Source organism: Mobula hypostoma, chromosome 8 (genome assembly GCF_963921235.1).
Source record: "Mobula hypostoma chromosome 8, sMobHyp1.1, whole genome shotgun sequence".
Taxonomy (NCBI): Eukaryota; Metazoa; Chordata; class Chondrichthyes; order Myliobatiformes; family Myliobatidae; genus Mobula; species Mobula hypostoma.
In genome coordinates, this window is record NC_086104.1 from 133,941,560 (window position 1) to 134,085,738 (window position 144,179).

General features: G+C 41.2%; 1 protein-coding gene across 1 annotated transcript; it reads left to right on the forward strand.

Moving 5' to 3' along the window:
* Positions 1 to 576: 576 nt before the first annotated feature.
* LOC134350980 (golgin subfamily A member 7-like) lies at positions 577 to 65,912 on the forward strand. Its single transcript, XM_063056923.1, has 6 exons — positions 577 to 609; positions 17,133 to 17,258; positions 21,879 to 22,031; positions 24,140 to 24,241; positions 41,505 to 41,569; positions 61,897 to 65,912. The coding sequence occupies exons 1-5, from the start codon at positions 601 to 603 to the stop codon at positions 41,550 to 41,552; spliced, it is 438 nt and encodes a 145-aa protein (XP_062912993.1). The 5' UTR covers positions 577 to 600; the 3' UTR covers positions 41,553 to 41,569; positions 61,897 to 65,912.
* The last annotated feature ends 78,267 nt before the right edge of the window (positions 65,913 to 144,179 follow it).

Here is a 144,179-nt window from a genome sequence, read left to right on the forward strand (position 1 = left end):
CAGAGACAGATGCTTCAGTTGATTTTTTTGTTCCTGGGTGCCATAGAGACTAATTGGAGATAAGCATATCATAAGGTGTGCAGTAAATGGGAACTGGGCAGGGTGAGTAAATGTCAGGACAGATCTGAGGTAAGATAGAAGATAGGATAAAGTAAATAACAAAAGGAGTAAAAGTAATGTTTGCTGTTGGAGAGGAGATGCAAAATCTAACAAGGAAGTTCAAATGTTAAAACCAATGGGAGATTTCTCAAACTTTCTGTTTTGATATTAATGTTAATGTTAATATTAATTACACAGTAGAGTAATTGTTATATTCTGCATTAAACTATTAACAAATTTATAATTTTACTTAGTGACCTGGAGAGGGATTCCAGATTTAAAAATATATGAACAAAACATTTAAATATGAATATTGCAAAACTTTGTCTCAATACAAGAAAAAAATGTATTTAAAAATCTGAAATATTTTGATGGATCGGGTGTTATTTGAGGCACATAGACGGAGCTGGATTGCGAGGCGGCCCCTTTGTTCTTTGCCTGCCAGCTGGGCGGAATTATGTCCATGGGACGCACAAACCCGGAAGCAGGCTGCGGTTCAAGATGGCGGAGGTGAGGGGGAAGGAAGCGGTACTAACGGGGCTTGGTGTGGGGTTTGTGAGTGTCGGGATGCTTAATGAGAAGGCAGAGCGTGAGAACAAAGGGAATACAGCCTACTTGAGTCGAATAGCGGCCTGGTGCCTGGTGTAAATGGAGCTGACGGGGAGGCCAGGGCTCGGGACTCCCGGGTTGATAGCAGCTCTGGGGCCGTCGCCTCCCCGCTCATCCGATCTTCTCCTTCTTTCCTCCCCCGCCCCCAACTCTTCTCCCTCCCAGCTACCCAGTTGCTCACAGCTCCCTCCTTTTCTCTACCTCCTCCCCCTGCGTCCACGGTGCTCGGTGCTTCCACTACCTCTAGAAGCGAGATTACTGTTTGGTTAGGTTTGTGTTCAACTAATAGTTACAGGAAATGCCACGAATAATCGTGAACTTTTCATCCAACTGCAAGGAGATGTGAAATCCCTGACATCAGCTGACGACTGTTAATTTGTTAGTTTGAAAGAAGCAATAGTGGGGGAATTTGCTTTTCTTTTAATTGTTTTCTGTTCAGATCTATAATTTGTAATGTTTTCTGATTGGCAGTGGGAGGGTGTTGGAGTCAGGAGCGAAGGGTGATGAGTATCTTTATATTGAGCTTTCATAAGGGTTTTAGGAAAAAAGAAGTTCTGGTCTATAGAAGAGGAGACTGGTTGGGATTATAGTGATGCACCTCAAAATAACAGCTGATTGTTTTCATAAACAAGAAAATCTGTAGATGCTGGAATCCAAGCAACACACACACAATGCGGGAAGAACTCAGCAGGCCAGACAGCATCTATGGAAAAGAGTACAGTGGACGTTTCGGGCTGAGATTCTTTGGCAGGGTCTCGGCCTGAAATGTCAGCTGTACTCTTTCCATAGATGCTGTCTGGCCTGCTGAGTTCCTCCAGCATTTTGGGTGTATAGCCGATTGTTTTGGCAGTTTCTAATTTGAGTGATTGATTCTGATGTTGCATGGTTGTTGAAACATGTCAGCCTTTCGCTGATTGTGGGAATGTGCATATTTAATATAATAACATGAGATTGTAATATTGTTGCTTAGTAATCATTTTCCCTTTCTGTCAAGCCAAACAATTCTCCTGCTTTGCTTTGCTGCAATTACTGATAAGGCTGAGATTTGGGTGCATATGGTTTGTGGTGCTGACATCGGCATGGTTTTACACTTACAGACATACTTTTTGAGGGGTGAAGGAGAGGGAATCTCTAGCTAGGGTGATTCTATTGAATTGTTACTAGAGTTTCTTGGATGTTATGGCAACCAATGTGTATTAGTTGCTCTGGGTGGGTGTTGTTTTTTTGGGATCTGGATGCCACTTGAGTGAGTCGAAGATATTGTAGTGAACTTTCCAGTATGTCCTTGCAGATTTCTCATAGAACCAGGCTAAGTCCACTGGGTTGTGGAGGTGTGCATTTCTGCTACAGATATTCCTCAGGTGTCCAGTTTTGAGCTGCCAAACCTGCTGTGAATTGATCTTGTTTACTACATTTGGAGAGTTGTACATCACCGTGGAGGGTGTGTCTATTAAAAGTGAAATTTTATCCCAAAGAGTAGGCAGTACTCATCATCATGGACATACGCAGCTGTCATGGATTCATTGGTGAGGCCAGTAGGTTATCCCCTGATTCATCTGCTGCAGACCCCCACTATGCCCAAGTCCTTAAAAGTAATGATCATTGAAGTCTCCAGACCGGGGAGGGATGGTATTGGGAGACAGAGGCAGGTGGTTATTTAATGGAAGCAGAAAAGGGAGTTGTAGCCAAGTAGGGGAAGGGAGGACGAAGGTGGTGACCAGCCGGAGGGTAAGTGGGGACTTGGGCTACAGGTGCTGGAATCAACAAACTCATTCGTAAGGCCAGTGATGTTGTGGGGATGGAACTGGACTCTGTCACGGTGGTGTCTGAAAAGAGGATGCTGTCTAAGTTGCATGCCATCTTGGTCAATGTCTCCCATCCACTACATAATGTACTGAGTGGGCACAGGAGTACATTCAGCCAGAGACTCATTCCACCGAGATGCAGCACAGAGCGTCATAGGAAGTCATTCCTGCCTGTGGCCTTCAAACTTTACAACTCCTCCCTTGGAGGGTCAGACACCCTGAGCCGATAGGCTGGTCCTGGACTTATTTCATAATTTACTGGCATAATTTACATATTACTATTTAACTATTTATGATTATTTTCTATTACTATTTATTATTTATGGTGCAACTGTAAACGAAAACCAATTTCCCCTGGGATCAATAAAGTTTGACTATGACTATGTAAGAAAAGTAATAATTGGAATCATATAGTGAGCTGGAACCAGACTTGTACGATGATCCAATGGGTGAATTGCATAGTTAATAGTTGGATACAACCAGAATGGGGTGGAGATGAAAGTTGGTGATCGGGGTGGATGTGCTGGAGGAGAGGTATGGGAAAGGAAACATAAAATTCAGCACCTGATGTGGATTGGAATAGAAGGTAGGGGGAATATGGGATCTAAGGATTACCTGAAATTGAAAAATTCAGTGTTCACACCATTGTGTTTAGACTACTCAAGTTGAATATGAGATGCTGTTCATCTAGTTTGCATTGGATTACACTCTGGTGGTGAAGAAGGCTGAGGAAGGACTAGTCGGTATGGGAAAGAGGGAGTTGAAATAGCATGCATTTGGGTTTCACAGTGCAAGTGGAGCATGGGAGCTCGGCAAACTGGTCTCTTAGTCTTCCCCCCCGCCACTGGTTCTTTCTGTCCATTATCATCCCTCAGCCTTTCTCGATGTACCTATCACCCTCTCCACATGTCTTACTTCTCCCCTTTCCTGGATTGAGCTGTCTTCTGTGTAGAGTCTCAATCCGGCATGATCTCAGCCGGAACCATCAACAGTTCCTTTTTGTCCACAGATGCTGCTTGACTTAGTTTATCCACCAATTTTCTGTTCCAGATTCCAGCATCTGTAATCTCTGGACAGCTATGTAGGGCAGCTGTCCCAACTTAGGAACCAATGTCTCAGATGTTTGTGAGGAAGCTTTTGTAAGGTCATCTGGGCAGGTCTGTCTTGTAAACCCAATGGTTTTGACAATGTGGTCTGTTGACTTTTATTTATGTTTGAGTGTAACAGTAATGATGCAATTGTGGCTTACATAAGCGCCCTCCAGCAGCATTTTCTAGCCAAATGCATGGGATGGGCCTGAATAAGAATGTCAGGAAGTGAGTTATATGGATATTTATGAAAACCTTTTGTTTTTATTATCATCATTACTGTATTGTTTTTCTAAATTCCATTATTAGTTGTAAGGTTTGAATTTGGATTTCTGGATTGTTTGATAACTTAATTGCTTTGCCACCACCCTACTCAATGAATAAGACCATGAGAAAGAGGAGCAGAATTAGGCCATTCGGCCCATTGAGTTTCCTCACTATTCGATGATGGCTGATTTATTTTCCCTGTCAACCCCATTCTCTTGACTTCTCCCTGTAATATTTAGCACCCTTATAATCAAGAGCCTATCAACCTCTGCTTTAAATACACATTACCCAATGACTTGCCCTCAGATTAGTGGCAATCAGTCGCTGTTTGTGTGTGTGAGATTCAGTTACAGGCTGGAGTGAAAGTAGTTCAGTTAACAATACGAACTGCAGGGTTGTTGACTATTTTCTTTATTAAATGCATTTTCAGATGACAAACCTACAACTAGTTGCATGTGCAGCTGCAGTATTTTCCTAATTGCTTCCTAATTTCTTGTGTGACTAAGCATTGATTGTTTTTGTGAAGCATTTCATCCTCTCCCAGAGCTGTTTCCAGCTCTTCTGCCAGTGGGATAGAATTTTGGTGCCGTTGTTTGTCAGGTATAATTCTGGGAGTACAACGATATCAAACTACTGTTCGACTACTAAATGGAACAGTTTTAGGTAAATCTTGAGTATTTGCTCTCTATTGCACCTTAATGTCTTGGAGAGCTTCAGATCATCTTACTCAGTTAATTCCTCAATTCCATCATAATTATTTTGAATAAGCAAACCCAACATAGTTTAAAGTCACAATGATTCAAAGCCATTTTTGTTGATACTCTTCCCTCATACCTTCTTGACTGACTGTCATTGCCAGTGCAGTCCAGTGGGTGTACAGTAAACTTTTGCCTTTTCCTCATCTTTTGTTTCTTGAATTCTCACCCTCAAGCTGTTGGTTTCACTGTTGGATTCGGTGTTGTCGTTTGACTGAAATGAAGGCTGACAACTACTAAATCAAATAGTAAAAAGACGTCTTTGGGACAATTTCTGCTTTGTCATACTTTACCGCTGTGGTTTAACAACCATGCAGTTGGGTTTGGCTTTATTGGAAATGTATGGTATATTGGGGCATGGAGAAGGAGAAGGATAATCCACAGCACTTTCCAGACAGTTAATTACTTTGCATTCAGTTAATGTATGGCAGCTTAGTGGTGCAGAATCAGAATCAGGTTTAATATCACTGGTATATGTCATGAAATTTGTTGTTTTGTAGCAGCACTATATTGCAATACACAAAAAAGGAGCTGGGCTGCTGGTCAGATTGAAGCTGAGGGGCTTCAGGGTCCCTAGGCCCACCATCCTGCTGGCTAATGTGTAAGCCATAGAGAACAAGGTGGATGATGTTAAAGGGAGACTCACCTACTGCAGAGAGATGCAGAACTGCTGTGTATTCTGTTTCACCGAGACCTGGCTCTCCCCTGCCATTCCCAACTGTGCCATCCGACTGGAGGGATTTTCGATTCATCGGATGGACCGCACAGCATCTTCGGGCAAGACGAGGGGAGGTGGTGTCTGCCTACTGATCAACACTGTGTGGTGCTCGGACACAGTGACACTGCCAAGCTCTTGCAGCCCGGACCTGGAACACCTGTCGGTGAAGTGTCATCCCTACTATCTGCCACGGGAATTTACCTTGGTCATACTGACAGCGGTCTACATTCCCCCCCCAGGCGGACGTGGAGTGTGCTTTGAACATACTGTATGCCAACATCAGTGAATTTGAGACCAGGTATTCAAAGACTTTGCTCATTACAGCCAGGGACTTTAACCAGGCCAACCTCAGAAAGGTGCTGCCAAAGTTATACCAACATGTCTCCTGCCCCACTAGAGGCCCGAATATACTTGACCACTGCTACACAGCAGTCAAGGATGTCTTCCGTTCTGTCCCATGACCTCACTTCGGAAAATCGGACCATCAGGCTGTACTTCTCCTCCCGGCTTACAAACAGAAACTGAAGTGGGAGGTCACGGTGTCAAAAGTAGTGTCGCGTTGGATGGAGGAAACGGATGAGGTCCTCCGCGACTGCTTTGAATCGGTGGACTGGTTAGTATTCAAGGACTTGGCAGCTAACCTCGATGAGTATGCCTCAGCTGTCACGGACTTTATTTGGAAATGCACGACTGTGTGTCTCTCAAGACGATCCGGGTATTCCCTAACTGGAAACCTTGGATGAATTATGAGGTCGTCCCTTTAGAGGGCTAGAGCTGTGGCTTTTAGGTCCGGGGATACCAGTCGCTACACGGAATTCAGGTGTGAACTCTGGAAAGCCATTAAGGGTGCCAAGAGGCAATGTCGAGCCAAGTTGGAAGCCGAGGCTAACCAGAGGGATGCCAGTAGACTATGGCAGGGTCTAAATGAGATCACTGGGCGCAAAGAAAAGGCTGGGAATATCAATAACTGTGGCGCTTCTCTTCCTGATGAACTAAACGTATTCTACGCAAGATTCGAACAGAAGAAGAGCGTCCCGCTCCCTCCGGATGAACCGGACCTGGTGGCATCGAGATTCATTGTCACCAAGGAGGACGTTAGAAGGGCCTTCCTGAAGATAAATCCAAGGATGGCGTCCCGGGACGGGTTCTCCGGGCCTGTGCAAGCGAGCTAGCTGGAGTGTTTGCTGACATCTTCAACTGCTCCTTGCTTCAGTCTAAGATCCCCTTGTGTTTTAAGAAGACAACGATAATCCCAGTGCTGAAGAAGAGCAAGGTGGCATGCCTGAATGACTATCGACCTGTGGCTCTGACATCAATTGCTATGAAATGCTTCAAGCGATTTGTTATGGCACAGGTCAACCACAGCCTCGATGCTTTGCAATTTGCCTACCGGAGCAACAGGTCAATGGCAGATGCCATCTCTCTGGCCCTACATTCCTCTTTAGAACACCTGGAGAATAAAGATGCATATGTAAGGCTCCTTTTCATTGACTACAGCTCTGCCTTTAATACCATCATTCCAAATAAACTGATTCCTAAGTTCCGGAACCTGGGCCTTAGCACTCAGATCTGCAGCTGGATCTTCAACTTCCTCACAGACAGGACCTAGGCTGTAAAAATAGGGGACAAGCTCTCCTCTACAATCACTCTGAGCACCGGTGCCCCACAAGGCTGTATACTCAGCCCCTTGCTGTACTCACTGATTGTGTAGCCAAGTTTCCATCGAACTCAATATATAAGTTTGCGGATGACAAAACAATTGTAGGCTGAATCTCAGGTAATGATGAGTTAGAGTACAGAGAGGAAATTAAGAACCTGGTGGCATGGTGCGAAGACAATAACTTATCCCCAGCAAGACGAAGGAATTGGTTGCTGACTTCAGGAGGAGTAGCGGACCGCACGACCCAATTTACATCGGTGGTGCGCAAGTGGAACATGCTAAAAGCTTTAAGGTCCTCGGGGTCAATATCACAAATGCCCTGTCTTGGTCCAACCGAGCAGAGTCCACTGCCAAGAAGGCCCACCAGCGGCTTTACTTCCTGAGAAAACTAAAGAAATTTGGCCTGTCCCCTAAAACCCTCACTAATTTTTATAGATGCACCATAGAAAGCGTTCTTCTAGGGTGCATCACAACCTGGTAGGGAAGTTGTCCTGTCCAAGGCCGGAAGAAGCTGCAGAAGATCGTGAACACGGTGCAGCGCATCATATAAACCAATCTTCCGTCCTTGGACTCACTTTACATCGCACTCTGTCGGAGCAGTGCTGCCAGGATAATCAAGGACACGACCCACCCAGCCAACAGACTTTTCGTCCCTCTTCCCTCTGGGAGAAGGCTCAGGAGCTTGAAGACTCGTACGGCCAGATTTGGGAACAGCTTCTTTCCAACTGTGATAAGACTGCTGAACGGATCCCGACCCGGATCTGGGCCCTACCCTCCAAATATCCGGACCTGTCTCTCGTTTTTTTTTGCACGACCTTACTTTCCATTTTTCTATTTTCTACTTATGATTTATAATTTAAATTTTTAATATTTACTATCGATTTGTAATCCAAGGAGCGGGAAGTGCAGAATCCAATATTGCTATGATGATTGTACATTCTAGTATCAATTGTTTGGCGACAATAAAGTATAAAAAACTATAAACTGCAATAAGAAATGTATTAAAAAAAATTAAATAAGTAGGGCAAAAGACAGCAAAGTCGTGAGGTAGTATACATGAGGTCATTATCCATTCAGAAATCTGATGACAGAGAGGAAGAAGCTGTTCCTGAAATGTTGAGTGTGTGTCTTCAGAGGCTCCTGTACAACCACCTTGATGGTAGTAATGAGAAGAGGGCAGGTCCTAGGTGATGGAGGTCCTTATTGATGGATGCCTCCTTTCTGAGACATTGCCTTTTGATTATGTCCTTAATGCTGGGGTGGCTAGAGCCCATGATAGAGCTGGCTGAGTTTACAAATTTTTACAGCTTTTTCCCATCTTGTACAGTGACCTCGTCGTACCAGACGGTGATGCAACTGGTTAGAATGCTCTCTGAAGTATATCTGTATAAATTTGCGAGAGTGTTTGCTGATATACCAAGTCTCCTCAAACTCCTAATGAATTATAGCCACCGTTATGCCTTGTTTGTAATTGTATCAATATGTTGCACCCATGATAGATGGTTAGAAACGTTGACACCAAGGCTTATCCTTTCCACTCCTGATCACACACTGGTGTGTGTTTCTTTGAATTCCCCTTCATGAAAGTCCACAATCAATTCCTTGGTGTTTCTGTTTTTGAGTGCAAGGTTGTTGTGGCAACACCATTTAATCTCACTCCCGTATGCCTCCTTGTCGCTATCTGAAATTCTGCCAACAATAGTTGTCATTGTCAAATTTATAATGAAGTTTATGCTGTTTTGAGACACACATTTGTGGGTGTGGAGAGAGCAGAGCAGTAGATTAAGCTTGCATCCTTGAGGTGGACTAGTGCTGATCGTCAGCAAGGAGATGTTATTTCCAATCTACACCAACTATGGTCTCCCAATGAGGAGGTCAGGATCCAGTTGCAGAGGATGGTGCAGAGGCCCAGGTTTTGGAGCTTTTTAATTTGTAATCAAAGGCATGGTTGTGCTGTAATCTGTAAACAGCAGCCTAACGTATGTATTGCTGTTGTCCAGAGTGGAGAGCCAGTGAGATTAATCCAGTTGTGCAGCCAAAAGAGCCACTGCCTCACTACTCCAGCAACACATATTCAGCCCTAACCTCTGGTGCAGTCTGTATGAAATTCGTCCGCTCTCCATGTGATTGCTGGAGTTTCCTGTGAGTGGGTGCTCAAGCTTCCCTCTTGTATCCCCAAGATGTGTGGTAATTGCCCCCTATTTGTAGGTGAGTGGTAGTATCTTGGAAGAACTGATTGCAATATGGGCAGAATATTATATAATAATACAGAACTGGTGTAAAATCGATGCTTTATTATAAGTGCAGATTTGGTAATCGAACGGTTTTGTTTCTATGCTGTATTGCTTTGAGTTGTTATTGTTTTGTGGAAAAGACTTTGGACAATTTGATAGTCTTTTAATTAATTTTAAAAAAAGATCTGGTTTTACAATTGGATGTGGGAGAATTGTTGGCCAGAACATGGGTAACTGCATTGCTCTGTTTGGCATCTTTTTACATAAATTAGAAAGGCAGGTAAGACCTTAATTTAAAAATTTGCTTGAAGGACTTCCAGCAGTGTAGAACTTTGAAGTGTACATCTAGTTTATGTGTTAAATAACTGTAATGGATTTTGAATCCACAATTTTTTACTTGAAATAGAAATTCCTATCACTGAATTGGTCTGTGCAGTAGGTGACTCTAGCAGAATGGTTGCCCAGACAGTTAACTAATGACAAAACAAACTTGAGCATGTCTGATTGTTCTACTAAATTTTTCTTTTCTCGTTACACATAACACCTCAGAAATGGAACATGAGTAATTCTTGTGCTGTACCCTTCACAAGTGACACGTGTATATTATCTGTAGGTAACTTAATGGATTGAGCTGAATGGGATATATTCAAAATTAGCTTCTTTAATGCCCCACTGTACAAGATTGTGGATGGCCCAGTACTTGAGACGACTGACTGCCTTTTCATGTGCAGCAGCCCTGTGCTTTCAGGATGAGAAGCTACAAGCTGTCAACGATAAAGCGGTTGTATGAAGAGGGTTATGGATTATGTGAGAGAAGCCAGTATATGTTTGTCAGGTTGTGATGTTGAACAGAGACCAATGTGGTTCTTCCTAGAAGTAAAGTCACTTCTGTTAGTGAAGCTTGTCAGCTTTATCAGAACCTTGGAAATAAAATTTGGTATTAGCAGGAGGAGGAAATTGAATTCTGTTCATCAGAGTAAAGAATACGTTGGGGAGACTAAAGTGAGCTGAAGTTCTGCATAAGGCATCTATGTACCACCATAACTGACGCAAAAAGTTTAAAAAGCCCTTTGTCACTGAAAAATAATACATAATAGTACATATATTTTTATAGTCTTTGAATTCGGCAGGTTGAAAGATTTCAAACCATTCTTATTGATTTCCTTAGACAATAGATGATTGTTGAAGTTCTCTGTTGAAAGATTTTTTTTCCTTTAGTTTTCTCTTCTGGTTGAGAAAGCAGCTTAACTCCTCCCACTGGGGTGCATACTACAGAATGAAGGGTAATACATCTCATTGTTATTTGCATATTAGCCCATCACTTCATTGATGAGCACTTTGATTTAATGCAGAGAAATGAAAATAGTGAGTGGAAGCAGTTATTTCTTTTGTCCAAAAAAATCTCTTGTGGCTTGGCCGCCAGAGTTATTGAAATAGGCAGTAAGGTTTATAGTGGAGCCATACAAACTTGAACCAAGGGTTGAACTCTGTTATGTGTTCAACCAGCACAATACATAATACAAAGAGAGTTAAAGGGAAGCTGGGAAGGGGATTTTTGATGAGAATCTCTTGTGCAAGGGAAGATCATATCGATGGTTCACTGCTTATTTCCACCATGGATCCTTAAAACTGTGTGCTAACGAAAGGCACGTGCAGTTGCTCCTCAGCATGGCTTTGATCTGTGCAGGGCTGCGAAAGAAATTGATCTGACCTATTGTTTCAGTAGCAAAATTATGAAGCCTATTAAAATGTGTGCACAACATCAGAAATGATTTTTCAGAATTGTTTCTGTAATTTTATACCTGTCAGCATTGAGCCCTTGGAGACTTGTCTGACTTGAGTTAAAATACAATAACCGTTAAAATAGAAGCAACCAATTTGATTATACATGAATATCAAACAGCACTCCCTTTACAGCTGCGCAAACTGACCGTTGCTCTGAGCAGGAAAAGTTTACACAACCTGAAAACTGTGCAGTACTTTAATAAAACATTTATACAAAAGAAAATTCCAGCTGCATGGCAACAAAGGTTATGTGCGCGGGAGCATTTCAGTTATCGTGCAGCTATGCACTCGCATAGCTTAGAGGGAACAGTGATCTCAAGCTACTTCCTATGAATGGATCTGTCATCTTCCCTCAATCTATCTCTGTTAAAACCAGAATTAGGCAGGCTGGAAATGTTGGCAGTTTCAATTTAGCCTGATGGGAGGAAGCTTGTGTTGAAAGTTGAGATTTGGTCCCAAGTGTCAACAGATAAGTCCGCCTTGAATACAAATCAGAATGCCACCACATAATTTTTGTCTTTATGGAAATGGTTGTAATGAAAGAAGAAATAAATAAGACGGCACTGGATCTGCATTCCTTTCAATGTTATGCGCATCGCTGACATCACACTAACACTTTTTGAAGAATGTAGATGTGTAGAAGCAGAAAGTTTTATTTACTTATTTCAGGAATTTGATTCTTATCTCACCTGTCACATACACACCATGAAAAAATGTGGTCATATATAGATTGTTTCCTTTATTCACAGACTTGTCAATAGTTTGTGATTTCCCGTGTGTTCTATACCACACAGAGCTTTGAAAATGGTTTTCCATTTGAGGAGAATAACCAACAAGTCCTCTGAGACCATGTCATAAGTTTGTCATTGCAAAACAATTCAGCTTGTAAACGAATGCATTATATTGTGCTGTTGCTCAATTCTTCTGAGCCATAGAGACAGAATAGAAGGAGGCTCTTCGGCACACCAAGCCAGCACCTACCATCAAGCATTTGTTTCTGTACTAGTCCTGCCCTAATCCATACTCGCCACGTTTTTATGAACTACTCCTCCAGATTTCTACCATTTACTTGCAGTAAATGCAGTTTACAATGACAAAACTTTTGGAATACAAGGGGATATTCCATAACCTGAAGGAAACCAATAGGGAGAGTTTGCAAACTCCACACAGACGGCACTGGAGGTCAAGACCAAACTGGATTGCTGGAGTTGAGGCAGCAGCTTTATAATTACTCCACTCTGCCAGCGCTTCTCGTTATTTACTTTATTGAGAGAAACTGCGCGGAACAGGTCCTACCAGCCCAACAAGACGTGCGGCCAGTACGTACGTACGTACTGTCTTTATTGCAAGACAGCATACAATGATCAATTATAGAACAACTATGCTGTTAACAGGTATGTTTTTGGACTGTGGGAGGAAACCGGGCACTCGGAGGAAACCCATTTGGTCACAGGGAGAATGTACGAACTCCTGACAGACTTCAGTAGAATTGAACTCTGTACTCTGACACCCCATGCTTTAATTGCGTTGTGCTAACGACTATGTGCTGTGGCAATTATGGTCCTCTAAGCTATCAACTATAATTTATAAAAATATGTATTGGAATGTACTGTTGCTGCAAAACAACACAGTTCACGACGTAAGCCAGTGAAATTAAACTTGATCCTGATTCTGCAGGTATATTTATTACAGTGGTACATTGTTTTAAAGAAAATTATACTTTCCAGCTTCACTTTCTGATCTGATTTTCATGAAACACTAACAATTTTCAAAGACTTGGCTATGGATAAATGCTTTGTTCTTCCTCTTCGTGTTCTTTACCTGAATTGGCTTGTACTTTAAACAGAAGCAGTCATTTGGAAGAGATTTTGCCAACGGCTTCATGACCAGTGAACTTTAGCGTCCTTAAACTTCATGTCAGCTAATTAGAATCTAGAAATCTCATTGTACTAGTAACTGGGTCAGAATGTGCAAGGCAAAATTTGGGGGGGATTTGGGTGTTAAAACTAGTTGTAGCATAGACACCGTCCTTCCAGTAGCCTTTACTTGTATAGTAAAGTGGTCCAGCAAAGGCAAATAAGACAGATCTACAGGTCCAAAATTTTCAAAAGTTTGCTTTGTCATGACTAATCATGTACATCATTGAGTTGCCTTTGTATCCTTCGATAATTTATAACATTGAACTTGAGGTTTTAGATTCAAAAGTGTTTATATTACTTATACTATATAAAAAGTGTTTATGCTACACACTGGTGCTCTCGGTGCAGCCTCCTCTAAATTGGTGAGACCCGACATAGATTTGGAGACTGCTTCGCCGAGCACCTACGTTCTGTCTGCCGGAAAAAGCGGGATCTCCGAGTGGCTATCCGTTTTAATTTCACTTCCCATTCCCATTCCCACATGTCAATCCACGGCCTCCTCTACTGTCATGATGAGGCCACACTCAGGTTGCAGGAGCAATGCTTTATATTCCGTCTGGATACCCTCCTACCCAGTGGCAGGAACATTGATTTTTCTAACTTCCAGTAATGTCCCCCCCCCCCGCAACCTTCACCATTCCCCATTCCCTTTTCCCTCTCACTTTATCTGATTACTAGCCCATCACCTCCCTCTGGTGCTCCTCTCCCTTTTCTTTCTTCCATGGCCTCCTGTCCTCTCCGATTAGATTCCTTGTTTTTGAGCCCTGTATTTCTTTCACCAATCAACTTCCCAGCTCTTTACTGCACCCCTCCCCTTCCTGGTTTCACCGAATTACCTTGTGATCCTTCTCCTCCTCCCCTCCCCCACCCCCCCACCTTCCAACTCTGACTCATTTTTGTCACTCCTGATGAAGGGTTTCGGCACAACGTGGACTATACTCTTTTCCATAGATGTCCTCCGTTCCTCCAGCAGTTTGTGTGTGATAGTATTTAACAATTTATCTTGATTGAAAATATTTTGAGGCCTTCCATTGGTCAGGGTCAACCATGGATGTTGCGTCCTAGCTGTCGTATGCAAGCTAGGGGAGTGCGATATGGAGAGCAGCCTGTCGCCCATGCAGCTGGTTACCCCTCTCCACTCAGCTAATGAATCCAGAGGAACTGCAGAAATCGATACAGTTTGACAGCTATGCTGTCACGGGAGTTTCCGCTCAGCGTTGAACACACAGAAGGACTGCCTGAGGGAATCTAGCTCCAGATTTTTCCTTGGGGTTTATTCCTGAAGCCTTTCCCCACGAGTGAGTATAGACTCAAGGCAGTAGAGGGTTGAGATCAGAGTTTTCCTTCTCGATGAGCTGCCAGCCATGGCTGATGAGCCCCACTTGTCTGAAGCAACTGGTTTTAGGGTGCCAGTAACCTGCCTTTGCCCCTCCTCCTGTCAGTAGAAATGTCCTACGAGTCTGTGGTGGCCAGTGCGATCATGTTTGCTGTTGTGTGCTGGGGTAGCAGGCTGAGGGTAGCAGACACCAACAGAATCAACAAACTCATTCGTAAGGCCAGTGATGTTGTGGGGATGGAACTGGACTCTCTGACGGTGGTGTCTGAAAAGAGGATGCTGTCCAAGTTGCATGCCATCTTGGACAATGTCTCCCATCCACTACATAATGTACTGGTTGGGGACAGGAGTACATTCAGCCAGAGACTCATTCCACCGAGATGCAACACAGAGGGTCACAGGAAGTCATTCCTGCCTGTGGCCATCAAACTTTACAACTCCTCCCTTGGAGGGTCAGACACCCTGAGCCAATAGGCTGGTCCTGGACTTATTTCCTGGCATAATTTACATATTACTATTTAACTATTTATGGTTTTATTACTGTTTAATTATTTATAGTGCAACTGTAATGAAAACCAATTTCCCCCGGGATCAATAAAGTAGAATAGTCATAGTCATACAAGGCTTAGTAACTAAGCCACAGGTGAAAGCCAGGAGCTAGACATGGCTGTCAGAGGCTATTGGAGATGCACACCATTGGGAGCAATGGTAGTATGAGCTTATCCCACTACCACCCCCAGCTATAATAACCTTAAGGTACCTGCAAATATTTATCATTTAGAAAAGCAATGATATGTATTTCTAGTGCCTCATGACTTGGATGTAGCATTGAGTTCATGTGGATTTTAATTTTGTTGAACGAACTAAAAAGTCTGCAGGGTATGAAATGCATAAAATGCATTTGAATAGTAGCACTCGAATTTTCATCAGATGCAGGTTCTGAATACAGTTTTATGAATTGACAAGGATGTTCTCGTGCCAACGTTACTACGGTGTATTGGCTCCTGTTTTCTCTCTGCAGTACACAAGCATGGATCTCGTTGACTTCATTGAGACCATTTAGTCCGCAGCTTTTTGCACTTCCCTAAGCAAATCAAACCTTCCTGACCATATTTTTATTGTTTCTTCCATCTCCTCGCATGTCCATTTTAAGCTCCACCCGATCCAATATCCAATAAGCTGCTGAAGATCAGCTTCCCTTCTGATCCTGAAAGTTTTTTTCAAGTATTGTCTCTTCTCTTTTAAAATTACTTTCATACCTTTCCTCGAACATGAAAACCTGTGCTGTGCCAAATCTCTGAATTCCTTGACTTTGCTGCAGCTCCAAATTTTTCCCCAGATGTCACTTCAAATATGTTTCTGCCATACCAGAGCTAGTGTGATTGTTATCAGAGTGACTGATAACATTCCCATAACACATTCCAAAGTTGTTATTTCTTATGTAGCTTTTTTTGACATTGTTGATCATTTCTTCCTCTAACTCCTCTCCCAGCACCATTTTGCTGCATTGGCCTACACTTTTCAAGTGTAACGCTGTCACTGTTGGGGAGTTACCTGCTATTACTTCTCTTTTGATGTTACTCAAGTACTTATCCTGGGTCACCTTTTCTTCATCCAAAAGCGGAACTTGGTGAAGTTTAGGCAAAAGCTCTTTTTCCATTTTCCATAAATACCTTGATATCTTGATACCATTGTCTAAATGATTAAGGTGTGTGACTTCCATTCATTTTGAAAAGAAATAGAATTGTCAATATTCTGAAGATTCAGAATCGGGTTTAATATCACTGGCATATGTTGTGAATTTCTTTTGCGGCAGCAGTATATTGCAAGTTTGGGGTTTGATCTTGAGTTTTTCGTTTTTGTGTGGGGGAGGGGGATTTGATGTTGCATTTTGTGCGGGCGGGTTGGGGAACTATGTTCTTGTAGTGTTTTTGTTAAGTTTTTTTTGTGCAATGTGGGGGTTTGGGGGCCAATGTGCAGAGGGATGGTGGTTATGGGGGTGTTGATGATCATGTTGCTGTTTTTTTTTGTGTGTTCTCTTTGAACTGACTTCCATGGTTTTCTTTGGTTCATGGCTATTTGGAGAAGAATCATCTCAGAGTTGTATACTGCATACATACTTGAAAAATAAATACTTGATAACAAATGAACCTTGAGTGGGTGCCTTCAAGTTCTTGTACTCCCTCCCTGATGGTGACAATGAGAAGATGGTTTTGTCCTGGGTGATGGGGGTCCTTAATGATGGATGTAACCTTTATGCAGCATTGTTCCTTGTAGATGTCCTGGATGTTGGGGAGGCTAGTGCCAATGATGGATCACAGGATGCTGCAAGGATCGTCATTGCTGTAGTTCTGTTTGCCCTTAGAAAGCGTGCATAGGAGGTGTTGAGCTCATCTGGGAGTGAAGCATCACTGCTATTCAAGATGTTAGGTTTCGCATTGTAGGTTTCCTAGCAATTTTATCTCTCTTCTTGGCACATCTCAAAATCTGAACATTGTGTAGCCATATGTGACCAAACTGAGTTTTAGAGAAAGGGCCCTCTCTACCTTTGCCTATTTTCATCACCGTAGCATACCTCTACCCTATTCTTGTCTCAGTTTATTAGCTGATAAACTTTCTCTATGAAACTTGTGTTATTCTTCTCACAAGTCTTGAAGCATGTAAATATGTTCTGCTAACCCACTAAACGCTATATAATTTATCTGTTACTTTGTATTTGCTGACCCAGTCGAGATGCTGGCTTTTCAATGCAATTTTCCCCTTCTTTGTAGCCAATTGTGGTATGATTGTTAAATGCTCTATTGTTTGGGCATTTTAGTTTTTGTTAACTCCAAGTTTCACGTTTGCTGTTTTGTAGACTCACTGCTTGCAGGATCTGAGGCAGAACACAGCATTGGCGTCCAAAGTCTTCATTCAAAGGGATTATTCCAGTGGGACAGTGTGCCAGTTTCAAACTAAATTCCCTTGTGAACTGGAATCCAGGGTAAGATGGAGCTACAAGAGGCTGTGAGGAATTCTCAGCAAAATATAGCAGCCTTTGGTCATATCAAATCCCACTCATTAGTCTGTTGATATTTTGTATCGGTGTTTTCCCTAATACCTGAATTATCTGAAGGATTCTTCTTAATTTGTGTACTTGTTTCTACTAATTTACTGCAGATGTAACCCATGAGAGCAATATTTTGCCTAAATATGATCACTTTTAATGTAATTAACTTGGTGCCTAAATATTTACTTGCTGTGTTATGTTCATATATTTAATCAAAATGGTATAAGAGCAGAAGAAGGTAATTTGGCCCTTGAGATGGTGGTCGGTCTCCCTCAAAACTGATTCAGCCTTTCTGCAGCACATCTGTGATTTTCAGAAAGTTAAAAAAAAACACTGAAGATGCTGGAATTTCTGAAATGAATAAAGAATACGAGGAGAACCCAGCAGGTCAGGCAGCATCTGTGGAAAGACGGACTCAAATATTAGGCACAGCACACCGGTGTAGTGGTTAGTGTAATGCTATTTCAGTGCCAGTGACCTGGTTTTAATTTTGCCGCTGTGTGCAAGGAGCACGAACATTTTCCCCATTACCTCCATATTCCATACACGTATGGATTATTAGTTAATTGGTCTCATGAGTTTAATTGAGTTACAGAGGCTCGTTGGACTGGAAGGGCCTCTTACTATGCTGTATCTGTAAGTAAATAAATGAACAGAATTAATATCTAAAGTTGAAGATGCGTCATTGAAACCAGGGAGGAAAGGAAACAAATCTGTTTCAAGCTGTGAGGTTAGGAGTGCGATGCATAGGATGATTCCCTTAGTCCTAGCAAACCTTTCCTCTACTTTCTTGCATCTTGATGATGACTGGTTACCTGTTCTTCACAGTCTTGTGAAGAGTTGTTGAACTGAAATGCTAATTCAGTTTCTCTTTTTATCAATGCTTCCTGACCTTGTGGTAAGGAGACCAATTCTCCACAAAATATATCAAGACTTAACATGATTGCAAATTTTCCCATAATAAAAGCCACATTCCATTTGCTGTTCTAATCATTGGCTTCGCCTGCATGTTGACATTCAGTGATCTGTAGGGAAGCTTGGTTCCTTTTCAAAATCAACATTATCCAATTTAAAACAAAGTCTTTTGCCATTTAAAACAAGAATGTTTTTTATTTCCTACACCTAATGCACCTCATTTCTATCATGTTATTGTCCTCTCAATAAGCTTGCTTGTGTCCTTGAAGTCTCTAGACCCTCCTCATTGCATTCCCACCTAATTTTCCATCCTCCGTTTCCCCCAAGCACTGACTGTTGTGGTCCCTTGCTAATCAACTTATTTCCACAGTTTGCTTTCCATCAGCTTAAATGACTCCCTTGATGCCCCAAATCAATGTCTTTGAATGGCTACCTTGGGCAGGCCATGACATGGAGGTCCACAGATGATGCCCCAGGTGATCCAAGCTAAGGAGCTTGGGGCTGAACTGTAACCAAAATTTGGGGAGCAGCTCCTGCAAATGCTCAGACCTAAGCTGCAACCTAACACATTCCAAATTTATGCTGTTCATCGACTTGTCCAGAACTCAATAATGGCAGGTGGTTAGGAAGTCTATGTACCAGCTTAAAAACCCCTCCACATATACCTTGTAATGAGGCTAAGCTTCTGCATAGAGAGCCTCTTCTCACAACCCACTGTGGTTGAGTCTAGCTGCAGCGCTTGGATCTGCAAAACAATCTGGCCAACTTGGCCAGGTTTGTCCCACATCTTGAGCCCCCAGTATACCCAATGTGATGGGACTGCCATGATTCTTAATGGTACACTGCTGTCTTCTCCATTAATCCATTCTGTGCCAGTCACCTGGCAGCCAGCAACTTCCTCTGCTACCTGGGATTGAGGGGTACACTCTGACTAAATGGTGACGATATTCCCTGAAATGGTCCCTGAAATTGAAAGGCAGATTCCTCAGATGAGTATGACTAATGCTCGTACCCAGGAGCTAATAGTCATTTTGTAGCTATGCCTCCAGTTGGTAGTTCTTCGTTTTTCATCTCTCTCCTCTTACTTACATTGTTAATTTACCTTCACTCATTCCCTTCAGTGTTCATGTTTAAAGTTATTGTTAGAGAGATAGGCGGTCAGATGCATACTACAATGTACAGGCATTGTATTGAAATCTTATGTGTGTGAGTGCTTTTGCAACTTCAGACTCTCTTGCTTTTGACACAAATTGTAACAGCTTCCAACAGTATATTTTTAATTACACTGTTTTGATTATGCTGGCTGATAGAACCACTCTTCGAGAGATATCATAGCATCTGTTATGCAGCTGGCCCTGACACATCTGGAAAACAAGGCCACTTGTGTTAGAATACTGAGTCTGGACTTCAGTTTGGCACTCAACACTATTGTCTGATAGAATGTAGTGAGTAAACTCCTGCTCCTTGGTCTAAATGCACCACTAGGTGTTAGACTTCCCACTGAACAGAACTCAGATTGTTAGGATACACATATGCTCCTCTCTTTCCATCATCCTCCAAATGGGTGCCCCGAGGGTCATCCATGTCTGTATGGCCAAATCCTGAGTAATCACATTGTCAAATTCACCGATGACATGACAGTGCTGGGGTTCATCACTCACAATGATGGGATGGCCTACAGAGAGGAGATAGAAGAGACTGAGGCCTGCTACTAGGCAAACAACCTCTTCCTCAATATCAACAAGAGAAAGGAGATTGTTATCAACTTCCGGAGAACTGTCACTACTCACATTCCTCTTTCCATTGGCGGCACAACAGTGGAAGCAGCAAACAGTTTCAAACTCCTGGGAGTGCACGTCACAGGCAACCTCTTATGTAGAATGTATTCTGGGACCATAACCAGGAAAGCTCACTAAAACCTCTACTTTCTGAAGAGTCTAAAGAGAGCTGGACTATGCATGTCTGCATATACTTATGTCATTCTACAGATATGCAGTAGAGAGCATCCTAACATGGTGGATCACTGCCTGGTACAGAAACTGCACTGCAATGGACAGGAAGACTTTACAACGGGTAGTCAATACTGCCCAGTGCATTACCCACACAAGCCTGTCTACCTACTATTAAGGAAATATGTACAGATTGGTATTGAAAAAGGGCCAGTAACAACATAAAGGATCCCGCCCATTCTGCTCATGAACTGTTTGTCCCACTCCCATCAGGGTGGAAGCTACGTAGCATCCACACAAGGACTACCAGACCCAAGAACAGTTGTTTTCCCTAAGCAGCAAGGCTGATCAACACTTCCATCCACTAACCCACACCCCTAACCACCACTACTTTGCTATTTCCTGTCAGTCATCTTATGTATTGACACTCCTGTGCTGAGCGTCACTTTATGGGCATATGTATATAAGCTATCTTATGTATTTATTTATTACTGTGTTCTTTAACTTATTGTTTTTGTGCTGCATTGGATCCAGAGCACCAATTATATTGTTCTGGAAATGACACTAAACAATCTTGAATTTTAATGCTCTAGCTTGACAATCTTACCTAGCAGAGGCAGCAGTCAACTTCAAGTTTTAAATCTTCCAAAAGAGTCAACTTACCCTCTTTTCATGAGCACTTGCTTTCTGCTGATGTGAAGAAAGCAAAGTAGATTCTGTGGCAAAGATTAGATTCACCAACGTGTATAGCTCTCTATTCAATGCAGTCATCATGCCCCTTCAGTTCTCTGTCTTAAGAGTTGTTCTGGGCTATCTAGCTTTCAGGTATGGTTTCCCTGCAGCAGGTAGAATGAAGAAGAAGGAAAAAGCCCTTAACTCCGAGTGGAGTCATCGGGATGCCGTCATGACGGCGTTTTTTTAAGCAGGCTTTCTTATTTTCACGAGGCCGAGTTGCCAGCTCGACGCTCAGCCCAGCACGGATGGAAAGCGTGCAAGGGAGCCGGCTGGATTCGAACTCGGGAGCCTTCGCTCCGAAGTCTGGCGCTGATGCCACTACACCACCAGCCGGCAGCAGGTAGAATGAATGATGAGAAAATTGGAGGAAATAGTCTGTTAAGACTCCTCACTAACCCTTGTGTACATCATCTGCGTAATTTGGCTTGTTCAGATTAACAATACTCTATTAATTATGTGGAAATAGTTCTCATACCACAATAATCCTTGTTTATTTTTCACAGCATTCAGAAGGAAGTCATTTAACATAGCATAATGAACAGCTCTAATCTCTCTGTCCTACAATCTGATTGCTAAATGTGAAAGTGCTATTAGCTAAGAGTTCTGTGTATTTGCTGTCCTTGTCTAGCACTTTGGCTTTCTAACTCCTTGTCACAGCTGCTGTAATCCTGTCTGGGTGCGTTTGCCAAAGCACTGGTAACTAAACTGCTGTGCTAGCAAGATATTTGTTTTCATCCCGGGCTTCTAGGGTGATAATCCAGTGACATAGTAGGTTCTGATTTTCTTTTTGCATCAGAATTCCACAGTATTTTTCCCCTTTTTACTTGTGGTCGGATGGTAAGTTTAAATATGAATATTGGTTTATTAAGTTTTTGGGGAACAATCATCAGTTTGTTTGGGATGAAAGGTGCCTTTTCTGAATTCCTTTCCTGTGTGAGCAATGCACTTTCCACAGATTGACAGACAGCAGTTTGAAGAAACCATCAGAGTACTAAACAACCTTTATGCGGAGGCTGAGAAGGTGGGAGGACAGTCCTACCTGGAGGGCTGCTTGGCATGCTTGACTGCGTACACCATCTTCTTGTGCATGGAGACTCATTATGAAAAAGTGAGTTAACTTTTCACTATGGCTATCAAGTTATGTAAATGGATAGGACTGCTAAAGTCAAATACTGTACTTGCCGTTTTACAATAGGATAGTTATGAGCCTGACCTATTCACCACCCAACTATTCAAAATCTGTTGTAAATGTTTTTAAAAATCTTACTGATGTTCAGAATGCCTGGGAGGTAAAAGGGATTTTATAATGTTTTCTGTTTTCAATCTGGTTACATTTTATTTGGTATCATCATGCAGATAATATTCTAACAGTAAGTCATTTAAGAAATAGTGGAGTATCGATTTATTTTAATACTCATCAAAGGTTCTGCTTTACCTTTTGGGAATGCATCTAATAAATCTGCTTGCATATAAGTCATCTATTGATGGTCAAGATGTAAATTATGGATGAATTCAGTAATTATTTCCTCAGACATTTTAAGAATGTACATAGTTATAATTAGTTGAATGGAGCAGTTATTTGTCAGCAGTCTAGTTAATGTAGTCCAAGATGTAATGCATTTCTTGCAGGTTCTATATTTTTTGTTAATTTGTTATTAAGCATATTATTTGATTTTTGAATGAGTACATGTGGAATAAAATATTTGATAATATGCTCATTGGCATTGAGAAAATAGGCAGGCTAATGCTTGAACATGGATCAGAAATGTACATATTCAAGCACCTGCACATCTTTTTCTCCTTTCCACACTCAGTATTTCAAATTTGCATTTTTATTTGTATTTATCAATATAAGCAGAGCCCACGTACAAAGCATTAATATGTTCTGCATTAGTTGTGTTGATATTTTTCTTGAATGGTCTAACTACAGTTAAGAGTAAATGAAATGCTCCCAAACTGCTGTTGTATGCAGAGTTATTTAGTGACCCATAACTTTGGTCCCTGATACAAATAAAGTCATCTCGTGTTCTGACCTGATGTGCTGCACTTTTGCAATAGTTTCTGTTTTTATTCGACCTTGTGAAGCATTTTTTCAAATGTGCTTGATCACATTTGCTGTAAAGCTGCTTTGGGCATCAGGACTCTACCAGTGTTACAACAGCTTGCTTGTTCTAAACTTCTTTGAATTTTGACTGACTAACATTTTTTAGAAAATATTAATGTGTTTAGTCAAAATTATCTGATTGAAACTTTCATGACATCATCATAAATTTGAGAAGTGAGTGGGAAAAGTTTTTTTAAGAAAAAACCTCAGGAAATATGTGGGAATTGTCAACCTTTCACAGATTATTATTCAAACTTGGATTTGAATTACGGAAACTGACCCACCTGAATCAGATCTGACTGTGTACTGATTTAATCATTTTGTGGGTTTCTTGTGACTTGAAGTATGCAGAACTTAATTAAACTCTGAAGGGTTTCTTTTATAAGCAAGGTAAAGAGCACTGGTCACACAATCTTCCCAGTGAGGATATCTGTCACATATTATTGATTGTGGAAACTGATTCTGCTTCTACCATTTCAGCTTTGGTTCATCGAGAGTTTTGGAGAATGTAGGACTGAAGAGACTCTAGACTCCAGCTTGGCTGCCTTTCTGTTACTCATTGTTGCTGTCAGTTATCCAGACACTGAGCAGATAAATGTATGTTTCAGTTTGGCAAGGAGCTGCTTAGCACTTGTGCTTAAAGAAACCAGTGCTCATCTCCCACAGCTCCCACCATCAACCGTCCACCCTGAAGTAATCCCTTTCCTGTCAGATGCCTCCCAGATGAAAATTGAGATGTACTGTGTAAAGCCCATTACATAGACTTTTGAAGGGCAAGAGAAAAAAATTCTTAAAACGCAAATTCGCTTCACTGAGGATGCAACTAAATTTTAAATTAACTTTGATCTTCTACTTTCCTTAATATTATGCTCTTCCACATCAAAAGATGGGCTGATGACCTGATTTCATGTCCTTCTTCTAGCCTTTAAGAATCAGGAAGAGACTTCATCTTTTTAGCTTTTGCACCCAGATGAAGATAGAAGCTAAATTATCTCTATATGATTTGTTTTGTGCAATCCTATCAGTGTTATTGGTATTAATTGGTTCTTGGAGTATGTTCAGAATTTTTTGAAAGTGGTTTTGTTTATTATTGATGCATTCTTTGTTTGCAGGTATTGAAAAAGATTGCTAAATACATCCAGGAACAGAATGAGAAGATATATGCACCGAGAGGTCTTGTCATAGTTGATCCAATTGAAAGAGGTTTGAGAGTTGTATCCTTTAGTTTAATTGGATTGCTCCTGCTATTTATTAAAATATCGGTCTCTTTGATTGCTGTTTATATAGCCACATAGCTGGGCAGTTTTGTAATGTTGTTCCAATGCTGCCTCAAGCATGTATTAAACAGAGAAATAATTGCATTTCCTACTCTGATTAAACTTTGACAAAAGCACTCCCTCTTTTGCATGGACTGAGATGGTTGTTTTTATTTTAAATAACACTGCAATATCCTTAAATCATACCATAAGCCTCTGTTTTAAAGAGGAAAATGGCAAGTTGAAAAGCTAATGAAATACTGGCAGTGAAACATAAATTTATTAGCTCCAGTCTCTCCAACCAAGGCTCCACTGCGGCACCTACTATTTTATTTGAGAGGGCAGTTTAGTATCCTTGCCAGATTCTTGGCATTCTCATTTTATATTGCCAAAAATTCCCTTTTCTTCTTATCGGAGCATTATTTTTGGAGGGCTTGATATGTAAGACATTTTCACTTGGCTGAATAGATTAGAGATAAGAATCGTGGTCTTGCGTAGAAGAATATTAGGAATTTCTTCATTAATTCTTGAAATCCTACAGAAGACTGAAGGTGCTTGGTCATTCAGTAAGTTCAAGGCCAAAATCGAAATGGAAGTAGGATAGAAAAATAGTTTAGGTAAATGATCACTGTAATATTGAAGAGGGGAGGCTTGGTCGGTGCGTTTGTTCCTTATGTGTTTTTTAAAAATGACTTTCTACCAATTGCACAAGTTCCACATAATTTTCTTCGAGCAGTATTTTGGATGCTATGGAATTCTTTTTTGCTAGTAAGATACAAGGGTTTTTAATATAATTTCCTGCATTTTGTGTGAAATGGTTTGGAAACAAATGGAGTTAATAGACTCATTGAGACGCATTACAAGAAATCAAAACTAAGTAATTGTGTGAAATCCGTTAATCGTCATAGTTAAAGCAGTTAAATAAATTTGTTATTCAGGTTGGAAGAGGTAGAGGAATCTAGAACTATTTGAAATAAGGCAGCTTCAGATTTTTGCTTGGAGCATTTGAGTAGAAAGAAGAGAGAGTTGAATTCACATTTGGCACCAATGGAAGATTGGTAATAATATGCAAATTTTTAGACTGGAGAGATTCCATGACCAGACCAACCTATTTTGAGATATTAGAAAAGAATGCTTACTAATTTGACAAAATGTTGGAGAGACTGAAGGATAAGTAGATTTAGAGGATGTATTTTGTGCAGGGGTGATGTAAACAGCCATGTTCTGAATGAGTTCAAGTAAGATGTAATCCAATCACAAACAAGAGAAAATTTGCAGATGCTGGAAATCCAAGTAACGTACTCAATATGCTGGAGTAACTGAGCAGGCCAGGCAGCATCTATGGAAAAGAATACTGTTGATGTCCTGCTGAAGGGTCTTTGCCCGAAACAGCCACTGTACCCTTCCTTAGATGCTGTCTGGTCTGCTAAGTTCTATAAGGATTTTACGTACAGTAAGAAGTAATTTGAAAGGCTTTATTTAAGGGTGTTAAAGATATTATTTAGTGAAGATGAGTGGGATATTTGGATTAAGACTCTCATTTAGTCACATCTTGTGTAGACATTATGTTTATGTTCTCATTAGCTACTATAAGGAAATAGTTTTTCTTTTGCTTCAATAATTTGAGGAACAACATTTGAAGTTTTGGAAATTGTATGACTTGTCTTTTGCCATAAATTGGGATACCTCTCTATCCATTTTCCCAGTGTTTAAGAGTAATGTACAGATCTCGATTGAATCTGCTTTTTTTTTTGGTGTATTTGGGCACTTCAGTGAAATGATACAGCACTTTGCTTTTAAAAAAAAATCTGGCATCTACTGAAGGAATTGTGTTTGAAACTCTCAGACTACTTAAGTTTCAGTCTCTTGAAGAAGTCTTGGGTAACCTTAATTGGAGAATCAGAGTAGATTACTTTCCTGGCAACCTTTTAAACAAATTGTCAAATTTCTTTCAGTGTGCTTGAATACCGTGGCCCTTTATGAACCAGAATTTGCTGTAAGTCTTTGTTTGTTTCATGAGTAACTGGTTTGATAGATGGTTAGAAATTTCTGTTTCTACATTAGTCCAATTTGTTTACTGAAGTAGTAAAACTCCTGTGCATTCAGTCAGATGCATAACAAAGGTGAGTATAAAATGGGAAGTTCTTGTTCTAATGTTAACTGAAGCTACCAAGGTGGCTGGAATATCTCTCTATTTAAAGACAACTGAGTGGCACCTGGAGTTCAATGTTGCCCTGCTCTCATAAGTAAAATCTTGAAGGATCCCACCCACCATGCTTATGGACAGTTCGTCCCATTCCCATCAGGGAGGAGACAATATAGCATCCACACCAGGACCACCAGACTCAGAAACAGTAACTTTTCCCAAGCAGTAAAGCTGATCAACACTTCCACCCACTGACACACCCCTGCACACCTCACCACCACTACTTTATCATTTCCTGTCAGTCACCTTATGTACAGAAACTCCTGTGCCTTGCATCGCTTTATGGATGTACAAACGTACAATAAATCTTACGTATTTACAGTTGCAAGGAGAAATTTGCGAACCCTTTGCAGTTACCTGGTTTTCTGCATTAATTACTCATAAAATGTCATCTGATCTTCGTCTAAGTCACAAGAATAGACGAAAACACAATCTGCCTAAACTAATAGCACACAAACAATTATACTACTTCTCATCAATACTGAGTACACTATTTAAATAATCACAGTTTAGGTTCAAAAAGTATGTGAACCTCTGGGATAATGCCTTCTACAAAAGTTATTTGGAGTCAGGTGTTCCAATCAATGTGATGAGATTGGAGGTGTGGGTTGTAGAGGTGCCCTGCCCTATATATAAAAAAAAGACACACAAAGTCAGGTTACTGACAGAGCCGAATGTTCTTAAGAAAGATCTGTTTATGTACGCCATGCCTCGATCAAAGCAACTTTCAGAGGACCTTAGAAGAAGAATTGTTGAGATGCATGAAACTGGAATAGATTGCAAAAGCATTTCAAAAGACCTGCGTTCATCAGTCTGCAATAAGAGAAATTGTCTAAAATAGTCTAAAATTCCTCCTTGCTATTGTGCAAATCTGATCAGTTATAGGAAATGTTTGGTGGAGGTTGTTGCTACTAAAGGAGTCGCCAGTTCACAAACTTTTTCCCACTCTGGACTGTGAGTGATTAAGCAATGGGTTCAATAAAGACATGAAGAGTACAGTTGTTTGTCTGTTACTCGTTTAGGCAGATTTGTACTTGTCTATTATTGTGACTTAGATCAGTCCACATTTTATGATTACTGCTGAAAAACAGGTCATTGCAAAGAACTTACAATCTTTATCTTGCAACTGTATATTTATTTTATTGTTGTGTTCTTTATCTTAATGTGTTTTTTTTTGTGTGCTGCATTGAATCCAGGGAAACAATTATTTCATTCTCCATTACACTTGTGTACTAGAAATGACATTTAGGAGTGACTTTTGATCTTTCGTGAATGGAGATGCAACTTTGGATCATTTGTAACCTGTTGAAATTATTTGATGAAATAACATGTAGGATAGAGAAAGGAGAGTTAGTGGATGTTGTTTACTTGGATTTTTCAGAAGGCTTTTGACATGGTGCTACACATGAGCTGCCAAACAAGTTAAGAGCCTGTGCTATTACAGGAAAGATACTAGCAGGGATAGATAATTGGCTGTCTGACAGTAGCTCATTTCTGGTTGGCTGCCGGCTGGTGACTTCCTCAGAATACAAGGATGTCGATTTAGAACAGAGATGAGGAGGAATTTCTTTACCCAGAGGGTGGTGAATCTGTGGAATTTATTGGACGTATGTTGGTGACTAGTGGTGTTCTGCAGGGTTTGGTATTGGGAACACTTCTTTTCATGTTATACAGTATGTCAATGCTTTCGATGATGGAAATGATGGCTTTCTGGTCAAGTTTATGGATGATACAAAGTTAGAGTGGCAGCTAGTTTTGAGGAGGCAGGGAGTCTGCAAAAGGACTTGGACACATTAGGAGAAGGGGCAAAGAAATGCCAGATGGAATATAGTGCAGGGAAGTGAATGGTCATGCACTTTGGTAGATGGAATAAAGGTGTGGGCTATTTTCTAAATGTGGAGAAAAGTAAAATAAAAATCTGAGGCGCATAGGGTTGTGAGAGTCCTTGTGGATTCCCTAATGATTACTTTGCAGGTTGAGTCAGTGGTAAGGAAGGTAAATGCAATGTTAGCATTAATTTCAAGGAAACTAGAATATAAAAGCTCGGATATAGTGCTGAAGCTTTATATGGCATTGGTGAGACTGCATTTGGAGCTTTGAGCAGTTTTGGGCCCCTTATCTAAGAAAAGATATGCTGGCATTGGAGAGGGTCCAGCAGAGGTTCATGAGAATGATCCTGAGAATGATAGGGTTAACAAATGAGGAGTGTTTGATGACTCAGGGCCTGTACTCACTCGGGTTCAGAAGAATGAGCAGGGGAGAATCACATTGAAATCTATTAAATTTTGAAAGAACTAGATAGAATAGATGTGGAGAGAATGTTTCCTATAGTGGAGAGTCTAGGATCAGAGGGCACAGTCTCAGAATAGAGATACATCCACTTAGAACAAAGATGATGAGGTATTTCTTTAGCCAGAATGTGGTGAATTTGCGGCATTCATTGTCACAGGTGGCTGTGGAGGCCAAGTCATTGGATATATTTAAAATGGTGGTTAGTAGGTTTTTAATTAGCCAGGGCATCAAAGGTTATGGGGAATGGGGTTGAGAGGGATAATAAATTAGCAATGATGGAATTGCAGAGCAGACTTGATGGGCTCAATGACCTAATTCTGCCCATATATCTAATCTTCTTGGTATGGTCTTGATTGTGATGGGATATCTTTATCAGTCCAAGTGATGTGGAAATAGGCTTATAATCTCCAGAACCAGGGAACAGTTGTACAATCAGTTGTGTATTGAAAAAAAAATTCCAAAATTCACAATGAAAGGAATTGCTGCAGTGGGCGATATCCAGAGGGAATTGCTCTGAATCATTTACCCATTTTGATGGTAATTGAGTTTTTAATGAAAGCAAAACTCACATTTTACCTCAGAGCACAATCTAGTTTGTGTCACTTTTTAATTAAAGCTCAGAATGAATATTTTTCTTGTGAAGACCACTATCAATGTTAAATTTTGAACACTGTGTTCCAAATCTGCCCTTTTGATTATCACTTCCTCCCTCCCGAATACAGTTGTCTCCAAGAGCTACAGCTTCCTTTGGCATCAGCAGCATCATTTTATTAAACCTCTATCTGAAGACTGTCTTTTAAATTGCATGGTCTCATTTATTTACAGTTCTTGTAAATCTACTTACCCTGGGACTATTGGAGACATTTAGTTTACAATGTATGATTTAATAATGTTACAAAAAATGTTGATTGCCCAGTTACTTGCTTTTTCTAAAGACCTCAATATGGGGTAAGGATAAATAATGACAGGAATTGGAGAGGAATTGGTATACGAGAGGCACTGTTAAAGGTGCGTTTTGAAATGGGGCCTCGCAAAGGAGAAGGGGGAATGAAGTACAAGGACGTGGGAATAGAATACTGGAGTGTAGGATCAATGGCATTGTTCATAGATTTCTGGAGCTACGATTCTTTGCTTTGGTGTAATCAGTCCTTTCACTTTTTTCCAAGCTCTCTAACAGTACTTTGCACTGCTCTTGCTTTCTTCCTTCATCTGAAAATGATGATTTAATCTTCACATTTCTGCATCACCAGAACGGACTATAGGACCTTGGTCATGTAATCACTTTTGTTTTGACAATAAGCGCTTTTGAGTTACTTTGTGCAACATTGCCAAGCTTTTTTCTGGCTTCCAACAAAGTCCTTAGGTATTGACTTTCTGCAGAAATTGCAAGGTAGCAGTCATGGAACTAAGTAGCAGTTTTTTTTAAGCTCTACGGGCCCGAGGCTTGTGCCCTGAAGCTCTAGGTACAAACAGTGAAGCAATGGAACTTTTCTGATCTGTGGTTCAGGAATGCACAAGTGTGTGCACTTGCCCCCGGAGGTTGAAATTAATTATTTTAATAAATGACAGATTTTTGCAAATGGTTCTAAATATTGCCAGTAGAATTGACTTGCTGAATTTAGTATGGTTGGTTATTTCTGCAAACCTTTTCTGGTCTTGGTGAGATATGCCAATTGCTAATGGCAATGTGCCTGCAATTGTGGGGATTATTTTTTATTTCTTCAGCCAAATTAGACACGGTTAAGAAAGTGACTGAAGCAATTGAATCATCTTGTGTTTAAGACTCTAAAATGATGGCCTTATGTTGTTGGTGTACGGATAGGTTTTGAGAGTGTATGTGTGTATGTGACACAGATGTTGTCACAGACCAATTGATGCTTGAGATGTGTTCAACACATTGTATTTATTTAATATCTAAGAAAAATACCACAGCAATTTCACGGTCTCTGCTCTTTCACATAGTATGTTTCGAGTTATAGGTGTGTACAGCAAGGCATGCAGGAAGAATATGAAGAAGACCAGCAAAAGAACTGTTATGGGAAAAATGCCCTTGAGCTGAGAAGGCAGGTTTTATTGTTACTGACACTTTATTGATACTGGTGGTAAGTATAAAAGGGGAATATCACTGCTTCTCAGTCATGCAGGACCCTATTTCACTGAAGTATGAACACCTGTCACAGACAGCGAAAATTATTCCCGCTTTTATGTTGATTTTCTTTCTTGAGTATTGTGGTTCAGTCGGTATGCTTGCATCAGGAGTTTGAGAGACTTTATTCCTATCTTTAGGGACTAGAATTTCAGATAAGTGCAGTATTTCCATTGGTCTGAATGTGAAAGGCCAAGGCATGCTCTTTAAATTTCAAGTTCAAGTTTATTGTCATTCAGCTGTATGCAGTACATATATACCACCAAGCACAGTACTTATAATTCACAAAATAACACACAAAGCAATATTACCACAATTAATAAAATATATTCCAGAAAATTTACATTTAGCATAAAGGGCAGTTGTGACACAAGTCAAAAAGTCAGCTGTTTAGCGCCACTGCTGCTTCATAAGTGATGAGACCAGGGTGGTAGCAAGGAATTCAGTAGTCTCATGGCCTGGGGGAAGAAGCTGTTTCCCACTCTAACAGTTCTTGTCCGAATGCTACGATACTTCATGTCTGATGTTAGGGAGCCAAAGAAATTTTGGGATGAATGGGAGGGATTTGTGACTGACCTTGATGATCCTTTCAGACCTTGCAGTGCTTTTAAAAACGCAAACACAAGGAATTCTACAGATGCTGGAAATTCAAGCAACACACATCAAAGTTGCTGGTGAATGCAGCAGGCCAGGCAGCATCTCTAAGAAGAGGTACAGTCGTCGTTTCAGGCCGAGACCCCAATTATGCTCCAAGAAACTTGGTGCTCCTAACTCTCTCCACTGAGGAGCTGTTTCTATACAGTGAAGAGTGGTCAGCTTGCACCTTCCTAAAATCCACAATCATCTCTTTAGTCTTGTTCACATTGAGGCTCAAGTTGTGCTCGCACCATTCTACAAGCCCCGCTGTGTCTTCTGTATACGCTGTCTTGTCATCGTTATTGATAAGGCCAGCCAATGTTATGTCATCAGTGAACTTTGTTCAGTTTGAATGGAGTCTTGCAGTACAGTTATAAGTCAACAACATCAGTTAGACTTGAGATCCTGACACACTGTTTCAAAGAAGAGTGAAATAATTCTTAGCATCCTGCCAGCATGTGTCACAGCTGAAACCTCAAGACATTGATCATTATTCAGTGGGGTTTATGGGAGCTTGCTGTGTGTGAATTTGTTGCAGTGTTCCCAAGCAATAACTCAATTTTCAAGTGATTTATTATTCTTAAACATTGGGGCATTCTGAGGTTAAAATTGGTGTATTGTTGTAAAGGAGCATATTTTCCCCAGATTAGGTGGGGTGCTTTAATTGAAAGGATGAGAGTAGATCATTTGGCCATTTGCGTTTCTTCCCAGTGTCATGACTGATCTTTTTCCATCAGTAAATTTTCCTATGCTAACACTGCGTCTCAATTCATTTAATGTGCAAAAATCTATTGATCTGACTTGTTGAAATGAAACCCAGCATTGTTGCAGGTTAACTGCCCTCAGTGAAGAAATGTCTCTTCTTTCAGTGCCCAATGACCAATCCCTAATTTTGTGACTGTTATCCCTGGTTCACAAAAATAATTCCAGGATTGAATGGCTTGTCGTATGGAAAGCGTTTGATTACTCTAGGCCCGTATTCACTAGGATTCGGAAGAATGAGGATTAACCTAATTGAAACCTATCGAATGTTGAAAGACCTCAATAGAGTGGATATGGGGAGGATGTTGCCTATGGTGGGAGAGTCTAGGACCAAAGGACATAGCCTCAGAATAGAGGGGCATCTTTTTAGAATGGAGATGAAGAGGAATTTCTTTAGTCAGAGAGTGGTGACTCTGGAATTCGTTGCCCTAGGCTGCTGTAAAGGTCAAGTTATTGGGTATATTTAAGGCAGAAGTTAATAGACTCTTCATTGGTCAGGGCATGAAGGGATACAGGAAGAAGGCAGGACATTTGGGCTGAGCAGAAAAATGGATCAGCTGCGATGGAGCAGACTCGATGGGCCAAATGGCCTAATTCTGTTCCAAAATCTTATGGCCTTATGGTTATGGTTCTAGTACCCCTAGCCAGAGCAAGCCTCATCTGTGCAACTACGTCATTGCTCTTGTACTCAAATCCTCTTGTAATAAAGCCAGTATACAGTTTGACTTCCTAATTGCTTGCTGCACTTGCTATATAACCTGTATTTAATCACTAATCAAGTCGAAGTTGCCTTTTTGCAATTTCACATTGACTTTCCCCAGTCCATCATTATTTTTTAATGCAATGTTCAGGTTCCACTTTTGTAATATTGGATACTAGCAATTTCACTGTTGGTGCATTGACTGTCCCTTGAGTGAAGCTAGATCCTGGACTTCCTTTCTATGCATTCAGCTTAAATAATCTGGTGAATTGGTAACTAATGCAGTCGATGTCTGGGATCTGCTGGTGATTGCCAAACCAGTCTAAAGATGATCTTGCCTCTGGGTGTCCAAGGAGCTTTTGAGTTCTGAATTTAGTATTTGCAGTTCTTACAAAATTTTCAGGGTGGCGTAACTGTTATTGCAATCACTGTACAGCATCACCGATCAGAGTCCAATTCCCACTGCTGTCTGTGAGAAGTTTGTTGGTTTTCCCCATGACAGTGTGGGTTTTCTCCGTGTGCTGCGGTTTCCTCCCACATTCCAAAGACATACATTTAGGGTTAGTAATTTGTAGGCATGTTATGTTGGCACTGGAAGTGTGATGACAGTTGTGGGCTGCTTCCAACATAATCCCCACTGATTTGATTTGATGCAAGGAGTGCATTTCACTGGATGTTTCAATGCACAAAGCTAGTCTTTGCAGGTCTGAATTTAGACTCTAAAATTGTGATCTTGAGTTGTTGGTTTCTGCAAGTACTTTGGAGAGGAGAGGGCGTGTATGATACAGATATTGTCACAGACCGAAAGCAGGATTTGGATCCTTTTTTTTCCTGGCTGTATTGGCATATGCCTGTATTCTTCAGATCTGGCTCACATCCTATAGTAGGTACGTAGAAACATAGAAAATCTGCAGCTCAATACAGGCCCTTTGGCCCACAAAGTTGTGACGAACATGTCCCTATCTTAGAAATTACTAGGGTTGCCCATAGCCCTCTATTTTTCTAAGCTTCATGTACTGATCCAAAAGTCTCTTAAAAGACCCTATCGTATCCACCTCCACCTCCTTTGCTGGTAGCCCATTCCACGCACTCATCACTCTCTGCTTTTTTTAAAAAAAAAAGAAGAAACTTACCTCTGACATCTCCTCTGTACCTGCTCCCAAGCACCTTAAACCTGTGTCCTCTTGTGGCAGCCATTTTAGCCCTGGGAAAAAGCTGCTGACTATCCACACGATCAATACCTCTCATCATCTTATATACCTCTTTCAGGTCATCTGTCATCCTCCGTCGCTCCAAGGAGAAAAGGCCGAGTTCACTCAACCTGTCTTCATAAGGCATGCTCCCCAATCCAGGCAACATACTTGGAAATCTCCTCTGCACCCTTTCTATGGTTTCCACATCCTTCCTGTAGTGAGGTGACCAGAACTGAGCACAGTACTCCAAGTGGGGTCTGACCAGGGTCCTATATAGCTGCAACGTTACCTCTCGGCTCCTAAATTCAATTCCACGATTGATGAAGGCTAATACACTGTATGCCTTCCTAACCACAGAGTCAATCTGCGCAGCTGCTTTGAGAGTCCTATGGACTCGGATCCCAAGATCCTTCTGATCTTCCACGCTGCCAAGAGAGTCTTACTATTAATACTATATTCTGCTATCATATTTGACCTACCAAAATGAACCACTTCGCACTTATCTGGGTTGAACTCCATCTGCCACTTCTCAGCCCAGTTTTGCATTCTATCATTGTCCCGCTGTAACCTCTGACAGCCCTTCACACTATCCACAATACCCCCAACCTTTGTGTCATCAGCAAACTTACTAATCCATCCCTCCACTTCCTCATCCAGGTCATTTATAAAATTCACGAAGAGTAAGGGTCCCAGAACAGATCCCTGAAGCACACCTATATATTCGACATATCACACAATTGTCCAGATTGAAGACTTCAATACTGGACATAGTATTTCCAATATATATTTCATAGCCTTGATTTATAAGATCATTGGGGGAGTCGGAACATCTGCTGTGTGCCTGGGGACCCGGGATCCTTGCGATCTCCAGGCACAGAGCTCAAAAAAAGTGACGTAACGGACTTTTAACATCGTAAACCAGCGAGTTGTTTGTTATCTCGTTGGAAAATGGAATGGAGTCAGCTCTGTCTCCCTTATTAGGAGAGCGAGAGCCTCAGCATGTTGAATTATCGAGTGAACAATGTAGTCTTTGGGGTAACTACAAGTCTGTGTCTTTGCTATTGTTTTGCTCATGCTTGAGTGCTGGTAGGGGATACGCTTTATTTTTTGCTGGTGGGGAGGGGGTATTGTTGCTTGCTGCCACTTACCCACGGGAGGGAGGGGAGCTGGTGGGGGACTTTGGGGTTCTAACACTTAACTGTCATTGATTCTTTGGGGCACTCCTCTGTTTTCATGGACGGTTGTGAAGAAAAAGCATTTCAGGATGTATATTGTATACATATCTCTGACGTTAAATGTACCTTTGAACCTTTGAATAACATACTATAGTGGGATGGAGATGTGGGGAAAAAAAAGGCTGAAATGCTCTGTCATGTGGTCATGCAGAACAGAAGTAGGCACTTCTTCCCACTGAGTTCTGGAAGTCAGCATTGAACTGGGGTCACTGGAATCGTGAGGCAGTAGTTCTAGCTTTGTCACTGTGGTGGTCTTTCTTGCAATTCACAGTAAACAAGCACACATCTCATATCTGGAATCCACTGTGTCACGTGGTTAGGTTCCCTATTGCCTTTCAGCTCCCACCCAAGAAAAAAACCTGTTTGAGAAGTATAGTTTCCCATTTATATGGCATGGTGATAGATATGATGAACTTTTAATCTCTCGCCTTGTTTGAGGCTGGAGTATTCCAGTGCACGATACAGTCAAATTTCATTATCTTGTTACTTCAGAGATTTCTGCTTCTGCCTTCTTTGGACAATGATTATTGAAGGGTAAAGTAGGAGAAGGAAAATATTTCCAAGTTAATTACAATTTAATTATTATTTGATTTTTTTGTTTGCTGTAATTTCTCCCCTTAAATGCTGCACAATAGTAAATTTACTAGCTGTATCTCTGTGTAATGAAGGACATGATAGTTAATTAATCTGACTAACTAAATAGTTCACAGACTCGTCCATAGCTGCCAGTTCTAATCATGCAAATTTGGGAAAAATATTTGTGAATTAGATCTCACCTTGTTGGACTTGGAATAGAATGTGAATGCTTTTTCCTTGCGTAAGCAAGACCTGATTGAATCAACCTTTTTCTTTTTAAATCTTTTTATTAATTATTTTTGAAAATCAACAACAGAAAACAAATACATCAAAATAAAATCAAGATAATATATCCATATGTAGGGTAAAAGTTAAGCTGTCAACCAGGCTAAACAGTATATCAATAATAATCAAAAAAACAAAGTATTAAAGCATTTTTTTATGGGAAAAAAAGGAAGAAGGAAAATCAACCTTATTTTCCTAGCGAATGCAACTCTTGTTTTCCTAGTAAATGTCAACAATCAGCATTGAACATCTTCCGATAGAAGAAATAATTCTCCAAATAATCTTGAGTCAATGCGCTCCGGACAGAGTGCGTTGTATCACTATTACAACTGTAAATGTGGCATCCCTTAATATTTCCCTTTCTTTCCAATTGCTGACTAAGGCAGGGATGCTGTTCCTTTGTGATCTGTAGCCCCTTGATATTTTATTTACAACTTTTTATTTATTGGGTCAGTGGATAATTCCACTGTCTTCACAATAGGTTAAGTTTTTTCTTGCCGAATAATCACAGGTACACATTTTCTCTATCGGCATCTTTAAGTCTTTACCCTTTGAATGAAGGTTTTATTCTTGCGAGGGCCAGTTTTTAATGTAACTGCTTCACCTGAGCTGAACACTCACCATTGTAGACATTTAATATGGGACCTGTTCAGTTTCATATCACAGTGACCTACTGTAAATAGTGCATTTGTCAAACGCAAGACTAAAAGAAATAATAAGCTACTTTGCCTCTCAAGTCTTGTTTGCCAGAGGATAAGATTGGTGACTTTCCTCAAGGCCTCATTCCTGGCCTCTTCCCATATCCCTTCATTTTCTTTTTTTTATTAATGTATCAGATTTGATTGTATTGAAGGAATCATTCTTGACAACCATCTGAGGCAAGAGTTCTACAAAGACTTGAGCCTTTGTGAGAAGAAATTCTTCTTTATCTCAGTATTAAATGAGTGCCTCCTTATTCTGAGGCAATGCACTCATGAGGGGAATATTGAGAAGATTTGGTTTGTCACCTAAAATATTCAAACTTCTGCAAATGTACCATGGAGAGTTTTCTGACAGGCTGTATCACTGTCTGGTATGGGGGTGGGGAGGGGTGCTTCTGCACAGGATTGGAAGAAGCTACAGAAAATTGTTAATTTAGTCAGCTCCATCTTGGGTACTAGCCTCTATAGTGTCCAAAACATCTTCAAGGAGCGGTGCCTCAGAAAGGCCGTGCCCTTTATTAAGGACCCCCATCACCCAGCACATGCTTATCTTCTCATTGTTACCGTCAGGAAGGAGGTACAGAAGCCTGAAGGCACACACTCAGTGATTCAGGAATAGCTTTTTCCCCACTGCCATTTGATTCCTAAAAGGACATTGAACTCATGAACACTGCCTCATTTTTTTTTATATATATTTCTGTCTTTACATTATTTTAAGTTAATGATTTTATATATACTGTAATTGACTTCATTTTATCTATATTGTCATGTATTGCATTGTACTGCTGCTGCTAAGTTAAAAAATTTCATGACATATGTTAGTGTTACTAAACTTGATTCTGATATCCTCCTGGCATTTATCCCAAGGTGATCTTATAGGTTTCATTAACTTAACCTCCCCTTTTCAACTACTGAGCGCAGATTGAATTTGTTCAATGTTTCTTCAAGAGGTATTCCATCCATACCTGGGATTGTCCTGGTGAGTCTTCTGTGTACTGCCTTGAATGAGAAGCCTTCTTGAATGAAATGACCAAACCTTTTACACATTTCTCTTGATGAGATCTCCTTAGTGCCTTGTATGGTTGTAGTAAGTCTTCCCATTATACCCCTCTCCTCCCTTGAAATTAAAACTGATGTTCCATTAGTTTTCCCAATGGAGTATGCTGTTTTTTTTTCTTTCTTCTACAAGGACTTCGTGTGGTAGCTTTATGTGTTTCTGTATTTACATAGCTTTCATTGTTCAAGTTGGTAAAATGAACTTCACATCTCTGGCATTGCGTTCCAGTTGCCATCATTTTGAGAGTTTGCTTAAGCTGTTCATGGTTCTCCATAAGCTGCTTGTATCCTCGCAGCTTGACTTCCCCTACATTTGTATTATCTGCAAATTTGGCTACAGTGTACTCACTTCCTTCCTCTGCACCATTACTGTATATTGTAAACAGCTGCAGTCTCAGCACCAATCCCAACAACACTCCACTGGTTAAGAATTCTCAGTAATTTTTTTTACCCCCACTAGTTGTTTCCTGCTAGTTACAGTTCCTCCACTCATGTTAATATACTGCCTCTCATAGCATAAGATCTTGCAAAGTAACCATTTTTATCGGGCAGCTTGTTAAACACTAGTCCAATTGTATTACATCTTTTGTTTCCCATCCATCTACTTTAGCTAGTACTTTATTGAATAACTTACATAAATTTGGAGGAAATTAATTTGCTCTGAATGAAGCTGTGCTGATTCTTTGAGATTATAACTTTCGGAATATTCTGCTGTTACCTGCTTAATAATTTATTCTAATGTTTTCCCGATAGTAGGTATTAAGCTATATTTCTTGCTTCCCCCTCCTTTGGAATCGGAGTCTTGTTTTGCTAGTTTTCCAAACCTTTCTGAAACCTAAAGATTTTTGATGGATTCTTCCTCCTCTTTTTTTTGTTTTGTCTCCCCCTCTCTGAGCTCTGTGATGGTTGGATTGGCAAGCCCCTCCAAAATAAGCATGCAGTGGCTGATGGGGCAGGTAGGTAGTTTGTGAGACATTGCTTCATTGCTGTTTATGCAGGGCTTCTCTTTGTTCCTGCTTTTGGCTTCAAAGTTTTCATTGCCATCTGAAGCCTGCTTCCACGTGGTCGTGGGCCAAAGGTTCTTAGAAATCAGTGGTGATATTTCCCTTTAAGGAAGCTTTGTGCAAATCCTTGAATCTTTTCTGTCTACCTGCTAATCTCCCATTGCACAGCATGTAATAGTTTCGACACAAGACACTGTGGATGCTGGAATCTGAAGCAACAAATCTGCTGGATGAATTCAGTGGATTGAGCAGCAATAGGGGAGGAAAGGAATTGTTGACATTTTAGGTCGAAACTCAGAATCTGGAACTGGGTTTCAAACTGAAACATCAACAGTTACTTCCATAGATGTTGCTTGACTGAGTTCCTCCAGCTGATGTGAGTTGTGTGCATGGCAGCAGCGTGGCAACACTTGCTGTAAATGACGCATTTCAGTGTATGCTCCCATGTACGTGTGTAAAACAAAGCTAGTCTTTAATAAAGCTAATCCTACAGATTGTTTATTTTTTTCTAATAGATTTATTTTTGCTTTCAGGTGTGTGATCAATATAACCTGTACAGCATAAACCTCTAAGAGTAACGAGACTGGGTGCTGAGGGTGTTAGCCTGGGCAAGATTGCTAATGTTGCTTACCCAAGCAGTGGACTTGGAGGATTTTGCTTGGCATTTACGATATTTTTTCCAGGGCTTTTTGGTATAGTAATGTAGTAAGTGAAAGGAGGGCAAGGATGCTTATTGGCTGAGTTTTCTGCCGGATTTATGTCTGGCTCTTCGGACACCTTTTCCCTCAATTGACCAGAGATTGCACTGGTGCAGTGATGTGTTCATCGATGTCTGCCTTTGCCAAGAAGGAGGTGGATCATAAAATCTAGGAAGTGGTCCATGTTTTCCAAGATTTCACCCGGACTCCATCTCCTAGAGAATGTCACCCTCTGTGACAGTATTGCTTGACATTTGTTTTGGCCTGATAGTAAAACGGCCAGAGTTGTGGACTGTCCAGTCATGACTTTTATCTTTTTGAGTGCAGGCGGTGTCAGAATCAGGATTACTATCACCGACCGGCATATGTTGTGTTATTTGTTGCTTTTGCTGCAGCAGTACAATGCATTACATATTAAGTAGTGCAAAAAGAGTAGCAAGGGGAAGACAGTGTTCCTGAATCATTAAGCATGTGCTTTTGAGCTCTCGACCCTCCTTCCTGTTGGTAACAAGAAGAAGAGGCCATGTCCTGGTGATGGGGATCCTTAATAATGGATTGATTGAGTTCACCTCTTTATGTAGCTTCTTTCGATCCTCTGCAGTTCCCCATCCCCAATACCAATGGTGTTGCAGCCAGTTAGAATGCTATTCATGGTACAGCTACAGAAATTTACGAGTGTCTTTGATGACATACCAAATTTCCTGAAGCTCCCGATGAAGTATACCTGTTGTCCCTTCTTTGTATCTGCATTGATACGTAGAGCCCAGGATACGTCCTCAGAGATGTTGACATCCAGGAACTTGAAACTGCTCACTCTTTCCACTTCTAGTCCCTCTGAGGACTGGTGTGTGTTTCCTTGTCCCATTCTTTCACAACCAGTTCTTTTGTTTTACAAGATTGTTGCTATGACGAAACTCAACTTGCTGATATATCTCATTTTTGTATTCCTTCTTGTCGCCATCTGAAGTTCTGCCAACATTAGTTGTGTCATCAGCAAATTCATAGATAGCATTTGAGCTGTGCCTAGCCACACAGTCATGGGTGTAGAGAGAGTAGAGCAGTGGGCTAAGCACACATCCTTCAGGTGCACCAGTGTTCATTGTTGGTGAGGTAGAGATGTTAATTCCAATCCATACAGACTGTGGTCTTCTGTTGAGAAAGTCGAGGATACAGTTGCAGAGAGAGGTACAAAGGCCCGGGCTTTGGATCTTTCAATTAGAACTGTAGGAAAGATTGTCTTAAATGCTGAGCTGTAGTCAATAAACAGCATCCTGACATAAGTATTAGTATTGTCTAGATGATCTAAGGACACTTGAAGAGCCAATGAAATCACATCTGCTGTAGACCTATTGTGGCGGTAGGCAAATTTGCAGTGGGTCCAGGTCCTTGCTGAGACGGGAGTTGATTCCAACCATAACCAACCTTTCAAAACACTTCATCAGTGGAGAGGTGAATGCTGCTGGATGATAGTCATTAAAGCAGCTCACCCTCCTCATTCACTGGTATGATTGTTGTCCATTTGAAGCAGGTGGGAACTTAAAGACTGTAGCAATGAGAGATTGAAAATGTCATTGCCACAATTTACCTGTTTGATAATAAATGAAGCAATGTTTTCAGATATTGTATAAGTACAACTTAATTGTTTCACAGGTTACTTTGAAGGCAACTTTCATGTTCAGTGTCAGCCATGCCTTCAGTACTTATTTGTTTCCTTAACTCGGGTAATTGCAGATCGAGATCTCCATCTACGAAGATCGAAGTTTTACTAGTGGAAGATGAACTATGGATTAAGTGAGGTATGAATTTACAGGGCTGGTTACAGCATATTTTGAGCAGAAATACAAAGTGAAATGTTACTAAATGTACTGAAGAGTCATCAACTTTTGTTACCATCGCTGTTATGTCTTGTAGTGCCATGCAATATAGATGTGATTCTGCAAGAGCATCTTGAGGTTGTTGTGCTCCCACTGTTTGCATAGGATTTCATCCAACAATGATTTAGTTATTTTAGTTGGTACCTGGTAGGGAAACAGTAGAATTTCTAGCATCATACAGTCTTCCATGTACAAGATCACAGTTGGGAGATGAGTCGGAGCCTGCACTGCACAAATGGGCAAAAATCAGCATTTTGTTTGAAAGTACTTTGGTATCAGAATCAGACTTTATTACTTACATTCTTCATATGCATGAGGAGTAACAATCTTTACATTACGTCTCCATCTAAATGTGCATTTTATAGTAATTTATAATAAATTGTATGTATAACAGGATAGTCAGTATAACATAGAAATACAATTGTGTCAGCATGAATTAAGCATTCTGATGTCCTGGGGGAAGAAGCTGTCCCGGAGCCTGTTGGTCCTGGCTTTTATGCTACGGTACCGTTTTCCGGATGGTAGCAGCTGAAACAGTGGTCGGGGTGACTCAGGTCCCCAGTGACCCTTCGGGCCCTCTTTACAGACCTGTCTTTGTGAATGTCCTCAATAGTGGGAATTTCAAGTCTACAGATGCGCTGGGCTGTCCGCACCACTCTCTGCAGTGTCCTGAGGTTGAGGGAAGTACAGTTCCCATCTCAGGCAGTGATGCAGCCAGTCAGGATGCTCTCAATTGTGCCCCTATAGAAAGTTCTTAGGATTTGAGGGTTCATACCAAACTTCGTCAACCGTCTGAGATGAAAGAGGCACTGTTGTGCCTTTTTCACCGCACAGCCGTATGTACAGACCATTTGAGATCCTCAGTGATGCGGATGCTGAGGAACTTAAAGCTGTTTGCCCTCTCAACCCCAGATCCATTGATGTCAGTAGGGGCTAGCCTGTCTCCATTCCTCCTGTAGTCCACAACTAGCTCCTTTGTTGTTGTGACATAGAGGGAGAGGATGTTTTCTTGACACCACTGTGTCAGGGTGATGACTTCTTCTCTGTATGTTGCCTCATTACTGTTTGAGATTAGGCCAATCAGTGTAGTGTCATCAGCAAATTTAAGTAGCAGATTGGAGCTATGGGTGGCGACACAGTCATGGGTATATAGAAAGGAAGAGGCTTAGTACACAGCCCTGAGGGGCAGAGGTGAGGAAGCCCACTCTTGCCACCTGCCAGTGATCTGACAGGAAGTCCAGAATCCAGCTACACATGGCAGGGTGAAGGCTGAGGTCTCTGCACTTCTTGTTGAGCCTGGAGGGAATTATGGTGTTGAATGCTGAACTGTGGTCCAAGAATAGCATTCTTATGTAAGCATCCTTCTCCAGATGTGCAAGGACAGTGTGTAGAGCTGTTGCTATTGCATCATCTGTCGATCAGTTGTGTCGGTAGGCGAATTGTCGGGGGTCCAGTGTGGGTGGTAGCATGCCGCAGATGTGGGTTTATAATGGTGTGAAATTTGTTCAGAATTAGCAGAATTAGAAGTGCTTTTCTTTTGAAAATCTGCCTTTGCGGTATGTTACGTACCCCGTAACTGGGTTGCCAAACCAGCAGAAATGGATCACTCAGTTGGAGTCTGGAGTACTAGAACTAAGAAAGTTTTTATTAAAGAAACAAGCAACACAGTAATCGAAAGGATAATAAATGCAACAGTTCAACAATGATAACCACATGTGCACAGAATTAAGATAACAGCATCAATCAAGCTCTATCGTTGTCTAGGGGTAAATGACCAAATTTCAAAATGACTCAAAGTTCAGTCCAGTTCAGTTCGCAGTAATCGTTGCCATGGCGATGGACAACGTAGGGGAAGAGAGAGATAGAACAGGAACAACTGATCATTCAGAACACTGCTTCACTCACAGACCGGCGAGATGGCTCACAAGCAACTTTTGGGCGGGTCCTTGGTGATATCACCTGAGGTCACCGACTGTGACCCCTCCTCCAGATGCGGTCGATCCTCTGCAGTGAACCCGGCACCCAGGCAAGGGCGGACACACACCGGGCTCCCGCTGATCGTACCCCTCCACCCTGGTCGCTGTCTGGTACTTCTCACCCACTCGTGAGAGGCGCACCGCTTCCAGGGTCTCGTTACCTCGGGTGGCGTGTGTGTCTGTCTTAGCGAACCTGTCCCTTTTTATCCCCCTGCTGGGGCATCGCCTGTCCATCACTTCAAACAGTTCAGGGTTCAAAGGGGGGAGCCGCTCCAGACAGCTCTCTCTCTCCCGCGTCCCTTCATTACACATCTCCAGACGCTGCTCCATTGTTCCTTATCTCTCCTTCCCCTGAGGGCAGGTGGCAGACCAACTGCTGATGCCACTGATGCTAGCCCAGGCCAGCAAACATCTTAATTTTATGTGTATTCTCGTAACAGGTATTATTTACTTTGGCTTTCAAAATAACATGTTTACCTGGTACAAAATTTATGTGAGTAGATATTTAGATGACATATCTTGATCATTACAATTAGCCAAATTGCTGGAAGGATTGGGCAGTTGGCAGCATATGCAGTGAAAATTGGCTGACATTTAAAATTTACCTTCTTTTTCTCATTTGCACTCCACCAGCCTCTGTATTTGACATACCATCTTCTAACCTGTCGCCATGATGCCACCTTTTCCAACATGCTGAAAGAACAACTTTCACACTTCTCTAGCTCATCCTTCCCTTCTCATAGCACATTCTCACTTGCTTTTTTGTCTGTCCCCTTTCCACTTCAGGGAAAGGAAACATCATTTGAAGTAAAGCAGCAATTTGCCGTTCCTTCCAGTTTAATGTGCTGCACCCAGTACATGTAGTCTCATCTGCATTGAGGAAACCAATTGCAACTTGTTTTGCAGAACACTTATCCAAACTACAACTGAGTCCTGAAATTTATAGAGACCAAATAATTCATCTCTGTTCATTCTACAATGATAAGCTTGATCTTCCAGTTACCTATGACTTTAATTCACCGTGCCACTCCCAGTCTGTTATTGGCTTTGTACGCAGGTACCATTGAGATAAGACGGAGGGGCCATTACCAGGAGTTCATGAAATCAATGTTGATGCCAGCAGATTCGAGGCTATCCAGATGGAATTTAAGGTGTTGCTCCTTCAGCCTCATCGCGGCAGTAGAGGAGGCTAAGGACTGATATGTCAGAAGGAGAATTAAAATACTGGCCACAGGAAATCCCGCTTTTTCTGGTGGACGGAGTGGAGGTGCTCGGCGAAGCGGTCTCCCAATCTGCGTTGGGTCTCACCGATAAACAGGAGGCCACACCAAGAGCACCGGATACAGTAGATGACCCCAACAGATTTGCAGCTGAAGTATTGCTTCTCCTGGAAGGACTGTTTGGCCCCTGAATGGTAGAGAGGGAGGAAGTGTAGGGGCGGGTGTAGCTCTTATGAGTTTGCAAGGATAAGTGCCAGGAGAGGGGTCAGTGGGGAGAGACGAATGGACAAGGGAGTTGCATAGGGAGCAATCCCTGGGGAAAGCAGAAAATGGGGGAGTGGGGGAATGATATGCTTGGTGGGATCTTGTTGGAGGGGGTGGATGTTACAGAGAATTAAGTGCTGGACATGGAGGCTGGTGGGGTGGTAGATGAGGTCAAGAGCAACCTTATCGCTGGTGGAGTTGTGGACGAATGGGGAGAGGGCTGCGTTGATGGTGGAGTTAGGAAAGCCCCTTTCTTTGAAGAAGGAGGACATGTTATTCGTTCTGGAGTGAAAAACCTCATCCTGAGAGTAGATGTGGCAAACATTGTGGAATAGAGAGAAGAGCATGGCATTTTTACAAGTAGCAGGGTGGGAAGACATATCGTCCAGGTAGCTATGAGAATCAGTGGGTTTATAAAATATATCAGTGGATAAGCTGTCTCCAAAGATAGAGACAGAGGTCGTGAAAGGGGAAGGAGGTGTTGGAAATGGACCAGGTAAATTTGAGGGCAAGGTGGGAGTTGGAGGCAAAATTGATGAAGTCAGTGAGCTTTGCATAAGTGCAGGAAGCATCACCAGTGCAGTTGTTGATGTACTACAGAAAAAGTTGGCGAGTGATGCTATTGACTGTTCCATGTAGCAGACAAAATGGCAGGTATGGCTGGCACCCATGCGAGTGCCATGGCAACACCTTTTGTTTGGAAAAAGTTCAACACTATCTATGTTTTAACAGCCCTTAGTATTGTTCACGATCAGAGTCCAAGGGTGAAGTTCTGTCCGTCATGGCAAATCTCCTTTTATGTATGATCAAACAAATTCCTGTCATATGATTATTTCTTCCTATCACATGATAAATCACTGGCAGACTGGATTCAATTATGCAGTTTAACACATTAACTAATACCTTCATCATGGTCTTTAATGTTAGTTGCAAAATTCATAACATCACTATTCTACACCAGTTACAGCTAAGCGGGAAAAGTCTCCCTTGACCTCTTACCTTACCACAACTCAGGACCCCAAACAGTCCTAGTTGAGGCAATGCTTCACCTGCAAGTCTATTGGAATTTTGGCTTTTTTCGGCAGCACAGTCATGATTCATTAGCAAGGTCAAATAAAAGTAAGGCAGGGACAAGCAGAGGGGCCATTAGTAGTAGTAGTAGTAGTACTAGTAGTAGTAGTAGTCATACTTTATTGATCCTGGGGGAAATTGGTTTTCGTTACAGTTGCACCATAAATAATAAATAGTAATAAAACCATAAATAGTTAAATAGTAATATGTAAATTATGCCAGGAAATAAGTCCAGGACCAGCCTATTGGCTCAGGGTGTCTGACCTTCCAAGGGAGGAGTTGTAAAGTTTGATGGCCACAGGCAGGAATGACTTCCTATGACGCTCTGTGCTGCATCTCGGTGGAATGAGTCTCTGGCTGAATGTACTCCTGTGCCCAACCAGTACATTATGTAGTGGATGGGAAACATCGTCCAAGATGGCATGCAACTTGGACAGCATCCTCTTTTCAGACACCACCGTCAGAGAGTCCAGTTCCATCCCCACAACATCACTGGCCTTACGAATGAGTGTTGATTCTGTTGGTGTCTGCTGCCCTATTATAGGAGTGGATCAGTTAGAACGGGGACGCCTTGACTCATCAGGCTTGGGTAAGGGATGTATTTGGTAAGTTTCTTCATTCTTCATCTGTTAGTGCATAGTTAGAGCATTGAGGATGCCTCCAGGGGCTGTACTATGTCCTTTATGTGAGATGTGGGAATTGTGGGAGACCTCCACCATCCAGGATAACCACATCTGCACCAGGTGCACCAAGGCAGCTGCTCAGAGAACATGTCAAGGAAGAGGAGCTGCAGATCAATGGCTCATACAGGAAGCTGAGGAGATGATAGATAAGAGCTACAGGGAAGAAGTCACCCTTAAGTTGCAGGAGGTAGTTAAGTGGCTGACTGTCAGGATAGCGAAGGGAAATGAGCAGCTAGTACAGAGTTCTCCTTAATAATAAGTGTACCGTTTTGAAGACACTGTTGATGGGGCTGACCTACCGGGGTGAGGGAGTGAAGCTGCAGCGACCGGGTCTCTGGTGCTGTGGCTCAGAGGGAAGGGCGGGGGTGGGATGAAGAGGACTGCAGTAGTGATAGGGGATTCCATAGTTGGAGGAAATTCAGTGGACATGACAGAGACACTCGGATAGTATGTTGCCTCACAGGTGTCACGGTCATGGTCTCAATCGGGTCCACAACATTCTAAAGGAGAAGGATGAGCAGTCAGAAGTCTTGGTACATATTGGACCCAATGACATAGGTAGGAAAAGCAAGGAGGTCCTGAAGAGAGAATTTAGGGAGCTAGCAGACATCTGAAAAGTAGGGTAGCAATCTCTGGATTACTGCCTGTGCTACATGTCAGTGAGGGTAAGAATAGGATGATTTGGCAGATGAATGAGTAGCTGAGAAACTGGTGCAGGGGACAGGGTTTCAGATTTCTGGATCTTTGTGATTTCTTCTGGGAAAGGTACAACCTGAACCTGAGATGGACTAATATCCTTGCGGACAGGATTGCTAGAGCTGTTAGATAGATAAATAGATAGATATACTTTATTAATCCCGAGGGAAATTTGGTTTCGTTACAGCCGCACCAACCAAGAATAGAGCGTAAGTATAGCAATACAAAAAGCCCCAACAGTCAAACAACAAAATACAAAACTATGCCAGATGGAAAATAAGTCCAGGACCAGTCTATTGGCTCAGGGTGTCTGACCCTCCACAGGAGGAGCTGCACGTTCGATGGCCACAGGCAGGAACGACCTCCTGTGCCGCCAAGTGTTGTATCACGGTGGAATGTGGCCGAAGTCCAACAGTTAAAAAGTTCAATATCCAGTCTGCAAACAGGTTCCTCAATTGTAATACACCCGGATTGCACCATCTGTTGTTAGCCAGATCAGTAAGCACCCCAATCCTTCATGCTTACCGCTCTCAGTGCACTTCCGGTCAGCCGGAACAGTATTACCCACCGAACTCCTCTTCTCCAAAAGTCTCTGTTGTCTCGACCTGGTCCTCTTTCCTCGGCTTTGTGATCCCCCTCTGCATCCTCTGTGTGTTTTCCTCCGGATTTCAGCAGGGGTGTCCGCCACTCTGTTAGCTAAGCCGGCCGGAATTTGCTGGTCCGTGGAATACACAATGCGACCTTGCTTCTGTCCTGCGTGTCGGGATGTAACCATTTCCAGCACTAAAGAAAACCCAAGTAAAACTCTCTCTATCAGCATATTAGAGAGGGTGCAGCTTCAACGTGTTACCATGAGAAAAAAATACAAAAAATAACGTAAATTAAAAGTAAGAAGAAGAAAGTAAAAGAATAGATTGGAACAGCTGTACCAGGCTGCATGCACGACCGGCGCATGCGCACTAAGGGGAGGATTTATACAAATTTGGCAGAGAGGTGGGAGCTGGAGTAACAGAGCTATTGGTTTACAAGCAAAGGCAGTGTGTAGTGAGACTGCTAGGAAGGACAGGCATATGATGGGGCAAAATTGCAGTTAATAGGATGAATTGCAGTGAAATTGAAAAGTGTGACGGATATAGGTCAGAGGATATATTTGAATGCGTGCAGTATAAGGAATAAGGTAGACAATTTTGTTGCACCATTAGAGATTTGCAGGTATGACGTTGGCATCGCTGATTAGTGGCTGAAGGAATATTGCATTTGAGAGCTTAACATCCAAGGATACACTTGTGTCAAAAGAGCTGGCAGGTGGACAGAGGGGTTGGTGTGGCTCTGTTGGTTAAAAAAAAATGAAAGAGGTGACATAGGATTAGAAGATGTAGAATCCTTGTGGGTAGAGTTAAAGCAGTTTGTGGTTAAGCCCACTAGGGAAAAGGTTATTCTTCATTGGGTGTAATGAACCGGATTTGATCAGGGAGTTTAAGGTAAAGGAATGCTTAGGTGCCAGTGATCATAATTTGATAGAATTTACTCTGCAGTGGTGGGGGGGAATAGAGCAAAAATTAGCGGGACATTAGAGGATTGGGAAACTTAATCAACAGGGGGCAACTAAAAAAGCCATGGGTGAGGCTGGGGGAAAGATGAAGTATAAAGGTTTGCTCGCTAACAAAATCAGAGGATACCAAACATCTTTTTCAGTTATATAAAGAGTAGAAGAGAGACAAGACTACATATTGAACCACTGGAAAATAATGCTGGAGAGGTAGCAATGTGGGACAAGAAAAAGTTGGATGAACTACACAAGTATTTTGCATCAGTTTTCACAGTGGAAGACACTAGCAGTATGCAGGAAGTTGGAGAATGTCAGGGTGGCAAAAGGGAGTGCACTTGCAATTACTAGGGAGAAGGTGCTTGGGAAACTGAAAGGTCTGAGAGTAGATGTCTATCTCATCCAGATGGCTACACCCCAGGGTTCTAAAAGAGGTATCTGAAGAGATTGTTGTGTTGAAGCATTAATAATAATATTTCAAGAATCACTTGATTCTGGATTAGTTCCATTGACTGCAAGAGTGTAAGATGTCAGAACAGAATTAGACCATTTTGCTCACCAAGTCTGCTCCACCATTTCATCATGGTTGATGGAATTCCCTATCAGCCCCAATCTCCTGCCTTCTCCCTGTAACCCTTCATGCCCTGATTAATCAAGAATTTATCAACCTCCTTCTTAAATATTCTCAATGACTTGGTTTGCACGGCCGCCCGTAGCAACAAATTCCATAGATTCACTGCTCTGTCTAAAGAAATTCCTCCTCATTTCTGTTCTTAATGGATGTCCTTCTATTCTGAGTTGTGTCCTCTGGTTCTGGACTCCCCTACCATTGGAAACATCCTCTCCACATTTAATAGGTTTCAATGAGATTCGCTTCATTCTTCTGAGTTCCTGTGCATACAGGCTCAGAGCCATTGTTCGGTCCTGGTATGGTAACCGTTTCATTCCCAGAATCATTTTCATGAATCTCCTATGAACCCTCTCCAATATAAGCACATCTTTTCTTAGATAAGGATCCCAAAACTGCTCACAGTACTCTAAGTGAATCCCTACCAGTGTCTTATAAAGCCTTGTTAAATCCTTGCTTTTATATTCTAGTCCTTTCAAAAGGAATGCTAACATTGCCATTGCTTTCATTATCACAGACTCAACGTGCAAATTAACCTTCAGGGAATCCTGCATGAAGACTCCTAAGTTCCCTTGCACTAAATTTTTGAATTTTCTTTCCATTTAGAAAGTAGTCGATGCTTTTTTTTCCTTTTGCCAAAGTACATGACCATATACTTCCCAACGCCTGTATTCTATCTGCCACTTCTTTGCTTATTCTCGTCATCTGCCTAAGTCCTTCTGCAGCCTTTCTGCTTCCTTAAAAGTACTTGCTCCTCCTGTCATCACATCTTCCGCAAACATGGTCGCAAAACCATGAATTCCTTCGTCCAAATCATTGACATGTAACATAAAAAGAGCCAGTCTCTACGCAGACCCCGGTGGAACATCACAAGTCACCGGCAGTCAATTAGAAAAGGCTCCCTTTATTGCCACTCTTTGCTTCCTGCCAATCAGCCCGCCCTCTTATCTGTTAGTATCTTTACTTTAATACCATGGGCTCCTAACTTAAGCGGCCTCACGTGCTGCAGCTTCCCAAAGGCCTTCTGAAAATCTAAGTATGAAACATGCAGTGATTCTCCTTTGTCTATTCAGCTTATTTCTTCAAAAAATTCCAACAGATTCTCAAGCAAGATTTTTCCTTAAGGAAACCATGCTGACTTTGGCTTATTTTATCATGTGCTTCCAAGTACCCCAAAACTACATCCTTAACAATCAACTGCAACATCTTCTTAATCACTGAAGTCAGATTAAATGACCTATAATTTCCTTTCTTCTTCTTCCTTGAAGAGTGGAGTAACATTTGCAATTTTCCAGTATTCTGGAACCACGCCAGAAGCTATTGATTCTTGAAAGATCATTACTAATACCTCCACAATCTCATCAGCAATCTCCTTTAGAACCCTGGGTGTAGATCATTTGGTCCAGGTGATTTAACCATATAACAATTACAGCACGGAAACAGGCCATTTCGGCCCTTCGAGTCTGTGCCGAACGCTTACTCTCACCTAGTCCCATCTACCTGCACTCAGCCCATAACCCTCCATTCCTTTCCTGTCCATATACCTATCCAATTTTTGTTTTAAATGACAAAATCGAACCTGCCTCTACCACTTTTACTGGGAGCTTGTTCCACACAGCTACCACTGTCTGAGTAAAGAAGTTACCCCTTGTGTTACCCCTAAACTTTTGCCCCTTAACTCTCAACTCATGTTCTTCTGTTTGAAACTCCCGTACTCTCAGTGGAAAAAGCGTATCCACGTCAACTCTATCTATACCCCTCATAATTTTAAATAACTCTATCAAGTCCCCCCTCAACCTTCTACGCTCCAAAGAATAAAGACCTAATTTGTCCAACCTTTCTCTGTAACTTAGGTGCTGAAACCCAGGTAACATTCTAATAAATCTCCACTGTGCTCTCTCTATTTTGTTGACATCTTTCCTATAATTCGGTGACCAGCACTATATGCAATCCTCCAAATTTGGCCTCACCAATGCCTTGTACAATTTTAACATTACATCCCAACTCCTATACTCAATGCTCTGATTTATAAAGGTCAGCATACCAAAAGCTTTCTTCACCACCCCATCCACATGAGATTCCACCTTCAGGGAACTATGCACCATTATTCTTAGATCTCTCTGTTCTACTGCATTCCTCAGTGCCCTACCATTTACCATGTATGTCCTATTTTGATTAGTCCAACCAAAATGTAGCACCTCACACTTATCAGCATTAAACTCCATCTGCCGTCTTTCAGCCCACTCTTCTAACTGGCCCAAATCTCTCTGCAAGCTTTGAAAACCTACTTCATTATCCACAACGCCACGTATCTTAGTATCATCTGCATACTTACTAATCCAATTTACCACCCCATCATCCAGATCATTAATGTATATGACAAACTACATTGGACCCAGTACAGATCCCTGAGGGACACCACTAGTCACCGGCCTCCAACCTGACAGTTATCTACCACTACTCTCTTGCATCTCCCATCCAGGCCACTGCTGAATCCATTTTCCTACTTCAATATTAATACCTAACGATTGAACCTTCCTAACTAACCTTCCATGTGAAACCTTGTCAAAGGCCTTACTGAAGTCCATATAGACAACATCCACCGCTTTACCCTCGTCAATTTTCGTAGTAACCTCTTCAAAAAATTAAATAAGATTTGTCAAACATGACCTTCCACATACAAATCCATGTTGACTGTTCCTAATCAGACCCTGTCTATCCAGATAATTATATATACCATCTCTAAGAATACTTTCCATCAATTTACCCACCACTAACGTCAAACTTACAGGCCGATAATTGCTAGGTTTACTCTTAGAACCCTTTTTAAACAATGGAACCACATAAGCAATACGCCTATCCTCTGGCACCATCCCCGTTTCTAATGACATTTGAAATATTTCTGTTAGAGCCCCTGCTATTTCTACACTAACTTCCCTCAAGGCCCTAGGGAATATCCCGTCAGGACCCAGAGACTTATCTACTTTTATATTCCTTAAACGCGCCAGTACTTCGTCTTCTTTAATCACCATAGTTTCCATAACTACCCTACTTGTTTCCCTTACCTTACGCAATTCAATGCCCTTCTCCTTAGTGAATACCGAAGAAAAGAAATTGTTCAAAATCTCCCCCCTCTCTTTTGGCTTCGCACGTAGCTGTCCACTCCGATTTTCTAAGGGAACAATTTTATCCCTCACTATCCTTTTGCTATTAATATAACTGTAGAAACCCTTTGGATTTATTTTCACCTTACTTGCCAAAGCAACCTCATATCTTTTAGCTTTTCTAATCTCTTTCTTAAGATTCTTTTTACATTCTTTATATTCCTCAAGCACCTCATTTACTCCATGCTTCCTATATTTATTGAAATTTATCTCTCTTTTTCCGAACCAAGTTTCCAATATCCCTTGAAAACCATGGCTCTCTCAAACTTTTAACCTTTCCTTTCAATCTGACAGGAACATGAAGATACTGTACCCTCAAAATTTCGCCTTTAAATGACTTCCATTTCTCTATTACATCCTTCCCATAAAACAAATTGTCCCAATCCACTCCTTCTAAATCCTTTCACTTCTCCTCAAAGTTAGCCTTTCTCCAATCAAAAAGCTCAACCCTGGGTCCAGTCGTATCCTTCTCCATAATTATGTTGAAACTAATGGCATTGTGATCACTGGACCCGAAGTGCTCCCCAACACATACCTCCGTCACCTGACCTATCTCATTCCCTAACAGAAGATCCAACATTGCCCCTTCTCTAGTTGGTACCTCTATGTATTGCTGCAAAAGACTATCCTGCCCACATTTTACAAACTCCAAACCATCTAGCCCTTTTACAGAATGAGATTCCCAGTCTATGTGTCGAAAATTAAAATCTCCCACAATCACAACCTTGTGTTTATTACAAATATCTGCTATTTCCTTACAAATTTGCTCCTCCAATTCTCGCTCCCCATTAGGTGGTCTATAATACACCTCTATAAGTGTTGCTACACCTTTCCCACTCCTCAATTCCACCCAAGTAGCCTCCTTAGATGAGCCCTCTAATCTATCTTGCCAAAGCACCACTGTAATATTTTCTCTGACAAGCAATGCAACACCTCCCCCTCTTGCCCCTCCGATTCTATCACACCTGAAGCAACAAAATCCAGGAATATTTAGTTGCCAATCACACCCCTCCTGCAACCATGTTTCACTAATAGCTACAACATCATATTTCCAGGTATCAATCCATGCTCTAAGCTCATCCACCTTTCTACAATGCTCCTAGCATTAAAATAGATGCATTTAAGAAACTCTCCACCTCTTACTCTCTGTTTATCCCTAATGATGCAAACAACTTTTATTATCTTTTTCTTCCTCCTTCCCTACATCTTCAGTTTGAGCGCTCCCCTTCTCTGTCACCTGCCTGTCCTCCTTCACAAACTGTCTACTAGCTTTCTTTATTTGTGAACTAACCTCCTCTCTCCGAGTCTCTTCAATTTGATTCCCACCCCCCCAACCATTCTAGTTTAAAGTCTTGTTTATCTGCCTAGAATGTTTCAGTTTCCCAAGCACCTTCTCCCTAGTAATGGCAACTTCATGCACCTCTGTCACGTGACACAGTCCATCTTCTGGCACACTGCTTTTGTCTGCCCAGTGAACGCTGATGCAAAATACTTACTGACTTCATCTGCCACTTCTTTGTTCCCCATTACTATCTCTCCAGCTTCATTTTCCAGTGGTCCGAAATCTATTCTCGTCTTTCCTTTATTTTTTATGTATCCGAAGAACCTTATTGTATTCTTTTTAATATTATTGGTGAGCTTACCTTTGTCCTCCATCTTTTCCCCCTTTATTACTTTTTTTAGTTGCCTTTTGTTGGCTTTTAAAAGCTTCCCAATGCTTGAACTTCCCACTAGTTTTTGCTCTATTACATGTCTTCTCTTTGGGTTTATGTTGGCTTTGACTTCCCTTGTCAACCATGGTTGCGTCTTGCTGCCTTTAGAAAACTGCTACTTATTTGGGACGAATACATCCTGCACATTCTGAATTGCTCCCAGAAATTTCAGCCATTGCTGCTGTGTCCTCATCCCTGCTGGTGTCCCCTTGCAATCAACTTTTGTCAACTCCTCTGTCATGCCTCTGTAATTCCCTGATACATTTGACTTTAGCTTCTCCCTCTCAAATTGCAGGGTGAATTCCATCATTGTGATCACAGATCCCCAAGTTCCTTTACCTTAAGCTTTCTAATCAATTCCAGTTCATTGCACAACATCCAATCCAGAATAGCTGTTTCCCTTGTGGGCTCATCAATGATTTGCTCTAAAAATCCAAATTCCCCCTCTTGCAATCAAAGCTCATAGTACACTTATTATCAAAGTACGTGTACATTATACAACCTTGAGATTAGTCTCCTAATAGGCAGCCATGAATCAAAAGAACCCATTAAGAAAAAAGACTGTCGAGCACCTAATGTGCAGAGAAAGAAAAAAATAAGATATGCAAACAATTAGAGTTCTGAACTGAAGTCCACAAAGAGAGTCCGAGACCTGTAGTTCAGCACAGAGCCGAGTAAACAATGTGGAGCAGTGAACTGAACTGGCCCATCCCTCATCTCGGACCCCGACACCCTTACCTTTTCAATCTGGCCAGCACTTAATTCATCATCCAAACTTGGGGTTCAGTTGCTTCGATATGCTCTGGGGCCTGGACCCAGCTGCCTCAGTTCGGCCTGTACCCAACCTTTCCAATTCGGGGGTTTCCCTCGCTTTTGACAACAGGCCTGTTGCCTTGTCTAGCTTTGGTTCTGCTATATCAAATTGTCTCCCAGATCCAAGGGGAAGTTACAGACTATTGCTTGGGATGATTGTTTACCAGATAAAATGTGATTAAATAACTATTTAGTTGTTTTCTTTGTTTCATTGGCCACCAACCAGAAGTTACTGAGATTCACCAGTGCTATCTTAAATCGGAATTAACACCAGCCTGATTTTCCCCAATCTACCTACATATTGAAATTCCCCCATAACTATTGTAATGTTGCCTTTTTTCCATGCCATTTATATCTCCTCTTCCAGAGGACTGGAAAATTGCAAATGTCACTCCACTCTTCAAGATGGAAAGGAGGCAGAATAAAGGAAATTATAGGCCAGTTATCCTGACATCACTGGTTGGGAAGATGTTGGAGTCTGTTGTTAGGGATGTTGTTTCAGGGTATTTGGAGGCTGATGATAAAGTAGGCCAAAGTCAGCATAATTTCCTTAAGGGAAGATCTTGCCTGACAAATCTGTTGGAACTCTTTGAAGAAATAAAAAGCAGTATAGACAAAGGAGAATCACTGGATGTTGTGTATTTGGATTATCAGAGGGCCTTTGACAAGGTGCCACACATGAGACTGCTTAAAAAGATAAGACCCCATGGTATTGCAGGAAAGATACTAGCATGGATAGTACATTGGCTGATTGGCAGGAGGTAGAGTTGGAATAAAGGGAGCCTTTTCTGGTTGCCTGCTGGTGACTAGTGGTGTTCCGTTGGGGTCAGTGTTGGGACTGATTATTTTTACATTATATGTCAATGATTTGGATGACAGAGTAGTCCTGCTGAAGGGTTTTGGCCCGAAATGTCAACTACTTTTTTCCATAGATGCTGCCTGGCTTGCTAAGTTCCTCCAGCATTTTGTGTGTGTTGCTTGGATTTCTATCATCTGTAGATTTTCTCTTGTTTTTTGATGACAGATTTGATTGTGTTTTGGTCATGTTTGAGGACAATGTGATGATAGGAAGAGGAGCAGGTAGTGTTGAAGCAGGGAGGCTGCAGAAGGAACTAGACAGATGAGAATGGGCAAAGAAGTGGCAGATGGAATACAGTGTCAGGAAGTGTGTGGTCATGCACTTTGGTAGAAGGAATAAATGCATAGACTATTTCCCAAGTGGAGAGAAAATCCAAAATTCCAAGATGCAAAGGGATTGAGAGTCCTCATGCAGGATTCCCTAAAAGTTAATTTGCAGGGTGAGTCAGTGATGAGGAAAGCAGATGCAATGTTGGCATTCATTTTTGAGAGGACTAGAACGTAAAAGGATGTAATGCAGAGGCTTTTCAGGCACTGGTAAGGCCTCGCTTGAAATATTGGAAGTAGTTTTGGGCCCCTTTATTTTTTAAAAAAAGATGTGCTGACATTGGAAAGGGTTTGGAGGAGATTCATGAAAATGGTTCCAGGACTGAAAGACTTGTCATATGAGGTGCGATTGATAGCTCTGGGTCACTACTTGCTGGTATTCAGAAGAATGAGGAGGGATCTCTTTGAAACCTATCGAATGTTGAAAGGCTTAGACCAGGGGTAGGCAGCCCTGGTTGCCTATTTTGCAAATATAGGGATACTACGCTTATCTGGCCCGCAAGTGATTTTTTTCCTTATTCTTACTGTTTCACGCGACCACGCTGATGGAAATGCATGGCGTCTTGTTACACTGGCCCCAGGTTCTGTTTTGTTCCAAACCAAACACTGGTATATATGAATGACGGGAAGGCAGACTACCTTATTAATATGTATTAGATACTGTCCATGCACGTGCAAGTTTTCAGATGGGATCGTTCAAATTTGTAAACCGAAACGGAGTCACTATGTTTTAACAAGAAATCCATGCTAAATATCCAGATATTTACATGTGCTATGATACTTGTTGAATAACTCGCATTTCGAAATAAAATTGATGAAAAAAATTCCAATGGCAATGAAGGTAGCCACTGATTGTGAGCAAGCTGGGAAACCAGTTTGTCTCATTTGCCTAGAAAATGTTGCTGTGAAGAAGGTGGCAAATACCAGGCGACATTACGAGGCCTGCCATAGTGGAAAGAAAGCTGCAATTGTGGGAGTACCAGCTTCAAAAAGGAAATTGCACATTTTCCCACTTTTCAAAAAAAGTAAAGCTCAAGATCCAGGCATTTTTTGAATATGGTCCAAGAATTGAGAAAAGTGTTTTCATCTCGTTTTGCTGATTTTTGCTTGCATGCAAATGAGTTCAAGCTGTTTTCTACTCCATTTCATGTGGAAGTGGACACTGCATCAGAAATTTTTCAAATGGAATTGATTGAGATGCAGTGTGACGACATATTGAGATCGAAATTTCATTCTGAAGATGGGTCAGTGCTTGACTCTTATAGAAAATGTATTCATCCAAGTGGGAAGTATCCTAACTTAGTGGACCATGCAAAAAAGATGGGATCATTGTTTGGCAGTACTTATCTGTGTGAGCAGTTTTCAAAATGAAGCACACCAAGAACCATTTGAGAACAAGATTGACGGATGCCTATCTGGATAATGTCTTGCTCTTGGCATCAAGTCTGACACCCAATATTGAGAAGCTTTCAAGCAACAAATAGAGCCAAGTTTCACATTGATTTACCAACTATTTGCATTAAAATTTTCTTTTTTATTATACTTAATTTATCACCATTCAATGTATCATGTTCATAGGCTTCATGTTTAAAGATTCTTTGTGTCCTTTTAATAGATTCAAAAGATGCCTTGATTGAAATAAATTGCAACTAAACTGAGTTCTTTGATTACTAATTGGCATCCTTGTTTAAGCACGAATGATTTTCTAGCATGCGTTATTCATTAATTTGAGGCAAAACATAACTAGATGTATTTAAATGGATAATTCCCATATTTCAAGTTTTGTACGGCATTTATCTGGCCCACCATCCACTCATTAATATGTGATCCGGCCCACAGAGGCAAAAAGGTTGCCGACCCCTGGCTTATACAGTGAATGTGGAGAGAATGTTTCCGTTGGTGGGGGGAATTTAGGACCAGAGGGCACAGCCTTAGAATAGAGGGTTGCCCATTTAGAACAGAGATGAGGAAGAATTTCTTTAGTTAGACGGTGGTGAATCTGTGGAATTTCTTGCCACAGACAACTTTTGGAGGCCAGGTATTTAAGGTGGAAATTGATAGGTTCTTGATTAGTCAGGGCATGAAAGGTTATGGGGAAGTAGGTAGGAGAATAGGGTTGATAGGGAAATGGATCAGCGGTGATGAAATGGGGAGTAAACTTGATGGGCCTATGCCTTATGGTCTTATGGTCACCTACGGTCTCCAGTATTCCTGGTGGGGCCTCTTATAACAGCCCAACATAATTTGGAAGACAGCTTCGTCAAGCACCTTCATTCCATCCACAACAGAGAGGATTTCCCAGTGCCCACGCATTTTAACTGTATTTCCCATGCCCATTCCGATATGTTGGTGCTTGGCGTTCTCCACTGCCACAATGAACCCTCTCGCAGGTTGGAAGAGCAACAACTTGTATTTCGTCTGTTGATCTCCTGATAGTATGAACGTTGATTACTTTAACTTTCAGCAATTTCTTCACCCTTCCTCTTCTGTCTTTTTCCATTCCAGCTCCCCTATTACCCCTTCTCCTCACCTGCCTATTACCTCACTCTAATGTCCCGCCTCTTTCAGTTTTTCCCCGGATTCCTTCTTTAGTCCTTTACCTTTTCCACCTATCACAATCTCTCTTACCCCTTCCACCTACCTTCTTCCTCACCTGGTTTTATCCACCATCTGTCATCTTGTATTCTTCCCCTCCCCCCATCTTATTTTGGCCTCTTCTCCCTTCCTTTCCAGTCCTGATGAAGGGTCTCGGCATGAAACATCAGCTGTTTATTCCGTTCCATAGATGGTGACTGAACTGCTGAGTGCCTCCAGCATTTTCTGCATGTTGCTCTGGATTTCTAGCGTCTGCAGACTTTGTTGAAAAACCAGGTGCAAAGTTCTTGCCATCTTCAGCATCATCCTACAGACGTTAAAGATTATTTCGAGGACAGAGAAGTCCTTCCTCCATCTCACAATGCACTGTCTCTTTGTTTCTTGTGCATGTGCATTCTGAACGAGATCCAATGTCTGGCTAGTTTGGACAAGGTGATAAATGTGCCCTGGTAATCAGCAGGGAGCTTATGTGGGGGGGAGGGGAGAAAAGAAATGGGGACTACACCTTTTATTATAAAGTTACTTTTGTCAAGGTACAGCAAATTGTTTTTTTTTGCCTTTCAACACACAGACAGGAAATACAATTTATAAGTAATTACCACACCTGCAGGACATTAATTTCTTTACATGTTTCCTTTGGACTTGGCTTCAGTTGCAGCTGGCTGTTCAGTATTTCATATAATGTGCTACAATGACTCACTCAATCCACCACTATTTTTCTCATAGTTCCATGCCTGTGCTTATATAGTCTATTTTGGATTTTTAAACAAATTTATTTCAGTAATTCAAATGTCAAGATTGATTCAACATGTAAGTGCATGGATTTGCCAATTCCTGAACTAATATGATTTGCATCCTTGTGACTAGTGACAGCAGTTCTGTTCAATTGTACCTTGAGGTACACTCCCCTGACATAATTTAGTTTCCAAAAACTTTTTTTTTTGAACAAAGTCTGTTCAGAAAGACTTCATTGTCTCTGCAACTGGTACTTAACTTGGGTACAATGTTTTCATAGGTTTGCAAGGTACTTACAGCATGGTAACAGGCTAATCAGCTCAGCTTAGCTCAGCAGGCTCATACCACTTTGTATACTCCACATGACCCTACTTCTGGAACTGCATATTATATTGCTTATTTGTTTGCAAAAGAAGTTCCAGACATCAGCTTGTGGTAATCATTACTTTGCGTTTTTAACTTGTTCTTCTGTTTTCTGTCTTCCCCCAATGGCAACAATTCGTGTGCATCCTGTGAGACATCAGATATTTGAAGGCGTTCTGTAGTGTAGATCAGCATGTAGTGAGGACATCAGAACTGGCCATACAGCCCCTTGAAACTATTCTAATTTGTGGTGAATTTTAGGCAAAAATATTTTGAAGTATTTTTCATGTGCTGTTGCAACTATGGTATTGGCTGTCTGACTTTATTTGGGTGCAAAACGCTTTGAAGACTCCTCTACGTCTTGGATAATGCTTTCTGTTTAATTGGGTGATATTGCATCTTCTGTTTTGTCCAATCTGAGGATTGGAATCTAAAAGCATGGAACAGAGCACTAGCATCTTCCATGAACTGAAGGCCTTTAGTAGAGTTAACCCATCATTTTCATATTGGAGTGTGAAACTCCCTTGGAAAGCAAAACCATGGTCTCAGTCTATGGGCCTTTTTGGGAGAGGTACATTCTGCAGTATGAAGTGTTGGAATAACACCAAGTCATTACTGTCACATCGAAAAAGCTACTCTAATCAGCAACCGGCTACAATGTTCACAGTTGTGGACAGTTACAGCAGTTTGAATTGGGGTTTTCCTTGGATCTTAACAACCTTGTCAAAAGATAACTTTTCATTATGTAGCATTTTAATTGGGATAGTGGGCTGAATGAGCCAGGGAATCGTTGGCGCTGTCATTCACCTTTGCCCATTAGGCTCAAATTTATTTTGGATGTTACTGGGGGCATTTCTTATCCTTCTGTGCCGTACTGCTGCCTCAGAAAAAAATTTATGAGATGTTAACAATAATGAACCTGATTCTGATTCTTAAATAGAAAGACTCCCGAGGTTTTCACGGCCTAACTTGGTTCTGAATGGGTGATCTTAAGGATGATCTAAGGATTGCTGATGTGGGTTGAAATGTTTCATTAGTGCAACCAAACGTGGACATCGAAGTTCTTTCCCTTTCAGAGATTGTGTCTCTAACTAATTTGGGCTATATGGATAAACTTTCTGTTGATTTGTGCACCTATCAGGTTGTCGAAGCCCGCTGTTGTTGGTGCGATGGTTACTAGTCTAAAAGTAATACCATTCCCTCCAAGGTTTCAGACTCTCAAACAGAAGATGAGACCAAGAAGGAGACATTTAAGCAGAAATATCAAAACATTTCATGCTTTTGGAGCTAGATTTCCAGAATCTGCGTGGTTATGATGGAGACACTGTATTCCATTTCACATGGCCAAAAAATGCTGTATGCAAAATTAAGATTCTTGGCCCTTGCCTTTCTATTCAGTGAAATTTATTTAACGTGTGGTAGAGCAGTTGGCAGCCTTATATCTCCTTTTCTTAATATTGACTGAGACTGGTGGAAAGCTGAAGTGTATGTATTACTGAAGTGTATGTATTGTACGCTAAAGATTACCAAGGACACTTTTCCTTATGCCTGTATAGAGGAGACACATCCTCATTTTATTTATTTGTGTTCTTTTCTAGTGGGACCAAGGCAATGGACCATTTCTCCTGGGTGTCAATACTGCACCAAGTATTTACCCTACTTCGTCTCTGGGCTACCATTCCACAAACTCTTGAGGACCCTGGTTCCACCTGAAAGTTGGATGCTTTGTGATGTGCTTTATCCATGAAATATACCGCAACAGCAGGAGGGTGGGGGTGGGGTGGGGGAAACGAATACTATAGTGATTAAACTCTTATTCACTGATTATTTTTCTTTTAAGTAAAAATTTCAAATGAACTTCAGGATGTGCTAAAGAGAAACAAATGAGGTGGTGGTATGATGGTGATGTAACCTCCCAGCTGTCTGAAGCCTCTGAAATTTGTATAGTGCTAAATGAAGATATTTTTTGTTGATGCACTTGGACGTGTGTTGTTGTTAACCCTAAGAGTACTCTCAGCTTTCAAAACCTCAGTTAAAACTAGTAATTGGTTATGTTGGCTTCTGAGAAGCTGCCTCCATTTATATTAGCGGGAAGGTTGCTACCTGGTATAGTGCAATATTATTGAATGAAATTCCAGGATATGACTGTTCACAGCAGATGCACTTCTAAAGTCATGTTCTGATACTGAGCGTTGAGATTAAAACTGACTGGGGTTCTTGCCGCATGTCCAGCAACATTTCTGTCCAGTCTGTGTGTGGAAGCTTGGGAGTGAATTGGGCATCATCTCCTGCCAGCAAGTACTGCTGAGCTCCTGTCAGTAACTCAATCATTAAGCAAGTTAAATGCCTCAAGGACAGAGAGTAGGGGAGTGGAAAAATGGAGGTTATGAACATTATGAAGACTAACTTTCTGAATGCACTGGGATGCTTCTCATGCAATGGTGACATTTGTTGGAATGGCTTAAATAAGAAACAATGCCTTCAATAAGAAACAAGTGTTATAATACTCATGAAAACAGTGGAAACATTCAAGAGCTATGTCTGCCATGAATTTTTAGATGGTTCTGCTCTGAGATGGATTGATTTCAGGAGTGGCTTTTGTTCTTGATGCAGACAACTCAGACTTTTATTTTTACCTTTGAGAAGCTTTTCAATAAAAGTTTCACTGTTCACATGCCCAGCTCCTGCACCCTCCAATTACTGTAGATACAACAGCAAGAGGCCATTGCATTACCTCACTGGATAGCTGATTAGGGAAACATTGAAAGAGAAGAATGGTTTTACGGAGAAATAACTGTTTTAAAGTTTTTGCACATATAATTAAAGGTTGAATGTTTCTGTAGAAAGTGGAATCTTTTATAATTGTATTTATTCAACTGAAAAAGGATTGTACAATTTTTACTCTGAAACCAATATGGGGAAAGTGGTGCTAAACTGGTCTCTTGATGATACTCATTTCTATTTTCTGTCTCTTCTCCTTCTTCTCCACCCTACAACCCTTCCTCCCAGATCTCAGTCCTCCATCACACACTGCACTCCTCTTCTCCCACTCTTTCTCCCCCACTCTCTCCCCGCCCCCCCCCACCCCCCAGTCTGCCATGTACAGACTGGAAACCAGAATCTGCAAGCACCCATTTATTATAAAAGTGATTCTGGCAACCGTTGGCTGCATTCTTTCATTCAAACTGAATCTGCACAATGACGTTAGTGAGTTTTAAGTCTTGGAGCATTGAGTACTCTTAGTGGTTAATAACTTAGCAGTGCTCTGTCACCACTTAGCTTTTGACTACTTGGACCTATTCCCCAGGGAAGTCTACTGGCTAAGTAAAGTTCGCTGAAGTAAATTTTTGCTTAGCTATGTTCCTTTTGTAACTTGCAATGTAGTAGTGTAGTTTGTAACACTAATCTGCAGAGCTTCTAAATACTTTTGGATGTTTGTAAACCTTTTTTGGTCTTACAGTTTTCAAAGAAGAAAGTACTACATGTCAAACATTTTAACTGTGTTCACAGTTGCTCAGACTGTTTTTGCCTTATTGAAAAGTCTGAAGAAAAAAATACAAAGCCTGACCTTGATCCCGGGAAAATAATTTGAACAGAGTCTGAGACAATTGGGTGTCAATCATGTCTGACACTAAATCTGACCTTGTCTGACCTCCAGAATGCAAAAGGAAAGGCATTTTGAGTTGTGCAGTGGAGTAGAACGAGCAGAACATTGACCTTTTCAGTTTCTCAAACATAGGTTTCAATCCAGCTCAGACTGGTGGACTGAGAGCCCCTTCACAACTGTATGGTGGTGAGTGGGGGTGGGATGGTGTTAAGTCAGTTCCCAGTGGACACGTACATAACACAAAACTGCCTGTAATATGACTGGCACTAATTGGGCAATCTTACTCTGAGAGGCCAGTGACAGGGTCAGTGGAAATCAACAGGAGATTTTTGCAGATCAAGTTAACTCTTGCCATACATGGTATTCTACGTTAAATTTATACCCCAAAATATTGTTACAACATCTGTAAAAAGATTAAAGAATTGAAACCTCATTTTTTCCACAGTGATATATCTTAAAATGATTAAATCCAGGTTATAAATTTGGTCTTGATTCTAGTGAAGTTTTAGCTGTGAAGTGACAGATGACCTCACTCAACCCTGACCTACTTTGTCACTGAAGTTGGAGCAATCAGAGATTAATACTCATCAGAAGGAGTATAAATTAGGTTTTTGTTTGGCAATTTAAGATTATTTAATGTGCCTGTGCAGTGATGAAAGGGATTCTCTGGGACTGAGCTGTTGTTCATTTGTCTTGCAGCTGACTCTGAATGGAGAGAGTATGGTATAATGTCCACTCTGGAGAATCAGTGGGAGATCCTCTTGCAGGTGCATCAGACTGCTGTACCTTCCCTCTCACCTGGATTCTCTAGTAATCTGTTATGTTCCCAGAAGTAATCTTGACACCTTGCCACCTGAAAATGAGAGAGTAATTGTCGTATAACAGGTTTAGCATTTTGGGATGGTGTGATATGAGATGGCAGTTTTCAAGCTATCAGCATGTTTGGAAATCTATATGCATAAAGCCAAGTTTTATTGCTAAATCTCCTGGAAGGATGAAAGGACATAGTTGGGAAGTGCAAGACATGATAATGTGGATTTTTTTTTTAGTTGCACCTCAGATACTGAAAAATGCAATGGTACCCATGTTGACCTTGAATACTATGGAACCCACTGAATAAATGATTAAGACTTCTGGTAGCGTTTATCCCAAGGACCAGAGCTTATTAAGGGCATAGGTAGATAGGAACACAGAATATCCAGATGACTTGCAATTCATTCTGCAGTGAAGTCAGGTGCAAGAAATGCAGTGATACCAAGTTTTGGAAGTAGTTTCATTCTATCTGATAGGTTGGCACTTGCAAGTAATGTTGGACTGAACTAGGTGTGGGGTACTAATCTACCTTTTCTAATTGAGCAGTGGGTGTAATTTGAAAGCTCCTTAACTCTTGCCATTATTCTGCTTCAAAATATGTGTCCTAATTGGGCCGAGGAAATTACTGTGACCTGTTTTCAGTTATGCAGTCAAGTTGGGTGTGTAAATTGTCTATTTTTATACCAATGAACTGCCAGTCAATGTGCCTAGATTTTTAGAGTTGTTATGAAAACTGGTTTTGAAGTACGGGGATAACTTTTTGAGTCTGATTTCAAGTGTTGATGTGGTAGTTCGAAGACAAGACAAAGGATCTTTTTCTCTTTTTAGCAAAAGGATGTCTTAGTCACAAGAAAAACTATTTGTAGAAACTAATCATTAATACCACCCCAATTAAGAATTTAGAATGATTTGTGAATAAAAACCACTGCTCAGGTCTTTTGAAAATTATACTGACTTGGGTAAAATTACTACAGCAGCCTTGGACAACCTGTAAAATTTCATGACCTTGTTTATATGGTGTACCTATCTCTTAAGATGCTTTTGATTCTATTTTATTACTGTATGCTTGTTGCACATCTTTTTTTAAAGACTTGTCCTTTGATACCAGTTCACTTGTGAATATATTTGTTTCTGATTTCTATCTTTGCTGATTTTAAAAATAAAATGCTTCCACAGAATCTGCTGGTTCCTGAAGTTGTGTTACATCAGAACATAAGCAGAAATATAAACAGGCCACTCGGCTTATCGTGCCTGCTTCATTCAATATGATTATGGTATGGCATCTAGCTGATACAGTCATCCATGTATCCTCCGATTAATTTAGGTCTTCCTCCATCGGAAGCCTCTCAGGATGGAGAATGACTTTTACTGAGTTTTGTGGGTTCTAAGTTGTCTAACAAGTCCAAAGCAGGAACTGCAAACTTAGCTATAATGTTACAGGAGGCACCTGATGAGTGATGGCTGGGGAGTGGCTAGTTTGTTAAGTAACATGCTCCTTGCATAGAGCTTTTGTGTGTTCCGATGCATCTCCTTGAGACTCTCAGCCATCCTGAATGCTCTTTCTCCACTTTGTGTTGACATGGGCCAGAAATTACCAGGAGTCAATGTAGGTGATTCAGAAATCGGTTGACCCTGAACGCAGTCAAATAACCGCTTCTCAAATATGCTCCTGTACAAGGAATTCACGAGTAGCTACCTTTTGGGAGAAAAAAATTCTCAGCTCTTTAGCAGCAAATGACTTAACCCTTTACCTTGATCCTGTGACCCCAACTTCTCAACTCCTTGTCCAAAAGAAACATACTTGCTTCTACCTTGTTAAACCCTCTAATTACTTTGTTCATGTCAATAATGTTGCATTCCATTCTCAACTTGAAGACTGGCTTACTCTTTTATTGAACTCTTCTACTCTTCTACTGTATTACATCCATCACTCCAGGCACCTCTGTAGATCAAGCACGGTGTATATCGTAAGCTTTAGATAAAAACAAAGATAATTTTTGTTATGTACAGCAAATCAGACAGCAGAATGTGGCTTTTGCATCAAATTAGCGAGGATTTTCTGGGTCAGCCCACAAGTGTTGTAAATTTCTGGTGTCACCATAGGGTTCTCCATAACTTACTAACTCTGTACATATTTGGAATGCAGGAAGAAACCAGAACAGTTGGAGGAACCCAACATTGCCACAGGGAGAACATGGAAGCTCCTTACAGACAATCAAACCCTGACTGGTGATCGCTGGTGGTGTAAAGGGGTTGCACTATCCCCTATCCTACTATGCTACCCCAATGATCTAATTGTATGTAATCATCCAGCTATGGTCTCACCAGATCCTTCACCTCTATGCCAATTATTCATCACCCAGTTACATGAGGTGAGAGAAGAGATTGCTGAGCCTCTGGCTAGGATCTTCATGTCCTCGTTGTCCACGGGAATGGTACCGGAGGATTGGAGGGAGGTGAATGTTGTCCCCTTGTTCAAAAAAGGTAGTAGGGATAGTCCGGGTAATTATAGACCAGTGAGCCCTACGTCTGTGGTGGAAAAGCTGTTGGAAAAGATTCTTAGAGATAGGATCTATAGGCATTTGGAGAATCATGGTCTGATCGGGGACAGTCAGCATGGTTTTGTGAAGGGCAGATCGTATCTAAAAAGCCTGATAGAGTTCTTTGATGAGGTGACCAGGCATATAGATGAGGGTAGTGCAGTGGATGTGATCTATATGGATTTTAGTAAGGCATTTGACAAGGTTCCACACGGAAGGCTTATTCAGAAAGTTAGAAGGTATGGGATCCGGGGAAGTTTGGCCAGGTGGATTCAGAATTGGCTTGCCTGCAGAAGGCAGAGGGTGGTGGTGGAGGGAGTACATTCAGATTGGAGGATTGTGACTAGTGGTGTCCCACAAGGATCTGTTCTGGAACCTCTACTTTTCGTGATTTTTATTAACGACCTGGATGTGGGGGTAGAAGGGTGGGTTGGCAAGTTTGCACACGACACAAAGGTTGGTGGTGTTGTAGATAGTGTAGAGGATTGTCAAAGATTGCAGAGAGACATTGATAGGATGCAGGAGTGGGCTGAGAAGTGGCAGATGGAGTTCAACCCGGAGAAGTGTGAGGTGGTACACTTTGGAAGGAGAAACTCCAAGGCAGAGTACAAAGTAAATGGCAGGATACCTGGTAGTGTGGAGGAGCAGAGGGATCTTGGGTTACATGTCCACAGATCCCTGAAAGTTGCCTCACAGGTGGACAGGGTAGTTAAGAAAGCTTATGGGGTGTTAGCTTTCATAAGTCGAGGGATAGAGTTTAAGAATCGCGATGTAATGATGCAGCTGTATAAAACTCTGGTTAGGCCACACTTGGAGTACTGTGTCCAGTTCTGGTCACCTCGCCATAGGAAGGATGTGGAAGCATTGGAAAGGGTACAGAGGAGATTTACCAGGATGCTGCCTGGTTTAGAAAGTATGCATTATGATCAGAGATTAAGGGAGCTAGGGCTTTACTCTTTGGAGAGAAGGAGGATGAGAGGAGACATGATAGAGGTGTACAAGATAATAAGAGGAATAGATAGAGTGGATAGCCAGCGCCTCTTCTCCAGGGCACCGCTGCGCAATACAAGAGAACATGGCTTTAAGGTAAGGGGTGGGAAGTTCAAGGGGGCTATTAGAGGAAGGTTTTTTATTCAGAGAGTGGTTGGTGTGTGGAATGCACTGCCTGAGTCAGTGATGGAGGCAGATACATTAGTGAAATTTAAGAGACTACTAGACAGGTATATGGAGGAATTTAAGGTGGGGGCTTATATGGGAGGCAGGGTTTGAGGGTCGGCACAACAATGTGGGCCGAAGGGCCTGTACTGTGCTGTACTATTCTATGTTCTATACTAATCCTATATTCATCCTACTTTCTATTCTCCTGATCTCCTTGTTAATTGTTCCATCCAGATTCTGCTGCTTACCTACATGAAGTAGATGAAGTAAAAGTAGGTTTATTGTCATAAGTCCATACGTATGCAGTGATAAACTTGCAGCTGATTCACAGGCATGTATACTCAGTGCCCATTTTATTAGATACACCTCTTTAACGCAAGTATCTGATTAGCCAATTATGTGTCAGAAACTCAAAGCATAAACGCATGCAGCCTTGGCTTAGATGTTCAGGTGTTGAGACCAAACATCAGAATTAGGAAGAAATGTGATCTACGTAACTTTGATCATGGAATGATTATTTGTGACAGATGGGTGATTTGAGTATCTCAGAAATTGCTGATGTTTTGGGACATTACGGAGAATGATGCAAAAACATACAAACAACAGCAAAAAAAGAATCCAGTGTGTGGCAGTTCTGTGGGTCAAAATGCCTTATTAATGAGAAGTATCAGAGGAGAATCTTCTGACTGGTTAGAGCTGACTGGAAGATGACAGTAACTCAAATAACCGGAGTAGCAGTGGCGTGCAGGAGAGCAGTTTTGAATGCACACATTGTACCCTGAAATGGATGGGCTACAGCAGCAGAAGACCACAAACTTCATTTACCACCAAAGTTATCTCATAAAGTGGTCCCTGAGTGTAGTATCATAAAACCAGCATTCACAAGAAAAAACATAAACACTATTTTTGCAAGAAAGAACACATTAGAACAAAAAGAAGCAATTATTTTAATGCAAAATAGTCGTAATGTTGCCAAGCTATAGCGTACGGATTGTTTAAAAAAATGAATAGATGAAGAAGAGCAAGGTGGCATGCCTGAATGACTATCGACCTGTGGCTCTGACATCAATTGCTATGAAGTGTTTCGAGCGATTGGTTATGGCACACATCAACCACAGTCTACCTCGATGTTTGGCAATTCGCCTACCGGAGCAACAGGTCAACGGCAGATGCCATCGCTCTGGCCCTGCGTTCCTCCTTAGAAGACCTGGAGAATAAAGACACATATGTAAGGCTCTTTTTCATTGACCACAGCTCTGCCTTTAATACCATCATTCCAAATAAGCTGATTCCTAAGCTCCGGAACCTGGGCCTTAGCACTCAGATCTGCAGCTGGATCTTCAACTTCCTCACAGACAGGACCTGGCCTGTAAAAATGGAGGACAAGCTCTCCTCTACAATCACTCTGAGCACCGGTGCCCCACAAGGCTGTGTACTCAGCCCCCTGCTGTACTCACTGTACACCTATGATTGTGTAGCCAAGTTTCCATCGAATTCAATATATAAGTTTGCTGATGACACAACAATTGTAGGCCGTATCTCAGGTAATGATGAGTTTGAGTACAGAGAGGAAATTAAGAACCTGGTGGCATGGTGCAAAGACATTAACCTATCCCTCAACGTCAGCAAGATGCAGGAATTGGTTGTTGACTTCAGAAGGAGTAGTGGACCACACAACCCTATCTTCATCGGTGGTGCGCAGGTGGAACAAGTCAGAAGCTTTAAGTTCCTTGGGGGTCAATATCACAAATGACCTTACTTGGTCCAACCAAGCAGAGTCCATTTCCAAGAAGACCCACCAACGCCTTTACTTCCTGAGAAAGCTAAAGAAATTTGGCCTGTTCCCTACAACCGTCACTAATTTTTATAGATGCACTGTAGAAAGCATTCTTCTGGGTGCATCACAACCTGGTATGGAAGTTGTCCTGTCCAAGACAGGAAGAAGCTGCAGAAGATCGTGAACACAGTGCAGCACATCACACAAACCAATCTTCCATCCTTGGACTCACTTTACACTGCACCCTGTCGGAGCATTGCTGCCAGGATAATCAAGGACACAACCCACCCAGCCAGCAGACTTTTCATCCCTCTTCCCTCCGGGAGAAGGCTCAGGAGCTTGAAGACTCGTACGGCTAGATTTAAGAACAGCTTCTTCCAACTGTGATAAGACTGCTGAACGGATCCTGACCCGGATCTGGACCATACCCTCCAAATATCCGGACCTGCCTCTCATTTTTTTTTGCACTACCTTACTTTCCCTTTTCTATTTTCTATTTATGATTTATAATTTAAATTTTTGTTATATTTACTATCAATTTGTACTCCAGGGAGCGCGAAGTGCAGAATCAAATATCACTGTGATGATTGTACGCTCTAGTACCAATTGTTTGGCGACAATAAAGTGGTAAAGTATGTGTCTGTTCTTCAATCTGATGGTATGGGACTTAAGGCCACCATACCTTCTGCTCAGTGGTGGGTGTGAGAAGATGGCATGTCCTTTACGGTGAGGATTATTGATAATGGATGTTGCCTTCTTGAGGTAGCACCAACAGATATTACTAATGGTGGTGAGGGACATGCTTGTGTTGTACTGGGTAGAGTTCATGTTCTCTGCAACTTGCATTCCTGCATATTTGATATGCTTTGCTAGACCACAATGCAACAGTAAGGACACTTTCACAATTCTTAGAAATTTGTTAGTGTTCAGTGGCAAGATGAACTTTTCTAACCTTCAAAGAAAGTAAAGACTGGCAACCAAGTCAACTAGTTTTTATTAACACAAGTATTTTTATTTCTTCACCAAATTAAAATATTAGTCAATATCAACACACTACTGTGTCCAATACATTTCAACAATTCTCACCAATGCTTCCTGTCCTTGGTTACTACTGAGCTCCACCTGAACTAATTCCAATTCCAGACCTGAATTTGCTCATTCAAGGTCATTTCTAAATGCTGTAGAATTGTTATCCCTAATGGCCGCTGTACTGCACCATACCTTTTCCCATTTTTAATTGTTTCTAAATGTCATATACTCCAGAGGTTTAAGTTCAGCTAGGTTTCTGTAACAGCAGTTTGTTCTTCTCATTTTGTAACTGTGCCATCTACAGAGCACCTTATTTCAATGCAGAGGGTGTTTAGATGTATTGCCCTATGTTCATCCTTTTAACATTTTTTTATGCTCTGACCCTATTTATTACCATTGTTTTCACTGTCTATTTAGTTTGCCTGTGATATTTCTAACTCCTAGCTCTGTTCTTCTCCCTTCCTGCCAACCTCTTCAAGTACCTGACAAAGCCCAGTAGGATTTTGGTCCCAATGCTTTGAAGTATAATCATTTCTACTCTTATCTTTCCCCTGAACAGGTCCCGAAGTCTCTTAAGTCAAAATCACCCTTTCTGTGCCATCTCTCATGCAACGTGTTCAATTTTTACTCTAGTAGCTCTGATGCCATTCCTAGCAATTACATCAAAACTTTTTGGAACATCTCAGTTTCTGGACTTTTTTTTAGTGATTTCTGCCCAGTTTCAAAAGGTTTCAGAAGTGCCCACCTCAAATTCTGTAATGATTTTCTCTTGTATTTAGATATTTGTCTCATGCAGTCTTATCTATTCAGCTGAAATTAATTGGCACGACAAGAGCGATGCTGTATTTGTGCAGAAGGAAAAGGTCTATTCAGGGAATGTGGGGAGGGTAGTAGAGGCTGGAGAAAGAATCGATGAATTACATTTGTTTCTATTCTCGAAATGATTTAAGAGCTGATTAGAGTCCATCCGTTCAGGATACTTTGCCTTTTGTACATGGACAATATTTAAAGAGGCTGAAACTTGGTGAGTGCAATCCCATCTCAATATTTTGTTATTTGCACTTGCCTAAGTGGTCCAAAATGTTTGTGATGTGAGGAAGTAGGTGCTAGGTGCTTGTGAAGGAGCTTATCTTCAGTAGGTTGTTATAGCTGCTAATGGATATTATACTTTGCCAATGCTGGTTTAACATCACTGTGATACGAGGGGTGATTGATAAGTTCGTGGCCTAAGGTAGAAGGAGTCAATTTTAGAAAACCTAGCACATTTATTTTTCCTACATTTACACACTTAGTCCAGCGGTCGTGGAGCGTATGGATCCCTTCTTCGTAGAAGTCGGCGTCTTGGACCTCCAGAAGTGGTCCACAGCGGGGGTGATTGACTTCAAACTTTCTGCATTTTCACTCAAAGAGTTGAACTGCACGTGCATGTAGTGAGAGCAGTATAACTCATCTCCTTCTACCCTAGGCCACAAACTTATGAATCACCCCTGCTGTGGACCAATTCTACAAAGATGGGACTTGTATGCTCCACGACCACTGGACTAAGTGTGTACATGTAGGAGGGGACTTTGTTGAAAAGTAAATGTGCTAGGTTTTCTAAAATTGACTCCTTCTACCTTAGGCCATGAACTTATCAATCACCCTCGTAAAGTTATCTGAGTTTGACTTAAGTTGCGTACATGGCCAGGTTGTTTTTCGCAATTCCACTTGAAAATTGTGCCTAAGCTGACACTTGCAAATTGATGCCTTTTTTTGCCTATGTTGTCACCACTTCACTTTTCGGTTTAATGAAATGAAGCATGAAGGGAAAAAAAAGCACAGAGAGAAACATCCAGAGCTTTTGTCCACTCTGCAACTAATTATGCAACGTGATCAATGCTTTTATATAAATAACATTCAAAATTTTGAAGAGGAACACAATTGTAAGGGGCTTGGTGCCTTTGCACATGAAGCATCTGACAGCAATGCAGGAACAGCATGCACTAAAAAGTGAAATTACTTTTTGACTTCCACTAGTTGGCAGTGCAGCACAAAAAGACAAATCTCAACTGGAATCCTGCTGCAAAGCCAAACCATTGTGGAGAAAAGTTGTACATTGTGAGCTAGAATTTGACATGATGCCCGTGGTAGGCGAGTATGGTACTTAGACCGTCCTGGAAAGGGAGAAACCAGAGAAGTTTCAATTTGAGGAATTCAATCTGCTTTAAAATTAGAAAATAATTTAATGGAGATTTTACATTATGTGGGAAATCTATGTATGTATTACATTTCAATATAAACTGATCTCTGATTGTAGAACTAAATAGTTATGTTGAAAACATTGAAACTTGTGCATTAGAGTTACCTGAGCATTCACTTCCAACGGCAGATGCCAAATTTTTAAAAGTTATGGTATAGGGCACTGCCACTGAAACAGGTTCTTTGGCCCTACTACTCCCTGCCAGTCTGGTCTAATGCCTAGTCCCATCGACCTATAATTATACTATGGCATAATTCTCTCATCCATGTACACATCCAAACTTCTCTTCAATGTTACAATTGAACTTGTGTCTAATTCTTCTGTTTGCGACTTGTTTCCATACTCATCTCCTGAGCGAAGTTGTTCACCCCTAGGATTCTTCTTAAATATTTCACATTTCACCCTAAACCGAGAAACTGTAACTCTAGTCTCACCCAACATAAGGGGATTTATCCTTTATTCTGCTCATAATTTGTATGCCTCTACAACATGGAACAGAAAACATTACAACTCAGTACAGTTCCCTTGGCCCACAATGTCGTGCTGACCTTTGAACCTACTATAAGATCAAACTAACCCTTAGCTCCCCTGTAGCCCTCCATTTTTCTGCCATCCACATGCCCATGAGTCTCTTAAATATCCCTAATGTATCTACCTGTGCTAGCACCTGTGACATTGCGCTCCACACACCCACCACTCTCAGTTTCAAAAGAAGACTTACCTCTGACATTGTCCCAATATTTTCCTCCTTATGCCCCCTTTTATTATCCATTTCTGCCTTGGGAAAAATCTCTGGCTGCCAGCTTAATCTATATGTCTCATCATCATGTGCACCTACTTCTATCAAGTCATCTGTCACACTCTTCTGCTCCAAAGAGAAAGGCCTAGCCCACTTAAACTATCCTCTCCTATGTTTGTCCACACTGCTCATTATCCTCCCATTAACCTTGTATTCTACCTTTAAATTTGACTTTCCAAAGTGAAACATTTCACACCTTTCTGGGTTGAAATTTATCTGCCGCTTCTCAGCCTGGCTTTGATCCTATCAATTGATGCATTGTAACCCTCAACAACCTTCTACACTATCCAGAACACAACCAACCTTTGTGTCATGTGCAGAATTACTAAACCACCCTTCTTCCTTCTCATGTGTGTAGTTTATAAAAACTATTGAAGAGCAGAGGTCTCAGAATAGATCCCAGTGGAACACTGATAGCCACAGAGCTCAAAGCAGAACGTGCTCTCTCTACTACCACCTTCTGTCTTCTGTTGGCACACAATTCTGATTTCATACAATTATGTTTCCATGGATCCCATGCCTCATGGATTTCTGGATAACCCTACCATGGGAAACCTTGTCAATCACCTTACTAATTTTGTATGCAATGCATCTGTCTCTCTATTCAATTTGTTTTGCCATCTCTTCAACAAACTCAATTTGGAACTTGAGATCTGACCTTCCCCTCCTAAAGACAAGCTGACTATCCTGTATCTATAAATCTTCCCTTATTTCCCAGTGCTTCAGTGAATAAAATCCTAAGCTGTTAAACCTTGCCCTATAACACATATTGACTAGTCCTGGCAACATCCTTTCAAATTTTCTCTACAGTCCTTCAGATTTATTCATGTATTTCCTGTAAAAAAGTAACCAGACAACATACAATACTCCAAATTTAACCTCAACAACATTTCATTCAGCTCCAGCTTTGCACCACAGTGCTCTACCGTGTATTCTGTAAGTCTGATCTTGGTTTGTCTTTTCAAAATGCAACACCTCACACTTGTTTGAAGTTCCAAGTAAATTTACTATCAAAGTACATGTATGTCAGCAGGTACAACTCTAAGATTCATTCTCTCGTGGGCATTCACTGTAAATACAAAGAAACAAAACTAAACATTAATAAAATAATAATGAATAAATAAGCACTGAATATCGAGAACATAAGATGAAGAATGCTTGAAAAGAAGTCCATAGGTTGTGGGAACAGTTCAGTGTGAGGGTGAGTAAAGTTTTCCTCTCTGGTTAAAGAGTACAATTGTTGAAGGGTAATAACTGTTCTTGATCCTGGTGGTGTGTTTCCTGAGGCTCCTGTACCTCCTTCCTGATTTCAGCAGTGAGAAGAGAGCATGCCCTGGATGGTGGGGGTCCTTATTGATGGATGATACTTTCACGTGATCGCACTCTATGTAGATATAGCCAATAGTGCGGAGGATTTTACCTGTCATGGACTGGGCAGTATCCCTTACTTCTTGTTGACTTTTCCATTCAAGGCCAATAGTGTTTCTGTACCAGGCTATAATGCAACCAGTTAATATACTCTGCACTGCTCAGAGGTTTGTCAAAGTTTTAAATGATATGCTTATTCTACGCAGACTTTTAAGAAAGTAGAGATGCTGCCTTGCTTTCTTTTTTCATGGCACTTGCATGTTGGAACCAGGACAGATCCTCTGAAATGATAACAATGAGAAATCTAAAATTCTTGGGCCTCTCCACCTCTGATCTGCTGAGGATTGGCTCAGGAACCTATGGATTTCCCGTCCAGTAGTCAATAATCAGCACCTTGGTCTTGCTGACTTTGAGTGAGAGGTTGTGCTTGTGGCACCACTCAGCCAGTTTTGCAATCTCCCTCTTAGATGCTCGTTTGTTTCCACCTTTATTTGGGCCAATGATAGTGATATCATCAACAAACTTAAGTATGGCACTGGAGTTGTACTTAGCCTCAGAGTTATTGGTGTAAAGGTGTAAACTGAGTAAAGCAGGGAGTTAAGTAGATAGCCTTGAATCCTGCAGGTGTTTATTGCTACATCCCAAACAGAGTGTCTATTTCCCAAGATGCAGAGGAAGCTATGTTCAAAGTAGGATCTCTATTTCCAAAGGTGGTTTCTGTATTTTATCATGGATTTGAGGTCATGTCATCTTCACTTTTTCCATATTATGTATCTCTGATGGATATTGATCTTCAAAATGTTCACTGCAAATTTTCCTGTTATGTTCTCCTTTTCTTTTTGTAAGCTTCCTGTTAGCACTTGGCTTAATTCCAAGAAAAAGTTTTGGCCTACAGTGAGTTTAAAGATTTTTTTGTAGATTAGCTTTATTTGTCATATGTACATCGAAACATACGGTGAAATGCATTTTTATGTCAATGATCAACCCCGTTCAAGGATTGCACTGGGGGCAGCCTGCAAGTGTCGCCACTCCTCTGGTGCCAACATAGCACGCTCACGCTCACCAACTCTAACTGTACGGTACATCTTCGGAATGCGGGAGGAAACCTAAAGTATATCCGCGTGGATGCGTGGAGAACGTACTAACTCCTTACAGACTGTGATGAAAATGGAACCTCAGTTGGTGATCTCTGGTCCCTATACAGTGATTGCACATATCTGCCACGCTATCATGCCAAGCGAGTCTTCAATAATGTGCGGTGCCCCTTTGTTAAATTTCCTGACTTTCTAAAAATCAGAGCAGAATATGACAATATTTGTGAAGCAAGTCAAAATTGGAGCCAAGATACATCATTCATCAACTGAATGTACTGGAACAATTCATACTTTTAACAATTCTTCAAAGTACTTAAATGACTCAATCTGTGTGTAAAGCCATAATTGGGAGCAATGATGCGTAAAATTACTTCACTTTGCGTGTACAACACACTAGACATCTGGCATGCCATTTCCCTTATTAACCTTTAGCCATTAACAGAATTTTAGCTTGTCACTCTCTGTATAACCACATCTGGAATGACATTCTATCCATGTAACTAAGTTCAACTCTCCACACACTTGGATCAGTTTTCCATTACTTTTCCACCATGAAAACAAGCATATTAATTTAGAACATTTATACTATAATATTGCTAAAATGTTGTTTCTCTGGCTAATTCACTGGCTCCCTTCCCTTCTGGCTCAGTTACTGCAAGGCTCACTTGAGACACAGAGTGGTTTTGCAATTTGGCAACCATTAGCCACCCCACTCTCTTTCCCTGTTGTCATTTCCTTTAAACCTTTTGAGAAGACGTTGGTCATCTGTCCATTAGATTTTGTTATTCTTTTTGTCAGGCAGTATTAGCAAGAAACTGACAGAAGTTTTACTTCACTGAAGGTGTTAACAAATGCAATTTTTTTTGTATTTGCTCTCTTTCTATGTGCATATGATGCTGCTGCAAGTAAGATTCTGATTGCAGTTGTATCTGTGTATATGACAGTAAATTTGACATTTAAATCTAAAATTAAAATATTGAAGTTATAGAAACATAGAAACATAGAAAATAGGTGCAGGAGTAGGCCATTCGGCCCTTCGAGCCTGCACCGCCATTTATTATGATCATGGCTGATCATCCAACTCAGAACCCAGCCTTCCCTCCATACCCCCTGACCCCTGTAGCCACAAGGGCCATATCTAACTTCCTTTTAAACATAGCTAATGAACTGGCCTCAACAGTTTGCTGTGGCAGAGAATTCCACAGATTCACCACTCTCTGTGTGAAGAAGTTTTTCCTAACCTCGGTCCTAAAAGGCTTCCCCTCTATCCTCAAACTGTGACCCCTCGTTCTAGACCTCCCCAACATCGGGAACAATCTTCCTGCATCTAGCCTGTCCAATCCCTTTAGGATCTTATACGTTTCAATCAGATCCCCCCTCAATCTTCTAAATTCCAACGAGTACAAGCCCAGTTCATCCAGTCTTTCTTCATATGAAAGACCTGCCATCCCAGGAATCAATCTGGTGAACCTTCTTTGTACTCCCTCTATGGCAAAGATGTCTTTCCTCAGATTAGGGGACCAAAACTGCACACAATACTCCAGGTGTGGTCTCACCAAGGCCTTGTACAACTGCAGTAGTACCTCCCTGCTCCTGTACTCGAATCCTCTCGCTATAAATGCCAGCATACCGTTCGCCTTTTTCACCGCCTGCTGTACCTGCATGCCCACTTTCAATGACTGGTGTATAATGACACCCAGGTCTCGTTGCACCTCCCCTTTTCCTAATCGGCCACCATTCAGATAATAATCTGTTTTCCTATTTTTGCCACCAAAGTGGATAACTTCACATTTATCCACATTAAATTGCATCTGCATGTAAAGAGTAAAACATGTATGAGAAGGATAAGATACCATTTTAAGCATTTGTTGTCCTGAAGAATTCTGGAAAGCTGTTTCTCACATGGGTACTGATAGCAGAGCTGGTGCTTCACATCTCCAGCAATCCTAGTCAACTCTGATCTCTGCAGTTCTCTATGTGTAGCTTACATATTCCCTCTGTCAACTTGTTGGTTTTCACTGGGTGTTCTGGTCTCTTCCCACATATGCAGAGGTCAGTTACTGAATCAGCAAGAAGTTAAACACACTGAAGAGCTACTCCAGATTGCTAACAAATGTCCTCTGAGGTTCATAATGCACCATCTGAACGAACAAACTATTCAGGGTTATGGAGTCATATGCTGTTGAAATATGCCCTTTGACCTCCTTAGTCCATCAAAGATGTGTAGGTTCATTAGCCCACTGTAAGTTGTCTCTAATGGTTAAGTGAAAAGGAATGATGGAAGTAAAATATGGGATTAGTGTAGGGCTTGGGTGCTTGTTGATTTGCATGGACTTAGTGGGCCAAAGGGTCTGTTTCAATGACAAATGAATCTATAACTCTGAATGGCTTGCTCATGGAGATGGTGCTCTAAGAAATTCCGAGGACATTTATTGACCAGCTGGAATAATCTTCAGTGTGTTTAACTCCTTGCTGAATCAGTAAGTAACCACTGCACATGCTATACTGCCTTTCAACAAAATGTAATTGGACATGATGTGCCTCAATCTTCTGAAGTTCGTAACTGGAGCTCTAAGATTTATATTTTTTTAAATTTAGAGATACAGCACAGAAAAGGCATATCCAGCCCTTCGAGTCTCACTGCCCAGCAATCCCCGACATCCCCAATTTTAGCCCTAAGCTCATCACAGGACAATGTAAAATGCCTAATTAATCTATGCCGTGCATCTTTGGACTGTGGGAGGAAACTGCAGGACCCGGAGAAAACCCATGCACTCCATGGGATAGGAATAGTCAATTTTATCTGAGATACAGAGTTGGCCGGTCCATGAAGATAACATGATAATGTACTGTCATCTTTACATTGAGTTAATAAGTTGTTATTCTGGGTTTAATTCAGGTACTGCAGTGTTTTCCATCCTTTTATTAATTATGTTAACAACAAGTACTTTTTATTACACAATCCAAAAGATGAGGTACTGTATGAGTTAAACAGAATTTGTTTCAGGCATCAGCTTCTTGAGTAAACATGGTGACTTCATTATGATTATGAGGACACGCAGTCCCCTTTTATTGTCATTTAGTAATGCGTGCATTAAGAAATGATAAAAATGTATTTCCAGAATGAGATCACGAAAACACATGACAAACTGACTTAAAAACTAACAAAAACCACATAATTATAACATATATTTACAACAGTGCAAAGCAATACCATAATTTGATAAGAACAGACTATGACACAGTAAAAATCTCAGAGGCTGTCAAAAGTCCCATCATCTCATGCAAACGGGTAAACCTCCAGCGCCGCAAACTTGCTGATGCAGCATCCCGGAAGCATCTGCCCACAGTCCGACTCTGAGTCCGTCCGAAAAACTCCGAGCCTCCAACCAGCTCTCCGACACCGATGCACCGAGCACCATCTCTGCCGAGCGTTTCGACCCAGGCCCCGGCAACAAGCGATACACAAAGCCGAGGATTTGGGGCCTTCGTCTCCGGAGGTTCTGGATCGAACAGTAGCAGCGGCAGCGAAGCAGGCATTTCAGAGGTTTCTCCAGATGTTCCTCTGCACTTCACAGCTGTCCCCCATCAAATCCAGGTGGATGCACGGCCCCTAGTTACGCATATCGATATTCATTCGGAAGGGCTGCGCGCGCTGCGTTGTGCCGCCATCTTCTCCTCCCTCCTTCCATTAAGCAATCTTATTTTCAATTGGGATAATGCACACAAGACAAGTGCAATGCCCTGGTTCACTCCTTTACTGTTGTGCTGCAGGTATTTCATTTAGCAGTTCTGTAAGAGCAGTCTGTTCTGCTTTCAGCCTGTTTGGGTTATTGTTGAAGTTAAGGGATGATGAGGAATGTGTGCCATCCAGTTCAGATGGTGGAACTGGGGAGAGGTTGGACTTGGGGCTTTTGTTCAGCGGGATATAAAGAGGGAAGACAATGGGGAGAACCGGTCATAGGGTACGACCCGATGGGAGTCCTATTTTTTCGAGATGGATTACGAGCGGCATTCGGAAGGTGCTGTGTGCTTTCACGCAGTCAGAGAGCCCAGTGCGTGAGTGACAGAGAAGTTCAAGATGAACTCCAACTTGTGCACATTTGATTGTTTAATTATACTGGGCTCTTTTTGTTTGTTTCTTTCTTTTCTTTACTAACCCTTAAGTAAGATTCATAAATATGATTCCTTTCGTCGTAGAGAGTGTCCTATCTGTTGTTTCTTGGCACAGGGCAGCACATAACACAGCATCTATGCAAACCGGGGATTGCAGTGGGAGAGCCGTCTCAATCTCACGTGTTTGGCGGGACCGGAGCGCTTCTTCCCTAGACTTACGCAGCCAAGGAAACCAGCGGGGTTTCACAAGTATTAGCATACGTTTAATGTGCCTGCATTTTCATTTCAAAATTATGACCATAAGAGTTAATACTGAAAAAAGATACTATTTTCTGTGCTATTGTGAAATACAAAATATATCAACCATACTGTCAACCTTTGCTTTCTCCATTGCTCATTATACTTGCAAAAAAAAGATTTACAGAACTATTAAGGAGCAGTGTTTCTTTATTATAAGTACCTGCCCAGCATTGGGCTGCATTGTGTAGCCTTGGTATCATAGAACAAGGCAGTATATTAGGGGCTGCAAATTTGTCAGCTTTGGTGAGATGGAGTATGGTTTTCAGATGCACTGAGTGAAAACTGGTTATTTGGTCAGATCGTCAGTTTGTCACACTCACTTCCTACTGAAGGACTCATATGTAAAGCTTAAGACAAAGGATTTCAGGATGTAGGTGAATACTGGGAGAAGCACAGGGACTAATCTCCAAAATCATGGATTACAGAAGACTAAGGAATCAATTTTAAAGTTCAGCAAAAAGATGGAACATTGAAGAAACATTGAGAGGAACAATGACCCAGTAGCATCATTTACAGGTTGCTCTTTTGTTGGAATCAAGAGCATTTCATTGGCCATGAAAGTGCAATGATCAGAGCGCAGTGTTAGTTTTCACCTTACTAATTTATGAAATGAGGGAACATTGTTTCTATTCCAATCTGTTGGTCGTCTCATTTATTCTGTTGCTAAGACATCATCAATGCACATCTTATCTCTATCCTCCTTTCCTCCTGCAGACCATACAGTTTCTGAGATGGCCTTCATTCCTGATGCATCTTTATCTGCTTCTAGCATTGGTGTAATCTCTCATGTGACTTGACTTAACATCCTGACTTCTCAGACAAAAAAAAATCCCTGACCATCTGCAAAAACTATACAGACCCAGGCAGACAATCCAGTTGCCGATCTTGAAGATTGGTGTGTGTTTAAGAAGAATAAAAAAAGATAGTTGAGACTTAAATCTGACAGCCACGAAAACCAAGGCCACACAAGGTATCCTATCCTCTTGATTATTTTATAATTCCTGCTGTGCTCTGCACTAAATGTTGGACCACCACAAAGAAAAGTATACAATTCAATATGTTCTTGTTATAATCATGTGTGTTCCACTTCCAGTTGGTTCAATGCAGTTGCGACAGTAAGACGTAGCTCAAACCTTTCATCTTATGTCCACAAAATGAGTAAATCGTTGCTTGCTGTGACATATTCTGTATAATTACCAGTGTGCAGTATTTTATTTTTTCCTAAAGTTTCCTCCATTAATAAAACACAGATGACATGCACTCACCACAGAAATGTCGGGAATTCTCTAAAGCTTTATTCTTTTGAGGCTGCTCTGTGTAAAGGTTAAATGTGGAGATAGATCCATCAATGCCTTCAGATTGCCAAGAGTAACAAAAACAAAGTTCCACACAAACATATACAATACTGACATTTCATAAGGCTGAGAGTCCTGCAGATCAGACTCTTCCCGTATTAGAGGAAACAAATCAGGTTTTAATCATTGTGTTCTTTTTCATAAAAGTTCATTCAGATTGAAGTGATTTATTTCTGTTATGTGCATCATCTTTTCTCGACTGCAAATACCCCAGAGAAATCTTCCTTGTTTTTCTAAATGCCAACCATACGATTTAATTACTGGCACTATAAACTGCTGCTTCTATGACTAATCAGATGGTCATTTCACAACTCTGAGTATTTAGCGTGCTGGTTCACGACGATCTGTTCTTACCCAATCTGTTGGGAATCCATTCGTGTCATAAGGAGATGAAACGGTGCCACCTTACAGAAACAGTTGGCAGGGGCATTTGTGTAAAGAGAAAACATGTAGTGAGACAAAAGTATCTCATCTGATTTTGAAATTGAGTTTAGTATTCTCCTGTGAAAATATCACAGCATGCCATGCCAATGAGTGTCAGTGTCTTCCTTGCAAACTGTGACTCAACATGACACTGAAGATTATTCAAGGAGTCCTTGTAATCATCTTGAGCAGATGAATGGAAATAGCAGAAGTCAGTATAGTTGCCTTTTGGCTCTTCTCTCAAGAGGTTGTTACGTACATGCAATCCTGTAAAAGTGTCAGCAGCAATAGAACACACCTGGAGTCTGGTTTTGCTGTTAATAATCACTGTTTTATTAGCAACTACGTAATATAGTAACTTAAACCAGGTAAACCAAGAGTTAGCAGTGTTACGTATGTATATGTGTGTGTATATTTTTATACATATATATACACACATACACATACATATATAGTAACAGAAGCGGTTAAGCAGAGGGTACTGCAGTACAACTTATCTCATGCCCCATGCTGCACAGAACATCGCATATTATTTGTGAAAGAAGGCTCCAAGTCAAGGGTGTACAGCACAGGCTCACATTCAAGCATACTTTCTCCAGCCAATGATTGGTGTGTCAAGGCTGACCTGGACGGGAAAGGCAGTTTCCCGGAGCAAATAGCTTTCACAACATTGCGTCCAGATATAATCGTATGGTCTGACATCAGTAGAGGAGTGGTTATTGTTGAACTCACAGTCCCCTGGGAAGACAACATCGATGAAGCCCATGAGCGCAAGTTAACCAAGTATGCAGAGTTAAGATCGGAGTGCAGAGACAGAGGGTGGAAGGTCTCATGCTATCCATTCAAAGTAGGCTGCCGTGGGCTTACTGCGTTCACTCTCCAGAAGTGGCTGCGTGACCTTGGCTTCGCTAGAAGAGAGATCAAGTCAACCAGCAGGGCTGTAGCTGAGGCAGCAGAGAAAGGATCAGCATTGGTGTGGACCAAGTATGTCCAGAGGGGCAGATAGTCAGACAGTGTATACATATCTTGCAAACCCTTCAGTAGTGGCATAGACACCTGAAGAGCAGACTATCTGTTGGATGGATGTGACCAACAACTCTGATAGAGGCAGTTGTGTAAAAGAATAGAGTCCCCAAACTTATTCAAGCTCAGGTGGCAAGGGTTACAGTCTTACGATGGTATGTAAGAAAGTTCAGTTCAATCCTCAGGTTAATTAATGCAAAATATTTGTAATCCAAAGGCAAATGTTGTGAGAAGGCAATTATGTCGATATTCCACAGATTCCATGACAGCAATACAAAATAACAATAACAGTAGGTTTTATCTCCGAAGTTGTTCCACTCCACACATGAAGTATCACTGACAGTGATCTTCAACGAATATCTTTTCAACACAAGTGGTACCACACCCGGATTCAGCTACGGGACATCCCAAAGTGGTGGCCACAGGATAGTCAAACAGAATCCATGTATGGATTATCACCAACGATAGCTTATCACAAAGGGGACCCTCTTCCAGGGAAAACTACCACTCAGGCAAGGATAGACACACTGGTAGTTTCCACAAGGTTACCCCAACCACACAACATGATAGCCACTTATCCAGTTCCACGACATACGAAATAACTCCAACAGTGATTTGCCATGGGGGGGGGGGGTGGGGCCCTTCTTCAGTGAACTACCACACCCAGGCAAAGGGTAAACACACACGTATTCACAAAGGGCTCCCCTCACCACAGAACCCACTCCTATGGAGTAACTATGTGACAATCACACTTTTGTATTTGAATGGAATCAAACTCACACTTACGGGCTACTTGAAAGAGAGTCCAAACAGTGATCTCTGTATCACTAGGTTTCTTCTGTTTCAAACCTTTCTCTCCCCTCCTCTTTCTCTGCAAACTTCTTCTAGTTGCAGTACTTTGTGAGAGTCGTTTATCAATACTCTGGATCGATCTCAACTCACCCCTTTTGGGCTACTGAAAGTTTAAAGCAGTGACCTCACTCACTGGTGTCTTTCATTGATTAAAACCATCTTGACTCTGAACTGTGTGTGTCGCCGTGTGACTGTAAGAGGATCTTCTGACCTTGTTTATTCAAAACAAGCCGCAAGAAACCATAAACATTCATTGTCCATCAAACAACTTCACCTCTCTCACCATAGTAACCAAGCAATTCTGTAGTCAGCAGAAATCCAACAGTGTCCCAAAAGTCAGTCTCATTCTCTTAGCGTTTTAAAGTGACAGTCCACAGGAAAAATGAACCCTAGGGGTATATAACAAGGTAAACTTGCCCTGTTTAGATTACACTGCTGACGTATTATATAAAAGGGAGAAGGAATAGATTGCTTAAGTCATGGTTATGCCGCTGACCCATTACCCACCAAGCGTGGCAGCTATGTCTTTTAGAACACTGCTGGCTGGGTTAGCAAGACACTACAGGTGATGGATATCGAGGAACCACCCATCATGAGCCTTTGTGTCAGCATTTCCTTCAAATGTTATTAACATAGAATGCACCAATTCATCAGCGGAAGGAAGAGAACTGTCTCCATATTGGGAGAGCTGTCAACCTCTCAGTGAACCTATAGACAACAAGCTAGACAATTCCAACACAGTTCACAGAGGTGTCATGTCACTCAAGAGGACAGACTGACAGAGAATGTGGTACAGATGACAGGACTTAGCTCTGGAAATCTTTAATTATGACTTCAGAGTCTCAAGGCATCAGGTTGTATGTGGAAAAGGGAACTCCTCATGATGATTGTGCACTCCACTCCCTCAACTCAGGAAACAGTGAGCTCCATATCAAACAGGACCTGGTAGACACACATAACATAGCAAAAAAGTCACAGACTGTCCTCTGGGTGGGGATCCCAATCAGGTGTGTTGTGGTAGCACATGTTGGAGCTCTGAACAACACAGCCACTGAACTTGCTCTGTGGGACAAAAGAAACTATCATGAGGCGTGAACCCCCCCTGACCTCAGCAGCCTTGGAAGGAGTGATCACCACACAATCCATAAATTCATTATGGCCATTGAGTTGTAGAGTCATAAAGCTCAGAAAATGAATGTTAACCCATTGAATCTGTACCAACCATAAGCAACCATTTGTCCAAATTTATTGTCTTATTTTATCCTTCATACACTTTATTAAAGCCCAACAATCTATCTGCTTTTGGGGATGTTGGTTGAAACCTACACAGTCACAGGGAGTAGGTACAAGCTGAACAGAGACAGAATCAGAGGTCATGATTGAACTCGAGCTACTGGAACTGAGTGGCAGCCATTCTGTTTGTCCCACACAGTTTAAAGTCCTGTCTTTACACCAAAGACTGCTTCCATCATACAATATCCTGCAACACGATAATGCGCCAAATGGAATATGCCCAGATGTGGCAGGTGAAATTTGACTATACATGAAGTACTATTGATCACAAGCAGCAGTGGTCTGTTGACCACATCGATATGTGATGTCATGCCTGGTGATTCTGCTCAATATCAATACCATGAAGACAGAGGGTTAACGTTAATGCTGATACAATAAGGCGTGCAGAAAGTCATGCTGCGAGAAGCATTGGGCATACATGATTAGTCAATGCTGCAAGTATTATAAACAGAAAACAGCTCTCAAAAAACTATTTCACAACCAATAGATCAGATGAAAATGGGTCCTATGCCACATCTGATCATGAACAGTAATTTATACTGAAAGCAAAAACAAGAGGAGGAATAGAATGCAAGAACCAAGTTATCCCAATGTTGACCTGACACAACCAAAAATAACAAAAAGCTAAAGTGTTTGCAGTTTTGTTCAGTGAGAAGTGCTGAGTGGATCTCACCATTTGGAACTGAGACAACACACTCTCATAATTTCAAGAGTTATTGATATCACTACTTACATCAAAGGTTAAGGAAAGGGACACCACCTAGATGTAGCACATTAAACCCATGCTGCAGAATCAGCTGCACCTCCATCCAAGCAGATTCCATGCAGATCCAAACTTCTGTATGGGAAATGACCCAGGTATGCGGCATCCTCAAAAATAAGTTAAATCCAGTGCATGAACTGATGTTGAATCAGTCAATGACCACAGTGATAGGAAGTGTAACTAACTCATGAGGCAGTTACTTGTCATTAACCTGCTCACAGTCTGAGTTTTTCCCACAGTACTCAGCTCTGCAATTTATTACCATTTTAGAGCAAATGTGGACAACATAACTAAATCTGGAGAAAAGAGCAATTAAACACAGACAATGCTGGAGATAGTAAGTGGATCCCTAGAGAAAGGGATAATGATAAAATTCCAGATTAACTTACTGAGGACATACGGAGTGCCCTTTTGTCCTATTTGTGTGGCATTCTGCATAGGTACATTCCAATGGGACAGGGAAAAGATGGTAGGGTACAGGAACCATGGTGTGCAAAAGCTGTTGTAAATCTAGTCATGAAGAAAAGAAAACTTATGAAAGGTTCAAAAACTAGGTAATGAAAGAGATCTAGAAGATAAGGTTAGCAGGAAGGAGCATAAGAATGAAATTAGGAGAGCCAGAAGGGGCTGTGAGAAGGCCTTGGCAGGCAGGATTAAGAAATACCCCAAGGCATTCTACAAGTGTGTGAAGAGCAAGAGGATAAGATGTCGGAGAATAGGACCAATCAAGTGTGACAGTGGAAAAGTGTGCATGGAAATGGAGGAGATAGCGGAGGTACTTAATGAATACTTTGCTTCAGTATTCACTATGGAAAAGGATCTTAGGGATGACTTGCAGCGGACTGAAAAGCTTGAGCATATAGATATTAAGAAAGAGGATGTGCTGGAGTTTTGGAAAGCATCATAGTTGGATAAGTCACTGGGATCGGATGAGATGTACCCCAGGGTACTGCGGGAGGTGAAGGAGGAGATTGCTGAGCCTCTGGCAATGATCTTTGCATCATCAATGGTGATGGGAGAGGTTCTGGAGGAGTGAAGGGTAGCAGATGTTGTTCCTTTATTCAAGAAAGGGGGTAGAGATAGTCCAGTGAGTCGTACTTCAGTGGTTGGTAAGTTGATGGATAAGTTCCTGAAAACCAGGATTTATGAACATTTGGAGAGGCATAATCTGATTAGGAATAGTCCGCATGGCTTTGTCAAAGAAAGGTCGTGCCTTATGAGCCTGATAGAATATTTTGAGGGTGTGACTAAGCACACGGGTGAAGTTAAAGCAGTAGATGTAGTGTATATAGATTTCAGCATGACATTTGATAAGGTACCCCATGCAAGGCTTATTGAGAAAATTAAGGAGGCATGGATTCTAAGGGGACATTGCTTTGTAGATACAGAATTGGCTTTCCCAAAGATGACAAAGAATGGTTGTAGATGGGTCATATTCTGCATGGATGTCAGTGACCAGTGGTGTGCCTCAGGGATCTGCTCTGGGACCTCTTCTCTTCATTATTTTTATAAATGACCTTGATGAGGAAGTAGAGGAATGGGTTAGTAAATTTGCTGATAACATAAAAGTTGGGGGTGTTGTGAATAGTGTGGAGGGCTGTCAGAGATTACAGCGGGATATCGATAGGATGCAAAACTGGTCTAAGAAATGGCAGAGGGAGCTCAACCCAGATAAATGTGACATGGTTCATTTTGGTTGGTCAAATATGATGGCAGAATATAGTATTAATGGTAAGACTCTTGGCAGTGTGGAGGATCAGAGGCATCTAGGGGTCCGAGTCCATAGGACACTCAAAGCTGCTACACAGGTGGACTCTGTGGTTAAGAAGGCATATGGTGCATTGGCCTTCATCAACCATGGGATTTAGTTTAGGAGCTGAGAAGTAATGTTGCAGCTACATAGGACCCTGGACAGACCCCATTTAGAGTACTGTGCTCAGTTCTGGTTGGCTTACTCCAGGAAGGGTTGGAAACCATAGAAAGGGTGCAGAGGAGATTTACAAGGATGTTGCCAGGATTGGGGAGCATGCCTTATAAGAATAGGTTGAGTGAAGTTGGCCTTTTCTCCTTGGAGGACAAAGGCTGAGAGGTGACTTGATAGAGGTGTATAAGATGATGAGAGGCATTGATCTCGTGGATAGTCAGAGGCTTTTTCGCAGGGCTGAAATGACTAACACGAGAGGCCACAGTTTTAAGTTGCTTGGAAGTATGTACAGAGGAGATGTCAGGGGTAATTTTTTTATGCAGAGAGTGGTGAATGCGTGGAATAGGCTGCTGGTGATGGTGGTGGAGGCAGATACGATAGGGTCTTTTAAGAGACTCCTGGACAGGTACATGGAGCTTAGATTCATAGAGGGCTATGGCTAAACCTAGGTAATTTCTAAAGTATGTACATGTTTGGCACAGCATTGTGGGCTGAGGGGCCTGTATTTTGTTGTAGGTCTTCTATGTTTCTGTTTTTCTAAATAGAACTCACATTTTCCCTCCTGGTAAAAGGTCTCTCAGAAAATTCTTAGGGATGGTAGGATACTACTGTAAATTTTGTAAGAATTTTGCTGACATGCCCTTCCATTAACTAATCTCTTGAAGAAAAGTGCAAAGTTTGTTTGGACAGAGTCTTGTCAGGAGGCATTTGATAAATTGAAATCTATGCTATTCATCAACCTGTGCTCAGGTCAACTGACTTTGAAAAACCATTTTCATTAGCTGTAGCTGCTAGTGATGAGGCTGCAGGAGCAGTGTTACTTCAAAGGGATGAGGATGATGAGGTTGATCGGCCAGTAGCTTACTTTTCTGAGAAATTTAATTTGCATCAAAGAAATTATTCAACCATAGAAAAGGAATTATCTCTTGTTTTGGCTTTACAACATTTTGATGTGTATGCTGGTAAGACTCAGAAACCACTCATTAGTTTACACCGATCATAATCCGTTAGTGTTTACGAGTAAGATGATGTCATGTAACGTCACGTCTTCGAAGAAATGCGTTTCCAGAGAAGTCTCTCCTTATTGACTGTGTAAATCACTTGGACCTTTGAATTTACCACTTTAAGAACTGTGTTTGAATTTACCACTTTAAGAACTGTTCCAGAGTTGCCGTATAGCAGTTAACTTCCGGTTAAGTTAGTCGTTTGAATTCTTTTCGCTATTGTTGACCAGAGTTTCATAAATGTTTATGTTTGTTTTTTAAAACCTGACTCAATTCTATATTCATTGTTGCTGGTCATGTGACACTTCCCAACCACTGATGTCAGGCTAACAGGTCTATAGTTTTCTTTCTGCTGCCTCCCACCCTTCTTAAATAACAGAGTAACATTTGCAATTTTCCAGTCATTTGGTACAATGCCAGAATCTATCGATTCTTGAAAGATCATCGAGAATGCCTTTGCAATCTCTCCAACTACTTCCTTCAAAACCTGAGGGTGCATTCATCACGTCCAGGAGAATTATCCACCCTCAGAACTACTATCCACCCTTGCTCCTACTTGTAGTCCCCTCAAAGAATTCCAAGATGTTCGTCAGGCAAGATGTTCCTTTAGGAAACCTTGCTGACTTTGTCCTACTTAGCAATTCACTCTTACATCTTCCCAACCACTAAGTCAAGCTAACTCGTCTATTTTTTCCATTCTGCTGCCTCCCTCCTTTCTTAAACAGTGGAGTGACATTTGAAATTTTCCAGTCCTCCGGAACCATTCCAGAATCAAATTATTCTTGAAAGGCCATTACTAATGCCTCTTCAATCTCAAATGCTACCTCTTTCAGAAACATAGGGTTCAGTTCATCTGCTCTGGGTGACTTATATACTAGGACTAACAGCTTTTTGAGTACTGTCTCCCTTGTAATAGTAGCTGCACTTACTTCTCTTCCTTCACACACTTCAACACCTGACACTCTGCTAGTGTCTTCCACAGCAAAGACTGATGCAAAATAGTCATTTAGTTCACCTGCCATCTCCATGTCCCTTGTTATTAGTTCTCCAGCCTCATTTCTAGCAGTCTTGTGTCCACTGTCATCACTTAGATTTGTGTATATACTTGAAAAAAGCTTATTCTACCCACCTTGATATTATTTGCACACTTGCTTTCATATTTCCTATTTTCCCTCCTAATGATTCTTTCAGGTGATTTCTGTAGGTTTTATAAATCTTCCCAATCCTCCATATTCCCACTAATTTTTGCTTTGTTGTATGCCCTCTCTCTTGCTTTTATGTTAGCTTTGACTTCCCTTGTCAGCCACAGTTGTACTAGTTTGCTATTTGAGTATTTCTTTGTTTGTGGATTACATCTATCCTGCACCTTCGTCATTTTCCCCAGAAATTCAAGCCATTGCTGCTCTGCAATTATCCCTGTCAGCCTCTCCTTCCAATTTACTTTGGCCAAATCTGCTCTCATAACAATCCTATTTCCTTAACTCCACTGAAATACTGTTAAGTCAGACTTTACTTTCTGGCCATCAAATTTCATGCTGACCTCAGTCATATTGTGATCACTGTCTCCTGAGGGGTCCTTTACCTTAAGCTCTCTAATCACCTCTGGTTCATTATATAACACCCAATCTAGTAAACTGATTCCTTGGTTGGCTCAATGAAAAACTGATCTAAAGGATGTCCTCCTTCTGCAAGGTATAGTGTTTCCCTTCCTCTACCATCAATGCTGCTCTCACCAGCATCTCCTTCATATCCTACACTTCACCCTCCCCCATCTCTCTGCTACCATAGTAGTTATAGAGTTACTTTTGTCCTTACCTACTGCCCTACTATACTCTGCATCTTGCACATAAATCTCTAATTTCCACCACCTGCAACAGGATTATACCACTGAACACATCTATCCCTCCTATCCACCAACCCCTCCCCCTAAACACTTTCCGTAGGGATATCTCTCTATGTGACTCCTTTTCCACTCTTCTCTCCCTCTGATCCCCCTCCTGAACTTAGTCTTACAAGCGGGACTAGTGTGACACCTGCCCCAATGCCTATACCCTCATGATAATCCATGGTGTTATTCAAGGTAAAATGTCTCATTGGTGAGACCCAGTGAGGATTCTGGTCAACTTAGTCAAGCACATTCAAAAAGTGGTCTTTCCAGATGGCTGTCCAGTCCAACATTTTGGTCCATGTCATCTTCTACCGGCATGATAAGGCCACTCTTGGGTTGGAGGAGCAAAACCTCCATATTATATATGCTGGCTTCCAACCTGACAACATGAACATCAAGTTTTCTGAGCCATAATATCTCTCAGCTTTTTCTTCTTTCTTTTTCCATTCCACATTCAAGCTCACTGCTCATCTCTTTTCTCTTCATCTGCTCATCACGTCCCTCTGGTGCCCCTCCTCCTCCTCCCATGGTCTTGTCTCTGCTCTGATCAGATACCTTCTTCTGAAGCCCTTTAGCTCTTCCACTTATCTCCTCACACCTTTCAATTCAACCCGCTCCCCACCCACTCAGCTTCACCATCTCCTGGTTTCATGGAAGTATCCTAACGTGGTGACACTTGCGGGCTGCTCCCAGCATACCTGTGGGTGTGTTGGTTGTTAACACAGGCAACATACTGCACTATATGCACTGATGTACACATGATAAATAAATTTCAGTCTTGAATCTTCACCTATTACTTGCCAGCGTGTGCTCCTCCGCCCCCAACTCCACCCCACCACCTTCTTATTCTGGCTCCTTCCCTTTTGCTTTTCAGCCTTGAAGGGTTTTGGACTGAATTGCTGACTGTTTGTCTCATCTGAAAATCTCACTTTTGATTGTGTTTCTGTGGTGAGGTAGAGTGGAGTAATGCCAAGTGTGGGGATTGATGTAGCCTGTGTATGTCTGCCTGAACATATATCTGAAGAGTGGAGGACCCAATGAATACAAAAAGTGCATGATGTGCTGCATATCTCTATCCTGGACAGTCAACTGATGTTTAGGGAAAGAATATCACTGGAAATGTGGGTGTGCAAATAGAACTGGCACCGTTGCTGTACATCAATCTGCAGACAATGGTATTTGCATGAGTGCAGACATGGTATAACCTGTTTAATAAAATGTTGTGTCTCTTTAGTGATTGCACTACCTCCAAAGGAGCACAGAGGAGGAATGAAGTTAAAGTTCTTGATTACCTTGGATGAATTCAGGACATTGAAATTCATTTGGAATGCCATTTTTGTCTATTTATAATGAGAGAATTTTAGTCTTTCTCCTTCAGCAGGGCTCTCTTGTTCCAGACTTTCCATCTGAGACATTTGTGGTTCCAACTTTCACTCCAGAGAGCTGAGCAGTAAAACAGCATGCCTGGACAAACGCAGCTCACACAACAGCCAAATGATTTAAAGCAAAAGGACTGAGCAGCCCACTTGATTGGCAATGACTCCACGGGCACACCATGGAAGTACAAACTGTTAACACAAACATGTCAAGTCATCTTTGATGCAACATTCCAAACATCTAGCCTCTTCTAACTAGGATGACAAAATCAGGGACCTGATTTTGTAAACACGAGACAGTCTGCAGATGCTGGAAACATACAGAAAATATTGAAGGATCTCAGCAGGTCAGGCAGCATCTAGGGAAATGAATAGATAGTCGAAATCTTGGGATGAGACCCATCTTCAGGAATGAGAAGGAGGGGGGAATATTCCAGAATAAGAAGGCTAGTTGGAAGGTGATTGGTAAAGCCAAGTGAGTAAGCAAGGTCTAGGGCCAAAGAAGAAAGAATCTGAGAGGAGAGGAGTGTGGACTAAAGGAGAAACAGCAGGAGGAGGGGACCCAGCGGGAAATAATCGGTAAGTGAGAATAATTGAAAAGGTCAGAGCAGGGAATAGAGGAAGGGATGGCTGAATTTGTTTACCAGAAGGAGAAATTGATATGCATGCCATCAGGCCTGAGGGTACCCATAGGAAATACAAGGTGTTCCACCTCTACCCTGAGGGTGGCCTTATCTCGGCAGAAGAGGAGACCATGGACTGAAATGTCATAATGGGATTGTGAATTGGAATGAAAATATTGTGTCACAGTTAAGTCCCACTTGTGGTAGATAAAGAGGACATGCTGGACAAAGCGGTCACCTAACTTGCAGAGGATCTCAACAGTATAAAGTAGGCCACATTGGGAACTTTGGACAGAACAGACAACTCCAGCAGATGCACAGGTGAAGTTTTGCCTCACCTGTAAAGACAGTTTGGGAACTGGATGGAGGTGACGGAAGAGGTGTATGGGCAGGAGTATGTGCCGGGGGGTAGGGTGGAGGAGATTATTGGGGAGGGATGAATTGGCAAGGGAATCATGGAGAGAGAGCAATCCCTTTGGAAAGCAGATGTGTGATGGTGGCCTTACCTGATGTCCTAGAACAGAAAGCTGCTTCCTGTGAACAGATGTGGTGATGAAACGGAGAAAAGGGAATATCATTTTTACTGTAGATAGGGCAGGAAAAGGTATAGTCAAGATTACCGTGGGGATCAGTAGCTTTATGAAAGATATCAGTTGACAGTTTGTCTCCAGAGATGAAGACAGAGGGGTCAAAAAAGAGGAAGGATATGTAGGAGATCCACCAATTGAACTTAAGGGAAGTATTGTAGTTAGAGGCAAAGTTCATCAAATTGACGAGCTCAGCATGGGTGCATGAGGCAGTGCGAATGCAGTCATCAATGTAGCGGAAGTCAATTTGGGGAGCATAACCAGGGAAGGTTTCAAACATGGGCTGAGTACATAGCCAACGAAGGGGCAGGAGTACTGGAGCCCATACAAATGTCCATGGCTACCCCACAAATTTAGAGACAGCTCAAAGTTCAAAGTAAATTTTATTAACAAATACATTTTCCTGTGCAAACTCAGCAAATCTATAGAATTGTAGCTATAACAGAATCAGTGAAAGATCAACTGGAGTACAGAAGTCAACAGGCTATTCAAATACAAATATAAATAAATTGCAATAAATAAAAGGAACATGATATAGTAATATAAAGAGCTTTAAAGTGAGATCATTGGATGGAAGAATATTTCAGTGATGGGGCAAGTGAGTGTAGTTACCCCCTTTAGTTTAAGGGGCTGATGATTGAGGGCTAGAAACCGTTCTTGAACCTGGTGCTGCAAGTCCTGAGGCACCTGTACTTTCTACCTGATTGCAGCTGAGAGAACAGACCATGATATGAGTGCTGGGGATCTCGGATGATAGATGCTGCTTTCCTGCGATAGCATTTCATGTGCATGTGCAAATGGATGGATGGGTTTTACCCCTGATGTACTGGGCTGAATCCAATACCTTTTGTAGGACTTTCTGTTCAAAGTCATTGGTGATATCATACCAGGCAAAGTTGCATCCAGACAATATTCTCTCCACTACACATCGAGAGAAGTTTATCAATGTTTTAGAGTCATGCCGAATCTCCACAGACTCCCAAGGTAGTCGAAGTTCTCCTGTGCTTACTTTGCAATTGTACTTATGTGCTGGGTCTAGGAAAGATCGTCTGAAATAGTAACACCCAGGATCTTAGAGTTGCTAACCCTCTCCACCTCTGATCCACCAATAAGGACAGGCTCATGGCTCTGGCTTCCATCTTTGAAATCTGCGATCATTTCCTTGGTCTTGCTGACATTGAGTGAGAGGTTGTTGTTACAACACCATTCAGAGTAATTTTAATCTCCCTCCCTCCTCATCACCATACTTGACTTGGCCCACAAGTGATGTCATCAGCAAATTTGAATATGGTATTGGGGCTTTACTTAGCCATACAATCACGTGTGTAAAGCAAGTGGAGCAGAGAGCTCAACACATAGCCCTTTGGTGCATCTATGCTGATGCAGATCAGGGAGGAGATGCTGTTGCCAATCAGAACTTACTGGGGTCTACAAGAGCACTTTTACTACCTTGGGAGACCGCGGAGATTTGGGATGACATCTGAAACATTGGTAAACTTAATCCAGGACCCAATTGCACAAGGAGATATTGAGGCCAGGTCTTGGATCTTATTAGTTAGTTTTGAGGGGATGATTGTATTCAATACTGAGCTGTAGTCGATAAAGAGCATCCTGCTGTATGCATCTTTGCTGCTGTCCAGATTTTCCAGGACCGAATGAAGAGACAATAAGACGGCATCTGTTGTGGACCTGTTGCTTCAGTAGACAAAGTGGAGGAGAACCAAGTCACTGGTCAGGCAGGAGCTGATACATTTTATCACCAGCCTCACAAAACACTTCATCACTGTGGATGTAATTGCTACGAGGCGATAGTCATTCAGGCAGGTCACCATGCCCTTCTTGAGCATGATTATTATTGAAGCAGCTTGAAGCAGATGGGTATCACACACCACCAATATGAGAGGTTAAGGATCTCAGTGAACACAGCAACCAGTGGGTCAGCATGGGTACTGAGTACATGGCCAGGCGCTCTGTCCAGTATGGATGGTTTCAATGGATTCACCATCCCAAAGGCAGCCTGCACATCAGCCTCAGATACTGAGGTCAAAGGATCATTGGGAGAATGTGGAGTTATGTGATGGTTCCTCCATGTTCTGATGGTTAAAGGAAACATTGAAGCCCTTGAGCTTATCTGGAAGTGAAGCCCTGCTGTCTCCTACGTTACTTGATAAAACTTTGCAGAGGATGATATCATTCAAGCCCTGCCACTGCTGCCGAACATCCCTCGTCGATTCAGGTTTGTCTGGAATCTCCACTTTGCCCATGAGATGGCTTTCTGGAGATCATACTTGCAACTCTTGTCACTTCCTTGGTCTCTAGAATTGAATGCCTCTGATTTGGCCCTTAGCAAATTCTGGATCTCATGTTTCATCCAGGGCTTCTGATTGGGGAACCCGCTAAATGAGTTAGCGGGACACACTCATTTACAGTTCTTTTTATAAAGTCTATTGGAACAATGGTATATTCATTCATGTAGAATGGTTGAACATGACTCAGGCCACTGATTCAAAGCCTCCCATGACCACTACTTATCCTGAACTCTGGAGCTTTGCATTTTAGGCTCTGCCTGTATGCATGTAAGTGAACTGATTTACCAAAATGTGATCTGGGAAGGAACGGTAGGCATTCCTTAACATAGTGCAGCTGTTTTCAAGTATGTTGGGACCTCTGGTGCTACAGGAAAAATGCGCTTGATAACTAGACACGACTTGCTTCAAATAAGCCTGGTTGAATTCGCCAACTATAATTTAAAATGCGTCAGAATGGGGTTTTTCTTGTTGAGAGACAGCATCAAGTTCACCGATGACGTGACCGTGGTGGGTCTCATCAGCAAGAATGATGAGTCAGCATACAGAGAGGTGCAGCAGCTAACAGACTGGTGCAGAGCCAACAACCTGTCTCTGAATGTGAACAAAACAAAAGAGATGGTTGTTGACTTCAAGAGGACACAGACCGACCACTCTCCGCTGAACATCGATGATGTCTCCTCCGTAGAGATTGTTAAGAGCACCAAATTTCTTGGTGTTTACCTGGTGGAGAATCTCACCTGGTCCCTCAACACCAGCTCCATAGCAAAGAAAGCCCAGCAGTGTCTACTTTCTGCGAAAAATGAGAAAAGTCCATCTCCAACCCCCCCATCCTCACCACGTTCTACAGAGGTTGTATTGAGAGCATCCTGAGCAGCTGCATCACTGCCTGGTTTGGAAATTTCACCATCTCGGATCGCAAGTCCCTGCAGCGGATAGTGAGGTCAGCTGAGAAGATCATCAGGGTCTCTCTTCCCGCCATCACAGACATTTACACCACACGCTGCATCAGCAAGCAAACAGCATTATGAAGGACCCCACACACCCCTCATACAAACTCTTCTCCCTCCTGCCATCTGGAAAAAGGCACCGAAGCATTCGGGCTCTCACAACCAGACTGTGTAACAGTATCTTCCCCCAAGCCATCAGACTCCTCAATACCCAGAGCCTGGACTGACACCAACCTATTGCCTTCTACTGTGCCTATTGTCTTGTTTATTATTTATTGTAATGCCTGCACTGTTTTGTGCACTTTATGCAGTCCTGGGTAGGTCTGTAGACTAGTGTAGTTTTTGTGTTGTTTTTACATAGTTCAATGTAGTCTTTGTATTGTTTCACGTAGCAAGATGGTCCTGAAAAACGTTGTCTTGTTTTTACTGTATACTGTACCAGCAGTTACGGTAGAAATGACAATAAAAAGTGACTTGACTTGATCATGCAGCATCTTGAGTACATGCTTATAGTCGTCCGTTGGTGAACTGCTGAGGCAAACAGAATAGACGGCTTTTGACCGTTAGATGTTCCAAGTTGGGGAACTCGGGTTCGACTACTGCACATAGGAGAACAAATGGGAAGTAATCAGAAAATATGCACCTCCTCCCTTTGCCTGAGCTAAATCTACGGTTTGCTCCATGTTGTGAATCGTAAATCCTTCTGGTCTGACTACTGCATCCATTGTATCTGCAGATAATCGAGTTGAAAAGCAGCAAACAATTGAGATGTTTCTCATCTGCCTGTGACACAGCAGTTGTGCCCTCAAACACTATTTTGCTCTCCATCGACTGCACATAAACCAACAAGATGCTGGATAGAGGAGGCCTCATCCCTTTGCATTTCAGCCAGTCTTGCATGCCCATTCTTCTGTCACACTCTTGGTCATGGCAATGAGCCTTAAAGGTCTATGCCCGACTGGCGTGGATTCTTCAGTCATTCGTGAGATCTGAAGATCACTGACGTGATTTAAACATCCTTTGTTCGAAGATATTTTACATGCTCCAGATTGAAAGTATTTCAAAAGCATATTTAAGAGAAAGTTTGGAACAATTTTCTGCAGCCCATAGAAAATCTCCGATGTTTGCCAATGCCATCTTGTCCTTTTTGTGGGAGTAGACACAGGAAAAATTGTTCACGGTCAGTACCACTTCGACCAGATAGAGGAGTGTGATGCTGGAGGGGGATTGGTTGGTTCTTTTGTCAATGAGGAAGCGAGGACCTTTGAGGCCTTCTTGTTGGGGGATAGAAGTGTATAGAGACTGAACATCCTTGGCATTGAACATCATTCCTCTAAATTTGTGTTTAATTTCTATTCTGTACTGATATGGGCTGTTCTTCATTGCGACTTGTCCTAAATTCTGGAACTTCTTTCCGAACAGAACTGCGAAAGCACCTTAACTAAAAACACTACAGTTCTTGTAGGGTACCAAAGACATCCAGTGCTGGTCATTAAGTGTTAGCCAAGGTGCTGTTGGCCAAATCTCATAAAGAACCAGGCTGATGTGTTTGTGCTATTCCTTTTATATCTGTTGTTAAATCAAGGCTTTATTAACCAGCTCATTCCAGTTAAAATATTTCAGAGGTGGATATCAATTCTTTTGTGCCTCCTGATCCAATCCTTGAACCCACATCAGAGAATTACTGAAACAGAGCATTTCTTTATTAACACAATTTTAGAGAAAGCCTGTGATGCACAAATGTTTTTCAATACATTAATGTCATGATTGGTACTATAACATACCATTCATTCAACAAAGATGAAATTGATCTCACACCAGGATGCAGTAATTTTCTAAGATTGGCATATGTTTTTTTAAAAAAATCATTTCAACAGAAAAGCTCAACAGTTAAGTGATAGCTTACCAAAACTCACTCAAAAAATGACATTTGATCACATAGGGGATCTGAACTTTGTCAGATGTCTCCCCTCATGCGCCAAAGTCAGTTTCCAAAGGATTCTCAAGGGATCCAACAAAAAAAAGGCAAATTACCTGTTCTGCTAATTGGGACAGGTACAAGCTGGCCTTTTGCCTGCATTTATTTCATTAAAAAATGAGTGGAATAGAGTTTGTTTCTATGTTGGTTCTGCATCAAATGTAATGGTGTACATTGGCTCTGTTGGATTTGTACAGATATTCTTTATGAGGTGGAGACATCAAGGACAATATAACATGCATCAACAACTACAGATTGCCCTTGAGAAGCTGGTGATGAGGGATTCTCTTGGACAACAGCAAAGCTATAGTGTTACACAACATGGATAAAGGCCTTTTGGCCCGTCATTCCTATAATGAACCACAATCACCCATATATTTATATCATAGTACTTTGAGACACAGGAACACTGAAATAGTACACCTAGAGGAAATCAGTGCAGTCACAAGGAGAGCATGCAAACTCTGCACAGACAGCATCAGACATCAGTATTGAATTCTGATCTCTGGAGCTGTGAGCCATTCATTCTGTTAGCTATGCCAATGCCACATGCAACTTTGTTGTGACGGTGCTTTCGGCAATGTTGCAAAGTGGGAAATTTCAGAATTTTACAAAGCAACAATGAAGATTCAGATAACCAATAGAGTAGTTGGAGGAATAGGGAAAAAATGACCAGGCTAACTCAGTTCAATGCCAGCTTTTAATATGATCATGTCTGATCTGCCCTAGTCCTGATTTCCTCTTCAGTGTCACTTCCGAACAGCCCTGAATTCCCTGATCGTTCAACAAGTTATTAGCTTCTTCTTTAAGTACTCCCAAAGATCTAGCCTCTACAATCATCTCACATGGAGAATTTCACAGATTCGTCACTCTGTATAACGACATATCAGCAATAACTACAACTTGGATATTTAATTAAATCTGGTATTGCCAGTCTTGACCTGAAATGCCAACTTTACAGACGCTGCCCAGACAATTGAGTTGCTCCAGAATCTTGTTTGTTTGTTGCAGATCTTAGTCCCTTTGGAAGGAAGAATTTATGCAGTGCTTTTCATAAAGTCTTTTGGAGCCAATTCAGTAATTATGATTATAGTAATTGTTGTAATATGGGAGTCAGCTTGCACATGGCAAATCCACAGTAAGGGTAGTCAAAGAATAATCAAGTATTTTTTTCTAGTAGAGTCATTAGATTAAATGATGATGGGGTCAGGGGGTATGGAGGGAAGGCTGGGTTCTGAGTTGGATGATCAGCCATGATCATAATAAATGGCGGTGCAGGCTCGAAGGGCCGAATGGCCTACTCCTGCACCTATTTTCTATGTTTCTATGTTTCTATGTTTCTAAATATTGGCTCCTTTCATGAATTATTATTTGATAGAATGACACTGACATATGGGCAGCATTGGGAGCAGACCCAAATGCAAGGCACAGACACCCAAGTCCAAGGAACAGGACTTGACTAGAGAGCTGGGATAAGAACACAAACTTGGGCTAGGACATTGGCTAGGCAAGCGGGACCAGGACAAGGAATTGGGAACTAGGAACCTGGGCTTGCACTCCGAGCCGGAGTCTGGACAAGGATCCAGAACCTGGGTCCTGACTCGAGCTCAGACCCTGGAACTAGGCGAGGACATGATGTGGTTACAGGACTGGACATGGTTTGTGTACTTCATGGCTTGGGTTCTTCGAGGCGAGGAGATGATGAGGCTTGGGTTTCGATTCCAAGCCAGAGTCTGGACAAGGACCCAGAACTAGGTGAAGGCATGATGTGGTCTTGGGAGACAGGACTAGGCGAGGCTACTGTGCAGGACGAGAACATGAAACCTGGACTTGGGGCGACAGGAACCTCGGAGCCTTGGACTTGGGGCGACAGGAACCTCGGAGCCTTGGACTTGGGGCGACAGGAACCTCGGAGCCTTGGACTTGGGGCGACAGGAACCTCGGAGCCTTGGACTTGGGGCGACAGGAACCTCGGAGCCTTGGACTTGGGGCGACAGGAACCTCGGAGCCTTGGACTTGGGACCAGGGTTCTACACAGAATGCTGAACATGACAAGACAGTTCCCAACACTAGGGAGCAGCAAACAGTCAGACCTACCTAGTGAAGGCATGGACATAGAGACAGTTCCAACTCAACAATAGACAGTTCCTTATCTTGACACAGCAAGGTTCCAGTCTCACTGCAGTGGTAGAACTTGACAAGGCTGCAGGCAAGGCTCCAGACACAGGTTGCAGGGCAAGGCTCCAGAAGGAAGGGGAAAGGAAGGGAACAGTCCAGCCTCAGGGTAACAGCAAAGGCAGCCTGGCTTACCCAACAGAGGGAAGGACAGGAAGGGACAGATCCAACCACAGGGTAACAGCAAAGATGACTTGACTTGACTTGACAGAAGCAAGGACAGGATACTAACAGGACAAACCAGCAACCACACTTGAACCCAGGGCCACCTATATTCCCAGCCCTGACGAGTATCAGGTGCCTATGATTAAGCCCAACTGAAACAAGGGACAGCTGGAAGACCTGGAGTCTGGAGTCCATGGACCGGACCGTAAACCTGAACATGGACTTCACGGACCGGACTGTGACAGACACCAGGAAACTTCCCTATCATCTTCTCCCTAGTTAGCACTTTGTGACCTTTAACATGTAATTGGCATTGCAAGAAAGGAAAATATCCTCGCAGTATCCATCGCACCAAGCACAGCAGAAGTATTTTCAGTGTTTCAACTGGAAAATGTCTCATTCTTCTACAAACACATGATTGTAGGAATCAATCTGGTGAATCATTACATTCCATCAAACACAAGTGTATCGTTCCTTAGATTGGGAGACCTGATTTGTACACAATAATCTGCATATGGTCTCACCAGACCCATTATAATTGGAGCAAAACGTATTTATTCATGTATGCAACAGGTCCTGCAATGATGGTCTAAATGTTTGCTGTACCTGCATTGTGATTTGCCGTGATTTGTGCCCGGAGATACCCAGATCTGCACAAACATCATGAACTTTTATTCTGTCATTGGTAAAATGGACTCTTCCCTTCACAATCTACCTTGTCACAGTCTTGTACCTTATTATCTACCTGCATTGCACTTTCCTTGCAGCTGTTAAACTTTATTCTGCACTCTGTTATTATTTTAACATGTACGACCTAAATGCACTGTATGATGAGTTGATTTGTATGAATAGCATGTAAGACAAGTTGTACCTCAATACATTTTACAATGATTATAATCAGAATCAGAATTAGGTTCCATATCACCGGTTTATCTCATGAAATTTGGAGTTATGTGGCAGCAGTATTTTGCAATATATAATAATAAAAACAGTGAAATACAGTACGAAGTATGTATATACATACTGCTCACTGGAATTGTTTAGAGTGTATTTGTGAAATTAAATGTTTAGTGTAAATTGAGGGGTACTGTTCATGGGTTCACTGTCCAGTCAGAAATCTGATTGCAGAAAGGAAGCTGTTCCTGAATCATTTAGTGAGTGCCTTCTGGCTCATGCACCTCCTCCCTGATGGTAGCAGTAAGAAGAGGGCATGTCGTGGTTGATAGGGGTCCTCAATGATGGATGACAACATGTTGAGGCATCGCTCCTTGAAGATGCCCTGGATGCCGGGGAGACTCGTGCCCAAGATGGAGCTGTAGCTTATTTTGATCCTTTTCGGTGCCCCCTCCCTCCCAAAGCAGACGGTCATGTAGCCAGTTTGAACGCTCTCCACATTATACTTGTAGAAATCTGTGAGTGTGTTTGATGATATACCAAATTTATACAAACTTCCAATGGAATGTAACTGCCATTGTACCTTCTTTGTAACCACATTGATTTGTTGGGCCCAGAATAGATCCGCAGAAATGTTGAAAAAGGAACTTGAAATCAACTTCTGATCCCTCTGTGTGTGTTCTCTCGTCTTACCCTTTCTGAAATTCGCAAACACTTCCTTGGTCTTACTGATGTTGAGTGGAAAGTTGTTGTGGTGACAACACTCAGCTAGCTGATATACTGTATCTCACTCAAGTGTGCCTTCTTATTAACATGTGAAATTCTGCCAACAATCATTGTGTCATTATCATGTTTAAAAATAACATTTGAGCTGTGTCTCGCCACACGGTCATGGGTGTAGAGAGAGTAGAGCAGTGGGCTAAGCACCAATTCTTGAGGTATGCTAGTGTTGACCATCAGTGAGGTGGAGATTTTATTTCTCATCCACACCTACTGTGGTCTTCCAGTGAGAAATTCCAATAGTAGTAATAACAATAATAATTTAAAGTACTCCACTTATCATTTTTTTCCACAAAGTAAAGCTACATGTCAAACCACAGCTGACAGGATCTATGAGAAGAGCAGGAGTTCTCTCCTGGTGTCCTGACCAACATTCAGCCACTGGAACAAATTAACTGGTCAGTCATCATGTTGCTTATGGAGGCTTGTCATGTCCAAATACTCAGCTGGCAGTTTGCTCGCAGTACGTGCACTTGAGAAAAAACCATTTCAAAAAACATTGTCAGCAAAATATTTCAGAGCACTCTGCATATAACAGAAAAATAACATCGCTTTAATACTAAAGGAACACACTGTCAGATCCAAAATCTCTCCCCTGACATGGATTCACGTCTTACCCACCATTTAATGTTCTTCTACCTCCCCACATTCACTTATTCTGGCTCCAGCCCTCTTTCTTCCCGTCCTAATGAAGCTTCTTAACCTGAAACGTCTAGTGTTCGTTTCCCTCCATAGATGCTGCCTGATCAGCTGAATTCTTCCAACTTCTTTTTTCTTTTTTTGTACTTATCCATAAAATTCCGTACATTCCTACTGGATGTATGACCATGATATTTTCTGTCAGGCATCGGTTTAACTTTTAGAACCTATCATTAGAAATTGTATGAGGTAGGAATTGGTGGATTTTCTGAGAGAGATCATGACTATGAAAAATTTTTATGTCCCTACCTATTTATATAAATGATACAATATCCTTGGTCTTCTTACATCAGCAATCTTCAATCTGTTTCCTCTAATAGGATTAATTTCAATAGACAACTTCAAAAAATAACCATTTCTTTGCTATTTTATTCCACACGTGAAGGCTTGTTTCAACATCACTTAACTGGTGCTGGTATCTTCCAGTTCCACACTTATGGCTACATCTTCAAGATAATGAATGATTAATTTGTTGTGAAATGTTGCAGCATCCTCTAGTAATGTAAGATAGAGGCTCTGTTTCTGAAGTATCAGCAAGAATTCTCAACAACTGATGTTGAGGCACAAGTTCAAATCCCAACATGGAAACACTGGAATTTGATTATTAAACATGCAGATCAAACTCTAATCTCCGTAAAGGTAAGAATGAGTCATGAATTGCAGTAAAATGCGTCTGGCTCCCCAATGCAATCTGGGGGCAAGTTTCTTGTTGTATTTACCCTATCTGTGGTTACAGATCCAATAATGAGCTTTATTCTTAACCGTTTCCTCATTTCAGATGCAAGTAGGGATAGGTGATAAATGCAAGCATTACCAATGATATCTAGATACTGACATGGGATAAAATTAGAAAATTCAATAGAAGAAAAATATTTAAGAAGGAAAAATTAATGACAGTTTGATAGCATTAGCTGAATAGAAATAGCATGATAAACGCAGATGAAATAGAGGTTTTATAGTTGTTTTTGTACAACTACATTTTGGAATCATTGAATCACACAGCGCAAACCTATTCAGCCCTTTGGACTTTTGCCAGCTCTTTGATAGAACTGTCCAATTGATTCCATACTCCTGTTCCTTCCCCCACAGCCTTTCATATTCCTTCATCATAAATATATAGACAATTCCCTTTTGAGAGTCATTATTAAATCTCCATCCACAGTCTTTTCAACTAGTCAATTCCAGATTAGAATATTCACAGGGTGTGAAAAAAATGCTCATCTTCCCTTTGCTCATTTTGGCAATAACCTTAAATCTGTGTCCTCTGTTTACAAATTTTTCAATGGGAACAAATCGTCCTCATCTTTACAAACACCATAATTATCAACACCTTATTTAAGGAGTGGTTCAATGTGGGGAAACACATACATCACACAGGTCACTGAAGGACTTGGTGCGCCATCTATTGGCTGTGCCTTTTTGGTGAAGAGTTTTAAACTGTTCCATTTTCAGTGGCTGTGAATGCAGGTGTATGCAAGTTATTTTAGTTAACGGGCAGAATTACCTCTGAGGTGATGGAGTCAACAATGCAACAGAATGACCTTTCTGTTTTTTTTTAAAAGTTGCATTCAAAAGAACAGAGGAACATTTATCACAAAACACTGGAGGGTTCAAGAGGTCATGCATTTTCCATGTATATGAATAAAGACCTGATATCTTGGGCTAAATTGTCAGCTCTTTATTCCTCTGTATAAATACTGCCTGCCCTGTGAGTTCCTCCAGCATATTGTGTGTCTTTGTCTGCATTTCCTGCAACTGCAGAATCTCTTGTGTTAGTGATCAGCATTTAATGCAAATGGATTTAATGCCACTCAGTTCCATTTCAGAAGTTAAAAGTTAATGTATTTGGATAAATTACACTAAATAAGCAAAATAAACATAATCCCTTTAAAAGACTGTTCAAAACAAAAATAACATTAGCATGGAACTCTGGATTGAAACATGGAATAGCAAATGATGCAAAGTTCTGATAGAAATGTTCCACCGATCCACAAATATTTGCTGTAGAGATGCTGATGGTTGTTGTATTGAGAAGGGTGAATTAAATGCAGATTGTATGGAAACCAATCTGGTACAAATGAAAGATATTAGCCCATGGACTGGACAAGCAGAACAGATGAAGTCATTTTACAAATGCCACACAGAAGTGCCACCATGCGTTGTTTTTCTAATGTCTGCAGTACACTTTGAATCCATTTTCTTCTCATGCAGAACAGAAAAATGTGACCCATTAAGTGTATTATTATCCAGAGTATGTGCCTCGGTGGTGTCCTTGGTTATGATTGGAGATTTCACATTGAAATATACTTTTGGTTCAGCCAAATCTGGCACTGTCAAAGAAAAACAAAAGGCGAAAATTACAATAACTCAATGATAAAAGTTGGTAAAAAGAAGGAGGGGGCGACGATGAGCAAGGAAAGGATGCTTGAAGTACAGGAGACCCCGGGGGATGTGCCTCTCGTAAACAGGTTCACCCTCTTGGAAGCTGTCGGGACAGAAGATGATGCCAGCCTGGGAGGCGGTCAGTTCTGCGAGTCAACAATTGGTGCTGAAGCAAAGCCGAGGAGACAGATGTCAGGCAGAGCTGTGGTAGTAGGGGACTCCATAGTGAGAGGTACAGAAAGGAGTTTCTGTGGCAACAGGAGAGATATAAGGATGGTGTGTTGCCTTCCTGGTGCCGGGATCCAGGATGTCACGGACTGATTGCAGGGAATCCTCAAGAGTGAAGGTGAACATCCGGAAGTGGTGGGGCATGTCGGCACAAATGACGTGGCGAAGAAGAGGAAAGACATTCTACAGCGTGACTTCAGAGAACTCGGAAGAAGGCTGAAAAGCAGGAATTCCAGGGTGGTTATCTCCGGTTTGCTTCCAGTTCCCCGTGCTGGAGTGGGCAAGAACAGGGAGATAATGGATCTGAATGTGTGGCTGAGGAAATGGTGCAGGAAGCAAGGATTTACATTCTTGGACCACTGGAGTATGTTTCGGGGTAAGGATGAATTGTACAAAAGGGACGGGCTGCATCTTAATAAGCAGGGCACCAGCATTCTAGCAGGCAGGTTTGCCTCTGCAATACCGGTGTGTTTAAACTAGGTAGTGGGGGGGAGGGGATGAACTGGAAACATAAGGATGGAGATGAAGGGAAAGTGAGAATAAGAAAAGTTAAGAAAGACAGCAGAATCAACAGGGCAGAAAGCTCAAGAGGGGATCGTACAGTTTGGCCAAGTGAAATAGGAATTGATATGGGAGGTGAGGGGAGTAATGAATTCAAAGTATTGTATATGGATGCACGGAGTATAAGAAATAAAGCGGACGAGCTTGAGGCACAGTTGGAAATTGGCAAGTGTGATGTTATGGGAATAACAGAGACATGGCTTCAAGTGGACAGGGCCTGGGAAATGAATATTCAAGGGTATACGTCCTATCGAAAGGACAGACTGATGGGCAGAGGGGGTGGGGTGGCTCTGTTGGTGAGGAATGATATTCAGTCCCTTGCGAGGGGGGACATAGAATCAGGAGATGTAGAGTCAGTATGGATAGAACTGAGAAATTCTAAGGGCAGACAGACCCTAATGGGAGTTATCTACAGGCCCCCAAACAGTAGTCTGGATGTAGGGTGTAAGTTGAATCAAGAGTTAAAATTGGCATGTGGCAAAGGTAATGCTACAGTTGTTATGGGGGATTTCAACATGCAGGTAGACTGGAGGAATCAGGTTGGTACTGGACCCCAAGAAAGGGAGTTTGTGGAGTCCCTCCGAGATGGATTCTTAGAACAGCTTGTACTGGAGCCTACCAGAGAGAACGCAATTGTAGATTTAGTGTTGTGCAATGAACCGGATTTGATTGGGGACCTCGAGGTGAAGGAGCCATTAGGAGGTGGTGACCATAATATGATAAGTTTTAATCTACAGTTTGAGAGGGAGAAGGGAAACTCGGAAGTGTCAGTATTACAGTTGAACAAAGGGACTATGGTGCTATGAGGGAGGAGCTGGCCAAAGTTCAATGGAACAACACCCTAGCAGGGATGACAGTGGAAAAGCAATGGCAAGTGTTTCTGGGAATAATGCGGAAGGTGCAGGATCAGTTCGTTCCAAAGAGGAAGAAAGATCCTAAGGGGAGTAAGGGGAGCTGTGGCTGACAAGGGAAGTAATGGACAGTATAAAAATAAAAGAGAAAAAGTATACATAGCAAAGACGAGTGGGAAGCCGGAGGATTGGGAAACTTTTAAAGAGCAACAGAAGGTAACTAAAAAGTCAATACATAGAGAAAAAATGAGGTAAGAAGGTAAACTAGCCAAGAATATAAAGGAGGACAGTAAAAGCTTCTTTAGGTATGTGAAAAGGAAAAAAGTAGGTAAGACCAAAATTGGGCCCTTGAAGACAGGAATGGGTGAATTTATTATGGGGAACAAGGAAAAGGCAGACGAGTTGAACAGGTACTTTGGATCTGTCTTCACTTGGGAAGACACACACAATCTCCCAGATATAATAGTGGCCAAACAACCTAGGGTAATGGATGAATTGAAGGAAATTTATATTAGGCAGGAAATGGTATTGGATAGTCTGTTGGGTCTGAAGGCTGATAAGTCCCTGGGACCTGATGGTCTGCATCCCAGGGTACTTAAGGAGGTGGCTTTAGAAATCGTGGACACATTGGTGATCGTTTTCCAATGTTCTATAGATTCAGGATCAGTTCCTGTGGATTGGAGGGTAGCTAATGTTGTCCCTCTCTTCAAGAAGGGAGGAAGAGAGAAAACAGGGAATTATAGACCGGTTAGCCTGACGTCAGTGGCGGGAAAGATGTTGGAGTCAATTATAAAAGATGAAATTACGACACATCTGGATAGCAGTAACAGGATCGGTCTGAGTCAGCATGGATTTACAAAGGGCAAATCGTGCTTGACTGATCTTCTGGAATATTTTGAGGATGTAACTATGAAAATGGACAAGGGAGAGCCAGTGGATGTAGTGTACCTGGACTTTCAGAAAACCTTTGATAAAGTCCCACGTAGGAGATTAGTGGGCAAAATTAGGGAACATGGTATTGGGGGCAGAGTACTGACATGGATTGAAAATTAACTGGCTGACAGAAAACAAAGAGTAGCGATTAATGGGTCCCTTTCGGAATGTCAGGCAGCGATCAGTGGGGTACCGCAGGGTTCAGTGCTGGGACTGCAGCTGTTTACAATATATATTAATGATCTAGATGAGGGCATTAAAAGTAACATTAGCAAACTTGCCGATGACACAAAGCTGGGTGGCAGTGTGAAATGTGAGGAGGATGTTATGAGAATGCAGGGTGACTTGGACAGGCTGGGTGAGTGGGCAGATGCATGGCAGATGCAGTTTAATGTGGATAAATGTGAAGTTATCCACTTCGGTGGTAAGAACAGGAAGGCAGATTATTATCTAAATGGAGTCAAGGTAGGAAAAGGGGAAGTACAACAAGATCTAGGTGTTCTTGTACATCAGTCACTGAAAGCAAGCATGCAAGTACAGCAGGCTGTGAAGAAAGCTAATGGCATGCTGGCCTTCATAACAAGGGGAATTGAGTATAAGAGCAAAGAGGTCCTTCTGCAGCTGTACAGGGCCCTGGTGAGACCACACCTGGAGTACTGTGAGCAGTTTTGGTCTCCAGATTTGAGGAAGGACATTCTTGCTATTGAGGGAGTACAGCATAGGTTCACAAGTTAATTCCTGGGATGGCGGGACTGTCATATGATGAAAGATTGGAGCGACTGGGCTTGTATACTCTGGAATTTAGAAGGCTGAGAGGGGATCTTACTGAAACATATAAGATTATTAAGGGATTGGACATGCTGGAGGCAGGAAGCATGTTTCCGCTGATGGGTGAGTCCAGAACCAGAGGCCACAGTTTAAGAATAAGGGGTAGGCTATTTAGAACGGAGTTGAGGAAAAATTTTTTCACCCAGAGAGTGGTGGATATATGGAATGCTCTGCCCCAGAAGGCTGTGGAAGCCAAGTCTCTGGATGCTTTCAAGAAAGAGATAGATAGAGCTCTTAAAGATAGCGGAATCAAAGGTAATGGGGATAAGGCAGGAACTGGATACTGATTGCGTATGATCAGCCATGATCACAGTGAATGGCGGTGCTGGCTCGAAGGGCCGAATGGCCTATTCCTGCACCTATTGTCCATTGTCTATTGTATAAATAGAAAGGATATCGAGACAACTTCTTACAAGGAACCTTCATGTTTTTGAAGAAGCTTCAGAAGTGAAATTAGGTTTGTTGTCTTGTTGTCTCTGCCTAGATCCAGACAAAAAATGAGGACCAAATCCCTGTGATATTTTTGTACATTCTGAAAAACACCGAGTGTATAATACTTTTCACTTCAATCCAACTGAGGTTCTAATCCAATTTAATTTGACTGCAACAAGGAGAATTCCATTTATTTAATGCTTGATGGCAGTTGCTTTTTTTGTCTGTCCTTACAGACTGGAGCTGCCCTCATCAGGGTAACTGTAGAATAGCAGTATTGATTCATAATACGGTGTGTGTGTATATATATATATATATATACACACACACACACACACACACACACACACATATATATATATATATATATATACATTATCACACACACACACACACACACACACACACACACACACACACATATATATATATAAATATATACACATGCATAAGCATATCTATATATCTATCTACTTTTAAAGTTTATTTATTTATTTAAATTGTCCCATTCAGGGCTAAAGATCTAATTGCTGCAGAGGATTTTTTACTCCTGTGGGATAACCTCTTTCCTAACAGCAGGGATAGTGGGGAGATTCACTCTGCTTGGCAAGGGGAACATTGCTGTGAAATAATCTTAGGTTCTGGGGCACCCTCTGTTACACTTTGTAACTTCAAAACTTTGAACTAGTTAAAATGAAGACGCGGGGATTCCGAAATGCAGGTGTAGTTCAAGTTTAGTTTAAATAAGGCACACACGGATCACGTGGTTGCGTGATGACCTATACAATTCACATACTTTAAACATAATTTGTAATTAATTATTTGAATGAACAGCCATGCTTTATCAACCAATCTATATATGTCATTACTCAAATATAACTGAAATACTAATTGAACAACACTCCTCCCTGCTTTGGTATAAACGATTTAGAATGCATCTCAACTACTTACACAGTAATTGCATGATACAGCTACGATATATGGACATCCACAACATAGTAAATGTTAAATATTCCCATTCAATCCTTAAGATTTCATCACTGTGGATGATTTCTTACTCTTATGGTATACCATCTTTCCTGACTAGGGGGAATCACTCTGCTTGGTTTGTGGCTGTTAAAGCTATTTCAGATTCTGAGGCCTCCTGAATGCTGGTTGTAGTCACAGAGAGAGCGTGCAGACTGCAGAGACAGCATCAGACATTGGTATTGAATTCTGATCTCTGGAGCTGTGAGCCTTTCATTCTGTTAGCTATGCCAATGTCACATGCAATCTTGCGGTGAAGCTGCTTTCAACAATGTTACAAAGTGGGAAATTTCAGAATTTTACAAAGTGACAACGAAGATTCAAATAATTAATAGAATAGTTGGAAAAACAGGAAGAAAAATGACCACCTAATGCACTCCAATGCCAGCTTTTCTTTTGATCATGGCTGATCTGCCCCAGGCCCAATTTCCTCTTCTGTGTCACTTCTTAACAACCCTGAATTCCCTAATTGTTCAACAAGTTATCAGCTTCCACTTTGAGAACTCCCAAAGATCTAGCCTACAAAATCCTCTTACATGGAGAATTACAGAGATTTGTCACTTGTCGAATGACGTATCAACAATGAGTACAACTTGGACATTTAACTAAATCTGATATTGCTAGTCATGACCTGAAATACCAACTGTACTATTCCCTTCACAGATGCTGCCTGAACAACTGAGTTGCTCCAGAATCCTGTTTGTTGCTTGTTGCAGATCTTGGTCCTGTTAGAAGGAAGTCTTTATACAGTGCTTTCCATAAAGTCTTTTAGAGCTAATTCAGTCATTATGATGTGCAGTATTTGTAATATGGGAGTCAGCTTGCTCGTGGCAAATCTTCAGTAAGGGTATTCAAAGAATATCAAGTTTTTTTTGAACAGTTATTAGGATAAATTATAATAAATATTGGCTCCCTTCATGAATTATTTGATAGAATGACACCAGGAAACTTTCCTACCATTTCTCCCCAAATAGTACCTTGAGACCTTTAACCTGCAATTGACATTTCAGGAAAGGAAAATATCCTTGCTGTATCCATCCCACTAAGCACCGCATAAGTGTTTTCAGTGTTTTAATTGGAAAACGTCTCATTCTTCTACAAACACATGAACACAGGAATCCATCTGGTGAATCATTGCATTCCATCGAACTGATGTATATCCTTCCTCAGATAGGGAGACCAGATCTATACACAACAATCTGCATGTGGCCTCACCAGACCCATTATAATTGGAGCAAAATATATTTATCCTTGTCCGCAACTGGTCCTGCAATGATGGTCTAAATGTTTTCTGTACCTGCACATTAACTTGCCGTGATTTGTGTCCGGAGATACCCAGACCTGCACAAACATCATCAACTTTCACTCTGTCATTGGTAAAATGGACTCTTCACTTCACAATGTACCTTGTCACAATTTTGCACCTTATTATCTACCTGCATTGCAGTTTCTCTGCAGCTGTTAAACTTTATCCTGCACTCTGTTATTGTTTTAACACGTACTACCTCAATACACTGTATGATGAATTGATCTGCATAAATAGTATGCACAACAAGATGTACTTCAATACATTTTACAACGATTATAATCAGAATCAGAATCAGGTTCAACATCACCGGCATATGTCATGAAATTTGTAGCTATGAGGCAGCAGTATTTTGCAATAATAATAATAGCAGCAGTGATTTACAGTATGTATATACAGACTCCTTACTGCAATTGTATGGAGGGCATTTGTAAAATTAAATGTGTAGTGCAAAACAAAGTGGAGAGGTACTGTTCACGGGTTCACTGTCCATTCAGAAATCCGATTGTGGGGAGAAGCTGTTCCTGAATCATTCAGTGAGTGCCTTCGGGCTTGTGTACCTCCACCCTGAAGGTAGTAAGAAGAAGAGGGCACGTCCTGATTGATGATGGTCCTTAATGATGGATGCCAACTTTTTGAGGCATTGCTCCATGAAGATGCCCTGGATGCTGGGGAGTCTCGTGCCCAAGATGGACCTGCAGTTTATTGCAATCCTGTACATGCCCCCTCCTTCCCATACCAGGCGGTGATGTAGCTAGTTGGAATGCTGTTCACCGTACATCTGTAAAAATCTGCAAGTGTGTTTGTTGACATACCAAATTCCCACAAACTTCCAGTGGAATGTAGCTGCCATCATATGTTCCTTGTAACTACATTGAATTGTTGGGCCCAGAATAGATCCTCAGAGATGTTGAAAAAGGAACTTGAAATCCACTTGTCATCCCTCTATGTGTGTTATCTTGTCCTACCCCTTCTGAAGTTCTCAATCACTTCTTTGGTCTTACTCAACTACTCAACTTTGGCACTTAACTGGTGCTGGTCTCCAAGTCCACACTTGTGACTACATCTTCAAGATAATGATTGATTAATTTGTTGTGAAACGTTTTGGCATCCTCTAGTCATATTAGATAGAGGTTCTGTTTCCGAATTATCAGCAAGAATTCTCAACAACTGATGCTGAGGCACAAGTTCAAATACCATCATGGAAACAGTTGAATTTGATTTTTAAACATGCAAATAAAACGCTAATCTCAGTAAAGATAACAGCGCGTCTTGAATTGCAGTAAAATGCATCTGGTTCCCTAATGCAATCTCCGGCAAATTTCTTGTTGTAGTTACCCTATCTGTGGTTACAGATTCAATAATGAACTTTATTTTTAACTGTCTCCTCATTTCAGATTCAAATAGGGATAGCAAATAAATGCAAGCGGTACCAATGATGTCTAGGTACCTTCTGTCAAGGGATAAATTTGGAAAAACAATAGAAGAAAAATATTTAAGAAGGAACAATAAGTGGCAGCTTAGCAAGTATTGGCTGAATAGAAATGGCATGATGAGTGCAGATGAAATGGATGTTTAATATTTGCTTTTCTAATTTTGGAAACTTTGAATCACACAGGACAAACCTATTCAGTCCTTTGGTCTTTTTCCAGCTCATTGATAGAGCTGTCCAATGACTTCCATACTCCTGCTCCTTCTCCCATAGCCCTTCATATTCCTTTATCATAAATACATAGACAATCCCTTTTGAGGGTCATTATTAAATCTCCACCCACCGTCCTTTCGGCTAGTGAATTCTACAAACGTTTGTAGATTAGAATATTCACAGGGTGTGAAAAACATGCTTATTTTCCCTTTGCTCATTTTGATAATAAACTTAAATCTGTGTCCTCTGTTTATAAATCTCTCAATGAGAACAATTCATCCTCATCTTTACAAACACCATAATGTTCAACACCATATTTAAGGAGTGGTTCAATGTGGGTAAACATACATCACACAGGTCACTGAAGGACTTGGTGTGCCATCTATTGGCTGCCCCTTATGGCGAAGGTTTTTAAACTGTTGGTCTATTTTCAGTGGTTGTGTATACAGGTGTCATAGCAAGTTATTTTAGTTAAGGGGCAGTATTACCTCTGAGGTGATGGGGTCAACAATGCAACAGAATATGACCCTTTTGAATTTTTTAAAGGGGTTTACATTCAAAACAACAGAGGAGCATTTAACGCAAAACACTGGAGGAGCTCAACAGGTCACACATCATCCATGGAGATGAATGAAGACCTGATGTCTGAGGCCAGATTGTCGTCTCTTTACTCCTCTGTACAGACGCTGCCTGCCCCGTAAGTTCCTCCAGCATATTGTCTGTCTTAATCTGTACTTCCAGCAAATGCAGAACCTCTTGTGTTAGTGATCAGCATCTAATGGAACTCAGCTCTATTTCAGAAGTTAAAAGTTAGATGCATTGGGAGAAATTAGAGTAAGTGTGCAATATAAACATAATCCTTTCAAAAGACTATTCAGAACAACATTAGCATGAGCATGGAACTCTGGATTGATACATGGAATAGCAAATAATGCCAAGTTTTGATATAAATGTTCCACCGATCCACAAATATTAGCTATACAGACATTGACGGTTGCTGTATTGAGAAGGATAAATTAAATGCAGATTGTATGGAAACAAATCTGGAACAAATTAAAGACAAGCAGACCAGGTGAAGTTATTTTATCAATACTGCACAGAAGTGCCACCATGGGTTTTGTTTTTCTGATGTACATTTTGAATCCATTTTCTTCTATTGCAGAATGGAAAAATGTAACCCATTAAGTGTATTATCATCCAAAATATTTGCTTTGGTGGTGTCCTTGGTTATGATTGGAGATTGCACATTGAAATATACTTTTGGATTAGCCAAATCTTGCACTGCCAATGAAAAACAAAAGGTGAAAAATACAATAACGCTTTTACAAAAAGTTGGTGTAAATAGAACGGATATCGAGACAACTTTTCACAAGCAACCTTCATGTTTTTGAGGAAGTTTCTGAAGTGAAATTAGGTTTGTTGTCTTCCTATCACTACAGAGAACCAGAAAAAAGTAAATGAGAACCAAATCCCTGTTACATTTTTGTGCATATTTTGAGGAACATGGAGATAATATTGTTTTTCACTTTAATCCAACTGAGGTTCTAATCCAATTTAATTTGACTGCAACAAGGAGAAGCCCATTTATTTAACGGTCGATGTCATCTCTTTCCTGGTCTGTCCTTACAGACTGGAGCTTTCCTCATCAGGGCAACTGTAGAATATCTGTTTGATTTATATACAGCTCTGCACTAAGCAACTTAAAATACCACTTCCCATTTTTGTGACTTTCAAAATAGACTGATAAACACAATAGTGCAGTGAAATTCCAACAAAGGTATATGACAATGACTGAAAGAAGAACAGCACCAAGCTCCAATAGGATCTTGTATGCACACAATATCCAACACAACTCAAGACAGCTCAGAGACTTAAGGCTGTTGAAACGATATTGCAATGCTTGTTGTTGTAATTAAAGATGAAGCACTGAACAGTGATATCTCCTATTGTCAGGATCGTGCCAAGAGATATCCAACGTTAAGTTGAGAGTAGAATGGATCTCCATATGACATTGACAGAAAAAAGGACAAATTAGGAGGGAATAAGTCCCCTTGAAAAGAACGTGGTCAACTATGTGAGGAGTCAATGCAGATGGAAAATATCGAAAATCCATAGAAATTGTGATCAAGACATTATAAAATAGGTAAATTCCTGAGGCCAGATCAGGTGTATCCTAGTATATAGTGGAAGAAAGAGGAAATATTGCAGGGGGTCTTGGGAGGGATATTAGCATCAACTTCAGCCAGAGATGAGGTACCGGAAGATTGAAGCTTCTCGAATGTTGTGCTTTCATTTAAGAAGGACTGCAAGGACAAGCCAGTGATCTGTAAGCTGCCAAGGCACTCAGACTTTAGTTCTTTGCGGTTGTGGGACACGCTCCTGGGGCCTCACGATAGGCCACTTACAGGACCAAGAAAACGAGCGCACCTACAGGGTTCACAGCCCTGTAAGTGAGCTGACTCTATCAGTGCCACAGACCGAAGCATTGTGGGAAAAAACAGAGCATCAGGAACAGTGAATCGGCTGTCAGGGCTCTGCACTCAGCTAATCGCTCTCTCTCTCTCTCTCTCATTGGTTAGGGAGACTTTGTTGCTAATTCTCACGTCAGAGGACTCGGACAACAAGTGACATGGCAGACTCTATCATTGTAATTCAGCGAGTTGTTTGTTGGTCTCCTCTCTTGCTGTGAATGGGCGACAAGAATCTTAGGTTGTATGTTGTATACATTTCTCGGATATTAAATGGGTTACTGAACTATTAAGGTTAATGTCATTGCTGGGAAAGATACTGGAGGAAATTCTGAAAGACTGGACCTTCTAACATCAGAATCAGAGTGAGGCTTAATATTGCCAACATATGGACACCAGGAAACTTGAATTTACTTATTCTTTCCTCATCTGTTTCCTGGATGAGAATGGGTGTGTATTCCCTCGTCTTACACTTTCTGAAGTTCGCAATCATTTCTTTGGTGTTACAGATGTTGACTGCGAGGTTGTTGCTGTGACACCACTTAACTATCTGAGTAATTTCACTCTTGTACTCCCAGTCGTTGCCATCTGAATCCTCCCAAAAACAGTTGTATCGTCAGGAAATTTATAGATGATATTTGAACTGTGCCTAGCCACAAGATTCATGGGTGTAGAGAGAGTAAAATGATGAGATGAGCACACATCACTGAGCTGCATCAATATTGACTGGAAAAATTGGCAAGGTGTCGACTGGAGTTCCTTTTACCAAAATGCATTGTCATACATCTCCCGACATTGTATTCCATCTGCCAATTTTTTCCTCATTTTTCCAATTTGTCAAAGTCCTGTTGTAATTGCATTGCTTCTTCAGCAATACCTACCCTTCATCTCTCTTCGTATTACCTGTACACTTTGCCACAAAGCCATTAATTTACTATCCAAATTACTGACAAACAATGGGAAAAGTAGCATTTTATCTTGTTAAGCAGTGTCATGTGTGAGACCTAATCAAATGCATTTTGAAAATCCAAGTAATGACATCCACAGTCTCTCCATTGTCCAGACTGCTTCTTACCTCCTCAAAGAACACTAGCAGATGTGTCAGGCAAGATTTCACTTCACAGAATCCATGCTGACTTTGACTTATTTTTATCATTAATTTCCAAGTATCCTGAAACCTCATCCTTAATAATAGACTCCAACAATTTACCAGCCACAGAGTTTAGGCTGTCTGGTCTATAATTTCCTTTCTTTTGACTTTCTCTCTTCTTAAAGTATGGAGAGCGATTTGCAATCTTCCAGTCCTCCGGGAACATGCCATAATCACGTGATTCTTGAAAGATCATGAAGAAAATCTCCGTTATCGCTTCAGCAACCTCTCTCAGTACTCTGTGATGTAGTTCATCTGATCCAGGTGACTTATCCAACTTAAGACCTTTGGATTTCTCTAGCACTCTTTCTTTCCTATTAACAATAGCACCTGCTCCTGCTCCCTCACGCTCACGAACCTCTGGTGCACTGCTAGTATCTTCCACACTGAAGACTGATGCAAAATACCTGTTTGGCTCATCTGCCATTTATCCCCCATTAGTACCGCATCAGTGTCATTTTCCAGTGTTCCATTATCAACTGTCACCTCTCTTTTACTCCTTATATAATTGAAAAAACTTCCTGTGTCCAGCTTTGTATTATTGGCTCCTTTGGCATCATATTTTATCTTTTCTCTTCTTATAGCTTTTCTAGTTGCCTTTTATTCGATTTTAAAAGCTTCCCAATCATCCAATGTCCGATTCACTTTTGCTACTTTATATGCCCTTTCCTTGGCTTTTCTGCAGTCCTTAGCTTCCCTTGTCAGCTACGGTTGCCTACCCCTGCTGTCCAACAACTTCTTCTGTGGGAGTTATCTCTACTGTGTCTTGTGGACTATTGCCAGAATCTTCAGCCAACTCTGCTTTGTCAATTTCCTCCACCAATCCGCATGGGCAAGCTCCTCTCTCATGCCCCTGTAATTCCCTTCATTGCATTGTGATACCGATGCATATGATTTATGTTTCTTCCTATCAAATTGCAGTATGAATTTAATCATATTATGATCACAGCAACCTAAGGTTTCCTTTATATTAAGCTCCCTAATAAGATCTGGTTTATTACACAACACCCAACCTAAGATAGCCTTTCCCCTATTAGGCTCAAGAACAGACTGAGCTAAAAAGCCACCTCATAGGCATTCAATAAATTCCCTCTCTTGTGAACCAACACCAACTTGATTTTCCACCTGCCTTTAAACCAGTACTTTCCCTATCCATAATTAATTTAAAATGAATAGAACAGTGGTCACTGCTCCTAAAGAGTTCCTCCATGGTTGCTTGTCCTATAGTAAGTAACTGTATAGTTGGCAATCTGGGGAACATGGAAAGATGTATTTTTAATCATAGATTAAAAATATATACTGCTAATGCACTTTAAAGCTTACACGCGGGTATTTGTATTATATTGTGAATCTGTCATTTTTAGGATGTACAACGTGTGTAGGAAGTATCTGTAACACATTTGAGATATTGATGAATTCAAGGGATAAATAATGTGTACAAGGTAGTGCCATTAAGTAAAAAATAGTTAACAATTTATTAAATACAATAGCTGACATATTATTTCTTTGTTATTATAGGAAAGCCTTCGAAAGAATGCAGGAAGCAAAGGGAAGATTACCTGTTACATTTCATGGGATAAGTAAAGAGAACAAACTCCACTGCAACAGGGTGAGTAACCAAAGGACAGAGACTAATGATTAGTATCTGCAAATCAATAACAGTATGAGAAATATATTAGCCTTGAGATTTCAGGTAATTGGGCAGGACTTTTACGAACTATTATCCAATCAAATTATCAAGTAGTTTCAGGTCCAGAATTCAATTTCTGAAAAAAGTTCTGATTTACCCTCAATGTAATGCAAATGAAGAAAGTTACAGGAAATGGTTTACTCATACTCTACAACACACAAAACATTGCTTGGCGTGATAAATTGAGGCATCTCAATGGATGTAAATAGTACTATTCAGTTTACTTTTTTCACTTTTACAGGCATTTGCAGGTTCTTTAAAATCACTATTCCAATTTGCTCATTTGGAAAATTGACAGTAATTTCTCCAAAATCATGCTGCTGGTCTCTGCCTTTAGGAATCCAACTGCTATTACAATGCTGACAACTGGAGGGCAGATATGGGGTGTGAATACATTGCTGATAACATGACCTGAAGCAAAGATATGTTCTTCTGGAAGATGTTATATTAAACCTTAATATGTGCTGTGATGGCACTACCAGCCCCAGCCTGAGATAGTTCATTCCATACCTTTCAAATGATAAAATTGTTCCTCAGGACTCATCAGACTAATCGTACGGTCCCTGGTTGCACACACTTAACAGAACCTGCAGAAGCTCTGGTTGCCATGGATAGAAGATCTCATCAATAAGACTCATATTAATGACAATTCCATCATGTTTTCTCTGACACAGCTTTGCTCCAAGGAAAATAAGTCCTCCCTGACAACAAAAATACTCTGACAAATGTGACATCATGGTGAGGCTAGTCTTTATCCCCTCCAGAGCAATCATATTTTTCCCGCTGTGTGAACCGAACTGCAAACAAACTTTCAGCTCTGCTGCCACTTTCAGGACATTGGCAGTTCAACAACAAGGTCCCTTTGTTCCTCCACACTTCCCATTGCCTGACAATTAATGTGTGTCAGTACTATGGGACTTCACAAAATTTATCACTCATTCCTATCAATTGTTACGCCAATCTTCGCAATGATTTCTGCATTTCTATGAGCAAAGATTAGATCTTCGATTTCAACAACACCAAGAATTTTGGAATATTCTCAAAACTTATTAACAATGTATCTTTCCTCACCATTTTACACAAGCTGCATGTTCAAAGGAGGATGACAGGATATCAAGACAGGTGAGATTAACTTTGTCATGTGTATCTATTTAATACTGGCATAGAAGCTGTGACAGGGCTTGAATGCTATTACTTCCTACATAGTGAAAACAAGTGACATACTTTAGGTGACAGCAAAGCTTCGCTTCTAGATTAAGTCAATACCTTCTATGCTTGCTTTGACCATCAGTAAATGGTGGCACTTTCATGAACTCATAGAGCCCTGAATGACTCAGTGAATTGAGTCTCTGAGGTTGACATTAGATCATCCTTCAGGAGGGTGAATCCATGGAAAGCATCTGGCCCAGATGTTGTACCTGGCAGACTGCTAAAGAATTGTGTTGATCAACTGGTGGGTGTTTTGATTGATACTTTCAACCTCTTACTTTAGTCTGAGATATCCACCTGCTTCAAGCAAGCTTCAATTATATGGATGCCTCAGAAGAATGTTGTTATCAGTCCTAATAACTATCGTCCAGTATGTCTATCATCCACTATGATGAAGCGCTTTGTGAGTCTGGAGATCAATCACACAGTATCAAATCCTGCCTGAGAACTGACTTGGATCTACTCCAATTTGCCTGTCATCACAACAGATCAGCAGCAGATGCCGTTTAATTGGCTCTTCACACAATCCTCGAACATCTGGGCAGCAAAGGTACATACATCAGGATGTTCTTCATTTACTGCAGCTCAACATTACTATGATCCTCTCAAAACTAATCAATAAGCTTCAAGTCCGAGGGATCAATGTCTCCTTGTACAACTGGATTCTTGATTTTCTCACTTGCAGGCACCAGGCAGTCAGACTGGCAAGAATATTTCCTCCACAATCTCCCTCAGCACTGGTGTACCACAACACTGTATGCTTAGCTCCCTGTCCTAGTGCTTAATGCTTTTGACAATGAGGCTAAGCACAGCTCCGATGCCATAGCCAAGATTCCCTTTGACACTTCTGTCATTGGCTGAATCAAAGGTGGAGACGAATTGGCATATTGGAGGGAAATTGTAAATCTGACTGCGAGGCACCAGAGCTACAACTTCTTACTCAATGTGAACAAGATTGAATTGGATAGGGTTAGTAATTTTAAATTCCTCAGTGTTATCATTTCTGAGATCTGTCCTGGGTTCAGCAAGTAATTATAACTACAAAGGAAGCAAGGCAGTGCCTGTACTTTCTTCGTAGTTTGCAAAAGTTTGGCATGCCAACTAAAACTCGGATGGACTTCCGCAGATGTGTGGTGGAGAGTATACTGACTGGTAACGTCATGGCCTGGTATGCACACATCAATACACGTATGAAAAAAATCTATTAAGTGTAGTCAATATGGCCCTCTCCATCAAGTGTAAGGCCCTCAACACCATTGTGCATATTCATATGCAGCACCATCACAGGAAAGCATCATCCATCATCCATCATCAAGGACTGCCACCATTCAGGCCCTGCTGCCTTTACACTGATGCCATCAGGAAGAAGGAACAGGAGCCTCAGAACCTGAAGCACCAGGTTCAGGAATAGTTATTACCCCTCAACCATAAGGCTTTTGAACCAGAGGGGATAATTTCATTCAAGTTCACTCGCCAAATCACTGAATAGTTCCCACAACCTATGGACTTACATTTAATGACTCTCCATCTCATGTTCTCGATATGTGTTGCTAATTTGTTTATGTATGTATGTATGTATGTATTATTTATTTTTTATTTTTATTTACTCTCTGCTCAAGCAGGTAAAACCTGAGGTAAGGGCAGATCCAAACGCACCCATTTTTCAATTGTGAGGAACTTTTAGTCTACTGCAGTGGTGTTTAGTTTTGTGGCTTTATGAAAGTTTATCTAAATATTACTGTGTAGCCCAAATTGTTTAATGCTATTCAGCAGTGCCTTTGGGATGTTACCAGTTTGTATAGAATACTATCACTACAATGTATACCCTGTTCATGTTCCAAAATCCTTCAATTATCTCTTTTAATTCAGCATATTTTCACTTCTTGATTTCTATATGCTATGTGTTTGGAATGGCTATATCTATTAAGCAAATTGCTTTTACTTGTTTCTCTTGCAATATTTTATCCTGATAGTTAATATTTTCACCGTAATAATGGATTGGTTGTAACATAACTTGTAGAACTGCCTCTAAAACTGGGTCATCCTTGTATTTATAGTATGGTAGGGAGTCTTTTCCTGAGTTTGTATTTTTTGAAACAAGATTCTGGTAAATGATGTTTACCTCTTGATTGTCCCTATGGAAGTAATTAGGTTGAGTTGAACTGCTGTGTTATCCTGTGATGTGTTAAATTGTTCCTGTTTTCTCTTGGAATTTTCTACATTTATCATCTTGAATTTGTTGGTGTTCAATTATGTGTTTTTGATATTTTTTTCATTAGCTACCTGGCCCTGTATTGCTACAAGGAACAACTCTTGTTTCTGGGAAGAAGTTTCCAACTCTGACCCAGGTGTTCAGTGCTTCCCTGTTAATATCTATTACTGTATATATATAAAAAAAATTCTCTCAGATCAAGCTGGTAAAACCTGAATTGCAGGCATTGCCAAACACACTCATTTCTGAATTGCAGGGAACACTTGGAGTATTCTAGTGATGCTTAGGATTGTGGATTTCTGAAGATTTACAGACATATTCCTGTGTAGCCCTAATTGTTTAATACAGTTGTGTAGTGCCTTTGGGATGATACCAGTTGTAGTATTACTATTGGGACAATGTATACCCTGCTCATGTTCCAAAGGCTTTCAAATTCCTCTTTTAATTCAGCATATTTCTGGTGTTTTTCACTTATTGATTTCTGTAGGTAATGTGTGCTTATAGTGGTTGCATCTATTAAATAAGTTGTTTTTGCCTGTTTATCCTATGTTATTATTTCCAGGTGATTATTATAATTTGTCCTATCTGTAATAATGGATCAGGCATAATACAATTTTCTACATTAATCATCTTGAATTTGTTGATCTTTTATTCTGTATTTTTGAAAGAAATTGTGTAACTGTCTGGTCCTGTGTTGCCACAGGGAATCCTTCTATTTCTGGGAAGAGATCTCCAACTCTAAGCCAGGCATCATACACTTCCTTGTCTACATCTAGTCTGCTCAGATTGTGGGGACGTCTTCCATGGAGGGTCATGCTCTGCCATTGGTGAACTTTTCCTTCCATGGTGATAATTTCTTCATTTACTTTGGTTGTACTCTCATTTAAGTTTAGAATTGTACACTTCTTATCAGAATTCCATTTGCTCACATGAAGTGCTGAATCCAGATTTCATTGATGAAAATATATCTTCAGAAGTTTTATATAACTGTTGTGCAGATTTTTAATGACTATTATTCCTCTTCCTGTTTCTGTCCTAGGTAGTGTTAATCTAAGAGCATTCGAGTGTATATAATGTTTCCTGAAATTTGTCATTCAGTTCTTATTTTTGTTTGTAAATTTTCTAAATCAGTTTCAGACCAAGATATTATGCCAAAAGAATGTGTTAATATACAGTAGGTATAGGGAAAGTATTTATTGTCTTTGTAATATTATTACTGTTGATCTCTGCTTAGCTGATTTCATTAAGCCTTGAAGTAAACTCTGTCAAAGATTTTTCCTTTCTCACACTATGATCTATTTTCATTGCTTGTTGCTATATGTTTCATATTCATCTATTGGTTGTGTTGTATCCTGCTGCTCCAATTTGTGTTCTATTAGTCCTGTTGCTCCTTTCTAACTGTTGATATTCTACATTTATCCAGTCCAAAGATCATGTTTACATCTTCAAAAAGTAGTTCTACTGTTTCAATTAATTGCTTTAGCTTTACTGATAAAGGAGCATATAATTTCAAATTATCCATGTACAGAATGTCGGTTAAGGTATAACTCATTTCATTGCTTCTGAATTGATACCCGATTTTCGTCAGATTATTATTATTATTTGGAGCAAAGTGCTTTCAATGATGCTGAAATTCAGTTTATACTTAATAATGTGTTGAATCATGCATTGTCATGTGGAATTAATGTACCTGTCAATTTGTTTAAAATGAGAGTAAGTGTAGATTCATATCTTAAATTAGCTCAGTTTAATTGCATTTCATTGATGTCTTACTTCAATTGACTGGGGTAGTCTTAAATACAACACATAATCGGCCTTTAGCTTTTGACATGGTAGGCATGAAGATTTTACATGCAGCTGTCCAGTCAGTTAAGCTGTTCCAGTGTTATCCAGAGAATGAATGCTGTGCTCCCTCATATCGTTCTGAGTTATGGGGCTCCTAATGGGCCACAAGTCTATGTACCTGTGCAAAACATCTAACAGAGTGTACATCAACATCAATGGAGAAAATACCATCTTGCACTCCACCAAACAATTATTTTATTTTACCTCTTAGGATAGCTAATGCTGCCTGGCCTGCTGAGTTCCTTCAGCATTTTGTGTGTATTGCCTAATGACTGATGTGGTTCTTTCCATTACAGTTAATTTGTTGCTAACTATGATCCTGTGTTGGGAAAAGTGTGGTGATTCTAAAAGCTCCACTATTTTTCTAGTAGTGCTGATCTACTAGAAATTACCTAATGTTGAGATTGACATTTATTGAGCACTGTGAGTGAATGTACTGCACATGCTTTTTTAATATGCATAACCTATTTGATGCGACCACAAAGATTTCTCCTTTTACAAAGAAAGGGGCTTCCCTTCCTCCACCATCAACACTGCTCTCAGCATCTCTTCCATTTCACCCACATTTGCTCTTACCCCATCTTCCCACGACCCTACCAGGGATTGCGTTTTTCTTGTCCTCACCTGCCTCCGCATTCAACACATAATTCTCCGTAACTTCCGCCACCTCCAATGGGATCACACCACCAAGCACATCTTTCCCTCCCCCCACTTTCTGCTCTTCGCAGGGATCACTCCCTCTGCAACTCCCTTGTCCATACGTCCCTCCCCACTGATCTCCCTCCTGGCACTTATCCTTGCAAGTGGACAAGTGCTACACCTGCCTCTACACCTCCTCCCTCACTACCTTCCAGGACCCTAAACAATCATTCCAGGTGAGGCGACACTTCACCTGTGAGTCTGTTTTGATGATTAATGTGTTCCATGCTCCTGGTGTGGCCTGCTTTACATCGGTGAGACCCAGCATAGATTGGGAGACTGCTTAGCCGAGAATCTATGCTCCATCCACTAGAACAAGTGGGATATCCTAGTGGCCACCCATTTTAATTCCACTTCCCATTCCCATTCCAATATATCCATCCATGTCCTCCTTGACTGTCGTGATGCGGCCACACTTAAAGGCCACACTCCAATCACTGGAGGCAGTGCAAAGTGATGATGGCACGAAATAGCGACTTGTTTCTTTTCATCTACGGAAACAGCTCTATTTCCATCTTTAATTTCTCTATTTTTCCCTTTCAGGCTTCTTTTGAAGACTGTGACCTGGAGTTACATGCTAACTATGGTTCTTTACTGGAATGGGACCCACTCTTGGGGTTTCATACAGTAACTGGCTGTTGTTCGGCACGCTGGGGACTCAGCTTATGAGGTCGGCTTGCCTTTGGAAGTCTAGGACCTGGGGGCTCTGGAAACGGGGGGATCGAAGGTCGGTGTCCGTGCAGGAGATCAGTGTGGCTTGGGAGTCGGAGGATCTGTGGTTGTGTGCCCAGAGACTCGAGATCTTTCGGCTCAGAGCTTGGAAAGAGCAACGTAACGGACTTTTAACATCGTAAACCAGTGATTTGTTTGTTATGTTTGTGAAACGTAGACATCTGCTTCTCCCTTATTAGGGAGCGAGAGAGCCTGTGGCATGTCGAATACCGAGTGAAGGACATAGTCTTTGGAATACTGCAAGTCTGTGTCTTTACTGTTGCTTTGCTCATATTTGGGTGCTCAGAGGAGAGTGCCGATGTTTTTTTTTGCCGGTGGGGGGAGGATGGAATGTTGCTGGCTGCCAATTACGCGCGGGAGAGAGGGGAGCTGGGAGGGGGGGTACTTTGGGGTTCTTACATTTAACTGTCGTTCATTCTTTGGAGCACTCCTCTGTTTTCATGGATGGTTGCGAAGAAAGAACATTGCAGGATGTATATTTTATACATTTCTCTGACATTAAATATACATTTGAAACCTCTGAAACCTTTGAAACTTAGTTTGGAGGAACAACACCTTACATTCCACTTGGGTAGTCTCCAGCCTGATGGCATAAACAGCTATTTCTCAAACTTCTGGTAATGCCCGCAGCAACCACCCCGCTTTCTCCATTTCAGATCCCCTTTTCACTCTCTCACCTCATCTACTCGCCCGCCTTTTGCCTCCCCTTGGACGGCCTTACCATTTTTTCTTTCTTCCATGGCCTTCTGTCTCTTTCCCAATCAACTTTCCAGCTCTTTACTTCATGCCTCACCCTCCAGGTTTCACATATTACCTGGTGGTTCACTCACCCATCTTCCACCTCTCAAATCCATTCCTCAGGTATTTCACTCCAGCCCTGCCAAAGGGATTCGGCCGAAAATGCCGACTATACTTTTTTCATAGATGCTGCTTGGCCTGCTGCATTCCTCCAGAATTTTGTGCGTGTTGCTTGGATATCCAGCGTCTGCAGTTTTTTCTCTTGGTGTTTCTAACTTGTTCAGACTTGTTTTACACTTAAGTAACTGTATGAATGTTTGATCTAAGATATGAAAAGGTGTAAAATTCACCGAGAAAACGTTAATTAGACCTCAAGCAAAAGTAACTGTGCTGTCTTTCCTCAAGTACATGAATGGTATTTTATGCTAACGAGAGGCAATATGTTTCAGAACATTCTATTCCTTACTTCTATGAGGGTGTTTGCCATCAACTCAGTGACTTTAAAAACAAGCCAAGTTGGCTTTTCTTTCCAGCAGTGGTAGTTCTATTTATTGCAATGGTTGTGCTCAATGGTTTATTTCTTGGACTTGAAGTGGCAATACAAGTGGATTTTGTGACAATGTGTGAGTAAGGTGGTAAACAAGGAAAACAACGTGCTTTCCTGCAACTCACGGCACAATGAGTATAACAATTGGGAATTTATGTTGTGGCTGTATACATAAGTAGGCCATATTTGGAGTACTCTGTGCATTTACGCTTGATGCATCACCAAATAAACTGATTCCTAAGCTCCGGAGCCTGGGCCTTAGCACTCAGCTCTGCAGCTGAATCTTCAACTTCCTCACAGACAGGACGCAGGCTGTAAAAATAGGGGACAAGCTCTCCTCTACAATCACTCTGAGCACCGGTGCCCCACAAGGCTGTGTACTCAGCCCCTTGCTGTATTCACTGTACACCCATGATTGTGTAGCCAAGTTTCCATCGAACTCAATATATAAGTTTGCTGATGACACAACAATTGTAGGCCATATCTCAGGTAATGATGAGTTTGAGTACAGAGAGGAAATTAAGAACCTGGTGGCATGGTGCAAAGACAATAACCTATCCCTCAATGTCAGCAAGACAAAGGAATTGGTTGTTGATTTCAGAAGGAGTAGCGGACCACACGGCCCAATTTACATCAGTGGTGCGCAAGTGGAACAGGTCAAAAGCTTTAAGTTCCTTGGGGTCAATATCACAAATGACCTGACTTGGTCCAACCAAGCAGAGTTCACTGCCAAGAAGGCCCACCAGCGCCTTTACTTCCTGAGAAAACTAAAGAAATTTGGCCTGTACCCTAAAACCCTCACTAATTTTTATAGGTGCACCGTAGAAACCATTCTTCTAGGATGCATCACAACCTGGTATGGAAGTTGTCCTGTCCAAGACTGGAAGAAGCTGCATAAGATCATGAACACAGCGCAGCACATCACACAAACCAATCTTCCGTCCTTGGACTCACTTTACACCGCACGCTGTCGGAGCAGTGCTGCCAGGATAATGAAGGACACGACCCACCCAGCCAACACAATTTTCATCCCTCTTCCCTCTGAGAGAAGGCTCAGGAGCTTAAAGACTCGTACGGCCAGATTTGGGAACCGCTTCTTTCTAACTGTGATAAGACTGCTGAACGGTGACCAGGATCTGTGCCGTACCCTCCAAATATCCGGACCTGCCTCTCGTTTTTTTTTGCACTACCTTACTTTCCCTTTTCTATTTATGATTTATAATTCAAATTTTTAATATTTACTATTGATTTGTACTCCAGGGAACGCAAAGCGCAGAATCAAACATTGCTGTGATGATTGTACGCTCTAGTTTCAATTGTTTGGCGACAATAAATTAAAGTAAAGTAAAGATAGATATGAATTTACTGAATGGTGTGTCAGAAGAGGTTCAAAAGGATGTTAACTGTATTGTGCAGTATAACTGCTGGTGAAAAGTAGGGAAATGTAAATTGTTTTCATGCAGCCGGTGAGGCCGAGGGGTGACCTGATGGAACATCATGAGGGACTTAAACAGAGTAGATGGTCAAAGGTTCAAACACTGGGAAATTCAAAGTTCAAAGTAAAATTTATTAACAGAGTACATACATATCACCGCATATAATACTTCTTCTGCAGGCATACTGAGCACATCTATAGAAAAGTAACTGTAAACTTTAAACATTAGTAAGTGTAAACACACTGTGCAAATGCAGATATGAATGAAGAATAATAAACAACAAGCATAAAACAACAATATAAATGACTCCTTAAGTGAGAGTAGCTATCCCCTTTTGTTGAATGCCTTAATGGCTGAGAGGTAGTAACTGTTCTTGAAGCTGGTTGTGTGCGTCCTAAGGCATTTGTACCTTCTACCTGATGGTAGCAGTGAGAAAAGAGTTGGCCTGAAAGATTAGTTACTGCACTGAAAGTTACATTCCACTGTGAGGAATGAATTATTTGTTATATATGGACAAGAGCAGGTGAGGATGTTTTATTTTGTATGTCAGTGAATAAGATGGGTTTGCACAGCAGGTTTGTAGGTTCAAAATTCTTGTTGTCAGGTCTCGCATTTCATTTCATGTTTTTATGGTTTATTGAACTACAATAGCCCAGATGCAGGGATAGGGTACAAAACAACATTCCAGACATGTGGACAGCAGCTGCGTAATTTAACTGATTGAAGAATAAGGCTGGGGATGATTTACTTTCCAAGGATAGAAGCATGTCAGATTGTGGACTATCTAAATCTGCCATGAAGTACATATGCCACCTCAGTAAGTTCTGCACATGGAAACTTCCCTATGATGTTATTATATTGGTCACTTACTAAATTTAGTCTGAACACATGAGTATCTATTCTGTTCTACTATGAAATCATATGGCTGGGTAGGGGGGCAGTGGTGGGAGGGGTTCCATTAACATTAAGGAACCCAGAGCCGGCATGATGAGAACTTTCTCTCAGTTTAGCATTTGAAGCTTGTCACAATTTACATTCCACCATTATTTTCACACCAAACTTAATATTCCATCATTGACTTATTGGATTTAGTTCCTGGGTCAAAAATTAGACTCATATACTTTTTAGTCAGAACATGGCCAGCTGTGAAGTATAGAGTTGGCATATCAATACAGCAGAGGAAATGATAAAATGGATGATATTTTTCAGCATACGCCATGATAGCAGCTGTTTCCTGCCAGCTCAACAGATAAACAACTTTTTGCAGAGACCTTCTTGTATCAATGTAGAATGTCACAAGAGCTTTATGTACACAAAGAATAAAATGTTAAATAACATTTAATACTCGCTGTCTCAAAATCTTCTTTCTAATTGTTTGTAAGAAAAACAAGATGCAGTTCACCTACGTTGAAAAGCTATAATGCATGAGTGTGAGTTATCATATTCCATAGCATCTGTGGCAAGTTGCCATGAATACTCAAAAAGAACATGTTTTGCTTGTTGCTCTGAAGTAGTTCCAGGTGTTGATATCTGGGCAAAAGCAATTGCAATGGCAAATTCTAGAATCCGTGCAATATCGGCAAACAGCTTGATCACAGCACACTTGAGTATAAATTCCGATAAGAAACAAACAACTGAACTCAAATGAGTAAATGCAGCTAAACTGTCTATATTGTTATATTAAATAACAGAAGAGACCTGTTTCACATTGAAGTGTCATTAATATCATTAGAACTTGTGGCATTATTTGAATTTTGAGCAACACTCATAAAATGCTGAAGAAACTTTGCAGATCAGGCAACATGGATGGAAATAAATACTGTTGATGTTTTTTGACGATACTCTGTAGTCAGTTGTAGTGTGAATTATATCCGGAGGTTTGATTTATGTGCCAATTAACTAGCATATGGTATAGACAAAGAAACCTATGATATTCATAAATTGCAAAAAGAGTTACACCAGGTGTTCCAGAAATGGAGAGGTGAGATATTATTCATTATGAACAGTGGTGATATGGGAAGTGTGGATAAGAGGCATGCTGAAATCTGGCACATGAGTTGGGGAAGTCTCCAATAAATGAAAAGTCTCTTTTGTGAAATGGGTAGATGTTGCCTCAACCTTTGTCAAATTCTGTCTGTGCATGTCTCAGTTAATTTTTATGATACAGTGCAATCAAGGACACTTTTATGTCAGAAGGCTTAATTTGCATCAATATGCTTCTGTTGGTGAATGGAGAAGGATGGCAGAATCATGATCAAATGACTCTGGTCTAAATTACTCTGAGGCTGTATCCATAAATGGATGGAAACTCAACTTCCATTCTGGCCACAGTACCACCTCATTTTCTCGATTTCCCAGATTTTTTTTCCCCAAACGAATAATACTGCACTTCAGAGCATATAATTTGCTAAAGCTTTTCCATCACCCATCCAAGCTCCTTTCATTGAAAAAGATCTCTGGAAGCTTGAGGATCAGCATCTCATCTATTTGTTGGGCACATTGGACGTTTAATATGTAAATCAACATTAAATTCACAACTTTCTGTTTGCAAATGCAGCACAACTTTTAAGATAAAAGATGATGGTATTAATTCTATAGCTTCTGATCTGTCTTTGTTTTCAAATTCCTGACATTATATTTACTCTTCTCTTTTCATTTTCCATTTTTTTCTGTTAGCACTTAATTGAAACCTTTCACACTGATCACTTTTTTATGGTGTAAACAGAAAGTTGGAGGACAATTGCAACATTATTTTTGAGTCAAAAACTGCTATCTGGCTTATTGGCAGCTTCTGGTGCTTACCACTTGATTTGCTTTCCTTTTACATTGCAATGACTTTCAACTAGGCTCCACACATCTCTCTTTTTAATTATTGTACTTAAGACTGCTGCTTGCAACGTGGTCTATATATTACCCAGTTGTAACTTCCAGAGAAATGGTAATATCTATAATATTCTTTTGCACCCTACTCCAGCAGCAGAAATTAGCAAAATAAAGAGTCCTTAAACTGAGACCACTGGTAGTGCAAACACCAGAAAAGGAATCGAGTGCAGTTAGACACTTTTGTTCAAGAGCCTGATGTTTGAGGGGCAGTAACTGTTATTGAATCTCTTGAAGGAAGTCGTGGAGCACTTGTACCTTCTATCTGATGGCAGCACTGAGAAAAATGCATGGCCTGGTTGGTGAGGATCTTTGATGTTGAATGCTGCTTTTCATGTCAGTGTGCTCAATGGTTGGAAGGTGATGTACTGGCTGAATCTGCACTACCTTTGGGAGGATTTTCTGCTCAAATGAATTGGTGTCCCCATACCAGGCCATAATGAACCCAGTCAGTACACTTTCCACCACAAATCTACAGAAGTTTCCTGGGATTTTATGACATGCCATATCTCCGCAGACTCCTGTGAAAGATTTGATGTCATGCATCTTGGCAATTATATTTATATAACGGGTCCCTCAAAGGTCCTCTGATACAGTGACACCCAGGAATTTAAAGTTATTGCCTCTCACTGCCTCTAATCCTCCAATGATTACTGGCTCATAGAAACATAGAAGCATAGAAAGACATACAGCACAGTACAGGCCCTTCGGCCCACAATGCTGTACCAAACATGTCCCTACTTTAGAACTACGTAGGCTTTACTCATATCCCTCTATTTTTCTAAGCTCCATGTAGCCATCCAGGAGTCTCTTAAAAGACCCTATTATTTCTGCCTCCACCACCGCCACCGGCAGCCCATTCCACGCACTCACCAGTCTCTGCATAAAAACCTTGCCCCTGACATCTCCTTTGTACCTACTTCCAAGCACCTTAAAACTATGCTCTCTCGTGCTAGCTATTTCAGTCCATTACTGCGTTTACTACCAATCAAATAGAACAAATGCAGTGGAATTAGAAGAGCAAACTTACCTTGTGCTTACATTACTGTTGGTTGCCTTCATTGAAGCCTGGCAAAGTAGTCGAAAAGAAACCCCCAGTACACCGACAGTTTCATCATCGTATCACTGTCATCGAAAAGGCCTTCCATCTTTTTATTCTCTACAAACAAGTACTTACCTGAAAACTTTCAAATGTCTCTGGCTCCCCTCTGCCCTCCAAATTGTTCTGTCACTCATCGTTTTACATCACTTTTTAGCAGCTGACTCCTTGCAGCTGGATTTCTATGCATGCCATTAAGATATTTTGAAAAGAAAACTTGATTGTAGTAGACTTTTGCCACTCACGTAAAAACAATAAGAAAGAAGGTCTTCGTCAAATGGGGCATACCAGAGGTTATAACTGAGCGAGCGAGAAAACATATCCGTGAAAGATAGGCTTTACGCAGACTCGGAGAAAATAATCCAAGCGAAATATATAGAGAGATGTTGTAATCTCAATATATAAACCTAGCGTACTTTTTAAGACACATTATAATGATCATGGGTGCTGGAGAATATTCTTCCCTTCTAGGAGATTGAGGAATCTCTGCAAAGTGATTTTTATGCCCGGAAAAATGACAATTTTTTCTTCAGTCATGGAAATAGCGCAGAATATTTGGCATGACATCGAGAAACAGAGATGAATAAAAATGAATGATAAAATATAATCCTTTTCTTCTTTTGTCCCACCGATATGAGTCACCGAAAAAAAATAATTAAAATGATTTGGCACCGAGAGATGTTACCAAGCGTCTGCTGATAGCATGCTTCGGGACAGGAGTAGAGAATCATTTACTAACGTGATAAACTATGTCGTGGGTAGGTGACAAATGAGAAATATGATCACAGACAATGGCCACTTAACCTAAAACGCAGTCTTTGCAATGGGCTGAATAACCCTCTGGAGGGCGCAAACTATATGCTGTATGACCAAATGCTTTTAGAGTGCAAATATCGGGTCAATGACTTTTCTCAGCTCATTGGTTTCTAAGGGGAAGGTGAAAATGGATCCGAGAAGTCCATGAAAGGACATGTCCTTTCTCATTGGCGCATTTCAGTAAACTGTCGTTCATGCCTCAATTTAGTGGAAATCTATTGGTAGTCTTTTTTTTAACCATTAAAAAGTAGTTGTCAAAGAGTTAGCTTTCACATCAATTGGAATTTTAAAAGGTTTTAGAAGGTTTGCTCGTTTAAAGTCGGGAGCCACCACTACCACTGACTACTAGGAGAATGCTGTGGTCCTTTTCGGCACTGCTTACATTGCAGATCTGGAACTGTGAGTTTATTGAGAACATTTAAAGTAATAGGTTATAGTCATTGTTTATTATTAATGTCTACAGCACATTCGCGTAACTTTATTGCTCTGTTAGCAATTGCTGTGGAGTATGAAATACATAAACAACTGCATTTCTCTCTGAAGTTTGTCATTGTGATGAAATAATGTCGATATGTTATAACGGTGGAAAATGTCTTTCTCCTGCGAATTACTCGCCTATGCAAATCAACTCTTAATGTAATTTCATAATTAGAGACAAATGGCAAAATTGACCAGAAAACGGGCTGATATATTTCCATTTCGTGATGATAACAATGGAACACTGAAATTTCGTATTAACTGTAGTTGAATTAAATACTTATTTTGAAAGTCTTTCCCCTCTTTCTCTTTTGTTAGCACGGCTTCATATCTTTTTTTTGTCGGATTATGAGTGTTTCCATTAAATCGTGGAGTTCAAATTTTGAACTTCTCGTTGAGATTTCTATCAAACAGTAGACAGTGATATTGCATCTGAACAACCGTGTTGTACATTTTAATGTCATAAACATTTATTTAAGCGCATCAGACCTGCTGGGGCATAGGCCCATAGGCCATTATAGCAGCTCGTTAGAGTCCTGGATCCAGGAATGAGGTTTTTAGACCTTCTGTTGTTGTTTCTGTAGTATTGGGTTTCTTTGGGATTGGGTTGCTAGCCTCACGCCCAATCCTCCTGCTTTCTCTGCCCGGCTTGGGACCGTCTATGGCGGTGTTTGTTATAAACACCACATCCGCACAGCTTGCGAATTAACATTCTAAATCGATTACTTCTCTGAGTTTATCAGACCTGGTAAGCAAGCACTGTTGGAACAGAGTGCACCAGAGTCCGGTGTATATAACTCGGTGAGTTTGAACACCATCCAAAACTGAACGCTCGCACACATTCCTATCACTGGAAATTATAAATTACACCACTCTCTACCAACATACGAACACGTGAAATGAACAAATATAACAGTGCATTTAATTTCAGATTTTGAAAAGGCTTTTTCCATTTGTTATGTTATACAGCAAATACTGTTAAACAAAACACTGTTTCTATTATTCTTAAATACAACATTTGAAAATTGGTGCCAGTGAAACTTCCAAACAGTGCTGGAGTTTAATTAGTCTTCAAATATCTTATCTTCAAATGTGCGATATTATTTAATTCTGCATTGTAAATCTGCACGTTCGGCCGCCCGGAGAAAACAAGCACACCTTTTACTTAGTGCACTTTCCCGAGTTCCAATCTATGGACGTGAAGAATCGTAGATATTATGATGTTGAACTTTGCGCCACATTCGTGTTCTCTCCGTCCGAGTTAAACTCACCATGCAGAATTTTGTGAAAAAAATGCGACTGTATTCCGCATCTCCTTTCAGTACTTTATGTTGGATATTTAGTGTTTGAAATTCACTTGATGGGAACCTTCAGGAGAACAGCAAAAGACACACGATTCAGGCAGACATTGCTGGTTTTCACTTCCCATTGAGATTTCTGTCAAACAGTTCACCCTGAAATTGCACCTTAACAAGGAGGTGTATGCCTTAGTCTCATGAAATCTCCATTCACAAACCAGCGGGTGACCTGAACCAATATTACAAACTGAATATTAATTGGAGTTTTTCAGAACCGAAGAGTAGTCACTGTTGAGAAACAACAAATCGGAGTGTAGTGTGTATAACTCAGTTTATATAAGCAGTAGCAAATGCTGGAGCTGTTCCTGCCTCAACATTCATACCCACTCCCATCGTTGGTAACAATCTGTTAGTCTTTCTACCAGAACGCGGCACTGTAAAGTGAACGAGTTTGAAAAATGTATTTAGATTCAGGTTTTGGCCACGGTTTTCATAACTAAAATTATTCTGCTATACAGAGAACACTTAATATTAAAAACAAGGGGAAATCTGAAGATGCTGGAAATCAAAACAATACACATAAAAATGTCCTGCTGAAGGGACCCGGCCCGAATTGTCAACTTTTCACTTTCATCCATAGATGCTGCCTGGCCTGCTGAGTTCCCCCAGCATTTTGTGTGTACACTGCATATTAACTTTGTTATTGTTCTTAAATTATTCAAAGGATGGTAACACCGAAACTTCCATACAGTGCTGGACTTTAATTAGTTATCAATTATCCTCAATTATGTGCGAGTATATATCAATCTTATTTTAAAATATAAATTTTGTACTTTTATGCATCCCGAGAAAAGTAACCAAACTTTTTCGCAATGCACATTTCCATGTTCCATTATATGCATGGGAGGAATCGCAGTTCTCGGGCTGTTGAACTTTTTTCTACATTCCATATTCATCTGTCCAAATAAAATTTGTGGTGCATAGTTCAGTAAAAGAAACACGCGACTCTATTCTTTATTTCTTTTCTAGCACTTTATTTAAAGCGTTTATTGTTTGACTGTCAAATAACGGGAACCCTCTGGCACCATCAACGAAACAAGAAATTGAGTTAACCTTAAGTTGACTGTTCAACATTTCTGGAAAGGAAGCGGAACAGAATACATCTTAACTTTAAACCTCGTTGTGGAATACTTCTGTCGTTAGCTCCTTCCATTAAAATAGAAATATGGCATCTATAAGATTTTCATTGCAGTTGTGGTTCACAGACGTTTCACTCCGAGGAATAAGGACTCACACACTATAAAGCTTTGACCAGGAATATTTCTACTTTGGGATACTAATTCCCTGTATTTAAGGATAGCCAATGCAGATCAGAATACAACATCATGGTAATTTCATCCGTAAGTCATTACTAGAAATTCGACACTGACTGACAATAATTGACGCTGCAACCATTGTTCATAATTTCTCATTAAGTTATCATCTAAGTACTGTAAATTCAAAATTAACTGATTTTGTGTAGTTAGCAATACATGTTAACATTTAAAAATACGAACTCCTGCGGGACTTTAAATTGCAGCATTTTGTCGCGTGATATTCCCCATTGCGAAAAAAGATAACTTAAATTCACCGGTCGAAAATAGAGTTATAGTGTCATGCAAACAATGATCATTCAAAGATCCCGGTCCACTCACCGAGTCTGCACCGATCAGCAACAACCCCTTTATAAGCTAATCCTGTTTTTAATTTCCCTTTTTCTCAATCTACAGCCGCGGATTGTACTATTCACCCACATAAAAGCGATACTTTACAGTTGTCATTGAACTTATCATAAAGCTCGTCTTTCAGAACTGTGCAAAGCTAGACTGTCACAAGGGAAATATCCAAAATCTACAGAGGCAGCTTCAGGGGGCACGATTAAACTGAGATCGCTGGTTACCAAATGCATCGGCTGTATGAGCTACTAAACATTCTATGCATCTCCTGGCAATCATGGTGTTGCTCTAGTGGTCCAATTGCAGAGATGTGCTTTGATTCAAACCGCTCATGAGGTCTCAGGGTCATAGAGTAATTGTTGGAGTACACTGTAACAACGAAAAAGGCTCTTCAGCCAACCTACTCTGTGTCTAACCACTAATCTGCCTATTCCCAACGACCTATACCGGTAGCATAGCCCTCTATACCCCTCCCATCTATGTAGCTTTCTAAATTTCTTTAAAATGTTGAAAACTATCCCGCATCCACCACTTGCACAGGTAGCTCGTTTCACATGCTCACCATTACCCCATGCCCTCAATGGATAAAGCCTGCTTGCTTTTACCCTTCCGAACTCCTTATCATTTTGTATACTTCTATGAAATGTCTGCCTAATCTTCTATGTTCAGGGGGATAAAGTTCTAACCTATTCAGCCTTTCCCGATTACTCATGTTCTCAAGTCATGACAACATCCAAATTAGTTATTTTTTTCTCTGCACTCCTTCAACATATCTAATCTCTCCTGTAGGCAAATGTCCAAAACTACATATAATAACCAATTTGAGTTTCATCAAGATTTTATAGAATTTCAACAGAAAATTTCAACTCCTGTACTCAATATATTGGTTTAAAAAGGCCAAAGGCTTACATTACACTACTTTTACAGGACTATGGATTGTGTTACCAGATCACTCTCTTATACAGCGGTCCTTTGTGCGCTATCGCTCGCCATGTAATATCTAACCTGGTTTGCCATCCTAAGTTGCATCACCTCACACCTGTCTGCATTCAATTCCACCTGCCTTTGTCAGCCTATTTTTCCCAGCTGGTTCAGATCCCACTGCAAGCTTTCATTGTCTTCTTCACTGCCCACAACAGTCCCAATCTTGGTGTCACCTGCAGATTTATTAAAGCATTTTCCCACATTGTCATCCGGATCGTTGATATAGATGACAAACGCCAAACTGCACTGCAGCAATTGCTGTGGCATGTAACAAGTCACAAGCCTTCAGTGTGAGAGGCAATCATCTACATCCTCACTCTGCCTTCTCCTGCAAATCCAATGTCTAATTCAATTTGCTATCTCATCTTGAATGTCAATCGACTAAACCATTTTGATAAATTTTCCATGCTAAAGTCAATGCGGACATCATCCACTGCTTTCCCTTTATCGCCTTTCCTCGTAACATAATAAAAAAAATCTATAATATTATTTAGACACGACGTACTGCGCACAAACTCATATTGACTATCCCTAATCAATCCGCTGTATATCCAAATACTTATATATTCTGCCTTGTAGTATACCTTACAATAACTTTCTCACTACCGATGTGAGGCTCACCGGCCTATGATTTTGCAGCGTACTGTTGCAGCCTTTCTTGAGCAACGTTAGCTATCCTCATATCTTGCAGTACCTCACTCTCAGCTAAGTATCTTTCAGATACCTCTGCTGAGGTCCCTGCAATTTCTGCACAAGCCTCCGACGTGTTTCGACGGAGCACCTTGTTTGGACCCAGGGATTTATCTAATCCAATTTGCCACAAGAGAGCAAACGTTCCTTCTCTGTACATCGTATCGAGTCCATGACCTCGCTGCTGCATTGGCTCAAACGTATAAAATCTGTTAACGTCTCCTGCGTAATTACACATGCAGAAAAATCATTTGAGATCTCTGCCATCTCTTTTGACTCCTTGCATTAGGGTAATGGACAGATTTTGTCAATTGCTATCTTTTTGCTCGGAATATATCTGTGGAAGCCCCGAGGAATCCCCGTCACCTTGACTGCAAGAAAAAAAAAAGAAATCATGCCTTCTTTTAGCCCTCCTGATTTCCTTCATCATTGTTCTCTTGCATTCCTTATACTCCTCAAGCACCTCATTTATTCCTGTCTGCTTCTACCTGCAGCAACTCCTTTTTTTCTTTATCAGGGCCTCAATACCTCTCGAAAACAAACGGATATTAAACCTGTCATCATTGCCTTTTATTCTGTTTGAAACATACAAACTGTGTTATCAAATTTTCACTTCTGTCTACCACATTCTTAGCGAGGATACCTTTGTCAGTCCACACTTGTCAGATTCATTTTGATTAACATGGAAGTTGTCCTTTCTCCAATTTAAAACAGCATCCCAAGGACCAGAACTAACATTTTCGTCATTACATTGATCCTAATGGAATTTTTATATTTAGATGCAAAGAACAGCTGGCTGTCACTTGTCCTGTCTCGTTTCCTAATATGTGATCTGGTATCGCAGTCCCTCTCTTTGGTACCTCTATGTACGGATTTAGGAAACTTTTCTAAAGCATTTGGCAACTTCATTCCCATCTAGCCTGTTTACAATATGTATATCTCAATCAATATGCGGAAAGTTAAAATCATCAACGATCACAACCTTATGCTTCCTGCAATAGTCTGTGATCACTTTACAAAGTTACTCCTCTAAATCACGGTTCAGTGATCTATAATATAATCCCATTAAAATGGTATTACTTTCATGTTCCTCAGTTCTACCCATGCAGCCTCACTAGACGAGGTATTCAGGCCGTTCTACCTGACCACTGCCATGATATTTTCCCTGACTAGGAATGCCATCGTTCCCCCTTTGATGCACTCCCCGCCCTATCACGTCTAAATCAACGAAACCACGGAATAATGAGCTGCCATTTCGCCAGGAACCAAGTCTCACTATTGGTATAATGTCATAATTTAGCGTGCTCATCCATACCTTAAATTCTTCAGCCTTTCCTACAACACTCGTTGCATTGAAATGTCCTGGACATAGCTCAGAGCAATAGTCCCATCCTTTTCAACTTATTTATTCGTGACCTTTGTGTAGGCATCAATCATTGCGCAGAAGAGCCCCATTCTCTCTACTGGTGATGTGGTCCCCATCTTACTGCAACTGAAGTTTGAATTCTGCCAACCACTACCCCCCTATCCTGAGCAGCACTGGCCGACCTTCCCAGTAGGATATTAATCTTCCTTCAAATTAGATGCAAACCATCCCTTCTCTACAAAGAGCCCATGATCCAAAAAGCTGAATCTCTACCCCCAGCAGCAGTTTTCATTGCCACGTGTTAACTGTCAACATCTTCCTCTTTCCGGCCTCACTACGATGCTTCACGGGTGGCAATCCTGATATCACAACCCTCCGCTTCCTGTCGTTTAACAACACCTAATTCCCTGAACTCTCTTTGCAGGACCTGGTCACCCATCCGACTCATGTCATTACTACCGACGTGGGCCATGAACTTTCGGTATTCACCCCGTCAATTAAAAATGTGGAGGTCACGACAAGAGATATCTCTGATCACGACACCTGGCAGGCAAAAATCCAACCGAGAATCTCGTTTTGACCCTAGAACCTCATTTCGCTTCCCCTAATGACTTAATCACCTATCACCACAGCTCGCCTCTTCTCCTCATTCCTTGTTGAGACACTGAGCTAGACCCAATGCTGGAGACCTGACCATTGTGGCTTTCCTCTGTTAAGTCATTCCCACCCCTCCAATACTATCCAAAGCGACATACCTGATGTTGAGGGGAACGGCCACAAGGGAGCTCTGCACTGGTTGCCTATTCCCTTTCCCCTCTCACCAACCCCCCCAACCCCAGATATCTGTGTCCTGCACATAGGAAGATAAGAAATAGGAGCAGGAGTAGGCCATCTAGCCCATCGAGCCTGCCACGCCATTTAATAAGATCATGGCTGGTCTGTCCTTAAACTCAGCTCCATCTACCCGCCTTTTCCCCATAACCCTTAATTCCCCTGCTATGTAAAAATCTAGCTAACTATATCTTAAATATATTTAGTGAAGAAGCCACAACTGCTTCCCTGGGCAGAGAATTCCACAGATTCACCATTCTCTGGGAAAAAGTTTCTCCTCTTCTCCGTCCTAAATCTTCTTCCCTGAATCTTGAGGCAATGTCCCCTAATTCTAGTAATGGAAACAACTTTCCTACTTCTATCTTATCTATCCCTTTCAAAATTTTGTATGTTTCTATTAGATCCCCTCTCATTCTTCTGAATTCCAGAGAGTATAGTCCCAGGCGACTCAATCGCTCCTCATAAGTCAACCTTTTCATCTCTGGAATTAACCTGGTGAACCTTCTTTGCACTGCCTCCAAAACCAGTATATCCTTCGTCAAGTTGTGAGTGGTGGTAAAAATCTTCTGAGGTGTATATATTTCAATGCTAGAAGTATTGCGGGGAAGGCGGATGGGTTGAGGGCGTGGATTGACACGTGGAATTATGATGTTGTAGCAATTAGTGAAACTTGGCTACAGGAGGGGCAGGACTGGCAGCTTAATATTCCAGGGTTCCGATGTTTCAGATGTGATCGAGGCAGAGGAATGAAAGGTGGGGGAGTAGCCTTGCTTGTTAGGGAAAATATTACAGCAGTGCTCAGGCAGGACAGATTAGAGGGCCTGTCTACTTAGTCCTTATGGGTGGAGCTGAGAAACAGGAAAGGTATGGCCACATTAGTGGGATTGTATTACAGACCACCCAATAGTCAACGAGACTTGGAAGAGCAAATCTGCAGAGAGATAGCAGGCAACTGCAGGAAACATAAAGTTGTGGTGGTAGGGGATTTTAATTTTCCATATATTGATTGGGACTCCCATACTGTTAGGTGTGTAGATGGTTTAGAGTTTGTAAAATGCATTCAGGATAAGTTTTCTAAATCAGTATATAGAGGGACCAACTAGAGGGGATGCAATATTGGATCTCCTGTTAGGTAACGAATTAGGGCAAGTGACAGAAGTCTGTGTAGGGCAGTACTTTGGTTCCAGTGATCATAACACCATTAGTTTCAATTTGATCATGGACAAGGATAGATCTGGTCCTAGGGTTGAGGTTCTGAACTGGAAGAAGGCCAAATTTGAAGAAATGAGAAAGGATCTAAAAAGCGTGGATTGGGACAGGTTGTTCTCTGGCGAAGATGTGATTGGTAGGTGGGAAACCTTCAAAGGGGAAATTTTGAGAGTGCAGAGTTTGTATGTTCCTGTCAGGATTAAAGGCAAATTGAATAGGAATAAGGAACCTCGGTTCTCAAGGGATATTGCAACTCTGATAAAGAAGAAGAGGGAGTTGTATGAAATGTGTAGGAAACAGGGGGTAAATCAGGTGCTTGAGGAGTATAAGAAGTGCAAGAAAATACTTAAGAAAGAAATCAGGAGGGCTAAAAGAAGACATGAGGTTGCCTTGGCAGTCAAAGTGAAGGATAATCCAAAGAGCTTTTACAAGTATATTAAGAGCAAACGGATTGTAAGGGATAAAATTGGTCCTCTTGAAGATCAGAGTGGTCGGCTTTGTGCGGAACCAAAGGAAATGGGGGAGATCTTAAATAGGTTTTTTGTGTCTGTATTTACTAAGGAAGCTGGCATGAAATCTATAGAATTGAGGGAATCAAGTAGTGAGACCATGGAAACTGTACAGATTGAAAAGGAGGAGGTGCTTGCTGTCTTGAGGAAAATTAAAGTGGATAAATCCCCGGGACCTGACAGAATGTTCCCTCGGACCTTGAAGGAGACTAGTGTTGAAATTGCGGGGGCCCTGGCAGAAATATTTAAAATGTCGCTGTCTACGGGTGAAGTGCCGGAGGATTTGAGAGTGGCTCATGTTGTTCCGTTGTTTAAAAAAGGATCGAAAAGTAATCCGGGAAATTATAGGCCAGTGAGTTTAACATCGGTGGTAGGTAAGTTATTGGAGGGAGTACTAAGAGACAGAATCTCCAAGCATTTGGATAGACAGGACTTATTAGGGAGAGTCAACATGGCTTTGTGCGTGGTAGGTCATGTTTGACCAATCTATTGGAGTTTTTCGAGGAGGTTACCACGAAAGTGGATGAAGGGAAGGCAGTGGATATTGTCTACATGGACTTCAGTAAGGCCTTTGACAAGGTCCCGCATGGGAGGTTAGTTAGGAAAATTCAGTCGCTAGGTATACATGGAGAGGTGGTAAATTAGATTAGACATTGGCTCGATGGAAGAAGCCAGATAGTGGTGGTAGAGAATTGCTTCTCTGAGTGGAGGCCTGTGACTAGTGGTGTACCACAGGGATCAGTGCTGGGTCCATTGTTATTTGTCAGCTATATCAATGATCTGGATGATAATGTGGTAAATTGGATCAGCAAGTTTGCTGATGATACAAAGATTGGAGGTGTAGTAGACAGTGAAGAAGGTTTTCAGAGCCTGCAGAGGGACTTTGACCAGCTGGAAAAATGGGCTGAAATATGGCAGATGGAGTTTAATACTGACAAGTGTGAGGTATTGCACGTTGGAAGGACAAACCAACGTAGAACATACAGGGTTAATGGTAAGGCACTGAGGAGTGCAGTGGAACAGAGGGATCTGGGAATACAGATACAAAATTCCCTAAAAGTGTCGTCACAGGTAGATAGGGTCATAAAGAGAGCTTTTGGTACATTGGCCTTTATTAATCGAAGTATTGAGTATAAGAGCTGGAATGTTATGATGAGGTTGTATAAGGCATTGGTGAGGCCGAATCTGGAG

Coding starts and splice junctions, on each gene's coding strand:
- LOC134350980 (XM_063056923.1), top strand. Junction 17,259..21,878: donor CTTGTGAACTGGAATCCAGG/GTAAGATGGAGC, acceptor CACTTTCCACAG/ATTGACAGACAGCAGTTTGA. Junction 24,242..41,504: donor TTGAAAGAGGTTTGAGAGTT/GTATCCTTTAGT, acceptor GGGTAATTGCAG/ATCGAGATCTCCATCTACGA.